Raw genomic sequence first — 141458 nt, forward strand, 5'->3', positions numbered from 1 at the left:
CAGAGCTGTAGGAGGAGAATAGCAGGAAAGAAACACTGACCCTTCCTGTAGGTTGGCAGGTCCACACATCCACATCCATTGCTCCATCTCTGGTGGGATTTGTGGTGAATGTGGCAGATTAGAGGGTGAATGTGCAAAACCCTGAGAGAAGTGGTAACCTTCAGCAAGGAGAAACTCATGTGCAGCTGAAGTGCCAAAATCTCCAGTCTAAAGACTGGAGATCTTTTCTCCCTGTTTTCTCCCTGACTGACTATTTTCTCCCTGCAGATCATCGTTAGCAAAGCCTTTCACATCACCTCCAGCTCCCAGCCACCTATTCCTGCCCGTTCTCTCCAAATCCAACTTTTTCTCCCAGTCCTTCTTCCTTGCTGAGGAGCAAGCCCATCTCTTTCCTGCGCTTGCTGTTCCAGGGATGTGGTGGGGGCCAAAAAGTGCAAGAAGTGGGGGGACCAGGGTTCACAGATTCACAGAATATTCTGAGTTGGAAGGAGCCCACAAGGATCATCGAGTTCCACTCTCAAGCAGATATCCCGTACAGGGACTGAACCCATGGGCTCTGTGTTATCAGTACCATGCTCTGAGCAGTTGAGCCAGTCTCAGTGTTGGGGTCCTCCTGTCCCAGCAGCAATGAGGCTGCTGATCCTGGCCTGTGTGTCAGGACTTCATGGCCACTGCTCTAGCACAAATACTCATAGAAATATGAGACAGGCAAGCACATCTTCCTCAGGAACTGCCCACAGCAAGGGGATGGGGTGGTGCTTTGTGAAGCCACAGCCCTGCCTCCTGCTCGATTTGAGCCCACCGTGAGCCAGCAGCCACAGACAGACGCTATTTGCTCCTCCTCCTTCAGCAGTGACACCACTGGAAGCATGCAAGTAAAGGAGGGAAAGTTCAGTAAGGAGCAGATGTAGAATCAGAGGTGCCAGCCAGACTGTGCAACCACTTGGGAGTCTAAAGATGGAGACAGATGCCTGTAGAATTGGGAAGAGCTCTGGTTGCAGTTCTGTTCCCCCATCACCATGCAGTACTCTTGTGTTAAGGTGAATTTAGGACATTTATCAATGCAAGCCATGGAGCAAGAGCATCCCCCCTCACAGGGGTGCCTCTGGCTGCAGAGAGCCCCCAGACACCCTCACTGGGCAGCCAGACCCAGTCCATCCCCTGGAGACTGCCCAGCTTCTGGAGGCTGTGGGACCCCAAGGGAGGCCCAGGAGCCCAGCATGTCTCCTGTGGCACTGCTTCCCATGACCCAGTGGCCCTGTGGAACAATTGCATCAAGCTGCTTCTGTCCTGCATCCCAGGGGAGGGGGCAAATTTTGAGCACTGCAGGCAGCTGTGGGAGCCTGTGGGTTTGCAAATCCTCACACTTGTGTAGGAATGGCAGAGTCAGTTGTGCATGTTTCATGCACAGGACAGATGAGTTCCAGAGTGAGTGAATGACTGCCTGTTTTGGTTAGGCTGGCTGCACTTGTAAGCAGGCATCTTGTTAAGTGGTGAGAAATAAAGACAGCTGTACCTCTGTTAAACAAAAGCTGGAGGCAAAGCAGGAATTTCTAGCAGCACCTTTTCAAGCAAGGTCAGAACATGTTACAGATCTGTCCAAACACTAGTGCCAAGTTTTATGGGGCCAGGCCTGTAAAATAGTTTGTATTACTTCAAGATTCAAAATGAGGATTGCAGATTATCTTCCACTGCTTATAAACCCAGGTAAACTCCAGGAGTGTTCATGGGTGGACCAGGTCCAAACTTAGAAGTACTTTGGGATTTCCTTAATTTGTGTGCACCTTTTGTTTAATAAGCTGTCTTTAAGTTTTAAATAGCAGTCTTTTTTATTTTCCTTTTTGACTGGATGTGTTTCTGCCAGGGCACCATGTGTTTCCCCTGCACAGTGGCTATTACCTTTCACAGATTTCCATCCCACAGATATTTTAATGAGGTTCTTTGCCAACACACTTGCTGCTGCCATCTTCTTTTAAAGCTTGACCATGGAAGGTCAATAGATAAACACAGCCATCTCCAGAAACAGGAGAATGAGTGCCAATCTCTCCTGTGTCTGGAAGGGGTCTTTAGCTGTCCTGCATGGGGAGGAAGTGGTGCAGGAGTCCCATCTCCATCTTACCTTTGGTGAAACATCTGTTTATATGCTCATTTGGCTGGGGAGAAAATTCAAGAGGATGCAACTATTCAACTGCTTGTTAGGATGCTGATGGGATTTGAATCCACTTTCTCTGAGGATATGAGTCTCATTCCCCTGCCCAAGGTGCAGGGCAGGGGTCTGAATGTCAGGTGGGAACATATTTGCATACTGTATCTGTGGTTAAAAGGGAGCAACCCCAGCCCAGGTACCCCTCAGAGATGGGACTGTGCCAAGATCCTTCCCAGAAGGGAAGCCCAAAGGCACTCCTATAACTACAGCAACCAGTGGAGAGGGGCTGTTGGGAAAGCCATGGGAAAAAGAGAGATTAAAAACCAGAAAATAAAAGTTTTATTGCTGCTGCACATAAAAGAACACCACAAAAATGTGTTAACAGAGCAGTTGCACAGCAGGGTTTTTCCATGTCTAAGGCATATGGAAACTCTGTCAGTCTCTTCATCAGCACACGAAGTTCTGACCCAGGTGTGGTGCTGCAGCACAGCCAAAGCTGTTCTGGCTTGAGGGAACCTCCCACCAAGGGGCTGAGCACTGCTGGCACTTGGCACCAGGCTGTTGCACTTCATTCATCCAGCAAGACATCTGCAACCTCACTGTTCCAAGGTTTTCTGCTATGATGTCTTTTGAATGAAAACAAACTGTGAAGAAGAACTGTTGGTTCACACCATTTAAAACCACAGAACTATAAAAAGTTTTCTTCTATATGGAAAAAGTATCTTTTCAGAGAGGTAAATCCTGCTCTCCTCTCCTCCAGTGCCAGTGGGAATCTGGCCTATTACCACTGAAGCCATGAGCTGCAGCATGAACAGAGGAATATTTAGAGATAGGTCTGCCTTTTCCATGCCTTCTCATTTGAGTGGAGATGTTATATCAAAACTCACATATTTAAACTTGAACACATCAAAAAAAGTCAGTGTATCAAAAATCAAATTGTTCTTGTAAATAAATATATTCTGATCTGCAGTGTTCCATTTGCAGGGCTATATTTTTAGCATACACCTTCACAACTTGAATTGTAACATTTTTTTCATTGAGGGTTGGAATTATCCTTTCAAGCCTTGCAGCTGAAGCATAATTTTCTCACAGAGCTAAGAGGCAGGTGGGCTGTAGCTGCTGCTAGGGACTCTGCTGTGGTTTTACCACTGTCTAAGGGAGACAGGTTTGATTGTCTGAACTGCCAGCCCTCAGAACAACTCAGAAGCTCTGACATGCATCTCCTCAGGGCCAGAGTCACAGGTTGCACCACCATGAATTGGCCTCACAAGAATCTAAATTATCTCCTACTGTCTAAATTATCTCCTTCTTGCAGGAGACAGGCAAGAACAGGTATAACCTGAAAAACTTTGGATACTTCCAAGTTCAATTAGTAAGAATTCCCTAGTATGGAGCAAAAGCAGCGGCTGAGGTTGGAATGGCCAGATTGACATATTCAGGAAGTTTTTGTCTTGATCAACATGAGCTCAGAAAAACTTGCTGCTCTGTTCCCAGAGCAGCAAAATGTCTCTGCTCTGATTTATTTGACTAGCCCCCAGCTAACACATTTCATTGGAAGTGGAAGCCAGTACATCACAATGAGCCCTTCAATAGGCTCCAAGCAGCGCAGTACCCTTGATTACCAGAGAAGGCAACTTGTTTCTGTGAAGTCTTCCCTTGGAAGATCAAAACAGACTTAACTCACTCTGATCTCTTCATATTTTTACTCTGCATGTAAACTTAACTGATTTATACTAGGAATATCTAGTAGTTCTACAGCAATTGTCGCTTCTCCCAGCTCTAAAGCAGGAAAATCAAGTCTCTTGATTCACTACACCACGTTGCTACATGAACTGTGTCTGTCTCTTAGAAATGGAAAACACATGGTCAGACCCATGGGCTATTTCTCCAAAAAGGGTGAGAGGATCTCTACTTTTGTCCACGGGAAAGTGTGCTTCTCTAGAGGTGAGCCAAGAGAGAGAACAGCACTGCAGGGAACTGAGTCATTATGTGTCTGTATGCCACTCTGAGAAGAATATGGGAGGAACAAAATTTAAAGAGAGCACAGTTTCTTGGTTCCTTCAAAGTGCATGCTCTCTTAGAAACTCCTGGGCTTCTCACAGGTAACAGCATCTGTATCTTCATGAGGCCCAGACTGTAAAGATCAGATGCAAGTGAGGCTTTGTCTCCCCACATTTAAACAGCTAGTTGAATCCAGACCTCAGAGAATAAGGGTATTATGTTTCCCAAGAAGAGTGTTTTTATGTGAAAACACATGCTACTGTATGTAACAGCCAGTGGAAATCTTCCTAAACCTACACAACACAAAGAGCCTGTGCTCTCCTTGACACAAGGGGGGTGTCTAATGATGCTGGAAGACAAACTAACATTACAGAATAAACAGGGAGACACACTGGTACTTGAAGGAACACTGTGACAGAGAACCCCACCACTAAAGGGTTATAAAAAAGGTCATCAAGAAGTCCATTACTTGTCTTGTTTGTGACACAAGAGCTGTAAACCACAGCTGTGCAGAACTCAAGAGCCACATGTGAAGATGTGCAGCCCTCCTCCCCTCAAGAGCAGCAGAGAGCACGTGATCCTCAGGCACACCGCAGGGCTGTGCTGCTGCCTTCAGGTCCGCTGCAGCAGCTCCCACCTCACAGTCAATTAAGGCACATTCTGCCTATTAGGTGAGCATGGGCCCCATCCAATTAAGTCTGACTAATGACATCTAAGAACCATTATATGGAAACCCTGGATCAACAGGTTCTTTTTAAGAGGAGATTAATAAAAAAAAAAATCTCTGAATACCAAATTCCCTGGATTGACAAATACTCCAGCTCTATCAAGAGAAACTGATCCACAAAGCATGTCTCATGCTTCTTTGGACAAAAGACTGCTCACATGCTGAGCACTAGAAGCAAACAGAAATGTGTGCTGACTCACCTGACCTCTGTATACTCCACAAACTGGAACCTGATAAATTCCACTTATCTGTGTCAAACCTCAGCTACACTGCCACTGAAAATACCAGTGCATTGATACTGCACTGACAGCACTGCAAATTATTTACTATTCCCCAGAATCTGTCATGAACCCCAAGAGTGGTTTCTCCATCAACTCTGCCCGTTTTCATTTGGTAAACAATGACATTTCCCCTGCTTTACAACTGAAGCTAAAAATAGCATCTTTTATTTCAGAACTCCCTGAACTTTATCAGAAATGTGTTTTATGCAGCAAGCACCGGCACAGGGAACAAACTGACAGTATGAATAGCTGTGAAGAACCTACACAGGACCAAAGAAAATTAGGCATTGAAACAATCATCTCCCCCTTCAGGAGGAGATGATGCTTTGAGCAGATTACAAAATACCACAAATTGCAAAGCAACACACCCCCTTTAAAAAACAGATTTCCAAGAAAACAATTCAAACAGTATTAATTTTTTGAGTTTTTTCCTGTTCTTTTTTTTCCTCATTTTATTGAATGAAAGAAAACAAAATGGACAAACACAAGAAATAAGATCAGTGTTCCTCACATCTCATCTCTACAGTAGTCCTTTAGAGTCAACAGCTGCGAGCTCCTCCAAGCACAAAGGCCAAGAGAGACCACAGCGCCACAATACCAGAGATTCTAAGAGACAAGAATAATAAAATGCTGTTAGGCTACTTATATGTATGGCTTAATTTTTTGTTTATTAAGAGCTTAGATTCTTTTTCAAACCATGTCAAGGCAGAAATTCACCCTTCATGAGCATCACTGTCACCATCTCACAAGAGGAGTGCACTTTGAATCTGGAATTCTCTCCCACTGCCAAGCTTTCAACTCAGCTGCAGAAAAAAACCCACATCCATCCCACAGCTGATTCTGCCTCCCTCTCACCAAGCTTATTAGAGGTGGTGCTACAGCAGCTCAGTAAGATTACAACCTCCCTGCTGTGACAGCACATCCATAGTTTTGTGCTATCCTCGGGGAAACATTCCTGGGTTAACCAAGAGCAAGACTAAAGTCCAGTAGCCCAGGGCTGAAAGCTCACGAGCAGCCACCCAGCACCTGCTCCCGAGTCCCCTGCTCCTCCGAGGGCTGGCAGGAGGACACTGCAAACACGAGGCAGGCTGCTGCTGTGCCAGGGCCTCGGACCTGAAAGGAATGCTTCCCCCGCCCCCGCAACTCACTGCAGCAGGCAGTTCACGCTCGGCGAGTGCCTCCAGTGGCGATAGACGGAGACCTGCAGGTGAGGGTGGTGCCTGTAATCCCGCAGGACGTGCCTGACCCTGCAATGAAAGCATGGCTTGAGCTCAGCCCGCAGGCCGCTTACAGCACCCCACAGCTCAGGGCAGCAATTTCTATCCAAGAGCTGTCACAGCAGAGAGAGGGTGGGACAAAGGCCTGGGTCGGAGGAAGAGAGGACACTGAAAGTTAAGACTTTCTGATCACTTACTGCTTGTATTTATTGGAGAGCAGAATGAACTGGTTCTTTGAAAGCCGTCTGACATCAAAGCGACAACGAGCCTTAAACTCTTGGTAAATCTGTCCCTCGGTCAGCCCTGGCCAGCCTCGGACATGAACAACCAAGGCAGGGGGATGGCGGCAAGGAGAATCTTCCCCAGAAAAATTCTGGAACATGTACAGTATTGAGACATACCTGAATTTGGAAATACTATAGAGCCACTATTAATATAATAATAAAATATGCAGAACATGACAAATAAATGACAGGTTGTGTAATATTGCTGTTTGTGTAAAATTAATTTTGTTTTGCCCCAAGATTCACCTAAATATTGTCATAAAAGCAAATTGTCACGACTACCATGGAGAAACTACCTGAGAAAGAGTAATGTAAACTGGCTAATGCCATCTTACAGAATAACAACATAAATATAGTGCAAAGCAGAAATTCAACTCATTGGCCATTTCAAAAGGTCGACTGCATCACTTGTACAATGACAATTTCTGCCAAGGTGGGCCCCAGCACCAGTGGATTCCTCTCCTCAAAGGAAGCTGTCAAGCAGGCTGCTAACCTATGCACCCCACAAACAGGTCACAGACCTGCAATTCATACGCACAATGCTTGAAACACCACCTCGGATGAAATTCACTTTGTTCACGTGCTCAGCCAACACGGCGAGGTACTGCGAGAAAGAAGGCTCAGCCTCCACTGCACCACTAAATCAGAAAACAAAAGAGAACAAAGTTTTGTTTCTCCAGTACTGCACTGCTACACAGTCCAAGCTCTTCAACTAGTGACAGAATAGATATTTCAGATCTTAGTATCTTCCTACAGAAGTCAAAAAGCTGCAAGAAAAGGGAAGGGAACTTAACTGAAGGCACTGATTCACACAGATTTCAAAAATGGAAACTAATGGAAAATTATTTGACCCTTACCCAAGTGAACTGAACTTGAGAGAGCTTGTTCTAGAACAAAGAAGTCACAATGTCATTTCCCAACCTCTGAGCCATCACATGGCCCCTGATTTCATTTTTAAAATGTCAGCTTTGACATAAAACTTTGACATAAATACTACTTTCAGATTTATAAAATAAAAATCAAATTAGGACATGACATTTCCAATAACACTTTCTTTTGTCCAAAAGGAAGACCAGTCTGAGAAACAAAAAGTCAGACAGAGCAAACAGAAGACTGTTTTCCATAGGAAAAACATCCCTTGTAATGCAATTTTCAGCATTACAACACTTAAACATTACTCACTCTGTGGATCTGCACAGAAGCAAATGAGCTGACATCAGAAGAACTAGAGAAAGGAATAATGAGGTGGCATTAGAAGAAAGCTAGAGAAACACAGCTGAATACATAGAAAGCAAAAATGCATTGAAGTGCAGCTAAGTTACTAAGAGCAACAGACAGTATATAAACAAATATTTCTTAGAATCAAATAGATCTAGAGAGAAGAAAAGATTGCCAAATCCCAACACGAGCTCTGAAGGAGTTTTTAAGAAGCATTTTACCTGAACCACAGAGAAATGCATCATAGCCTGCCTCATGAGGAAATTTCTTCTCACCTGTAAGTGTCCAACAAAATCAGGAAGAAGTAAACAAATCTAGCATGCTGTGAAAACTACTACGCTGCAGAATCCTAATTCATGAGATCTGCTATTCTGAAGGTTCTTTTCCCCCTCCCCTCAACTCTGTTTCCTTCCTCACCCTGAAAACTTGACTCTCAGTAAAAAGGCTGTGCTTCTAACAAGCATTTTAAAACATCGAAAAAGAAGCAGCAGTTACATGAATGCCTGAAAAGCTTAGCAAGATGCACATTGAAAAAATTTAACTTTTATGAAAGTCTAAGCCAAACTGTGTTGTCTGTGTTATTGGTGGTATGGGAACCATTTCAAACACAGGAGGCCCTCTGCTGCAGGACACGATGCTGCCAGGAGAAGCCAGGAAACATCTGCCTCACAGCCAGTATCACACCATGATCCTGGACCAGCCACCAAGCTTCGGCTACTTTGCCATTAGTTCCTTCTACCTTCCCTTCTAAGACAGCTGTTCCCCACCTCCCCTTGCCCCTTCCAAGGGCTCCTGACTTCACAGTCCAAGTCAGGTTCAGTTCAGCCCAACACAGTGTAAATGCTGTCTGTACCAGCAGCATGAGGCAAACCTGCCCTGCATTTCCCTCAGCAGCTACCAGGGACATGCAGAACTTGGGAGTCCAGGCTCTGGGTCTGAACAAAAATCTGTATCAGCAGCTCTGGGCAAATTCAGCAGACCCACTGGCATTCCTTCATCCTTTGTATGTGGTCCCCCAGAGAGTGCAACAAACCTCTTTTGATCTTCCTTACTCTGAAGATTTGCTTAAGAACATACCGTATCTTGAGCAGCCACTTGCAAGAGCTGTAACAGGGCACGGTGGACCTTTGGGATTCAGGTTGCTGCTGAAGACAAGTGGATGTGTGATATTTTTGTCTTTTCTCAGTATGTTAGAGAAAAGTTACTGTTCTCTAGTGACCTGTAGCTTCATTTCAGAAAAAAGCTACTGGAGACTTTAAAATGAACTTTGGTAGGCCTCCAGGAAAAGGCTGAAATACTTACTTGAGTAATATCTACTCAAGTATTTTCAAAATATCAGTTTTCTTCCTGAAAACTAACTCCTAAATCCTTTCTTAGTCTCTTACCTCACTCAAAACTTATAAGCAGCAAATTTGTTCTAATTGCATAAAAAACAAAAAAGTGAGCAGAATTAAAACTGCAGGGAAAGAGGTTTACTAGATGGTTCTATTTGAATGGGGAACCCTGGAGGTTAAACAGATATCCCTGAAATTACTGAAATAAAACAATGAACAATCAAGCAGAATATGCAGTCTGAAATTGCTAATAAACAAACTCTCAGAATCCCAGTACTGTTTTTAAAAAAATATTATTTTTGCATCTCCTTCTTGGGACTAGGGGGTAACGGGAAACAGGCAAAATTTTCCTTTCTTTAGCAAAATTGACATGCAAAAAAATTAATTCACAAAAGAAGTGTGAAGTAAGTCTCCTACCACATCATGACTATGCTCATGAGGTACATCATCTACTCATGTGCTCCATCTGAACATTGTCTTTAGTTACTGCTTTGGGCTCAGTGCAGCCCTCTCTTAGGACAGGCATTTGAAATTAGGATGTATTTTCACCAAGAACTGCATCTTACTCATTTCAGAACATGGCATAAGCAACATAATTCTCAAGCTGAGTGTACAGCTTGTATGCAAACCAAATTTGTGACCAATGAAATAAGGGCAATTCAATGAGAGAAGTGACTCAGAACAAATAATTTATTACACAATTCCTTTATAAGAAAGATGTGCAAATCCTTTGCTCTTAAATTTAGAAAGACAAGGATCCAACTGAAAGCATTTGAGAGGAGGGAAAGTATGAACATGGGATGTGGCTGACTGTGAAATATCTTTCCAAAGAAGACACAGGGATTGCTGAAAGCTCTACTGGCCACCACTTACCTGCACAAAACTGCATATGCCTCCACAAGATTAGATACTCGAGGAAATCGACATTTCTATAAAAGAAGAATGTATTAGAAAACCAACCATGACAAACCTTATGGTGAGTTCAATTACTTACATTGCCAATTTGTTAAATGAGATCTAAAATTAGAACTTCCCAAGGCAACACTGAGAACTGTTTGCAGTTCTGTTATCACAGGGCACTGAGGAAAGATATCCTCTCTCTTGGGTGAAACACAAGTTAAAATGTCAAACAAAAAAACCTGTGCATCTCACCTTCTGCACAGATTTTGTTACAGTCTTGGTGTCTATGATGACAGGAAACAGGTTGTGAATGTTCCTTTTAAACTCCTCATAGCTTTCTGAAAGCAAAGCACATGTGGAGAAAGGCATCAGGAAACTGAGGAAAATCCCATGCAACCACAAAGTAATAGGAAAGAGAAGTGACAGCAGGCAATGATGCTCTCTTCAGGATTTAGAACTCAGAAGAGGCAACCAGCCCAGCTGCTGGCTAAGCCCTGCAGGTGTCTGTGGTGGCAAACTGCCACTGCACCTCCTGTTCCACCCCCAGTGCAAAGGCAGCAGCCCAGGACAGCAGCTACGCACGGCAGTACCTGGGAGGGGCCTGTAGAACTTGTCGTGAAGGTGCATAAGGTCCATAAGCATGTTGTGTCCCACCAGGGGCTACAGGAGGAATATAAACATAACAGCCCATTGGAGCACATTTCTGAAGAGAGCTCAGAGGTAAACACAGGCACACTCAACAGCTGTAACCCTTTCATCCAGCAGACAACATCCACATACACTCACACAGGAGTCATTCGGGCAGCAAGGCTCACTGGAGAACTACTGCCTTCAAGAAATCAGGCTTGTGGACCCTCTGAGAACCTATTGTCTCAGCAGCATTCTATTTTCAGTGGAGCTAAATGGATTCAGGCTTCAGCTGAACAAGGTTCCAGCCATCAGATTTATATGCTTACTTGCAAGGGCAGGGATGGTCTTTGCTGCACATCACCCATAGTCCTCTAAAGCTGAAATCCATCTGATAAGCTGCATACAGAACGTAAGAATTTCCACACAAAGTCAGACCAATGGTCCACATGGTCCAATAAATTGGTGTGACGCATGCTGGAAAGCACAGCTTGCCCAAAAGGCAATAATCTGCTCATCGTTCTTTGATGGTGACTCAAACTGTAACACTAGGGTTTTAATATTGCATTTAACACAGCAAAATTAAAAAGAGATGAAAAATGAGAGCAGGGTTAAGGCATTTTACCTTCTTGACTTTAACAAGTATTTGGAAGAGGTTGGTGAAGCCCCGGGCAGACAGGAGAATGAGCTTTTTCTGACAGTGGTCATAAGAAGAGTTCTCCAGAAGCTGACGATGCTCTGGACTCACTTTTTTCACCATTACCTGAAAAGAACAGTCACTGAGTATCTCAGCCTCCCATGTTAGTTGTATGTACATTGCTTACTGGGGATCAGTAATGCTGAGGTCAAGTTCAGCTTCAAGGCACTGAAGGACTGAAAAACTGCATCACCTGGGACCTTGGGACTGTCTCACTTCTATACGGAGATCAGTGCTCCAGTAACTAAACAGGCCTGCTCAAAGTGAGTCTTAATTGTGCTTCTCTACTCAAGAGGACAATTCCTACCAAAGGGCTTTTCTGAGCACAAATTAACCTAATTCAATTTAACTTGATGGTAAGTTCATATGTAAGTTGATATGGTAAGTTCATAGTAGCAAAATCCCAGAAACAAACAGCAATCATACAAGCAGAGTCACCAAAGGCAATTCTTCAGATGAGAAGGCTGAGTAAATCTGACATTCTGGAGGCATTTGTTATCAGACCAAAGCAGGACTAATGCAAAAAAAAAAAAGATTCCTGTAAGCTAATTCTAAGCAACTGACTGATATCATACCCATACTTTGAGAAGTCTACAACCATAGTTTTACTACAGAAAATATTACTGAATGTAAAATACCAGTAGGGAATAGCAAAACAGCAAATCACAGAGTAAAAGTCTTCAAGGCAGCTTCATGGCAGGAGTCAGCAAAGGAAAACCACAGAAAATGCTAAAACTGTATATTCCTATGGAAGTATTGAAGGAGGGACTTAATAAAGTCTGAAGACACAGAGACGGTGCCTCCAGAAGTGCTCCAAGGACAAGTACTTCCATTTAAAAGGATTTTGGGGTTACAGGACAAATAGAAACCAGTTACTCAGTTTTCTGTATCCCTTTTCTTAGGATCCCACAATCTACATTTCCTTTGTCATTGTCTTCTTCTGCTCCTTGACCCTATCATTAAAAGTGCAAAAAACATTTCAGAGTCCCTGCAAGAATGCCAGTCCTATCTGCCCAGAGAGAAATTCTCTTTTCAAAAGGTCCACATTTCCATCTCACCTTCTTGTCTCCAAGAGGCTCTGTCCAAACATTTTCAAGAGCCTGCCTCAGAACCAGCTGAACTTCAATCACATGATAGCCTATGACACACACAAATAAAGGCAGTATAAGCTTCAGAGGTGCAGAGAAGCCCATTAAGGAAAATACACCATTCCTCTAGGCAGACAGACTGACATGTCTCTCCCCCAACATATAGAAAATATTACTCAACATATGATCCTGGTACATTACCACACACAATGACTGAAAGAAAACAAAACAAACAAAAAACATAGGCACACACATACACATAGGAAAGAAAACAACAACAAGAAAACAGCAACAACCACAAACCCACAGAAATAAACAACAAGAAAACAACAACAACCACAAACCCACAGAAATAAACAAAACACAAAAAAAACCCCAAAAATCACATTTGCAGTGAAAATTTCAGGCAAATGAGCTTTTGTAAGGACACGGAGGAAAGGAAAAAACTAACTGAAGAGGGAGGAAGGCTACTACTCTGAAAAAGACACTCTCTGGTTTGGGACAGTTTCAGTTTCAGAGCAACAGACCCAGAAGCCAATCACACAAAGGGTACCAATGCATTTTTCCCCACAGCTGACAAGGAACTAACCCAGTACTCTTCTGAACAGCATTAAAAGAGACACCTGAATCAGTCTTCTTGCTTACTTAAATAAATGTCTTTCTTATCACAGGTGTTCACCAGTGCCAGACTCTATTAAAATATCAGTCTTATATCTAGCTGAAAAAGCAGATAAAAATCACAGCACAGTTTCCACCCCTCCTATTGCATACTCTGCAAAAAACTCAACACACAAAGCCTTGAATACTCTGTTCTTCCTAACCTTTTCTATATTACACTCCCTGACCTAGAAGATGAAGTTTTGGGCTCTGTGAGTAAACCTACAAATTATTCCCTGCAAATATTCCCTGTTCTTCAAGTCAGCACAGAAGTTCCTCAGCTCTGCTATAGTGCTCCCAAAACCTAACACAGGGGTAAGTGACCTGTTTATTCCCACTTTCATAAAGGTGTCTCTATGGGGCTCCCTGTTGCTCCAACGAGAGGGACTCAACTCTGAAAGGAGGGGAAGAAAATAAAAAAAACCCAAATCACCCAGGATTTAAAGCATGTAAAATGTTATCCTGATTCAGAGTAACTACTAATTCTCCAGCTGCTGCTCAGAAGAACAACAAAATGGAAGCTAATTACAACAAAGCATGCTCCAAACGTCCAGACATCCATATCTGCTTCAGAAAGACCCACCAGCCCAAGAGAGCAGAGTAGAAGAGGCCAGAGATGAACTCCTGACAGGAGGTGAAGTATAAACTGGGGAAAAGAGTTGTAAAGGCAGGATAGGCACTGGTGCTTTCCCTCTCAATAGAGCAATTTAACAGAAGAAAGGACAGCTATAGCCCCAGAGGTTCACAAGAAATGATGAAGCCACTCAGAGCCCACAGGCACTTAAGAGAGGCACTGTTTCATACCACTCAGATCCTGCAGAATCATAGTATCCTCTTCCTTTGCTGCAGCTATCCAAGTGGTCACTTCATCAATAGCTTTCTTCAGGACATCCCTGTCTGCATTACTGGTGCTGGATGAGGGAAAAGAGGCAATGTGAGAAATGCTCTTCACAGGTGAAGCCTTGTGCCTTGCTGTAGGAATGCAAAAGCTTCATTTCCCAATGTGCACCCAATTCTCCACATAATATCCTGAGATCTCAATTCTCCTTCAGACACCATGGCATGCTGGAACAGCTGGCAGCGAGCTGTTCAGCCCAACAGGTTTCAGTATTCCTACAAAAAGTGATCTGAGTGAAGCTGAGCCATGAGCACAGTACTGAGGAGAAGTGCTCACCTGCGGACTTTCCAGGTACCTGCTAAGAGGTGCTGCCTAAGGATCTTCTCCTGTACTTCATTCATGTATGGGATTCCATCTTTGAGGAACTGAGGGGAGAGAAAATGCCAGGTTGGTTACATTCCCCTGGATTTCCTCACAGCACATTAGAGAATTAGCAGATTAGTCAGGACAAACAAACTGTAGGCAATCCAACAGGTATGGAGGAAAGAAAAGGATATTTGTCAACTGTAATCAGCTTTTTTGCTCTTCTTTTACTTTTCCTTTAATAAGATGCTTCCAAGAGTCAAGAAGTCAGATGGTTCCTGCCCAGAATTGCAAAACAGTACTCTTATGGGATAACAGAGTCTGAATTTTATGGGAATTGTGGCAATATATAAGATGCTGGTAAACTGATACTTCTGCACCTTCATGGATAGTAAAGACACCCACCAGGGTTTGTTTAGCAAATCCATAACTCACCAAATATAAGGTTCTGGGTTTTTTTTTGAGGCAGGAGAATCTGTCTGATGTGGACAACGATGTGGTTATTGCCCTTACATTAGTTCAGAAAAAACAGCACTCACTACCCCTGTTGGTAAGGAACTGCATGATGCATTCATACTTTAGGAAGATGCTATTTACCCCAGAAACATTAACATTTTGGGATACTAATCTGATTTCTTCTGCAGTTGCAGAGATTTCCTCTGTTCTGCACTTCTGGCAGAGATTACATACCTTGTTGTAGTCAAAGCCATAATGAGACAGGAACTGAATACTAGATGCAGAGAGGGTGAATTCAACATCCTTTATTCCCAGTGTTGAGGGAAAGAGAAAAAAGTTATATGAATGCACCACATACCTAAAATGAAAAGAAAAATATCTCTAGAAGATAATTACAATAACTCTGCCCAAAGGGAATTATGTTTAAAATTTTTACTGCGCTATCCTCATTGTAACAGAAAACTGCTTTTTGACTTACTTGTTTGAATTTTCTTTTGAGAATATTGCCAGCCCTGCAAGAAAGAAACCTCTGTTGAGATGGCAGCGTTTAGCTGGATGTCTACTGACAGCCTGCAAATGAGATGAGGGATGTGGGGAGCCCCTCAAGAAATACATGCTTTCCATTCAGGAATGTCACTGTGCCAATCCTAGCAGCAACTGCCAGGCCACTCCCTGGATTCCTGAGAGCTGAACAGGACAAGCTTTCACTGCTATGTGGGAAAATGAGTCAAATCTGAATTAAACAACAAACAGACTGAGCAATGGCAAGAGGTGAGGTGGTGATGAATCCCTGACTGTGCATACACAGATGAGTCTGTGCGACCAACTACACTACAATAGTGTTTGGAACAAGCTGGGCACCACAGAGGACTGAAACATGGGTTCTCAGTTGTTTTTTTTTTTCTTCTGTTAATCCCTAAAAGGCACATGAAGATCTTACATACCCCAAGACTTTCAACAATATTTCAAACTGTTTTCAAGCTTGCTTCATGACTCCTTACTGGTTCTTAACTGCCAATAGCTCTCCTCCACAGGCCCTTTCTCATGCTGATTTGTTATTTTAGGAATAACAGAAATAGCAGCCTTTATTTTCCTCATAGTGCACTGTATCGAATGACACAGCTTTGAACAGGAGCTGCCATCATACGCTTCTTGCTTGCATCCTCTGATTTAAAAGCCTCGTATTTTTAACTGTGACCTTTAAATATGGTCAACTTTAGACCTGTAAAAACAATATAGCCCACCTGACTTTATTTATTAAAAAGCTGATAGTGTTAAACTTCGGGGGTGAGGGGGGGGGGGACCCAACAAGCAAACATCTCTGGAATGAGTGAATTAATGCCAGAGGCACCTGCAGGACGCTCCTGTTAGCAAAAGGCCAGTTACCTGTACGACCGCGGGAGATCACTTTCCGTGTCAGAGCAGCACTTACCGAGCTGAACCAGGGTGAAGCGCTGAACACTCTCCCTGGCCTTCACGTACCGCTCCGCAGGGGAGTCAAACAGGCTGGGAACAAAACCAGAATTGGGGAGAGGGGACACAAGAAGGGCTGCTATGTACAGGTTGTTCTCACAGGGCTAGAGCAACAAGTCTCCCTCACATTTCAAGTCCAAGAGCTTTACCTGGGCTCGTTGTTTTGTAGGGAAGTTGAATGCAAACCAGTAAACTCCATATCAAGGGCTGTTGAAGTGGAAAGAACACAAGAAAATCTGAATTCGACGCACCACCAGGACGGGGGTCTCTCACACTTCTCTTCACCGTAACCTTTGTCAAACCACAGGAAGCAGGCTCAAGAGAAAAAGCTGTGGGGCTCACACCTCCAGCTGCCTCATTCCTGAGGCAGGATGAGGCAGGGACACCTCCCCCACGCCCCTCAGGAGGGGCCTGCCTCACCCTGTGCTGTGTTCGTGCCCACACCCCGAACCCCAACACCCCTGGCCCCCAGCCGGCCGAGCCGAGGCCAGCACCGCGCTTGGGGTTCCCTTTCCCGTTTGAATCCCCGCGCCTCAGTGCTCGCTGTTGTGGGCGCAGCAGCGCCATTATCGGCTGCTATACCCCTCAGTGCCCAGGTCCCCACGTCGGGCAGGGGCCCTGGGGGGCCGAGGGCAGCACTGGGGGCCAGACGAGACGCCCCCGACGCTCACCCACGAATGCGGCGCGGAGGATGCGGCGCCGGAGGCGCGGCAGGCGCTGGGCAAAGCCCTCGGCGCCCACCTCCATCGCCGCCCTCCCGCTGCCCGGCCCGGCCGGCGCGCCTGCGTGCCCAACGCTGCCCCGGGGGGCGGGCCCGATCCGCGCCAAGGGACGGGAAAGGCAGCGCCGCGGGAGCCTCCAGCGTGACCCGAGCGCTGGGAACGAAGGACTGGGAGGTTTAGGCTGGAAATTGGAGAGGCTGTGAAGCCTCTCCAGGCACAGCCCCCGCTCACAGGGAGCGCAGGGGCAGCTCCCACTGCGCGCCTGCCGGAAATACAGATCGCTCAGGGGCCGTCACTATCTGAGAGTTGCTATTATTATGAACCGACAACTCGGTAAAAATCTAGTAAAACAGTGGTTGTTTTTCATTATGTCTGAGGATTAAATAAAAATGCCAGAAGCGGGCCGGGCTCACCCCGCATGCTGCTGAATCCCGGCACAGACCCCTGGCATTCCCTTCTCCTGCCCCAGAGCACGCACACACAAGGCAGCAGGCACAGCACCGGGACACAGGCACAGGAGTGGCACTGCCCAGGCTGGCCTCCCTGAACTTGCCTGTCAGAGGGTTCCAACAGAGTTTCTGTGGGGATTTCACAGCCTGGTCGTAGTTGGGAGCTCTGCCGAGCCATCAGGCAGAAACGCTGAAAGCACCAGCCTGTGCGAAGCAGCGGACAGACACACAAAGGGAGAATGGGGCTTCTTATATAGCACAAATTTCTGCAGCTTCCCTTGTAGACCTATCCATGTGGTTAAGCAGTTAGAAGAGTCTCAGGATTGCAAGAAAGGTGCAAAGATGAGTTGGGGGGAGTTTAATATTTTCACTAAGACTTTGCACATCTTTATCACTTTATCACAGTTCTAAACATTAGTGTAATGTCTACTACACTTTGCTAGGTTAGACTGGCAGTATACAGGGATCAAATATCAAAGCATTTCCAGAGTTCAGGCTGGAACAAACAAAATCAAATATTAAAAATAAAAATATTTCTAAACCATTGAATTATTAATAAATTTTGTCAAGTTGAACTATGGTAAGTTGATTCTAGCATTAAAGGTGTTGATCATTTTAGAATAAAGAATATGACACACTCCTATCCATTTGAAAATATTTTATTATAAGATGACACATTCCAACTTTTTCCAGCTCTGGACCTTCCCTATGCCAGTACACAAACCTAAAGAAGTGATCCTTGTTCCTCAGAAAGTCTTCCCAACAATCTCCATTTTACCGGTAGATTCTTCTTGGTTCATGAAGAACAACACCACCCTCCTTCACAGCTTTCTCAAATTCCTGGATCTTGTTTAAAAGACAGACACAAATAAATACAAAAGAAAGCCAGCAGGACTTAAATATCAGTGGGAACATGTTATATGGAGGGGCAGAGGTTAACAGCCTCATGGAAGCATAATATCAGGAACTGCAGCTTGTCAAAGCCCTTCTGAGTGTTGCAAGGAGGGACTGTCAAGCTACATAAGTAAATTAAAGGGAAGTAAAATTAATGCCTAAAAAGGAAAGAAGGGCCAAAGGAATAAGTAGATGGGTACTTGCCGAGTCACAACGGTGTTCCCAGGGGATAATGGCTTTAAAGTTCACAAAGTTGATTCCTGCTTCCAAACAGCGCTGTGCCACGACACGGCCAAGGTTTCTGCATGCGGCTACTCCCTTGGGACTGTACAAGTGTCTCTTTATGGCCCACTCTCGGGTAGAGGCAGATACCACAACATCCCCGTTGGAGCGCTCGACAAAGGCTTCTACGTAATGCTGCGTCCGCTCTAGCCGTAATCTGAGGGCAGGAAAGAAATAAAAGAGGATTATAATGTCTTTTCCAGAGAACAGGGTCAAATGCTTAAATTACTTCCTTTATGAAATAAAATTGAGTGTATTAATATATTACATTATATTACGAGTTGTGCTCAGTAAGACACAAAACAGCAATCATGTTGGGAGGAAAGGGTTAAAAGTGGAAGAATATCAAGGAGGATTCTCTCAAGTGACCTTGCAGCTGGGAATGCCAAGTCCTGGAGAATAACATTGTGGGAAACCCCACATATTATGGCTACTGCTGTTTATCCTCTGACTGTTTTGAGAAGTAGAATCTCTGTATAGAGATAACACAGGTGTTCAAAGAGCCTTGGAGGCTCTCTCATGGACATGCTTGAGCTCCCTCTTTTGACAGACAGACCATCAAAGCTCAGTGATCATAAAAAGCACAGGGGAGACCATAGCATGATGGGAAACCTAAATGCCCCTAATAAATGGGTGCCAACAGCAGGCTCACCACCTGCACAGACTAGGCCTAACAGTGCCTGCATTCCTGCCTGTCTCTGCCTGGGTGTTGCTTTGGGATCCTTTAATTAGCAAGGTAATGAAATTAAATGTACTCTTTGCATTTCAGCCATAATTTTGTGGTCGTTCCAGCTGCCTGCCTGTGTCAACTCACACAACTCCTATTGCTAGCTCAGAAGAGTGAAATTCCAAGAGCAACTTCTCATCAGCTCCTCAGGGCCACAGTCCTATGTTGCCTCTGAGCAGTACCCACTCCAAACCAAGCACTGTACACCTGTTCGGTGTGGAACAGATATATATGAGGAGAACTGCTCCAACAGAAATGGAACTTTGCGGTCACTATGCAGTCCCTTAAAAGCTTGAGCTGACACAGCAGGTGTTGAGATCTGACACAGCAACTTGTTGAGATCTGCAAGTGGTCAGAAAGTACCTCATAAGCATCCACACATAACAGTAGAATATTTATTAGGAGCAACTATTTCTTATTGCACTGCGATAGTATTGGCTTTCCTGGTATGAACAAACTGGATGGGGTTCTCCCACAAAATAAAGACTTTGAAATGCCAGCTTAAAATGAACTTATTTTCCAGAGGACAAGTAAATTAAAACAAAACCCACACATTTAAAACAACCCTAAACAGACTATTATGGTGTCTCAAATAAAACCATGAAGCATGGTAAGCACAGGAGTGAGAGAACGCAGAGTTAAAAAGCTGTTGCTTAAGCAACATTACCATTGCCTTAACAATAGATGGAAAAATCTTGACTACATATGCTTTCACATACTACTAGTTCACTCCTCTCTGAACACAGAGGATGCCTACTGATAAAGACACACTAATAGAGCAACCCAAAAAACATGTTTTGTATGTAAGTTTCTGGGGTTTGTTTTGTTGTTTTTGTTTGGGTTTGTTTGTTTGTTTTTTTCTTTTGGAGTCTTCATTTCTGGTAGTAACTTCCTGACTCACCTGTGCCAGAACTCACGCTTTGGCCATGTGGTCTTCCAGCCACGCTCCTTCCTAGCCAGGGCCATCTGCTCCAAGTTCCGAGGATTTCTGTTAGTGAAGTTTGGGGCAACAATCTCATTTTCACTTGTGTCCACTTCAGTCTCAGTTTTGAGTCTAGCTGTAGTTGATGCAAAACGAACACCTTGGGGGAGAACGCAGATAAAAAACACCAAAGATTAAAAAAACATGCAGTGCAGCCAGTAGAACGGATACAGTACATAATGACACAGCTTACAGAAGTCAGCAGGGCAGAATCATCTTGCTTTTATTTTTTAAGCACTTAACAGATGAACGACAAGACCTCAACCTGTTTCCCCAATCTATGAGGTGAACTGCAAGTATACTAACGCCGTTTCTAAACTCGTATATAAGATACAAACTCACGCGTGACTAGGTCCAAAGCTTTACAAAACACTGAAAGCGAAGTACACAAGAAATCAGAGGCGGCGTTACCAAAGAACAAGGTATAAACCCTTCATCCTTGACACAGGAGCACCAAGACACCCGGCCGCCGGATGGCCCCGGGAGCGCGGGGGTCGCGGAGCTGCCGCCGGGAAAGGCCGGCACGGCGAGCCCTGGGCTTACCCGCTGCACGGAGCCCGGCGGCCGCCAGCAGCAGGCGGCTGCTCAGCGCCATGGGGAGCCGGAGCCGCCACAGCCCCGGGCGGTGGCACACCCCTGCCTCCGCTCAGGGACACCCGGGCGCCGCCATGCGCGAGGGGCGGCGCTTCCCGCGGAAGCGGCCGCGGGAATTCCGCCCGCCGCCGGCTGACGGCTCAGGCGGAAGCGCCGAGCGCGGGGCCGGTACCGCCCCGCCGGCGGAGCCGCCCCAGCTCCCCGGGGAGGGGTGCCTGTGCGGTACTCACGTCTCGTAAAACAGCAAAAAACACCGCTCCGGCTCGGGGGATCATATTTTAACTTTTGCCCGCGGAAAAAGAGCTTTAGGGAATGCCGGCCTTCGGGTCGGCTTTTCCTGGAACGGGTGTAGGGAAGAGGGACCAAGGCGCGGAAAGGAAAGGGGAGTGGGTAAATAGCAAGAATAGGTGTTTCGGGAACTACCATCTTCCTGTTTTAGGCTTCTTTTCAAGTGCTCCTGCGGCACACAGGTACAGCAAAGCTTCTCTGCCTTCCCAAAGCATCCTCCTGCCAGCATGACCGCGCAGGAACCTTACTTTGGAGCTGTATTTAACTGCTGTAGTCCTGAAAATGCTTTTGAGTCATCTAAGAGCAAATTGTATTGAAAGGAGGATGAAGGTCTGGAGATCTCTTGGCACCACCTGGCAGGGGAACTCTGGACACTGCCATAGGAGCCAGGTATAACTCTGGCAGTGGAGGTCACTCCTGGCCACACAAGGTACCTGCTTGTCGACATTCAAGAAGCCTGTTCACATCATGTCCTACGAATTCATACATGCTTATCCTGAACCTTGCAGATTCCCCATCTCCCCCTGAGGTTTCCCTCAGACTAGCAAGTTTTCCCCCTATCCTACAAGCATCGTCACTTAACCTGGCCATTGAAAAGTAGTAGGATAACGGGAACAGTTACAGCTCAGAGACCTTCAAACCATACAATGTGTCATTATCAAGTGCAATCGCAGTCATGAGTCAGGGTAATTCTCATTAAAAATGTTCTGCCTAAAGTATCAGCTTGAATCTCAGTTTCTCCAGGAAGCAAGTCTTCAGCTTCTTCACCTTTTGGCATCTCAGAACCCGAGATTGGTCTCGGAATTTGCAGCCTTCCCCCAGACTCGGGGTACACTCCCGAGCAATGGGTAACGTGTTTGAGAAGGGCAGTTATGGCACCGCATGCCGAGGTCCCCACTTTGGGAAGCTGGGTCTGTCCCAGCGCATCCCTTACCCCACCACCGGCGGCGGCGGCGGCAGCACTCCCCGCGCCTGCGCGCCCAGGCCCGCGACACCTTCTAGAAGCTCGTGGAAGCGCCCCGGCCGCGCCCCGTCTCGCAGCGCCTTTGTTCAGCGGCGCCCGCCAATCGCGGCTCGAGGCCTGGCGGCGCCGCGCCTCGGGATTGGGCAGGCTCGGGATGGGGCTCCGCCCCCCGCGGGGCGTGCCCCGCCCCACCGCCCCCGCGCGCAGTGGGGCGCGTTCCCAGCGTGCCTCGCGCCGCCCCGGCCATCCCGCCTCTCCGCGCCCTCCTGTCCGTTCCCTGTGCGTGTGGCGCCGCGCCCGGGCGGCAAGATGTCGACGATGGAGGGGCCCCTGGCCGTGTTCGGCGAGCGGACCAGCGGTGACACGGTCCGCACGCAAAACGGTGAGGGCGGCGCGCCCGGTGAGGGCCGGGGGAGCGGGGGAGAAGGGAGGGGCAGCAAGGAGCGAACATGGCGCGGCCATGGTCACCCCTGCCATGTGCTCACCCGCCCCGCTCTGCCCGGGAACTGCCGCCCCTCTCGAGAGATTCCTTCCGTCCGGGCCGCTGCTCCCTGCAGAGAGGGAGCAAATGGAGGATGGAGGGGGAGAGGCAGGCGGCAGAGGAGCGCACGCCTTCCCGCGCCGCTTCCAGGAGTCTGAGTGGCGACCCCGCGTTCCCCTCCCTCCGTCCCTTGGTAGCAGCGAACACCGGGCCACGGCTGCTGCTGCACGGAGGCCGCTCTGCCCCGTCCCGGCCGCGTAGGGCCTGAGGCTGCAAGGCCTGCGGGGAATTCTGCAGGGGAAGGGGCAGCTGGGGAGGGTCCCCGCCGCCCAGCACAGGGAATAAATAACCTGCTTCGGAAAGTGGGGACCACCTTCCAAATGCGTGTCTGTAACTGCGCTTCTCAAACACGTTACCCATTGCTCAGGATTGAACCCCAAGTCCTGGGGGAAGGCTGCAAATTTCGAGATCAATCTCGGATTCTGAGTAGACAAAAGACAAAGGAAGAAGCCAAAACTTGCTTCCCAATCAAACTGAGATTCTTTCCTGTAGCTCTGATGGTACTTTAGGCAGCTTAAAATTTACGAGCCTTGCTTTAATTCACGGGCGAAATTCCACGTGTTAATGGCACCTTTGGTACAACGTTATTTCTTCCAGAAAGCTGACATTAATCATTGTAAGCAAAATAAATTGTGTTGTTTGTAGTTATCTGTTGTCCGAGTTATAACTCTTCCCATTTAACTACCACTTTTTCAATTTCTAGATTAAGTGGCTATGCTTGTGGGATAGAGAAAAACTTGCCATGGTCTGAAGGAAAAGGTTGATTGTATCTTTTTCCTATATGAAGATGGCAGAACAACCTTTTAACGAGTCAGTGTTTTAGAGGCTTTGTGTTGTTTTAGTAATGACTCAGAAGCCACTTTTGGGTGACTTAGTTGCAGAAGTAAATGTTTTGTTTCAGTCACAGGCCTGATAAGGACCAAAAGATGTTTTACTGATTGATGTGTGGTGATACTGTTCTCTGTCTGCCCAGAATTGAGGACTAAGTGCGAGTGAAGCCTTGTGGCACAGCTTGCTGCAGCCAAAAGCAGCAGTGCTACCAACCCCTCCTGATCTAACACCACTGCTCCTCTGACCTCAGTCCTGTCCTCCATCTTACCGAGACAGCAGAGAAACCATTCTTTTTCTGGTCAGTCAGCGTAGCTAAACCAGCCAGAAGGGAAGAGTGAGGTTTGGCACAGATTGTATTTTTTTAGTAGCAGCAAGCCTAGCAAAGTAAGGTAAAGCCTCAGGTTAGATAGGCTGAAATGTTATGCTAGATTAGATCACTTGTCAAATTCCAGATCTGTTGGTTCTTGGCACTGTTTCTTACAAACCTGAGAATCATCCTAAAGCTGGGAAGATAAAACTTTTTTTTATTTACTTCTTTCATGTATTCAGTTACTGCTGCATCTGCTATTGCCAATATTGTGAAGAGTTCTCTTGGGCCAGTTGGTCTGGATAAGATGTTGGTGGATGATATTGGCGTAAGTAATGTTACTTCAGCAAGTGTCAGGAGGGCTTGTATTCCTGTGTAAAAGTGCTCCCACTTAGTGGGCTTCATAGGCTTAATGTGCATGTGCCTGTTTTATCCTGAGAAGGGTAGGAGAACTGTGGTAAAATTGAGTATTGTGTAATGTGTGTACATCGTTTTAGTTTCATCTGTTGTGGTGGTAATGTATATGTTACAGTTACTTAATTTCTGTAGGTAAGTCCTTGTAACCACTTAAAATATGGATCAGATTGCAAGAAGAGAGTTTCACCATTTAAGTCAGGTTTAACAGGTGCTGACCTGTATATCCTGGTCTCCACATAAGGAGAAATAAAAAAAAAATTCAAGTAATTCATAACCAACTTTTAAGCAGTATTTTGTATTTTAAAATATTTCCAGCAATTGAAGAAAGTTTGTCATTTTCCAGGCTGATGTAATAAAATACTGTTTTGGAGGGAAGTCGTTGCATGACTGCTTATCCAGTATTTGCAAAATGTTTGATGAGTTTCTGTACCATAGAGGCTTTTCAAAAGAAGGGGCAGATTCTGCACTGGTAACATTTCTGTTGCTAGAATGGAACTCCACACTAAAAAGAAGCAGGAAAATTTTGTTATAAATAGTTATTTTATGGGCAATTGGAAATAATAATTTCTTTTTGTATGAACATTATGAAGTGTAGCAGTGAAAGTGTAATAGAAATATACCTGATATGCACATTTGATTTCTGAAAATTAGGACGTGACCATTACTAATGATGGTGCGACCATTCTGAAACTGCTGGAAGTGGAACATCCTGCTGCAAAAGTCCTATGTGAGTTGGCAGACCTGCAGGACAAAGAAGTTGGTGATGGGACCACCTCAGTGGTAGGTAGCAAATTTTACAGGCAGATATATCGAACTTTGCATAGTTTCCATATGCAAAGTGGTGCTCCAGAAGGGAATTAGCTCACTTCTGTTTCATTATTGATTTTTCCTATCTTGAAGGTTGGTCATAGAGGCTGAATTTAGGTTTTTAATTTTTAACAACTGCTAGAAGTGAAGTATGAACAAGGGTACTGAGTGTTGAAAATTTACCTGAGACTTTAGGTACCTTGGTGGGGGTTGGAATTAGGTAGCTCTCACCTCACATCAGAAATTGGTTTTAGTTCTGTGGTGCACAAAGTAGTTACTTTGCTTGTGTGGAATGCACATATTTCGTGTTTGTATTTCAAACAGGTAATTATTGCTGCAGAACTTCTCAAAAACGCAGATGAGCTGGTGAAACAAAAGATTCATCCTACCTCCATTATTGGTGGATACAGGCTTGCCTGCAAGTAAGAAACTGATACAGTTGAATTTCAGCATTTTGTGACTGCATTAATACAGACTTATTGGCACCAAGTGGAATATGGTGGTTTGTTGCAGGAGGGCTGGGATTTTGGTTGGTTTGGGTTGGATTGTCTTGTGGGTTTTCTTTTTTTTTAATTGTATTTCATAATCATGTAAAGGAATGACAGCCATTCTTGGAGAGCAATTGATTTTATCCCTTTGTTATTTGAGGTAACATTTAGAAGAGCTGAAAACATGTACGTTTTTGTCCTTTTGTGGGGGTGGTTCTTTACTTGTATATTTGTCTTTATTTTACAGGGAAGCTGTTCGCTACATCAATGAAAATCTTGTTATTAACACAGATGAGTTGGGCAGGGAGTGCCTAATTAATGCTGCTAAAACATCAATGTCCTCAAAAATCATAGGAGTGTATCCTTTAAATTGATCAAGTGAGTGAAGTGGGAGTGGTTGATTAGGGAGCTTCAGTAGCGAGGTTAGAGTATCCTTGGCAGCAGTTTTTATGAGCATGACACAGTATTGAAGCTGTTGTGTTTATAACAGGCATTTTACAGGTATTGTGACATTTAAATCTGGGTTGGCACATCATGATAGCCTTTAAAGCGTAGTGTTTCCTAAGAATTGCTTTGCTTGTTGGGGAGATGAGTTAAAGAGTTGTGTGAGTAGAAGAATGTGTTACAGAAGTACCTGGGAGTGAATCAGAGGAAAGAAAGTTGAATTTTACTCCATGGGCACAGAAAAACCTGCATTTTTACCTTTTATGCAGACCGACTATAGGATATGTATTTTTCTTTAGCAACAAAAGGTACATAAAATGCAGGTTTCATACTAGTCTGTCATAATTTCCTACCAGCGTTTCAGCTTTTAGAATGACTCTTTCCTTTAAGACAATGGTAAGGAGAGCTAGCACTTACATGCCTTTCTGAAGCTCTTTTTTTGGAAACTTAGTTTTGGCACTGTCAGTTATTTGTGTCATGGTTTGTTTTGGGTTTGTTTTATTTTTTCCCCCTTAAGCATAACAGTAGTTTCCTTCTTCAGTTTTAACCTTAACAGCCTCTCAGTGATGGCGATTTCTTTGCTAACATGGTGGTGGATGCTGCCCTGGCAGTTAAATACACAGACCAGAAGGGTCAGGCTCGGTACCCCATCAACTCGGTCAATGTCCTGAAGGCCCACGGCCGCAGCCAGAAGGAGAGCATCCTCGTCAACGGCTACGCGCTCAACTGCGTCGTGGGCTCTCAGGGTAAGCACAGCCTGCCTTCCAGAAATCCTCCATCTCACCTCAGTCCTCTCCGTCTTTCTGCATTGCTCTCCTTACTGGCTGTGCTCAGTGCAAATCATGTGGGTTTTCAGTTCCAGAACAGTTAAACAGGAACACAAAATACCGCACTTCACCAGTGCTTCTTAGACTAGAGCCTGCCAGCTAGCAGTGATCCACAAAGTGTTGGTGAGTTGCTGGAGTTTCCCTGGATCAGTGTCAGCATTGTGCTCTGCTGGAACTTCAACGCTTCCCTTGTGGGGAGCCACTGCCAGGTTTGTGGGGAGCTGTTCCATTTAGCAGAGCTGTGCTGTGATTAGGTGACTTAGAGGATGTGAGACCAATAGGTCAGATTGTTATGGTCATGCACATTTTGGGGACAGAGTATGTCAAAAAGTAACGCAGGAAAGTCTCAGCATTTTTCTGCAGTAGGGCAGAACTGAAGGTGGAGAAGCAAACAGTAGGAATCTGAAATGTGAAAGTAATGCTAATTTTAATCTCTAATGCTGACTTGATGTTCTGTTAAATCGATTTGACGAAATCCTTCTTGCTTATTTTTCCTCATCAGGTATGACCAAGAGAATAGTTAATGCAAAGATTGCATGCCTTGACTTCAGCCTGCAGAAAGCAAAAATGAAGCTTGGTGTTCAGGTTGTTATCTCAGACCCTGAGAAGCTGGACCAGATAAGGCAGAGGTGTGTGGAAGTTTGAATAACTGAGGCAGTGGGGTTTCACAAGCTTGATTTGGTGTCTTCAGTTGAGGTGGCTCAATTTAATTTTGGCTGAGTGCAAGAGGTAAAAAATGTTTTGAATGTTAACATTTCCCTCTAATACCAAATAGTAATGGAAGATGCCTTCACTTCTGGAGGCAGAACTAGTATTAAGTCAGTTTTCAAGAAATGCAAGTATGTTTGTGCAGTGATCCATTCATACAGAGCTCTGCATTAAGGTTTCATGAAGTTGGCTGACAGATGTGATGGTATATTTTATAATACCTTTTTATAACTTTGACATTAATCTTTGCAGAGAGTCAGATATTACCAAAGAAAGAATCCAGAAGATTCTGGCCACTGGTGCCAATGTGATTCTCACCACTGGAGGTATTGATGATATGTGTCTGAAATACTTTGTTGATGCTGGAGCTATGGCAGTACGAAGAGTCGTAAAAAAGGACCTTAAGCGGATTGCTAAGGCATCAGGAGGTATGCTTGTGTAAGAATAACTGGTTTATAAATTTATTCTTCAAAGTAGAAGCTGTTGTTAAGGTATTTCTTGACTCTTTTATAAAATACAACTTCTTAACATTTAAAGTCAGGATGAGTAAAGCTGAGCCTTTTTAGCTTTACTGTCGTTTTTAAGTGACCTTTGTCAAAGTAATAGTATTGTAAAACTTGATTGTTGAAGATGTTCTGTGGTAGGAGAAGCAGCTGCCTGGCACTGTGAAGACTGGCCTCTTGTGGAAATAGGAGCCATAATCTGTGTTTATTCAGAAGTCTTTATTATGCATGCATTCATAAGCCTCTGTTTAGACAGTTAAGGACATTGTTTAGATAGTTCAAGATGAATAAGGAACTCCTAAATCACTAAATCATACTTTCAAAAAAAAAAAAATCTGGTCCTGTACATATTTTTATCTGTCAGTTCTTTAGTTTGGAAGAAAACTCTTTCATTGTGGTAAAGCATGGGAACTTGTACTGGCTGTGAAAAAAGAAGTGCTGTAAAAGTTGAATGAAAGGAGACGTTTATCAGCTAGAAATACTGAATTGCTGCCTGAGAACTAGAAGTGTTTAAGAAAAATCTATTCAACACAGCTTTTATTTCTGCTTTTCTCTCTGTACACCTATTCAGGGAAGTGGGCAAAGGATGATGTGCAGGAATTAAATGTTAACTTTGCTTTTTTGTTTGTTTGTTAAAGCAACCATATGTTCAACCCTTGCAAACCTTGAAGGTGAGGAGAGTTTTGAGGCATTAATGCTGGGACAGGCAGAGGAAGTGATTCAAGAGAGAATCTGTGATGATGAGCTGATTTTAATCAAGAAGTAAGGATCCTTTTAAAAATACTCAGTTTTGTTCTTTACTAAGTTTGAGATAAAATTGCATTTATTTACTTGATGCTATCTGAGTGGTTGGAGTAGTTATACACATAGGAAAATAGTTATACAGAAATCCAGTGCAAATTAGAGGTGAAAGTATCAGTATCTAGTCTCTTTTGCTGGAGCTGGATACATTACAGTATATAAGACAATCAGATTGCTAGGCAGTTTTTACTTAAATTTTTGTTTATAAACAAATGTTTCTAAACTGGCTTCCCTTTGAGATGGTAAAGGGTAATAGGTACCATCTGAGTGATTTCATCTGAATAAAGAGGTGTGAGCTAAATCTTTCCATTTGTAGTGAAAGACAGTGTCTGCTTGTGCTGCTGTCACTGCTGTCAGGTACCTGAAGACTTAAATATCAATTCATTTCACAAGAACATACTTTGGATAATAACTTTTCCACTGCTTCAGTATCCCTTCTGGTGTTTGTGTTCCTGTGGTGTCATTTGAGCATGAATGACACACCCTGCCCATAGCACTTGTGTGTCAGCTATATGTGACAGCCTTTTCTGTGCAAAAGGGATCTTTCTTACTATCTAAGTACGCTCTCCCCTCTTTGATGGGGAAATATCTTGTCATCTCACTTTGACAGGTAGCTTTCTTTAAAAGAATAAAATTCAAGCTAGACGCATGCATGTTAGAAATTAAAATGGTGACTAAGTTACAATGTATGTATCCTGCAAGGGGGCATAATAATGTTAAGATTTTCTTTTAAATGTTGAAATAATGAGGCTCAACTGAACTTGGCTTTAGAAGAAAAAATTTACCAAGAAGAATTTTAATCTAGGTTCCATCCAACACAGCTGACTTCTGATTCCTTTTCTTCCTAGTACAAAGGCTCGTACTTCAGCATCAATTATCTTGAGAGGAGCCAATGACTTCATGTGTGATGAAATGGAGCGATCTATACATGATGCTCTCTGTGTTGTCAAAAGGGTTTTGGAATCCAAGTCTGTTGTCCCAGGTGGTGGTGCTGTAGAGGCAGCACTTTCAATATATCTTGAAAATTATGCAACCAGCATGGTAAGTCTTGCACAAAGCAGCAGTGGTGTGTATGTGTTAAGACTTGCACCGTGTATCTCCAAGCAATCATTTTCATCTACTAGAAGTAATTTCTGTGGTTCATGAAAACATAATCATCTTACAGAATCTAAGATGGTTCTTTAAAATGGAGGATATTAGTTAATTCTTTCTCTCATAATTAGATTCTATGTTTTTTTTGACCCAAACACAGGTTTTGCATGTGAAAAGGCATGTGTAAACCTGTACCTGTTAGTGCTTTTCTTGATTGTGGCTGTATTTTTTCCTCTCTTGTAGTAGTATCGGTCTAAAAACCTTTTTCCTCTTTCTAGGGATCACGTGAACAACTTGCAATAGCAGAATTTGCAAGATCCCTCTTAGTAATTCCAAATACATTGGCAGTAAATGCTGCTCAGGATGCCACAGATCTTGTTGCAAAATTGAGAGCATTCCACAATGAGGCTCAAGTTAACCCAGATCGCAAAAATCTGAAATGGCAAGTATCTGTCTGGTATAAGGCTGGTAAAGTGATGTGGGTTGGTGACCTAGATGGAAAATTGTTCTCCCAGTTTACTGAACCATGGTTTGCATAGTAAAAAAAAAAAATGTCATCAGTGAACTCCTTTTCCCCTGCCCTTGAGTTGTGTGTATGTATTGCTGTAATGAAGCAGTAGCTACCCAGCATACTCCCAGCTGCTGTATTTCTGCTGTTTCTCCCTCTCCATCTGACAGCATTCTTTCTTTGCAGGATTGGTCTTGACTTGATCAATGGAAAACCTCGTGATAACAAGCAAGCTGGCGTCTTTGAACCAACCATGGTCAAAACTAAGAGCCTCAAGTTTGCAACAGAAGCTGCAATTACTATTCTTCGAATTGATGATCTTATTAAACTGCACCCTGAAACTAAAGAAGAGAGAGGAGGGTGCTATGAGGATGCAGTTCAGTCTGGAGCACTTGAAGAATAACTTAGGCTTTATTTATGTTTGTTTCACTTACACTTCCCACTCTTATAACTAAAATGTTAATAAAACAAGTGGTTGAATGTTGCTGCTATTTTCTTGTGAACAAACTTAATTTTTGAAAGCAAGCTTGGTTCTTGCAGTGAGAATTTAGGCTCTAGAGTGTTAATAACTAGTGTGCCTGCAGTAACCACGGACCTCTTTGTCAAGTCAGTGTTTGAGTGTCAAAAAGTAATGGTGTAAGCTTACTTACATTTAGGCAAAACAAACAAAATGTGAGTTGTTAAAATGTTATTGAGAAGTTTATTAGTAAAATGTTTCAAAGCTAGTTCACACTAGCTGTTGATTCATTCCCTCATTTATCTCTCAACGCACATGGCTATTCCCATTCCTCCTCCTATACAGAGAGCAGCAACACCACGTTTTCCACCAGTTCGCTCCAGTGCATAGAGGAGAGTTACAAGGATGCGACAACCAGAGGCGCCCAGAGGGTGGCCAAGAGCAATAGCTCCACCTTGTATATTGATCTAAAAGGGAAAAAAAAGCCAATATAGACAGTCAAGAACATTTAACTGGCTTAGCTGATTTTCAACATAAATGACTTCACAGGGATCTAGCCCTTAATTATTTGTGAGCTTGAAACTCCAAGCCTCACTTCATGCAAGAAAGTGCATGAGTGCAACAGCTGGTAATAATCAGTATTCTGCAAGGGTGCAGTCTTCACTCTGAAGATAAGAGGTGAATTTAGGGAGGGGAGAATAATACCCATGGTTTTTCCCTTCACTGAAATAATACTGTGGCAAATATATTTGAGGCAGCAGTTTCAAATTCTGAATTAAGTATGTTTGAGCAGTTGCCTAGATTTGCACAACAATCCACTGCAACAGCACTGCAAGTTGTTCAGCTAGGAAACTGCTAGCAAAGCCAGCAGACAGAGCAGTGTGAGGAAATGCCTGCTGGGGCTCCCACCCTATTTGCTTACACCAAAGGGATTGCAAGAGAGCTGTGCTCATCTTTACAATCCACATGCACAGAATGGGACAAGTTTGAATTACAGAAGGTAAGCTAATGCCAGCCTACAAATCATTACCTTTTCTGGGTTTACTTTCAGTTCTTTTGAAATTGCAACAGATAGTGACGCAAAGGCTTCATTAATTTCGAACAGGTCAACTTGTTCCAGAGTCCAGCCAGCTTTGTCAATCTGAGAAAACAGTGCAAATAAGACCTTACTATCTTTTAGCTCTTCCTTAGCACCAGAGGAAGCTTTTCATAAGATGTAAATTGTGTGATTTGAAGCTTTAGAAACGTTGAAGGAAAACAATTTTTTATAGCCAGTGTTGACAGAATTCTTGAAGACTACAGGCTTCAGTGTCAAACAAGTCAGTACAATGAGCTGTAATAATGCTGGCTGCTCATAAAAAATCTTGATTGATTTTACACGTAGTAGCAGTGGTGGTGCAATTGTGAGAATCAAACTGTACCCGGTGCCCTTACTTCAACAAGCACTGCATTCAGAAGCAGGCTTTTAACAGATTAAAAACAATTTTTTTAGGACATAGTCTGACTCCATTAGGGTCTCTAGTATATTAACAGAGACTTTTAAACAGGAAAGAGTGTGGTGTCAACCATTAGTGATCAGTGCCACATCTGATTTGTCCAGTCTCTCCTGCCTTTACATTGAAAGCTTGCACTTAAAGCTTTTCACAGATGACTATTTTTGAAGATGGCTTGGTCATGTTTTCACTTGAGAAACTTGTGATGCAATTGCCTGCTCTGGTACAGGCGTAGGCATGTTTCACATGTGTACATTTTTACTTCCACTTGCTTTGTTTCTAACAGCAATACTTTATCAGCAGAATCATCACTATTGATGTTTCACAACCTAGGCTGGCCAGACTGGTGCACCTCTGAGGCTACAGTCAAGGAGGGGAGCCTTTTTCTATAGATAAAATAGACAGTATGGACTATCCCATTCTTCTGGGAAAAGCTTAAGATACACAATGTTATTGTAACTCTTAATGTATAACATAGTCATTCTCTTACTGTAAAGTGCTACTCTAAAATTCTGAAGTGATAAACAGTACATGGAGGGTCTGAACATTTGGTAACACACAAAGTTTAATCACAGAATCACAGAATATGCTGAGTTGGAAGGGACCCATGAGGATCGTCAAGTCCAACTCTTAAATAAATGACCCATAAAGGAATTGAAGCCACAATCTTGGTATTATTAGGACCATGTTCTATGAAGTAGTGTGCCCTTTTTCATAGTATGTATACAGTTATAGGTACAGCTCTGTTCCACAGTTTATACTAAAACTGTATTGTATATGCAGTTACTGCACCCTTCATTTAAAAGAACAATTTGAGATCTGGTAAGAAAAAGCTTTAGCATTATAGTTCTGATTTTCTTGTCAAAAGCCACAGAGCTTGGGTGAGTTCAGGTAGGACCTCCACATCGCTAGGATATTCAGAGGTGAACAAAGTAAGGCCTTTACAGAGTATTTAAAAAATAACATTAAAGCAAATCTGCTCTTAGCTCTTTTCATGCTCACTTTCATAGCTAAGCTTTAACAAATAGTCAGCTGGGGCTGCTATGGGTTATGGATGCATTAGCAAGCAGTGTGGTACCAGCAGGGCTGCTCACTGGGGCACTGAGAACCTTGTCCTGTGGACTGAACACTCAGCACATCAGTGGGTGCAGTAATGCTCTGAGCACGTTAGATGTGGTTTTGGAACTCCCCTTCCTGTTTAGTTACACCTGAAAGGAATCCAGTTTGTAAGCTCCAAACGTTTTGCAGGCCAAACTGAAACACAATGGGCACTGTCCCATTGGCTAATGCAGATGGCACTCAGTGGCCCTTCCCTCAGTGTTGTACTATTGAAAATACATTCAGGCAATGATCTGAAAATTAACTTGGCCAGACACATCATCAGAACTGTATCACTGAATTGGGTTAGTTACACACATGCCTGAAATTTGATCTTTAGTTTCCTAGGTTATCTAGATACCTTTCCACAAACCTGACTAGTTTATGCTCTGAAGTCCATTTATGCACATACACATTGGGGTTTTCTTTTTCCAACATGTAGGTACTAGCCTAGTAGCACTAGGATTCCTAATCTTATATACTACACTATTTTGAGGCTGTTTTTCACATAGTTTACTTTTTTCTTACTGAGTTTTCTTTAGAACAGGGCAAAACCAAGACATGGCCAGAAAACAAAAAGCAATTAAAACCAAGAGTTTTAACATTATGGATACACAGATAAGTGATTACTTACAGCTTTCCTTATTGCTGAAATGGGCCCTACTCCCATAATAGATGGATCTATACCTGTCTGAGCCCAAGATACAATCCGAGCCAAAGGCATAAGACCTCTCCTAGCAGCTTCTGACTTTTTCATTAGAAGAACAGCTGCAGCTCCATCATTTAAACCTGTGGAATAACAAACAACTTGTATCTATTTGTTGGACTTTATGGCTTTTACTGTACCACTTTCTCCTGCTTGCATAAAATCACAACCTAGACAAAACAAAAATCACAAATAATTTACTCGTTTAGGTCAGTACTGCTCATGCCAGCCAAGTCTGTTCTCTGCCACAAACACTTGAAACTATATTGCTGTAAATGTGACACATTTGTGATTCTATTTGGAAAGCAGCAGGTGGGAGAATCAAAATAAAATCTGAAAAGTAAGTACATCACACTTGTTAGGCAGGCTTTGGAAGGAGCAGCATAAAGACACAGGAAGACATTTAAAAGCTGCTTGTGGCAGTCCCACAGGAGTAACATTTTTAAACATTAATCATTAAGTTTTCCACTGTCCAAACCTGCAGTGTCAGAAACCCTTAGACAGTTTTAAAAGGAAATATTCCTTCCAGCCTATCAAATACTGCTGTTATTGCCCAAACTCTTGTATTGTTTCATAGAAAACAAGGAAACAAAAGACAACTCTCTAAAGAAATCCTCCACCACATCTCAAATGGAGTTCTGCCTACGATGTCAAACACATTGCCATTTCCTGCAAAGCAGTGAACACACAGCAGCCACACCCCTCACAGAGACCCTGCCTTCAGCCACAAGCAGCTACTGTTCTTTTCCATGTCAGTTAAGCCAGATGGACCAACCTGAAGCATTAGCTGCTGTTACTGTCCCAGTTCCGTCTGTCAAGAAACAGGGCTTTAACTTTGACATTGTTTCCAGGTTGCTCCCATGTCGAGGGTGTTCATCTATTTTAACTTCTATAGGACCTGCAAAACAGCATTATGCTCACAAGAGTGTCTAATCACGCAGACACATCTCTAACAGAAAGACAGCAAAACCAACATGCTGAGTAGGAATATACACCATATTCCTTTCAACCAACAAGGCATTCTTACACTGGAGACAGCTGCCAACTCAGGGCAGTTTAACAAACAGCTGCAACCCTCCAGCTCCTTCTAGCAGGGCAGACAGCTCAGGTTTTCTAAGACGAACACTAGCAGCTAAAATACTGTCTAGTTATGCAAAAGTCAGTATTGCTCTTGCTGTTCCTAACCCAGTACCTTCTCTTTCAGCAGAAGGCTATATGTCAAATGATACTTCTGGTAATCTTGTTACAAAGAATAGTCAAGTGTCATTGAATATTATCATCTAAATTGGTATCATGTAATAGTTTGTAGCCAGCCTAAAGCCAGGACTTTTTCTGCAGGGTCTCTTCAATGGAATTGTTGAAGAACCGATTCTTGATATCTTTTTGGATAATTCAGTTTTTGCACTACCTCACAAGGAGCTGGGGAATTCCCCTGCTCAAGAAACAGACTTTGGCTCAAGCGTTGTAATAGGTCTGTTTGTACAGATATGTAGATTTGTATCACTCACAAATCTAAAGAGAAGCATATCCATTATATGTAACCTGACTACACAACTAACTCGTAACCTTAACTATTGTCACTCTGTATTTTACTAAGTGGGCAAGGTTTGCCAGATCAATATGACTGTTTTAAGTTTGGTGCAGCAGGAGTCTTAAGAAAATGAAAATCACTGATTTCGGTACCATATCTAAGCCTATGTTAAGTCAGTGCTTTGTCTAGGTTGTTATTCTATCTTCAATAAACACACTATTACTATTTGCAGAAAGCTACACTGAGATATTCCACATTTGCATTGCTTCTCTCTTATTTAAAATATAACCACTGAAAGCTGCAAAAGAGAGCAACAGGCCACATGCTTACAAAAAAGCTGTGTAAGTGGGAAACCATCCGGGAAACCATCCACTGATTACAGAAGCCATAACAGAAAATAGATTCTTTTCCTTAAAATCAGCTCTCATTATCCATTCACACCTACCTTTTTTAGAAGGTACAAGAACAGGAACAATTTCTTTTGTAAAATAGCCAGCTTTCTGTGCTGCCTCTGCCCTGTTTTGTGACTGTACAGCAAGTTGGTCTTGCTCCCCTCTACTGACTTGCCACTTCTTGGCCACATTTTCAGCTGAAAGGGGAAGAAAATGCAAACTGCCATCAGGAAATGCCAAAATTTTAAATTGCAAAATTGTAAGCACAAAGGTAGTCAATAATGTTTGCTGTAGCAAGCAGCTGAGTTTGTTGAACCATTTTCGTTCTGATTTCCTAATTTTGTTTACTCATGATTTTCTACTGTATTTACACTTGAGGGTGAAGATTTTTGTGTGGAATCTCCTCCTAGATGATATTATCAAATTAAATACAAATGCAAACAAGTTTTTGTAGTTTATTGCTTCTCTGAACTACTATGCTCAGATCTCTCTACAGGAACTCTCTACAGCCACATCAGGAAAGGGAACACTTCTGCAGTCACTCTGTTTCACGAGCAGGGTCTGGAGAAGCAGTTGGCTGACCATCCCAACCAGGGTGCAATAACCTGAAGCTGCAAAACCATGCATATCCACAGGGCACTTTATGTAACTCCCCCTCATCGTAAATCTGTGCTGCTGAATGCTCCAGTTACATACAGGGATTATTTTATTTATATTTTTTCTGAAATTAAATTTCTCAGATGTAGAAGAGGTGCAGAGAGATTAGCTCAGACAGAAGAAAAACCCAAAGCAGCAACTTTACAAACAAAACAGAAAAGGCCTTCAATGTCTTTCAATATTATGTATTTCTTTCTTTCTTTTTCATGACTGCAACATAAGGACAGCTTACATGTTATTTGTAATTTCAGATTTCTGAAATTTCATGTCAATGAATTCTTTCAGTTGACCATTTCATTTTATGGACTGTCATCACTTACCTGTTATGCCCATGTGATACTGATAAAAAGCATCTGTAAGGCCATCAAGGATTATGGTGTCCTGCAAGGAAGCCTCTCCCATTCTGACCCCAGCTCGCATGTGAATGACGTGAGGAGCCTGCAAAAGCATATATTGAAAGGAGTGAGATGTCTACATCTCCAATACACAATTCAGACAGACCATTGCAGAGACAGACCCCTGCCTGGTGGCTGGAGGTACCCATCCCAAACCCTGCCCGTCCCTCCAGAGCCTGCCAGCTGGCATGCCATTTGGCCTGTGCATTCCCCTGGTAGCAGACCACCACACTGCAAGTGTTGTTTCCTCTCCACAGACCAAATCTGTCATTCCTGGGCCACATGGCTGTAGCCCTCCCATCCTACTAGCCTGCTCCAGCTAGTTCCCCATTGCACTCTGCTGTCAGGGAATGTTAACATCGCTTTCAGCACAGGCAGCTGAGCCCTGGCAGAAGAGGCCATCCGTTTCTTGGGAATCAGATCACCAGCTCAGACCCATTCATGAATACAGCCTTGGAATGAACACCTTGAAATAAAACTGCTTTGCTTTCTTTCCAAGCCTTAATTTCTTGGCAAACAATAACATTTTCAGTTATTCCTTCTCTGGGCTTCTTGCAATACAAAAATCCTGTCTATTGTGCTATGTCACAGGAAAATCTGTAGGGGGATAGAATATAAGAAAAGAATGTAGAAAGTAGTCTTACCCCTAAGGAGTTGCAGCTGGGCCAATTATCAAAGATTAGGAACAGGCCTGACTTTACCAGGCCGCAGCTGTAACCAATGAGAAGAAGAGTGCTATAAAAGAGTGGGGTGGCTGGTTGAGAAGGGAACTGGAGTCAGTTGGCTGCTTTGTGAAGAAGAAAGAGGCAGTGCCCTGAGGAACTGCCCATAAGAAGGATGAAACTTTTGTGATAAGGCGACAATAGCATAGAACCCCTATAATAAGATGACAACAAAAATCATTCAGCACAACAGAGCTAGATAGAAATAAAAATGGACTTTTAAATGTAGTGTGTGTTTGTAGGGCACGTTTTCAGTAGCTACAGTATGAAGTCTTTTTTTGCAAGAAGTGTGCTACTGTTGCACGTGTAAATTCATTCGCAAGCACAGCGACCCTTTCGCTCTGCCTCCGGGTGCCAGCCTGCAGACCCAGGGTTTTGCCACGGGGCTCTCTGCTCCCAGCACATCAGCGCAACGCTTGTCTAACCCTCTGCTTTACCTTGCTCATGCTCTCCATGCCCCCTGCGACCACGACACTGGAGTCTCCCATCAGTATGGACTGAGCAGCCAGACACACAGCCTTCAGGCCCGACCCACAGATCATCTGGCAGCTCCAGGCGGGCACGGAGTACGGGATTCCCGCAGCCACGCTGGCCTGCCGCACGGGGTTCTGGCCAGCACCTGTGGGAACAGGCAGCAATGTGCTTTTGTCTGTTCTTAAAAACACAAATCCACCTTGTCACTGGTCACAATACCCTGATTCCACAAAAATTTAGAGCTTGCTCCTTTTAGCTGGTGGGTAGAGAAGTGCCCAGCAGTAATCTATAAAGAGATAACCTCTCTCATTTATATTGATCAATAAATACCTGCTACTGATAGTTTGATATCTACAGCTCTGCTTTTGATGCCTGGTCAGAGGAAACACTACTTCAGATCAGCCCTAGCCTGTTGTATGTGTAGGATGAAAAATCATTTAAATTGCTACTTTCTGAAGAGTTTCTTTTTGACATCTTCTGTACATCACTAGCAGTTAACTTTCCCTGAAAGTTCATATGGAAACCAAAAGCACAACTATGCACAGATGGACCTGAAAGCTTCCAGTCTTTCTTGTGATCTTGATGGAGATAATAGGAGCACTATATTCAAAGAAAAGAGTCTTCATCTGCATCTCCCGAGGCCAAAGCTCTTTGTACACAAAGAAAAGGACAACGAGAGCACATCATTCAGTAAACTGAAAATACAGAGGAATCTAAATCATCTTTAAACAAAAATATATATTTCCTTCCTCCACGTTTAAAATACAAAGCTGCCTATGATTCTACTGATTAAACATTACCCTGGAATAAGCAGGAGCTAGTTCAAAACAAACAATTCCCTGCCAGTTACACTTTCATTAAATCAAAATATTTGTCTCCAAACAAGTTGCATCACAAGATCTTGCAGGTTAGTCCTGTAGATAAAACACAAATGCAGGCCTAGCTCTTAAAATCTCAGAGTTATCATTACTTAGGATGTTCAACTCAGCAGCTAAGATGATCAAGGTAAGAAGGATGCTGTAACAAAGAAAAGAAACTGACATTCACATATACACTGTTGGCTACTTCAGGGATTTTTTAAAAAACCGAACTTCCCACAACATCCTTTCCAAAACCCCATCCTTTCGGTCACCCAGAGCATATGGAGAAGCAGCCACGATGCCTATCAAGTCCTTTGTTAAGGAACCGTGTTTGCAGTGGCAAGGCATACCGCCCTGTAAGGTGAAACCCGGGCCGTTCCCATGGGACAGCCCCGAAGGGATGCTGGCGCGGGCGGAGCGGTCCCCCCGCCGGGCCGTACCTGCGGTGAGGACCTGCCCCAGGATCACCTCCGACACCTCCTCGGGGGCCAGCCCGGCCCGGCGCAGCACCTCCCGGATGGCGGCGGCGCCCAGCTCGTGCGCGGGGAGCGACGACAGCCCGCCGTTGAAGGAGCCTGGCAGGGGGACACAGAGGGAGAGCTCAGCACCGGGACACCCGCCCGGCCCCGCCGCGAGCATCCGCCACCCGCCGCCGCCTCTCACCCACGGCGGTCCTGGCGGCCGACACGAAGACGACGGGATCCGCGCTCATGGCGGCGGCAGCGGCGGGCGCGGAGCGGAGCGGCGGAACCCGAGCGGAGTGGCGGGCGCGGAGCGGAGCAAAAGCGGAGTCGGCGCCGGTCCCGCCCCTCGCCGCCGCCGGGCGGGGCGGCAGGACGGATCCCGGGCACGGGATTCGCCGCCGGACACCTGAGCACAGCGCGGGGGCCGGGCGGGCGGTGGCGTGGTCGGGCCGGCCCCTGGGGCGATCGATGGGGCGGCCTTGGCCGGTTCCTTCCCAGCCCCTTCCCTTCCTTCCCCTTCTCCTCCCTTCCCGGGAGAGAGGAGCGGCTCCGCCCGGCACGCCGGGGCTGCCGGGGCCGGGCACTTCCCCGTGCCCCCCGCTCGCACACCCGGTGCCTGCGCAGCGCCGGCTGCCAGCTCCCTCTGGATTATTTATTTACAAAATAAAGCGTGCGGGTCAAGTGCTCCCTTGTCATATTGTGGCTTTACGGACAGCTTGTTTATTTTTCATGGCGGCGTTTCTTGGGATCTGCGTGATCAGGGAGAAAAGAATAATAATTTGAATTAAACTATACAAAACTGCCTATCGCTGGTTTGATCTGCACGGCAACTGACGCGCAGAGATTACCAACACCCTTTAAATATACTTACTATTCTAATATTAAAATATTAACATTTATAATTTAATTTTTAATATTAAAATATAAAATGTTTTAATATCTTTAATATTTTTCCTAATTTCAGCAGAAGCCAGACATATGTATTTATATTTATATTTGTTTATATTTATATTTATATTTATATTTATATTTATATTTATATTTATATTTATATTTATATTTATATCGCTCCGCCGCTGGCCCAGAAGCTGCTCCTGCCTGACCTGACGAAAGAGGCAAGCAGGGGGCTGTTCCCAGGCTGTTCCGTGGGAAGCGATGCTGCAAGGGGAAAGGCGAGGTGGTCTGGAAGGACGCAGCGCTGGCCGCAGGAGCTGGAAGGAGAGGAGGCGGCCGCAAACCACAGCCGGACGGGCAGGCAGGAATGTTTCTCTGCAGGAAATGTAGGTGGGAAGCCTAGAGATGCGAGGTGGGAAGCAATAAGAATAAAGGGAAGAACCAAGAAAGTAAGTCAAACTAACAATAGTTACAACTAACAACAGTAACAACTAACAACAGTTAAAAGAAAATTTACGCCGGCTGAAATAACTGGTCTATTGCACAGCCTTGATCTTCAGTCCTTACTCCTTCCTTCCTCATTCACGTATACCGCCTAAGGGACATGCCAGCCAAAGCACTGCATTGAATTTTCATCTAAAGGCCAAGAAGATGGTTAGAAAAATGTGCTGTTGCTCCTACCTTAGCTACAAAGTCGGGAGACTTTTTTTTTCTATCCAGGTAGTAAAATTCTGTAGGTTTTCACAGAGAGAACAGAAGTACAAATTAAGTCCTAAAAAAGCGCATAGCATGTGATGACAAACACCCACAAACATAAATGTGGTTATATATGCAGTGAATGCACCAGTACACCTGTGGTCACATCCTGCATGTTGATTACTCTGAACTTGGCAGTATTAAATCTGCATCCACAAAATGTATCTGAACCTTCTGTGAGGGCACAACGAGCAACAGGAGCACTACAATCCCTAAGTTGGATTCTTCTGACTCCTATCAGCCTCTATACTTGCTTTAGAATGTAAAAAACTACAGCATTACTAGATAGGGAAAAAATCCTGCTTTAGCTTTGGAAGGCAAGATTGGCCTAGATTTCACCAATAACTGTTAAATCATGCTGCAGGACTCCAACACTCAAAATACATTCCTCCTTTTAAGTAATTTGGTCTTTGTGAAGGATAAGGCCAAAGTACAAAACCATGTGTTCTTCAGTTACTTTGGGGTTTCCAGCTTTCAGCAAGAGATGAATCCCCTCAGGTGTCTTCAGGAAAGGAAATTGCTGGAAAATTCCGCAAGCAGCTATAGGCAGACTGATGTACCAGTCTCCTAAGACCGCACATTAAAGGATGCATTAATTGGCAACATACATGCAGCACTGCTTTTCTTTAAAGGTGCTGTGCACTCAGAGCAGCTGATAAAACTGACAAAAATGTAAGATTAAATCTGGAGGGGAAAAACATGTTTTGTGTCTTTTCAAAAGGCTATCACTAAGGAAGTAGTAGAACTAACATAAAAGCAAAACTCAGGAATCTAGGATTCCAAGAAATACAGTGATTGTTTCAGAAAAATATTGTACAATTCCTGAGCACCCTGCATGACTGAATGTAGTCCCTGCACATTTTCAAAATTCAGCAGAGAGTGAGTAACACAGACATATGAGGGCAGCACCAAGTAACATCATTTATCAACTGTACCATATACCAAAATGTCATTCTTAATGCAACATTTGACTGATTACAACTTAAGGCCATTGATGGAAATACAAAGTCAATAATGTGAGATGAGCTCAGATTAAATGTCAGCAGGTGTTCACAACTGACACTACACCTGAAGTAACCCTTATGAACAGGATTCTGTTGAATTTAAAACTTTACAAATATTGAATGGAACATAAAGTGAGGCTTCAGTCCCTTCCCTCCCCACAGTTCACTAGCAGGCAGAAAAAGTTCAAATATGAAGCAGCCTTAGGGCCTTGAGGCCAGCATACCCCAGTGAGCTGACCTGCTGCACCTTTGCTCTCAGCCCCAAACATCAGAAGAGTTTTGCAGCTCAGCATTAGTGACAAACCAGGCTGTGAGGCTGGAGCACCCCAAAACAACAGAGATGAATTTTATCTTGGTATGTCTATCAGGTTTGCAGAATTCTATTTAACTCTGCTTGGGTGGTGTCCAGGGTTGATATCCAAATGGACAAAAGGGGCATGTAACATAGTGAAATAATGTAGCAATCGCACAAAGGCAAATAATTATGAAACATTCATGGTACAGATCAAAGTTAAGTTATTTAAATGCAGAAAAAACACTTCTGAATGGGAGTAGGCAGCTGTGCTTTTAAATTCAATGTAGTTAATGAGCAGCATAATACTCAATAATAAACTACTGCTCTATGCTGGTACATTTTGTCGTTTCTCAGAAATCTAAACTCTGGGAAATGAAGTAATCAATTCAGAACAGAAATCTTACCTGCTATCAGTTGCACAAAGTTTATTTACTACTTTGCTGTGAACACAATCAAATGAACAAGTGCCTTTGGTTAAATACTCAAGGTGCAAAGATTTTTGCATTTTCATTTGCTAGTGGTGGCTCTGTTTTATTAGAAATAGACAAAAAGTTAGAGGATTTCAGTGTTCACTGATTTACTCTCCTGCTAAATAACTTTTTTCTAAATCTGACCTTTTAAAAGATCAGTATTGTTACCAAAATGTGAAGCCCTTGCATTTTTTCCTCAAATCTGACACTTGGTCAATGAATACTGGCAAAACCAGGTGTTGGGAATGTGATTTTAATAAAAACTAAGCTGCACCTCTTAAAGAAAAAAAAAAAAAACAAAAAAAAACCCAAACAAAACCCAAACCAAATCCAATTACTTTAAATTAATAAATCTCAATATGAGATAATTCTATTTTTTAAAATAGATTTCACAACTTTCCTGTAACGGCAAATTCTCTAGTTTATAAAGTCTTATACACAAATATTGGTACTAATATCTGCTATGGGAACTCAGGCTTCCTGGACGCCTTTAGTACTTTAAGACCTTTCTTCATGTGTAGAAAGACAATTCATTCTTTTTCCAGGTCTTCTTAGCAGTGGACTGACATTCAGTTGTCTATGAGTAGGTTCAGCACAGAAGGCCTGTTTTAAAAACAGACAGATACACTGTTTTCCCAGTGAGGTAAAGAGCTACATTTTCTAAAATTTCTCAATCTCCCACCTGACTGACAGGGTCCTTGGAAATCAAGGGAATGAAATGTCCTTGGCTGTGCTAAGACCAATCTGTGTTTTCCTTGAATCCATTTTTGTAAGGGAATGTTCGTAATCTAATTGGTGCTTAATTAAAAAATGTAGTCTTCCCCTCAGGCAGGAAAACATTTGCACTACTAAAACTATCTTGGCCTTTCTACGGTTTAAAAAAAAAAAGTATAGTAAACACCTGGGCTTATATCCTTAGCAACTATATGCACACCTGTACTCCATATGCAGTATTCATCAAGCATCCCCAAAAATGAATTTACCTTAGTCATAATTTGGTTGTAATTGTATCTGGATGGATTATCAGTCAGGGGATGTCTTCAGGAGAGGCTCTGGAGTTCACTCACTCTATATATATATATGTAAAAATTGCTGTTAAATAAAAGTAATTATTGCAAGAGCTTTCTGAAGAAGTTTATTTACTTCTTGCTATAAAGATGTAAGCAAAATAGGTGATAATTCCACTAAGACCCATAAAAGCATGTTAGCAGGGGATATAAAGACAGCATTAAGCCTGCAGCCTCACATTCAGGAAACTTCTCTAAAAGAGAGAGTTCTCTGATATCAAATTTGGGCTTTCTGCAGCCTAGATCTTTACCTAGTAGTTACCTGAAGGACCTCTCTGTAACCCTTTCCTCTCAGTGCAATCCACAGATTTCATCTTTCTCCCACACCTGTAGGCTGCAGCAGCCTTTTCCAGTGCTCCTGAGAGCTCATTCTCTGCTGCAGATGTACCATGGGTTTGCCTTGCTCCATCTCCTGTCCTTGCAAGTCAAGGACAGCCTTTGCTACAGCCGACTGGCCTTTCTTCTGTTCCTGATATTTCAAGGTCCTTTAAAATGCCAAGAGTATGTACAGTACTCCAAACTTTTTTTTTTAACTTTTGAAAAAGGCTTTATGTCATTTTCCCCCTAATTCCTCACTTTCCTGACCTACAGACTAATTTTTTTTTTACAAGTGTTTTACACTAGGAAGTGTTTTCCTTCAGAGCCTGCCTTCCCCGGGGACAAATAGCATCCCTCAGAGCTGGGAAGCATCGTGGTATTTGTGTTGGTCCACATGGCTTCCGTGTGAAACCAAGGGGTGGAACAGAAACCCAGAACTGAGCCAGTAAAACCAAGGAGGAGCCATCCAGTTAATGGATAATTAAGTTAATGAGTAACACACCATCATTCAAGGAACCTAAAACCCAGTGAGCTCTGCTGCCCACTCATTCATAATCTGGTTCCTATTCCATTTTATCATTATAGGTGAATCAATGTATGAATTTGGCTTTTGTGTTGATGCTTGGACAGATCAGGACACGCCCTCTCATCCAAAGAGCAATGCTGCCGCTGGGGGTTATGATAGCACCTATTACCTGAAAAGCTAATTTACTCCAGGTACCACACTGTAAACACAACCCAAGGCGGGTGTTGATACGTTTGTTCCAGCAGCACTAAAAAGTCCCAGGTTAGTTCTCACTGTGTAAGAGATGTGCAAACAGAACAAAAGAGTATTTCAGTTAAATGTCCTCTTCCCAAAAGTATCAGAGGACTGGTTACCAAATTGTTGCCCTTATTTCCCTAAACAAAAATTGTAGGTGTAGCTTGATAATACACTTACCAACTTGAAAGTACAGAAGGAAAGCAGCCCAGAATATTAAGCTCTGTGGGCTGATTCCACTTATCTCTACATGTCCCTGGCTGCCTGCCTCTTGTTTAGCTAGCATATTTCCCACAAATGTAATCTACACTTGTAAAGATAAATTTAAAATAACTAGGTGCTGACAAGGGGTAAAAAATGCAGGACTATTTTCTACATGCTCATGAACACAAACAATTGTGGAAGGTTTACCATCCCACACCTTAGAGGGTGTCTGAGCTAGACCCTTTATCTGTACTACTGAGAAGACACAAAGGAGTTTTGGTTTCTGAAGATAACAAAAAGTAGCCAAACTCTAGACAAAGTACTGGGAGATCTTGAGTTTAAATCACCACTGATACACAGAACATGTTAGGTATGTTATACACAGAGTAAAAGAAGCCCTGAGCATACGTCTGCATCTATTTTATGTAGAAAAAGTTTCAATTTCTTCTCCAGCTTGGTTTATATGCATTTTTAGTATCGTAATGTTTACCTTTGCACTCAAGGAAATCAAGTCAATTTGCTACATTAATGTTTTTGTTAAGGCCTACTCTAATGTTCATCTCTCATGATGCCATATCCTGGGATGGCTTCATCTGTTAACTGGTATCTTGAATGCTTAAAACAAATATCTGCAAGAAAAGCAGGAGCAGGTAGCCGTACAGTAATCACAGTGCATCTTTTTTCACTTTTAAATGAGGTAAGATTTCAAAGGCATTTATTCAGGTCCTTTCTCCTTGTGGTCACCTTACCACCCTACCTCGGGGAGCTACATCAGATCATTTGCAGTGTGGTTTTTAAACGTTTTAAGTTCTCACTGAAAATTCTGTGTATTAATATATACACATACATGTGGATGTGGGACCACGTGCCTTAGCTTCTATTCTGTAGTGATTATATTGTTTCTGGTACCATGAAGAGTCAGGAGAGATTTCTGGAGCACCTTCAGCACTGACATAGTGAGTGACAATCAATTACCCAGATGCCAGACTAACTTAGCCTGCAGCAGCTGTTCGACTTTGCCGACAAAAGGCAGAAGTATTTACCTAACAGCACAGCCTGCGGAATCACGGACGGTAAGAAGGATAAACTTTATTTTAAAGCACCAGCTCACTGCTAGACCTCAACGAAGGGCAAACTTCACTTTATCAGTTTTTATTCCCCAACGCGTTAACTGATGTTTCACTTCTTTGGAAGCAGCTGGAATTTAAGTCCTGTATCTTTCACCAGTGGCGGAGGACACTGACTCGTACTGCCGGCGGGCAGGCAGCCCCGGCAGCAACGCCGAGCAGCCCGGCACCCATCTTCTGCTTTATTTACTGCTGCGCGTAGTTTTCCTTCCCAGAGCTCCCATCTTCCCCGCCAGCCTTCCGGGAAGGCGCCCAGCGCTCTTCCCAAGAGGCGCCGGGTCCCGCTCCCCTCAGCCGCTTTGGCGGGAGACGGGCGCCGCTCGCCCCATCCCGCCGGACAGCGGCGCCCCCCGCTGGCAGGAGGCCGCGCGGCACCCCACGGACACGAACCCTACGCGGCCCGCTCAGCTGACAGGGTTTAAATCGGCGCTCTAATAACCCGCAGGAGCCCACTTTTCCCGGCGGGGCGAGCAGGATTCCCCACAGCGGCCGCCCTGCAGGCGGGCTGAGGTACCCGGGCCACGGCCCTGCACCGCTACGGAGCCGCCGCCGCCACCGCCCCCCCCCACGCCGGGTGCGCGCGCAGCCGCCGGCCGCGGGGCGGGGCGGGCGCTCATTTCCTCCCTGGGCGCCATTTTGTAGCGCAGAGAACCCGCAAATAAAGAGCGGGCGGGAGCGGCGTGCGGGGGAGCTCGGGCGGGGGGAGGCGCGGCCGTCCTGGCTGCGGAGCTGGTGGTGGCGGAGGCGCCCGCGCAGCTGGTGGCGGCGGTAGGCGTGGAGGTGGCGGCGTTTCGCCCCTGCTCGATGTGAGGCGGAGCGCGGCCCAGGCAAGCGGCGTGCGAGGGGCGCGGGGCCTCCGCGCCGCAGGCGGGAGGTGAGTGACCGTGCGAGCGCTCCGCCCCAGCGGGACGGACGGACCGGGCAGCCCGGGGTGCCGGACCCTGCGGCGCCTCTATCCCTCAGCTCGGGCGCGGGGGAGAAGAGCGGAAGCACTTAGAGCCATTTTGTACGAGGCCCCGGAGCCTGGCCTGGCAGCGCGGCCGGGATCCTCCTCCCCCGGCCTTGGGCTGCCGCCGCGCCCCCGGCCGCGGGAGCCGCGTTTGGTGCTTCCCTTGTGGGAGAAGAGCGAGGGCGGCGGGGCGGGCACTGCCTGGGCTGGGGGGCGGCCGCAGCAGCTGGGTCTGTCAAACACCTGCGGCTGCGGCCCTCGGGGGGGGGTGGGACTCCCGCGGTTGTTGCTGAGGCGAGTGTGAGGGCTGAGCAGTTACGGGGCTACTGTGAAGCTTTTTCTTTCTAAACGTCAGAAGGCTCCTTAGTACGAGGGAGACAGGAAGATACTGGAAGGGGTCCAGGGGAGGGCTACAGATATGATTTGGGGTCTGGAATATTTCTGTTGCGAGGAGAGAGTGCGTGAGCTGGGCCTGTTTACTCTAGGGAAGAGAAGACTAAGAGGGGCTCTCATCAATACATACAAATATCCTGAAGGCGGATGCTGTCTTAAAGTGAAGGGTGCTAGACTCTTTTCAGTGGTACCCAGCGGCAGGACGAGGGTCAGTGGCCATAAACTAAAACATAGGAAGTTTCACCTCAACATGAGGAAGAACTTCCTTGCATTGAGGGCAGCAGAACAGGCTGCTGTAGTGGTGCATTGCCCCTTAACTCCCTTCCAGGCTGCAGTGTGAGCTGAGAAATTTTTGAGCAATCTCAAGCACACTCATTCGGGACAGCTGCCCAGGCAGGTCACGGAATCTCCCTCTCTGGAGACATCCGGAACCCACCTGGACACGTTCCTGTGTCATCTACTCTAGGTGACCCTGCCTTGGTAGGGACAGGGGGTGTGTTGGACTGTGTAATCAGAGGTGCCTTCCAGCCCTAACGATTCTGTGATTCTATAAATTATATGTTTGTGTATATATATGTACACACGTACGTGCTTTGGGAGCTGGGAGCCCATACTGGGGTTTTCCCCATGGAACTCTTTCTTGGTATCGTTAAAATAACTCTCAGTTTGTGTATAACAAGTAAAGCCTCATACCTGATTCAATTACTTTTTGTTCATTGAGGTTTTTAAAAACGTTTTTAAATTCTGTGCTTTATAAACGTTGTAGGAAAAGCTGTGCGGGCTTCTATCAGAGTTATTAAAATTAAAATGTACTTCCCTTGTTTCACGTTTCTTTTAATTGAAACTGCCATAGATGCCAAAAACATTGAGTTTTTCTGAAAATTCTTTTACTGCCTATTATTCTTAGTATGGAGTATGGTTTTGTGTTGCTTGTTGTTGCCAGGAGCAGATGTGCAGGAGTGGTGTGTGGCAGCCACTGTTTCTGCAAAATCATGCAAGTGCTTAGTTAGGATAGTACAGTTAAGCTGTTGATAATATAAATCACACATACAATTGTGTTAATTCCAGTTAGTTATGTAGGGATGTTGTTTACATTGACTCTTTTTATTGTAGAAAGTGACTCTTCATCATGTTCTTGCAAGATATTTCTGATGTGGGTAGGAGAGAGATGATTTCTTCTAGAGGCGAGCCGAGTGATAAGCAGCATCTCTTGATGCGCAGTGCTTGAGAAGTTACTGTATTATGTTAAAATACGTTAAAATAATGAACATTTCAGTGGCAGTTGTGTCTGTAGCATACAGATTCACCTGTTTGTGGACAGAAAACTTAAGGAAAATCACCGTGACTGTTGCCGTAGCTGGCCTGGCACTGCTGCTGTTTCTGAGAAACACGGAGCACAATGACAGCAGTGTTCAGCAGTAATAAATGCTCAAGCTTCTGCTGAGTTACTGCAGGTTCCCAAAAAGCTGTTGCAGGGCAGTAGCAAGGTGAAATTTATATGTGTGGAAAGAACACTAAGTGTTTATCTGTAGATATTATCAACCTAACTTTTCCAGAATAACCTATGGAATATTTTTAGCTAGTGTGTTTTTATTTTTTAGTGTGTGGTTTTATCATAGCAAGTAGTAATAGGTGGCAGTAAGGAGTAACTTCTGTAATGCAGTGACCCATAACTTCAGTCTTTCGTGCTCTTATCTGAAAGCAAGAAGTGGTTTTGTAAACAGTGATGTGCTGGGTGTAGAGTTAGAGTAGCCTGGTCTGGTGCTGGAATTCTGTGTCAGGTCTGGAGATGCAAGGTTTGACTACCTTTGCATTGGAGCATCAACCTTTGATTTCTTGTAGTCTTGATTGTGACAGCAATTGTATGTTTATAATTGCTATATGCTGCAGCAGGGGTTACAAGCCAGATCTTTGGGGGAAATTAATGTTTTTTGGTACTTGTGTGCTTCTGGTACTTTTTTGGGGAACACACATGTAATGACGTGTGCACCATTTAATCAGTGTTAGGCGTAGTTATATGAGACATCTGAAAAGCATGTTTCTCTCTGTCAGGAACTTAACACTAGCTGAGATCTTCAAGACTACTTCCAAACTCCAAAGGAGTTAAAAGCTCTAAAAATATTTGGAAAAATTGCAGTGAAGGGGAAGGTAGGCAGCTTAAATACAGGGGTCACAAGCATTCCCTCTGTAATCTCAAGTTACTCTGAATGATTGAATTGGGCGCTGGCAATTTGTATCAGCAGCCTCTTATGCTTGTATTTTATATTTGAGGTATGTTTTTGGTAAAACAGTTTCAAATAAGGAGCTGCATGCAGAAGTTCGAGCAAAATACTTGAGTAACTTCTTGTTAGCAGGAGGGAAGGGGTGGGAGTGAAGGGCACTTCGTAGTTTAGGGAAGCACTTAGGTGTCTGTGTGTTACTAAGCCTAGCAACAGGAAGCTGCTATTCATTAGTGAGATGCTTCTACTGAATGTTTTCTTTCTGTGGGTTCTAATGTCAGTATTTATTATAGGAAGGGAGTGTGAGTGTTGGTTGTTTTGTTTGTTGTTAACCAGGCCCTTGTTTGGTAGGGTGCTGTGTAGTTGTCAGCAGTGTCAGTGAGGGTTGAAACCTGCTTCATTGGAATGTATTTGCTTGTCTTACTGACCGACAGTTTTAGGATTTGCAAAAGTTAAATTGGTTCATTGAGTGACATTGTGAAAATACTAAGATAATCCATAAAAATCATTGAGAAAATAGAATATCTACTCCTTAAGAGCATTGTTTCTTTAAAGCTCAGTGTTCACAACTAAGGAGTTGACATATCCTTTCCCTGGTACATGTGCAGTAGTAGCTTTACAAGCTTGTCAACTCTTAATATTTTATGCAACTTTTCCACTGGAAAGCATATTGTGAAGATGCATGCTCTCAGCACACCCTGCATTTATTGTTACTTGAGTGCCTGTAAGATTTAGGAACTCAGTATTTCTTATATAATCATAGTTGGAGAAAATACTGTGTTGGAGAAATTACTTTTTGGAGATAAGGAAGCATGTCCTGTAACTCAGAGCAGTGTGAATATTTAACTTAGCAACATGCAGCCCTCTTGTGCTCTGTGTGCACCAGAGGAGTTCAGTTTGATGGCCTATCTAAGCTATTTTGCATCATACTTTTCTTGAGAATATTTGCATGGGTTTTAAAATAACCGTACTTCCCGTTTGTTTGAATCTTAAGAGAATAAGTACTTGTAAGAACATGTTGTAATGTTCACAAATTATTCTCTTTTATTCCAAAGAGGAGGAGCAGTAGTATAAATTGCTTTCCTCAGACCCTGATTATCCTTTACCATGTAAAATACAATGTTATGTAGATGCATACTAAATGTCAGTTTGATACAAAGTAGGGTGGTTTTGATTAGTTAAATAGGAAGGATTGATTACTGGTTGGCTTTTTAGATAGAAATAGAAAGTTTGAGATAACTTTTAGAAAAAATGCAGCTGACTATATCTAGATTATAGGAGCAAACATCATAGTGTTATTTTGTACTCTGGTGCTGCATTGTGCAGGACCAATATTTCAGTGGTGTAATATTGCAAACCAAAACAATTAAGGCTATAAGTTTCTGACTTGTTCAGTGTTCTGTTTACACTAACTAAAACTCCTTTTTTTTTTCTCCCTTCAGACTTCACAATGACGAATGAAGAACCTCTCCCAAAGAAGGTATGTGTAAAATTACCTGTGACTTCACCCTTCCAGGTAATCAGGACAGCTTGATAAGTTATGCTTTTCTTTTTGCTTCATAGGTTCGCCTTAGTGAAGCAGATTTTAAGGTTTTACCTAGAGATGAGCTTATCCTAAGGTAACGTAAAATTCTTTTTTTCCATCTCAACATTTTTGTGAACTTCCCGTGGAAGATGTGTGAATTTACTCTTTCATTGTCTTTCAGCATCCTTGTTCTGAAAAACAGTTTTATTTGTTTCATAATGTATCTCTTCTGTAAAGTTCTCCTCTTGCCTCAAATATTTGTAGTTTGGGAGGGAACACTTCTTCCCAAGAGGCAAAATCCTTAGTAGTATTTTGTAGAACATGAGTACAAGTACTTTTTTCCTTCACTCATAATGATAGAAGATATGATTGCTTACATTCCTTGACAGATAGCAAGCTATTTTAAACATCAGAAAAATGTCAACTCTTTACTTCTCCTGTACTTTTTTATGCTTTCTCAGTCCTTGCAGTTGTCTTCTCAGCATGTTCAAATATTAACAGAAAAATGTTAAAATGAAGTTTTCATTGCCTAGAACTTTGATAAGAAAGAACCTGGCTGTCTTTTTAACTTTTTAGAAAGCTTAAGTGTCACAACAGGAAAAACTATGGGGAATTCTGTTGCACATACCACCTGCTTAAAGAAACCACCCCAGGCCACTTGTCTCTGTATGCCTGAATTTCCTGATTTGTAAGCCAGGGGCTGTCCAAACCAGCCTTCTGTGGGGCATCTGTTTATCTGCTGGAATAGTCTGTGCATTTTGGTAAACATTAGTTCTTGGCTTCTTGTACACTGAGTTATTAGTGTTATTAGGGTCTCAAGGTAAATTTTGCTGTTTCATAAAACAAAGACTAAATTGTGTAGAAACAAGAGGTTACATATGCAACACTTAGTGTGTACATGGTGATCAGTTACCCTCCCTTCTGGGTAAACTGTCCTGCCAGCTACTTTTGGGGTGACAGTTTTTTTCCAGGGAGTAAACGGTCTGGCTCCATATGTTTAAAACTAGTTTCTGTCTGCTTCTGGGTATCCAGTCTTTTGGGTTGTAAAGAAAAATGTATTTAAACACTAAGAAAAATTGCTTCTTTCATAAGTGGTTTTGACCCTGTGATCCTTTTTATAGAAAACTCCTAAGTCTCCGAAGCTGTGCCCTTAACTTGCTGTGATAAAATTAATGTGAAAGTTCCAAAGCATAGATTCTGTGCCACTTGCTTTCTGACTGATAGTGTGAAAACAAGAAAAGGCTATCAGTTGTAGTCAGTTTCTGTAACTTGCAATCATTAGTCTCTACATAGAAGAGATGAGTTTCCAGCACATATTCAGGAGAGAATGTGACGGAATGCCCCCAAGGAGGTAAAGTATGTCAGCAGCTCACCTGTGTTAATGGAGAGGCAGAAGGGAATTTGCTAATGACAGCTATGTTGCTATTGAATCATCTTCTTAGTGTGTAGAAAAACTAACATGCTCTCAAAAAGGGCACTTAATGGATTTAAGGAATATAACTGTTCAATATATGCAGAAATGGAAATTTACTTCCATATTGATCATGTCCATTTTATTAGTTTGCATAGATCAGTCTTTCAAACACTTTTTTTTGTATGGGGGCAAATTATGGATTTCTAGTAAGTTCACCTCTAATTGTGATTTTATGTAAAACTAGCAATTATTGCACTAACTGCTGGCTTCACTTCTGAGCTGGAATAAAATATTATTACAATTTTAATCAATGGCATTTCTATTACTTGGAGATGTAGAAAAGCATGTGTTGACCTTTAGATTGTCTTAAGATTTGGAATGCATTTTTTTGGTCTGTGCTTCGGTGAGGCAAGTGGTTTTTGAGACAGGTGTGTAATCACCTTTAAGTCTTTTAGGTAATAAGTCACCATTGCTGTACAGTTGCAGTGCTGAAATACATACATAGAAAAAATGGGGGGCTTGGTCAGTTTCTGTGCCATGAGTCCCAGTTTTACTGTTCTTTTCCATGAAGTACAGAATTTAGGTTTGTTCATTGTAACTTTTGTTGACTAAACACAAGCAGGACCAACACAGAGCCTTTAGACCTGACCTTGAATTTCTGCTTGTCTCATGACTTGTTGCTCTGGAGTCATTCTAAACTTTCCCCTCTTTATTGCAGTAGCTAGCTTGACTGTAGGAGCTTCTGAGAGAAAGAGCCAGGAACATGGTAAAGAAATATTCTGTGGATCATAGCTAAAAATCTCCTCAGTATTGCTGTGATAGTTTAGCTGAGTGATTACCTGGTAAAACACTGAACCACTCTGATACACACAAGTATTTCTGAGGAAATACAGTGCTTTTACTAAACTTCAGTTAACAGGGACTTAGAGCCAGTGATTTTTGGAATAGTCTGGGTTCGGTGTGTGCCTTAACCCCTAACTGCTGTAAATCATTTACTGTGAACCCCAAAGCTCAGCATAAAAAATGGGTGCTTCAGGAAAAAGTATTTATGACTTCATGGCTTCAAATTACCTCTATAAAGTCTGGTAAATATTTTTAGAGGATTAAGAGAATTAAGTAACTGACATAATGCTGCTTAGTTACTTTCCAATTCTTGTGATACTGTAAGCAATCCCTTGAACATAGAACAGATTCAGGAGTGTCCTCTCAGTTCTCCTGTGTCTGTTCTTGAATGCCTTTGCAAGTAGCACTTCAGTGAAGCTCTTCAGGTTATTAATTTTGAACCATCAGATTATGGACATAAACTACCATATTGAGTGGAAAGCAAACTGATGGGAGGAGAAAAAAATCTGCCTTTGAGCCTTTGTCATTCTTCCCCCACTCAGATTCAGTGATGAGCTGCCTTAGTCTGCTACAGATGTGCTGGAAGACATAATCTGGGGCAAGGCAAGGAGGTCAAGGGTCGGTCTGGCTGTGTTCCCTCCAAAGATCTTGCCCATTCCTGGCCTACTGGTGAGGGGGGAATGTTGGAAAGTGTGCCTTGATGATGTGTGAGCCCTTCTAGCAGTGGCTGAAACACTGGTATTTTACCAACGCCATTCTAGCCATGAGCGCACAAGCGCAGTGCTGTGAGGGCTATTCTGGGGAAAATTGCCTCTGTCTCAGCCAGGCCCAGTACAGGTTGCTTGAACTGCAAGAGTCTTGACCAGGTTTTTGACAAAATGCCACATCTGAATAGGTATATTTCTAGAAGTGTTGGTAGGCGTATGACTTGAAATCCATGACATGGTCTAGTGCCATCTAGGTTTTCTTTTCCAGGAGTTTGGTTCTTGCCTAAATACTAACAGTTGTTGAGAGGTGAGTTAGAGCTATTATCTACAACGTTCTTGGTGACCATAGGCTACATGGTTTGTTTGTGGGTGGTTATTTCGGGGGTTCTTTTCCTTTTTTTTTTTTTTTTTTTTCAGCTATGGTCTGGCACATTTACTTAATTTGTGTAATTGCTCTGTATATTGCTCCTGTTAGGGGAGTGTGGGGGGTCTCATTATTTTAGAATTACTGGGTTTGGGCTGTGAGGTGTAACTTGAAAGTGAAGTAGTCCTGTATATTTGAAGGCCAACTGTTTATTGCATGTCAGTTTTTTAATGTAAAATTAGGTTCTTTCTTTCTAGCTTTGCTGTTTAGTAGGCCATTTCAGTTTTACTTCTGGGAGATTGAAATCTCCTGAATTAACATAGAATTTTTAATGGTCAAATGGTGAAACTTCTTAGAGCAGAGAGATCAGTTTAAGGGTTAAGTATGAATACTACTGCTCTTCTTTACAGAGCTTTGAGAGTTTGTTCATGCTGTTGCCATGCTCAGCTGAAGAGATGTAAAATTTTGTTGTTGCTTGAAGGAAGAGATCTCATGATTTCCTTTTCCCAGTGATGTGGTCTTGCTTGCTGTTACAGATCTCTGATGCCTTTTTAGACTCTTCAGTGTGCTGTTGGAATTCACTAAATGGTCCAAATTACCTATAGGTAGATTTTACAGTTTCAGTTCAAGTAGTGGTGTAGGTTAGAGAGTTAAAATGGAGCAGTTGTGATGAGTCTAGCATAAAATACATGTCATGGGGAGGAGGGAGCAGATGCCTCCTATAGTGGTAAGCTATCAGATGAATTTTCTTTATAATGTGCAGTTGGACCATCATGAGGAACACACATCGTTAGGTGCAGAGTACTACTTAAAAACCCCAGAACACCATGCTGTGAACTTTTCATAAAGCATTTCATGCTAAACTTTACAGCAGACTTTATTTGCTACTGATTTGATGGTTTGTATAAAATGCAGTGCTGTTTTTAGGTGACGTTGTTTGACTGCCGATGAATTTCCTAAATAACATGTTTTCAAAGAGTTACTAAATTGTTTGGCTTATGGATGATGGATGTAATCAGAGAGTGATCTTAACCTGAATGAGCTGATAGAGCTGCTTAACCTAGACTGCCATTTCTAGTGTTATGATACACTTCTGCTTGTCCTGTTCACTTGGTAACATACTTAATGTTGTATTTGTATTGCACTTTGTTACAGAATTGTTTGAATTGCTCTGCTATGAGAATAAGATGCATATAGGGTACTTTACAAAGATAACAAAAATAAGTAGTGTTTGATCCTAATGTTTGTCTAAAATACTGATTTTTAAGATGTCAGTTTTAAGTGTTGTAATACACAACTACTATTTTGTTCCTGTGAGATGCAAAGCAAACTTAACTATTTCCACAATTAAAAGCACTTTTTTTTTAAAACTGGAATTGTCTTTTGTGCAATTGTGTAATTCCTTCTTGACATTTTCTGATTATGGTATCAGTGTGTGCTCTGAAAGCTTAGGAATGACATGCCTTGATTTAATAAACAGAGCTTCAGAAATTTTTTTTCTTTTTATATCTGTGACAGGTGGAAACAATATGAAGCATACGTGCAAGCTCTGGAGGGCAAGTACACAGACCTTAATTGTAAGTTAGCTGGGTTTCAAAATGGTGCACGTAATCAGAATGTATAAAGTAATATGTGTGCTTTCTAGAAGTGCTAGAAGTAAGATATAATCATCTGTTATGTCAGTTACTTGTTAGGAAAACAGCCCTTGTTTTTTCTGCTGTAAGTTTTCAGCCTCTCCCAGCTTTCTTACCAACTTTTTCCAGTTGCAAATTTCTCCCACCACCTAAAGTCTTATTTTTGCATCTATAGGACACAGACTGCTGGGCAGGGAAAAGCTTCAAAGCATAACTGTATAAATAGGTGTACTTTCAGAACTTTAACATTAGAAAAAGAAACTCTGTTCACTGAAATACTCCAGCAGTGTCTGTGCCTTTAGTAGCCTTACAGGAATATAAGGCTGGGAGGTGTTTAGAGGTAAATGTCTAAAATGATTCCCCAAGGATTGTTTGATCTGATTAGGCAAATTTGATTGTCATTCTTACATGGTTGTTAAAACTTGGCCCTTTGGAAGATAATGTGGGGAAAATATCCTACTCTGAAATGATAAAATATGAATACATTCTGGGAGTGACTGAACAGCCAATCCTAAGTCACTTTTAAAAGTTGTATTGCCAGTTAGGGATGCTATCTTTCCTGTTTTCCACTCACCTTTTCAGTCTAAATACTTAAAGCTATAGTACCACTGAGTTTGAAGGCTATTTTTCTGTCAGTCCAAATGGATGTCCTCTCTTTTGCTGTTGTTACCTCCTTCTTCTACTGCTGTCTCATAATATTTTGTAGAGAATAAAATAGAACACATGGAAACAGGTGATTCCATTCACATCTCAAACTGTCTAAACATAGATAAATAAGTTGTTTCAACGTTCCTAGTTTCTTGATTTTGGAAACAATTCATTAACACTGACTATTATGGCCTGTACTATCTGCAAGGATTTATTTAGAAATAAATTTGATGTTTGGTAATTTGATGTTCAGGTTTATTTACAGCTGATTATTCTCCAGAAATTAGGAAAAAATGAAAATTTAAATTTTTCAAGTTTTTAATTGTGTTACATATAACAAGTAGTAGAGTGAAAGTAAACAGTTGGTATTGAGCTGTCTGCATGTTTTTGTTTGAGTAATTTGGAAATGTGCTGCATTCGCTTGTATTTAATATATAATTTTTCAAAAATGTCCATGGATCAGAATTCTAGTTGGAACAGAATATTCTTGAATATATTGCTGTTTGCTCCTGGAGTATTGAGGCCAGTTTGAGGATTGCCCATAAAAAGCAGTGTTTTACAGACTGCAGATTGATTTTTGCAGCACAAAGTGATTTCCTATACAAACATGGAAACATTTTGAAAGTTTTAGTAAGTCTTAAAGGAGGACCAGGAATATGGCTTTAAAGCCAGCTGTTGTTAAGCTTTTACAATACTTAATTACATTTTGTTTTTTGTTTATGCTAGTTATAAACATGCCTGCAAAAAGTTTAACTGTTTATGAAATTGGTTTTTAGATTCTTTTAGCTGTCTTTTTAAAACTTCCTATGAGACGGTACTATAAAACTTGCTTTCTCTGTTGTTGCTTGTGTTAGCTAATGATGTGACGGGGCTGAGAGAATCTGAAGAGAAGTTGAAACAGCAACAGCAAGAGTCTGCCCGAAGAGAAAATATTCTGGTGATGAGGCTGGCAACTAAAGAACAGGAGATGCAAGAGTGTACTGTAAGTATTCAAAAAGTATAAATGTGTTCAAACTGTTGTAGCAACATCAGCTGTTGAGCCAGTACCTATGAGCTGTGCAATGTTTTTTGTGTATCTACACCATCACATTTTCTGTGTTTAAAGGCACAGCAGGGTAGTTTAATTGAATTAGTAAAGATCACTTCTTAAAAGTTTGGGTTTTTTTTAATACTAGTTATTACTATTGATTTTCAGCAGCAGTTGTCATTGAAGCTTGATTTATTTCAAACCAAGCTAATTCTTGCATGTGCGATGCTTACTGTCTTCTAGCATTTGTCTGCAGAGTCTATCTACAAAAATGTTACTTCTGAGTATCATTAGAGTCAGGAACAAATAAAAACATAAGGATATGATTGTGTTTGTTTGGTTTCATTTAGGAGGTTTTAGGCTGACACATTGCCTTTGGCTAACAGTGTAAGGCTATTTGTAAGCCTCTGCTTGGCCGGATAGGTGAAGTTGCTACTGACTTGTTTAAAGTTCTTTTGCAATTTGGCAGATCTGCTTAATTTCTTCTGTTCTGAATATGTATTTTGTTGATATTTGTTTCTTGCTCCTTCATTTCTGGCCATTCTCTGTGTCTTTTACATCTGTGTTTAGTTTTGGTTTCCTGGAAACTATCTCATATTGGATTACCTTCTTAAGATAATTTTCATTCTGCTTGAATCTGGCAGCTTCTGAGAGGAATGTAAAAAGCTTATTGCTACTTTTAGTAATATACTCTTTAGAGCTTCTCTTATGAAAAATACAAGCTCTGTGCAAAACTAATAACTAGTGTTGTAGTTTTCCTTTGCTTTTTAAGTTTTCCTTTCTTTTTTGCCTGAAGTTTTTCAGAGCAGTCAGGTATAGTAGTGTGACTGAACTCTGTACACAGTATTTTCACTGTTCTTAAGACCATAAGATCACTTTAGTTCACAGTGTTATAAACAAGAAAAAAAAATAAAGGGGATTAAGCTTACTTTGCAGTGGCAAAAAATGAAGCCCGGAATCATTGAGGTTGGAAGAGACTTGCAATTTCTAGACCAGCCTGCCTGTTCACAGCAGATCAGTCAGACCAGGTTACTCAGGACTGCACACTATTGGCTTTTAGACATATCCTGAAATGGAGAGAAATGCAAAAGTCTTTGACCTGTGCCAATGTTGAGCCACTGATACAGCAGAATGTGTGTTCTTATGTTTAAGTGGAACTTCATGTGTTTCAGCTTGTGCCCATCACCTTCTGTGCTTTCCGTGGGCACTGTTGGCTTTGCTTTCTTTACTCCCTATCAGGTATTTATGCACATTGGTAGCATCTCCTGAGCTTTCTCTTCTCCAGATTGAGTAGCCCTAACACTCTCAGCCTCTGCTTGTGTGTCACATGCTCCAACCCCTTAATCAGCCTCACAGCCCTTCATTGGCCTCACCCTGATATGTCTGTGTCTCCCTTGTACTGGGGTGTCCAGATCTGGACCCAGTACCCCACATCTCTCACCAGTGTCAAGTGAGAGGAAGGATCACCTCCCTCAGCCTGTTGCAAGCACTTTGCTAATGCAGCCCAGGATGCCAGTGAAGATATGTTCTGGTACTGGACTGCAATGCTTCCCTAGTTGTAAGGCTACTGTATTGGTCCTGCTTCACTTGTGAAGTTGTAGTGATAAATTCTGCTATGTGGAGCAGCAGTAATAATAGTTTTTTTTCTTTTGACCTTCTTAGCATATAGCTAAAGCAGTAAATACTAAAAATAAATAAATAAAAAGAAATACAAGTTTTTCACCAAAACCAAATTTGTGTGTGCTATGTTTGTCTTTGTTCCTTCCTTGAAGTTATAAACTTCAAGTATTTAATGCTTTGAATTTTGGCTATCATGAATGATTTGAATATCGTGAAGACTATAGGGGTTTTGGCTGCACTTTGTTAGATGTTCATAGCTGCATAGTCTTCCCAGAACATCTGTTTAAAAGAACTTCTGAAGAGCTTTTATTTTCTGTGTACTTCAAAAAAGAAAAAAAAGGGTGGGTAATAACCTACCAAAAAGAAACAAAAAACAGACACATGCCCACACACTCAGTGGCTTATATTTCTCCTGCTCTTGACTCAAGAATAACACTGAGGATGTAATCTCCACAGTACATGGCGGTGGGAAGATGCATCCTTGTAGAAGAGGTGTAAAATGGGTACACTGGAGATGTATAATGGAGACATGGTCACGTTTAGATATTTTCAAGTTCAAAAATGCACATAGTTTCAAGAAGGTCTGAAGGACTGCTTGGCTTTGTATTACTAGAGAGTATTTTTTCCACTACAGCAACAGTAGAAAAATGTCGTGTTGGATAAGATGCAAAGTGAAGCTACAGGTTGCTAAATCATTTAATAAGCTATAAATCATGTGATGTTACTTGACATGCCTGATTTTAATCCATAAAATAAATTTTCCACATTTTTATTATAGTTAACAATTCTTTTATAATCTAAAAATACACCATTAACGTTTATATTAACATTTCATGTTAGTGGTAAAATATACCAATAACATTTATATGTAAGCCTTCAGTGTTTCCTGTCACATTATAATTAGAAAGACTGAGCTTTTATGGTGTCTAGTTTCTTGAAAACCTGCAGATTTGGGACATTTTATTTTTACAAACTTACCGCATTCAAATTTAAATGGTTAAAAACTTAATGCCATACCATGTTCAACTGCTAGTAGTTGGCAAAGACTGAGTTTTCTGATCACTTATGTAGAACACCTTGCTTACTGAAGTACACTAGCTCTGTTTTAAAACAAGAGTGTGATGAGCTCTATTTTGGTGTTTTAATTTTCACCCTTTTTAAAAATAGTAGCTTTTTTTGTGTGTTTTCAGCTTATGAAAGTCACCAGTTGTCATCTTAAAGTGTAGGTGTGCATGTCAAGAGTAGTAGTAGCAGAATCATTGCCCTCATTCTGTGTCAGTGCTGTTTTTGAAGAAAGAAGATGAGAGGGGGGTGCATAGCTCCATTCTCTCTAATGCTCTGTGCAAGAGAATATATGGATTTCTTCAGAGCCAGCAGCTTAGTAAAAGTCTGTGGCAGGTGCTGCGAAGTTACTCTGTGATTTTAGAGTCACTGAGGGCTACCTTGAAGTACAGGTGTTTAACATCTGTGTGCCCTGTTGTCAGCAGCAGCCTCGAGCTACCTTCCCCCAGCAGGAACAGCCCTCTAGAAGAGGTTGCTGCTATTAGGGAGCAGTATTGGCTATGGTTTCTACATAAAGCTTTATTTCTGGCAGAAGTGGTGGTCAAGTTAATGCCACTTCAGGGAAAGGCCTTAACCTGTTTCCAGGCTACTGCACAGTCACTGAGAGTCAGTGGGTAGACATTTGGAAATACTTGCTGCTCAAATATACTTTTCATGGAACAGATAACGATGAGTGGAACTTTCTGTGGATGCAATTGGACTGTAGCACTAGGTAGTCATCACTCTTGTGGTTTACGTTACAGCTCTGTTGTGTTTTTTCTCTTCTTAGTGGTGCACTTTATTCCTTTCTTATAAGAAGGATATGCAGGTGATCTGATTTAGGTTGCTTATGCTTTCTCTCAGGCACCTGTGATCTGTTTTGTAAATTTGTCATGTTTAGAGTGTCTGGTTTTTGTAGCTATCTTTGGATGATTTCAGCTGAAAGCGTGCAACTGTTTCCAAGAATGTGAGAACTAGGGGGATTGAAAATGGTTTTGTCTGTCTTTAACAAAATAATAAAAATCCACATGAACAAAATCTCACACAGCCCTCTAAATAGACTGCTTTCAGTGCTCTCCTACCTTGGGTTGGAACAGAGAGAAAGCTGATAGCAAGATTTTTATTCTCTTTGTGAAAATTACCTCTACTTGTCCATCTGATAGGCTTTTGAAAAATACCAGCTGGTGTGTGCTTTCATGTTTGGGAACATGAAGAGTCTGTAGGCATTTCAGGTGTTGGAAGTGGGCATTCCCTGGGGTCTGGCATTGAACATGACTATTCCTGTATGTTCAGCTATAGCTTGAAGTTGGTCCTGACTGTAGGCAAGCTCTCCTGCTTCCTAACCCTTGCCACCTGGAATATCAGTGGGAGGTGACTCATACCAGAAAGTGATTAGGGGGAGCAAGAATGTGAGGTTTGGACTGGCTAAGCAGGAAGAATTAGGAAATTGGCAGAAAAGAGAAGACATTTGGACTTGCTTTGGGAGCAGGTCATACTTGGGAGGAAGAGGTTGTTAGGTCTTCATGTATGAAAAGCCTCCCAGATGAGAACTCTGGAGTTAACAACTGGAGAAAGCACTTGTGGAGGAATTGAGAAAATTTAAGTTGGAAAAAGTAGAGGGAAAGAATGGTCTTTGAGGTTTGGGGAGGGAATCAGCGAGGATTGTTAAGCTTAATTAAGTTTTTTCTACATGACTACTTTAGAAATAATGGTTGAGCTGAAGTCCTGTGCAGATGCCATCTTGCTGGGCTCAGGAGTGTGAGCTGGAGAGACCCCAATGAGATTGTCAAATAACTGGCATTGCACAGCATTGGCTGGGTCCTCCGGAGTGTTTCAGTGTGTTTCAGCATTTCTGGTGTGACTGAGGAGCAGCAGCAGCAATTCTGTGTGCTAGTGATCCAGGGAATCTGTTCCAGTTTTTAGATTTACAGTGTAAGAGGGAGGATTCTGGGCCTTGGTAAGACAAGGAACATGGCCTTTATCCCCCCCAGGTAGTGATGTCTCTTTAAAAATGGATTGGGAACAACGTTGTTGTATCATGATTATGTATCTGAAATATATTGCCAGTGCAGTTGTCCATTTTAGTGTCTACTACCTCTAGCCATCACAAAGAATTGACAGGTTGTTGAAATATTTCAGTAGCAGAAGAATCAAATACTTGAGTGGATAGGAAATAGAAATCAATAACAATGAATAAAACTTACCTTTATTCAGTGAGCAATATATTTGCATTCAGTAAGGCAAAGGCCCGAGAGGTAAAATGCCATCCAAGAAATGTTAGCATAACCTTAATCTGGATTTTCCTGTTTCTAGGTGCATTACCCACATGTATGTGGATTCTTTATTTCCTTAAAATATTTATATGAAGTGCTTTATTCCCTTTATATTTCTTTCTGCATATATAGAACTTTGTCTATTTAAAATTTAAAGTATGATTATTTCAATTTTAAGTAGCTAAGTATTTTTATTTTCATAATAACAAATAAATGTGTCAAAGGAAATACTTCTGTTATTCCACCTTTGAAACTACTTGAAATAAAATCCAGGAAATTTTACTACTTAACAATATATAAATTAAAACATGTTACACTCAATTTAGAAGTGACTGAGGTTGCTACTGCGCACTGAATGTATGTAGGACTTCTGTACTTCCTCTTCACCACTGCTGTGTGAAGACGCCATAGGAAGTAGCTGCATGTACAGGAACATGGTCAAGCTGTCAGTGCTGCTGGCTGTGCTGTGTCCCAAGGAACGGAGAGAGTGCAGGGGGACTCTTTCCCTTTAGGGTTTGTCAGTTAGACTCTTGCTCTCAAGTCTGCAGGACTGCCTGCATGGGAAGCAAACCATGTGACTTTCAATTAGTGTCTTTTAACAGTGTGTGATTATGTTCCCCTCTTGCTGATGAATAAATGTGTGTGATACAGGGGGCATAATAAATTGAATTTAGGAATTAGCACATTCTGTGCAGGCTTATGCAGTATTGGTGATTAGCAGGGTTCCAAATGTGTACATTTCGTACAATTTTAGATATGTCTGTTGTGATGGGATTGAAATTGAAGAAACTTTTAAAGTTAATCCTATTTATTTACATTTGTTTTGAACAATAAATACTATATTTAAAAGGAAACCTCTCAGCTACTACTTCTGAAATTTTGACTATTGCAAGTGTTTCAAACATATAAAATTGTAACTCCTTTGGCTTATGTTTTTTGCAAAGAGAATAAAATCCAACCAAAATCTGTTTTAATTGCTGTTAATATGTGTAAATTTTTGTTTTAGAAATACACAATCTTGCATCATAAGTGACTACTGCAGTTGCAAAAACCCTTAGGTTCTAAAAAGCTTTTTTATTTGCTTGTAAATATTTCTTGTCAATTTCTGCTGTAATGTTCCTTAATAATTTCCACTGAACTTAAGTGGGAATTAACTATCTGTTTTAAGCAGGTAATTCTTTCCATACACTCTTTGTTCCCCAGAAGGATTGCAGGGAGATAGAAAAGAAAGGGAGCATTCTAATGTTCCAGATATTGCTCTGAAAAATGCAAATGGACATGTAGAAAATAATCTTGGGATCTGGAGGGGAGTCTGCCATGAAAGGTAAAGCATGGCAGGGGCTTAGGATGGGGCCTTGGGTGAGCAGGCACATGGACAGGGGTGCAAGGTGTGCACAAGTGGTTTTTATCCTCCGTTTTTCGGGTTACAGTGTGAGAGAAGGCAAGCTACCTTAATGTTAACTTTGGAGTAACTATTGGTATTGAAATGACTCGTAATTTTTATTTATGAATAACAGTCTTTTTTTCTTATTTTATGCAGAATCAGATTCAGTACCTCAAGCAAGTCCAGCAGCCTAGTGTTGCCCAACTGCGATCAACAATGGTAGACCCAGCCATCAACTTGTTTTTCCTAAAAATGAAAGGTGAACTGGAACAGACTAAAGACAAACTGGAACAAGCCCAAAATGAACTGAGTGCCTGGAAATTTACGCCTGATAGGTAAACAAAACAAATACTCCCCAGTCAAGACTTCCCTGACAGTCCCACTACGAGAATGCTATGGTGGGACAGCCAAGTACTCGTTTCCACACCAAGACTCAGACGTTTTGAGGCAAAAGCCACATTCTTATACTGTCCAGCTTGTAATGCTTAATGTAAAACTTACCAGATGAACCTTGTGTTTCAGCTTTTTTCTCCCCTTTGCTTCAGAGGCCTGACAACGTCGGACTATTCTGAAGAAATGGCCATCTTCGAAAAAATCTTTTCTAGAACATGTAGACATTTGCAAAATTGTTCTATTTGAAGAAAATAGAGGGAGAAACAGAAGTCTTAAGTCTGTGGCACACTGTGTCTACAGACAGTTTGAAGGAGAGAGAACCTAGAGATTATAAATCATGAATTGAACATGTAAAATTCCCAAAAAATGTAGAAGTGGAATATGCTTCGCTCATAACCTTGAGCCTAGTGACTTAGAGACACTGTAAGTCAGTTTTGCCAATAAGACTGTGGACTTCCTGCTTGTTCACTGAACTGCTGGGTCAAAACTCGATGAGGTGAATTTTGCATTAAAGAGTTTACTTGCTAACCAGTTTTGAATAGCCACAAGAGTGCTATTTGATATCACAACAGTGGTAGTGTACACATTTGACTGTTTAGCCTTTGGGCGCTCTAGCACTTGATGCAGCCTTAAGTCACTGTTGCTAAATAATGAACTGTTTTCTGGATGGTTGGTAATACTGTGGACGCCTCAAAATTAGGACTGTACAAAACTGTACGTTCCATCTAAATGCAGGTTTAAAATTGTTTGAAGCAATATATATTTGATCACAACTAGCATGTATAAGAAAAACTGGTTGTGATAAGAATTTCACTGCATGTTTTCATGCAGAAAGGAGACTTTTTTGATCTTCATTCTAAGAAGTGATCTCAAATGCTTAATACAGAAGGCACATGATGGCAACTGTCTTCAGTGTTGGTGGGGTGTTTTTATTCCGTTGTACACCTGGGGTTTTTGTATTGTGCTTCTCTATAAAATGTGCCTTGAAATAGTTGTAATACATAGTTCAAGGAACACTTCTGGTTATACTGTTGTATCGTGAAACTCCTCGGATGAACGAGAATTGAACAGATTGTTACTTCTGCATTGTCTCGTTCGCTGAAAACAAAGTCAGTATTTTAACAAACCAAAAAAACCTTAAATGCATGCATTTTCTTTGGTGGATTCAGTGAAGGAGTTTTTGCTACTCTATTGATGCCTCTGTTCTGTCCTCCCAAGTTACTTGTAAGAGTAGCAATCTGGGACAGTTGGGAGTGCATGTCTAAGGTCTGTAAAGCAAAATGTAGATCTGGTGTAGCATTTGTGTTTGTTTCTTCCCATAGCAAAGAGAGTTCTATTTAGTAATCTGAGGTGTTGATTTTTCAAAACAGTTGGGCAACGTTTTATGACTCAGTTTAAAAAATTCGTTTTTAAATTAAAGAGCCATTCAGCTCTCACAAAAGGTGATGTATTCTAACAGTTTTGCTGACTTTTATTAAGATGCCATTACATAATTTTGACTTGGAAGTATCTTTAACTGTTTGTGCTTCAGATGATTAATATGGGATCAAAGAGTAGTATACTTATGCAGTTTTTTTTTTTTTTGCATGAGTAATGACTTAACACCAAAAGAAAAATCCACAGAAAAACTTTACCTTTTAAAAAGTGATATATCTGGAATGATTTTGCTATAGCAGTATCTATGATTTTATTGATCTAGCATCAAAACAGAGGTAAGACTTACATTAATAAAATGTTAATATGTTACCAAGCCATTTGTAAAGCTCACTGCAGTGTGTTGAAAGAGGCATGCCATGCAGATTGCTTGTTTCTAACTTGGAATTCAGAAAGTTATTTAATACATTTAGGTACAGGTTGGTTGTTTTCTAGAGTCTTCAGGCTCTGAATGTGTGAGTACAACTGAGGAGAGACAAGTAACTTGCCACTTCCTTTCAAACCCAAGTGTCAAAAAAAAAAGTTATTTCTTTAGCTACAACATCCCCTAATTTGCATAATATAATTTTAAGTCAGTGGTGTGAATGTGCATAATTCATACATGCAGTGGCAGGAATATAGAAAGTTAGTTATTTCCTGGTAAATAATTGAGGCTTTGTTAACTGGGTTAAGATTTTACTGGTTTTATTTCTTGAAAGGTGAAGAAATTGGCTCATGTAAAATATTTGTAGGGTTTTTTTCATTCTCTTTGCATCTTGGGCCTCCTCCCCAGTTGTTTTAATTGTCCTTGTACACAACTACTCATTTCATGGCATCTGGCCTAGTTTTTGAAAGAGGCAATGGCCCTATTCAGGTCTTAAACTGGTGTTCTCGGGGTGGTTAACACATGAACTGCAGCCCTAAGCAGAGCTAGCTCTGGACCTTAATCTAGATAAAGCTGTGCAGCATAAACATTGCTGATGTCTGGAGGGGGAAATAAAAGACATGTAATCAAAGGAGTGGCTATGGTAAGCCATTTTAACCATCATTAAGCAGATTATAAACTTGGAATAAAAATTAGTTGAAATGCCATTTTGCAGTAAGTGTAGTACAACAAACTTTAGTCTTCTGAAATTTAACCATTTATATTCTTACAGGTTTTGTTGCATGTATGTTCAAGAGGATTTGTGAAAACAATGCTGAACTTAGTTTTACAGTTCATATGAATTATTTTAATAGTTACTGTATTTAATTTTCTTGAATGCACTGTCTTTTTTTGTAAATTGCAAGGGTTATTCTCTACTAGTTCAGAACATCTGGAAAAATTTTGATGAGAAGAAATAGCATTATAGGTAACTATGCAAATTTCTATACAGGTAATAAATATTTTACATTTTGGCAGGAGTTAACCTGAAGATATTAATGGGATTCTAAAATTGTCCCAATTCCAAGGTAACTGGTACTTGCTGATTCTGCCGTTGATGTTGGTTTGTGAAGAGAAAAGCATTCAATGACATAAGCATTGTAAACTTTTTCTATTTGTAGTGATGGTGAATACATTAACAGGAATTTGCAAATGGCTAAAAATCATGTCTGCCTAATAACTTTTGGGATCTGTCACATTGGTTATCTCCAAAGTGGTCCTGCTTTGCACAGAATGAACACCTCTAAGGAAACTTGCATCTTAAATGTGCGACTTGGACTGTATTAGGTCGGCACAATTTAAACTTCAAGGACCTGGCATTGGACATCACATCAAGAAAGAAAACAGGCTGCTGCCTTTAGCAGATTTTCAGGCCTCCAGGACTTTACACAGCCAGATTCCTTCTGGAGCAGCCCATCTGAAAGATTTGGGAAAGTCAGTTGAAAAATGTTAAATGGGGCAGAGTTGGCAGAGAAATTAAAAGTTGTTTAAGGCTTGAGTGCTCAGAAGGTAGCTGATAAGGAATTGCTGTTTTAAATTATTGTATTTTGGTTGCAGGAGAGAACTGTGGCTGTGATTGTAGCAGAAATTTGCTCTTCTACTTTTTTAATCCTCAGTTTTTTTCAGTATTTGTCACTTGTTTAAAAGCACACAAAAAATTAAATGACCTTCTTGGTCTTGAAGAGTAATACAAGTCTTGCTATTGAATTCACAATAAAACTGTTCAAGTTTGGGGTTTTGCCAGAGCTTACACCTCTGTAGAAAAGAAGACAGCTTCATTATGGTGCTGAGCCTATTAAAAGGAGAATTGTTTGGGGATGCTATCCTGACTTGGCAGACTGAGAGTCCTAAAGGACTTTAATTTCTTTCTTTCGTGGAGTCAGCTGTATTGCCTATATATTAATTTGCATACTACTTCCTATAATGCTTTACAATGAGATTTTTATCATGAAGATTAAAGATGTGTAACATTACCAATTTAGTAAAGAAAATCTTGTCAGTTTCTACCTGTTTCACATTTCTTTCAGAAACTGAGTGTCCTAATGATCATTACTTGCAATCTGAAATCTGTCAATTTAAAGAAAGTAGATAGATAATATACCCCTTCCTTTATGTCTTTACAATGTCCAGCTACATTTTCATTCTTCTTCACCATACAAGATGTACTTCAGAAATGGTGACCATAGAAATTACGAAGCAGACTCTGCATGTGACTGTCAAACATATAAGTTGAGTTGGACATCTCTTTTTTTAAACAAGAGTACCTGGACAGCATTTAAATGAATGTTTAAACCTATTAAAGAAAAATGGTTGTCAGTAGGAAAAATGAACATGAGATTTATTATTTCTCCCAAGCAACTTTTCTTCACCCAAATTCAGTTATTAAATTTCATTACTACAACAACTGGGCAATGATTTTGCTTATAATTTGCTTGTGTAGTTTCTATGCAGTCCTTGATTTTTTGAAGTGAAAAACACATCTTTAATCAAATATTTAACTACATTAAGAATTGGCACATGCAAGATTGTGCATACTGATAATCCAGATGTTGGTATTAAAAAAGTGCAATATGCTTATTCATATTTTCAGTAATAAAACTTGCCTTCCACTTTGTGGGACAGCGACAGAAGATCACCTGGCGTTGGAACAGCATGTGGTAACTATAGGGAGACTTTCTGCTATGACAATTATGTTGAGGCATAATGTTCCTTGAATTGTGACATGCAGAAATTGCATCTCCTTTTTGTCTTTATTCGTGATTGAGGAAGATAACTGAAGGTTTTATATTCATTTTGTGATAGATGGCTCTTTCCTTTGCAGCCAAACAGGGAAAAAGTTAATGGCGAAGTGTCGAATGCTTATCCAGGAGAATCAAGAGCTTGGAAGGCAGCTGTCCCAAGGACGTATTGCACAGCTTGAGGCAGAATTGGCTTTACAGAAGAAATATAGTGAGGAACTTAAAAGCAGTCAGGATGGTAAGGGATTTTTTAACAAAAATAGAAGTTGCCTTGCACTTCTGCAAGTTTAATTTTGTGATGATATAGATAATACAAAATCACCTTTGCCAGAATGAAAGGGCAGTATTGAGTAAAATATGTAATAGTAAGTATTAATTGGTAGTCTTAGTTAAACAAAATCCTTAAATTTGGGGGAACTCATGGGATTCAGAGCTCCAGTAATGCAGTGTTTGAAATAGAGTTTTTTATACTGTAAGTCTTGCTATTTAATAGGGAATGTTTAAACTGCACACATTACTGGTGAATTGGCAAGATGAAAGCTGTTAACATATAGCCTAGGCATGCACTGAGAGCAGAAAGCTTCCTGTTAACTCTGACTCATTTGGGATTTTTTTTTTTTTAAATTCAACTTTTCAACAATGCCTAAGAATATGACAAACTGATTTTTTTTTCCCTTTGGTAACTCAGATGAATGAAAATGTCTCATTGTGTTTATAGTCTAAATTTTGCAACACCGTAAGCCTAAATTGAAATGATCTAAAAACTCTGACCTCTTGCACAATTTAAATGGAGGGGAAAATGCAGGTTTTAAAAGTTTTCAGTCTCAAATTCTGTGTAGGGTCAGTGGCTCTTCACAGAATGTTAGATTAGGTTATCTGAATATAACCTATATAGGTTGTCCCGGGGTTATAACCTATATAGACATCACATAGACCTGATTATCTTTTTGTTTGTTTTGCATCTGAAGATTGTAAGATACCAGAAACTTGATATGGCATCCTGTCTAAGTCTGAGATGCATTTTTAAGAATAGATCATATTCCCCAATCATATTTTCATCTCTTTGAGAAAGCAGCAGTATAAAATAACTAGAACTCTTAAGGTAAATGATTGTATAGTCTCCTTTTGTGGGAATAGTAATTATTGTTTTGATAATGCACTTCAACAAAATTTACCAAGTACATAATTGAAGCAAGTGTAGACATTCTTTAAAGACTGCTGCTTTTGAATGTAGTAATTTCCAGCATTGAGTTGCTTCTTCCCCATATATGAATGAAGATGATGATACTCCTACAATAAGAGTTCTCCTAATGATTGTCTTCTGTAGCAGCAAGAATATTTAAAAAAAAAAATTTACAATATTAAGCAGTTTGCATTTTTTTTTCCTCTGGCATACTGATGGTGCAGTTGAACTGAAGACTGAATCAGTGTTTCTTATACTGTTTTGTGGTCAAATTTGTTTTGTTCCAGAATGCAGTACTAATTGTAAAAACCTTTTTCTGATATATAAATATTAAAACACTATGAAATTAGTCAACCCTCTGTTGGTAAGAAGGTCTTTTTGTACTCTCCCTTGAACGATTTCAAGGATTAAACACACTAAGAATTGAAACTTCCTTGAAATAGGATAAAAAACTACTACTTTTGGCTATTGAATAGGGTTTTGCAGTAACTCAGATTTGCTACGTATGGATATGGTCCACGGTCACTTTTACAGTATTTCTGCCAGGGATTTATACTTGTAAAAGTAGACACAGTAGAATCTACTTGCAAAATAGTAATTACTGCAATTGAGCTTTTTCCTGAATATCTTCCTTTCTTGCTCAGAAGTTAAATTTTTCTCACATATTTTCAATAGCAGCTTAGAAAATAGGTAGATACCACATTTTCTCCTTCAGAGGCAGAGTATCAAAACCAGTGCATACCTGATGGCTGAGAAATAGTACATTGAAAAATTTCAGCATAAAATGTTGAGTTACGGGATTTTAATTTCTTGTCTGAGATTTAAACTATATATGGGCTATTAAGTGTTTGCAACAAATGTGTTTTCTTTACATAGAATTGAATGACTTCATCATCCAGCTTGATGAGGAGGTAGAAGGTATGCAGAGTACCATTCTAGTTCTTCAGCAGCAGTTGAAGGAGACTCGGCAGCAGTTGGCACAGTACCAGCAGCAGCAGGCGCAGGCCCCCAACCCAGGTACCAGCAGGACTCCATCCTCTGAGCCCACGGAGCAGGGAGAGGCTGCGGGCAAAGACTGCAGCCGCCTGGCAAACGGACCAAGCAATGGCAGCTCCTCCCACCAGCGGACGTCTGGGCCTGCATTTTATAGGGAGGGTAGCGGCACGGAAGATGACTTCCCGGCTTCTCCAGGGAATGGTAATAAGCTATCCAACCACTCTGAAGATAGAACTGGTAGAGGAAGTGGTAGCTACATAAACCAGCTCAGTACTGGGTATGAAAGTGTAGACTCTCCCACTGGCAGTGAAAACTCTCTCACTCACCACTCAAATGACACAGACTCCAATCATGATCCTCAAGAGGAGAAAACAGTGAGCATGAAAGGTAACAGAACTGTGGGTTCTCGTCATGTCCAGAATGGTTTGGACTCCAGTGTAAATGTGCAGGGTTCAGTTTTGTAACATTTTTCTGCAAAATTTTTATACAGTGTCATTGAAATTGGGAGAGGATACTGTCCAGAAGCCGTTTAAATTAGTGCATACTTGTCACAATTTTGCCTTTTTGTGGGTTTCTTTTTGCTTCAATACCTCTGCCACTTTGGAAATTTTAACAGTTAATTACGTTGAATGTTGCTAAAAGGATGTTTGTGTAGCTCAAGTTATTTTTATATGAGTTAATGTGAAGTTGAAATGGAAATTATTTCCATAAAGTATAACATAAATGATGTCTGTACAAATCTGTGTATATCTAGAACCTGTGCTGTGTAAGGGCATTCTTACTCATACTGTTATACTTAACACCACCTTCAAGATTTGTCATAATAGCTGTGGGTTTGACTGCCAAGTTTGCCCAGTACAGTAGTTTTATCACTAAAAAGATGGACTTACTGAAGGAGTCCTGTAGTAGTTTCAGTGTTAATTACAGTTTTTCCCACCATACATCTGTGCATTTTCTCCTTAGGTGACCGAATGTTTATGAATTGTGTGCATAGTTACTCAGTTTTTAAGAACTGTTGTATCCTGTTGATGCATATTGCTCTGTGACTCCAATATTATCTTACCTGTACTGACCAAACCTAAATAAAAACTTTTAATAATGTAATTTCCTCATTGTTCTGCATTGGCTTACGTGGCTTATTTGTATGTGGTGTATTTATAGTCCTTGTTTTTGAGTTGAATTTGTATCTGTGTTAATCCTCTCTGATACAGCATATGCCCAATACATGAAGGTGTAGGTGTGTGCTAGTACTAATTTCAAGACAGCCTGATAGTGCTTGTTCCAAAGGTTTTGTCCTGACTGGCAGAAAAAGGGTGGGGATGGGGGGTGGGGGAGGTGGAAAGGAGAAGTTAATAAAAGTAAACCTTAGAGTTTGAACCTGGTTTTATTAGCAATTATAGAAAAACCCAAAAAAACAAGCCAAACCCAAAAGCTTGAAGTACATAACAGGTAAATGCACAAATTAAACTAAAAAACATAAGGAATTAGCAATTCAGCCTTTAGAACTGGTTAACTTTGTTTTTAAATGCCTGCCTGAGGAAACTGATTCCTTAACAGGTGCAGAGAATGAAAGAATTCCCTTTAATTAAATATATTCTTACTGCACAGTAGCAATGAGCTGTGAATTTCAGAACCTGGATTTCTGGTGTTTATTTTCAACTACTAGTTTAGTGTTGGTAGCACATGAGGAAGAAGATGAAAAAGCACTGTTCAAGGTAAGGTAGAAGTACTTAGTAGGGTATTTTAGGGTGGATTAAAGAGTTTCCAGTTTCAGCATTTTTCTACCTGTGAGTCTTGTAATTACCAGATGATTAATAAAATTAATGCATATGTAGCTACTTAAGTAATAAGAAGTAGCTTAGCTGCTTTGCAATTCACTGTTTGAAAGGAGTATTTCTCAAAAGTTCTAGAGCACACTTGCCTTGATTTAAATTTACAGTTAGAGTAAATTCTTACAGAAGGGCTTCTGTGGTAGCATTTTTAAGTGGGAGAAATTTAGTATCTGCAGTAATACTGTCCAAGACAAATGGATGTAATTAAAATGCTACCAGTTATGCTTGTTTGTATTAAAATCATGCTAGTCCATAGCTAGCACCACTGCTATTTTAATTTCATAGGGTTCACATCAGTGTTCTAAAATCACTTGGTAGTGGTCACTGGAAGTATGAATTCCATTGGTGATACTTTGTTGCTTATTGAATCTTGCTTCAGGCCTTATTGCTTGAAAAATAGCAGTTGAATGGTTGAATGCATGAAAGGGAAGTTACAAATACCTATACAAAAATGGTACTGCCATCTGGCACCCAAAGGAGTTTTTAGATCACAGAAGTCCCTCATGATGGATTTTATTTGATCTTAACATCATATTGCTTGCTTATGTAGCATGTGTATATATTTACCACCTGGATCCTGCACATGGTAAAATTCAGTATTTTTTAAGAAGCTTCCAATGCTGATAACACAATATAGTAATCAGCTTTTATGTGATCAGATGGTAAAAAGCCTACTGAGGAAATCTGTGGTCATTAAAAAAAAGGCATAGCACTTAGGTGGTGATGACTTTTTACTTAGTCTGGTATTACAGGACATTCATGACTTCAAAACTATCTTTATGTGAGGTTTTTATTTTCTCAAGTTTTTAAATAGTAAAAAGATAATCAGAAATACAAATTATACCATCAGACTTCAAGTTAACTTTTTGGAAAAAAAAATGGTGTAAAGCCATTGCCCTAAGCAGACACCTCTGCTTAGAAGGTGTCTCCTAAATAAGCAGGCTGGCATGCTTTGTGTGATTTTTTTTTTTTCTTCCAAAATGAAAGCAACCCAGCAACTGTGCCAGTTAATAATAAAATTAGAAATATAATTACATAATTGACTTGCTTTCATGGAACACTTGCTACAAACATTAGTGAACTGCAGTGTAATACTGCATATGCAAGTGCTAATTACTAAAAGCCTGTAATATTCATGGTTTTGCCTGGCTGTTGGTGCCTGTATTATGACACTTAATAATCCTGAATATAGTTGGTTCATGTTAACAAAAAATTACATTTTATTGATCCAATAAATACAATATATTCCTCTTTAAAATTAGATATAACATATATCTCGCCAAATGTATTTTCAGTAGTCAGGGATGAAGAAACAACTCACCGATTTTGGACAATTTGCCTTCTATCTTAGCTGCTGCTAAAGCAGCTATTTTCACTGCTCAGATTCCCACAATAGCACCGCTGGTTCCTCTTCATCAGAGGAACTAAATTACTGTCCTTTCCTAGCATGCCTCGAGAAGTGAGGAATGGAAGCACTGTCTTCCAGGGCTGGGATTCCCTCTGTGGGTCTTTCCAGGTGGATTTCTTCACAACTGGCAAGATGAGGTTATTTATTCTCAACAAAATTGTTCAGGCTTAGCCTCCACTGAATTTCTGTAATTTGAATTTTTATAGTCTGGTAAATGTGGGTGCTAGAAGATCTTAAGGCTATATGTATTTATTTAGAATGACAAAATATGATGATAGAAGGTTTTGTGGTAGCAGAGATAAATTGTATGGAATTAAAATTTTACCTAATGTTTGTCTTGCCTGCAGAGTGCCTCCTAGGCTCTGAGGAATGAGTTTCTCCTCCCTGACTTCGCTGGAGAGCCAGTTTGTAATAGGTCTTTGGACTCATTTGCATTAAACTGGGTAAAGGATTTTCATGAGCACCAGAGGCCGCTGAATTGCTACATGCAGGAAAGCACGTGTTGGGGAAAACAAGATGCCCACAAAATGGGTAAAAGAGCAGAAATGAAGCAACAAAAGCAAGTCGTAGACAAAAAAGCTGAAACGGTAGCGTTGGTGCTGCCGGTGCCGTCGCTATGCTGCCAGAACCATGTCATTGCGGCGGGTTTTCAAAGCCGGGCTCTGCCGTGCTGCTGCATGCTGCCGGGGGCATCGGGCGACATTTTATCGGCTGCTAAGGCAGCCTCGCCTTGCCTGGGACTACGGCGGGCCTGAGTTTTACGATAACGATTCTAGGAGCGTTCCGTTCAAAAGGACAAGCTAAGCAACGCTATTTGTTCGCATTGGAAGGCCGGGGGTGGCCGCGGGGTGTGTCACCTGCGGCTCGGCCCAGCTCAGCCCCCGCGGCTGGGGCGGGCCGCGGCTGCGCAGTGACAGTCGCGCCCGGCTGCAGACGCCGCCATGTTGTGCCGCTTCGCCGCCGCGAGCAGGTGAGAGCCGCGCCGCGCCGGGGAAAGCGCGGGGCCGGGCTGAGCCCCGCGCCGGGAGGCGGCGGCCGCACCGTCCTTGACCTCCGCCGCCGAGCCGGGGAGGGACGCCAGGAGCGGGGGAGGAGGCGGCGGGAGGGTCGTCTTGTCGCCCCTCGGTGTCGGCCCCCCGCCATTTCGCGCGCAGGGAGGTCGCACTGCTGCCGGCTGCCCCGCCGGGTCGGCGCCGGCCCGGGCGGGAGCTGCTGCCGTCGTCCTTGAGCGCTCTCAGGTTCTGCCCGCGCCGTCCGCCGAGGAGCTCTGGCGGCGTGACACGGTGCTGCCAGACACTCTTGTTTTTGCTGGCCGGGGTCGCCGCTCTCGACCGCTCTTCAGGGTCCTGAGGGCTTCGCTCGCGGTGTGTCCCTGGCCTATGTCAAGGTCACCAGCGATGCGGCGGCGGCCCTCAGAGCTGACCGCCCTGCCGGCCCGGCGAGTCTCCTCTCGTCGTGGCCCTTGTGTCGCATGACAAGTGCGAGGTGTTAAAATGGGGAAGGGTAACGCAACCTGCGCGGTGTCTGTGTAGGGCATCGCGGCTGTGACGCCCCGTGTGGTTTCCCGGTACACCCTGTGGGGACAGGGAAACACGTGTCTGTGAACAAATGCTGGAGAGATTCAGTCCTGGAAACCCGTGACTGTGCAGGTTTTTTAGCACTTCCCAGTGCGCAGACCTTGTGGATAACGAGGGAAGGACGTTTAGGTGGCATCTTTGCTTCTATTTTTAATGAATAAAGATTAGGTGAAGCTTTGAATGTCATCAGGTTACAACTGGCTTTTCATTGCTGTCTCTACTTTTCCCTCACGTGCATGCTTGGGAGGATTCATGAGTCTCTGCAGGGGCCTGGAGGCTCGGATTGAGAAGCAGCAGCTTCACAGTGCAAAGCCCTGGATATGTGACCTTGGTGTGAATTCATCTTTGCAGTTAAGCTGCAAAGTATGTTTCCTTTAAGCTCTTGAGAAATAGAAATATTATTTCCTTGGCTGAGATAATACCCCAGGTATTTAAAGCAGCTGATCAGAACAGCAGTGTATGCAGTCTATTTCACTGGTGAAGCCCAAGTTTTACTGAATAAGACTGCTTCTTTCTGGTTTTTTTTTTTCTTTTCTAGAAGCAGTGCCAAGTTGGTAGCACCCTTGGGGTGCTTGGTTTCTAGGCAAAAGCACACTCTTCCCGACTTACCATATGACTATGCTGCTCTGGAACCTCATATTAATGCAGAGATTATGCAGCTGCACCACAGCAAGCATCATGCCACCTACGTGAACAACCTGAACGTTGTCGAGGAGAAGTACAAAGAGGCAGTGGCAAAAGGTTTGTATCTCTGCAGTCAACAGGTGAGATGGAAGCTAATTGGTGTAGATGATAGAGAAGAACAAAATAAAAAAAGGAGTGATATATATTCTTTGAAAAGCTTTGGATTATGTCATTGCAATATGGTAAGGGGAAAATCTTTTATTGTAGCTTCCGTGGTGCTGATAATTGGAAATCGAATGTAAGTAAAAAGCAAGAATTCTGTTCTCTGTAGTGCTGTAAAACGAGAAGATTTATTGATTGTTGTGGGTTTAGTCCATACTCCATTAGTAACTTAAACTGAACAAAGACTGAGTCAGTAGGAAATTGCAGTCATTTTGCTGAACAAGTACTTTGCAATAATAGGTTAGTGGCAAAGTTCGATAAAGTGAAAAATGCGTGCCTTGATAGTTTTCACATCAGATGCTCTGCTCAGTCTTTGTAAATAATCTCAGTTGCCTGCAATTGAGGTAAGACAAACATGTTGTTAAAGCATACAACACATAGTGCAGAGACCTGAATTTGGGAATCACTTATATCACTGGGTCAAATTAAAGGGTTGTGTAGGTGATAATCCCATGTGAGACACAAAAATATGCAGGAAACCATCATGGAATTTTTTGGTACGATCCCAGAATTTGAGATACACTGCTTTTTGCAAAAGCTTTGCAGGTGTATCAGAGCTATGCTGAAACATGAGATGTGTTTTTTCCAAACTTTAAGTCTTTCATTTGGACTGATAAAAGTGTGTGAAATAACATGTATGTCTTTTTAAGAAGGTGGAATATTTTCTGGGGGTTTTTTCTGTTGTCATGATCTTAAAAGGTATCATTTTATCTCAGAGAAATGACTACTGTACAGACTCACTTCTGTCTGCTTGCCAGGTGGCTTCACAGTGGAATTTAATGCATGGACTTGGGTGAAAGTTAGAATTGCTGATATCTGAGTAAACCTGAACCATGTGTCCCTTGATAGTTAATTGCCAGTGTATTTGAATAAAAAATGGGGCTTTTCAAGTACCTAAGTGAGCCTAAAAATAACTTGTGCAGTCTGAATTAATGAACTAATGAGATTCTTTTAAGAAGCAGGTTATCAAGACTGACTGCTGCCTTGCCCTGCCAGTAGCAGATCCAGGAAAGGTGTATTCTGGAGATGTAATTAGTGCAAACACAACTGGGGAGGGAACCTGAAGTGTCAGAAGACAGTGTGTGTGCTGCTGCTGTTACTGATGCTGTTAAATTACAAAAGCTTCAGCTACTAGTGGAGGCAGAATTTCTGGTTATCAGAAGCATCTGCAGCGTTGTGGATCCTTTGAGTTATTTTTTAGGAATTACAGCTTTTGATATTTTGTTGAAACATTTATTACTTAGAGATTAATTTTTCCTTAAGGATTCTGCAGAGATTATTTTCCAAATGGGTGACTCACTGGTTGTGGTCATGCACACCAAAGCAGACAAATAATTACTTGGGATATTGGTGATTGTGTGGTTTGTTAGTTTGTTTTTTCCTGATTGGTATCTTAGTTTACCATGTGCAGTATTTTAACCCTCATAAGAAAAAATTCTAAAACCGGGCAAAGTCTGAACTGCCACCTCATTTTGTCAGTATTGTTATTTTTTCATACTAAAACTGAGCACTGTCAAAAATCTTGCTGGGCTGTGTATCAGTGTTGGGTTACATAGTGCATCTGATCACTATCTAATAACTTTTCTGGGCAGCAGAACCTTGTCAATGTCTCTTGTTCAGCAATAGAAAGCAAAGTATTTTCTTCAGATTAACATGTTCTTCATTTATCTATATTTGCCTAGAAAACTCAAAGCCATCCTGTTGGCTTACATTGTCAGTTCATTTGAAAATGAATTTACATTTCTGTGACAGCGCAGGACTTTGTTTCAACATAATCTGGTCCTGACTACTGGCCCATCAAAATGTGTCAGATTTGCTCATTGAAGGATATTAACTTGAATCTCATTTTTATTGAAAACTTGTTCCTACCATAGTTTTCCCTGCTCTTCTTTGACCACCATGCGACCTGTGATTGGACTGTTACAAGGAAACAAATTACTTAAGCTGAGATCCTGAGCTGACTATTCTCTTTAGCACCTTTGAGCTTCTTGTCTTGGTTTACTGAATTGTCCACTGATTCTATACAAATAAATTCCAGTATACTTTTGCTGTAACTTAAGGGCAAGTTACCCCTTTTCAATTGTTTATTTCCCCAGTGCAAAGTTCAGCAGCACAAATACTGTTTAAGGACAATGGTGAAATGCCATCTCTGGTTTCTAGGGGTCCTGAGGAGTGGGTTCTTCTAAGGAATGGTGGAATAAAGAGTTATGGACACATTAAAGGCTTTCTAAGTTACTTTTTGATTTCTGACTTGCTATATGTTCTATGCTCTGGATGAGCTTGAAAGTGTCATTAAGGCATGAGAAATTCAGGGAAAATATCCCTAAGATGCCATCTGAATGGTCATGAGAGACTTCTTATCCTTAACCTGATACCTAAATCCAGCAAATAATGTTTTTACAAACAAAGCATTGGATGCTTTGTTTCAGTGCTGCACCCCTCTCTGAAGTTGTGAGGAAATGTTGAGAACACGAAATCCTGAATTAAAACCTTTGATGCCTTGTGAAGGCTGTCCTAGAACAGAGACTAGACAGAACTAAAGAATAAAGTAGATATTTATTAGGAAACCTCAATAGATCCACCTTGAGCAGCACAAGAGCCCAGCCAGGGTTACAGCCCAGGAGAACCCAAAAGGGTCACAAAAAAATGGACAACCAGTCATAGGGTGTCACACTTTTATAAGTTTTGGTCCATTAGCACATAGGAGTTAATTGTCCAATTACAGCATTAGCCCATGAAGTCCCATCCTTCTAGTTTTTCTCTCTTTGGTCCACCGTTGTTTGTGGTTTTGGGCCTTAGATCTGGATCACTTGTCCTTGGGACCCCAGCTTAGAGAAGGAATTGTTTTGTCTACCTACTCTGTGAAGAGAGCTTACTATCCCCTAATGTGAAGCCCAGACCCACACACTAAAGCAGCACAAGATCTCAAAAATATAAAAGTTAAAACCTGAGGCATCACCTTAGTAACAGATTGCTTTGAGGTGCGCTACTTCTTTGAGGATTGTCTTCATATCTGTGTTCCTGAGGTTTCAGAAAATTTCTACAACTCAGTCCTGAGAGTTGGGAAAACAGGTCCCCCACTGATTGCTAACTAAAGAATGCATTGGAGTGGTGGAAAAAGCTTTAAAAACCTTTGAAATGCTTCAGTGTTTTTAAAAGCCAAAATAGTAATGAAAAGACTTGCATTGAAGTGGTACAAGACTGTTCAAGACACAAGGCACCAGTGAATTCTTCAAGAATTCTTCTCTGGAAGTACAGAGCTGTTTGATCTTGGTTTCAGATGCAGGATTCCGTCATGTGTAGCAAAATTATTTCGATCACTTTTCTGTGAGTACCTCCCTCCAAATGAAACAAAAGATAGGAAGGAGAAGAATATTTTGTGTATGTGCTCACTGTACTTACTGACTTTTCTCAAGCACAGGCTGTTTGCCCTGTAAATTGTTTTAAGAAGTTTAAAAATGCTTAGTTTGCAAATCAGTGAACTAATGGGTGAATACTATTCTTGCATTGTAGTGATGATACTGACAAATTTACAAGTGCTGGGTCCTCAAAGAGTTATGGCTGTGCTCGTTGCTTTATTCTGCTGTAGAGTGGCAGTAAGTCTTAGGTGTGTAGTATGGGCTGCCTGATAGTTGCAATATTGCAGCTCACTTATTACAGCATAAAAAAAGGTCAAAGATAATAAATCTTCAATAGAATTTGTCTGTGACTGTCTAAAATATGCATAACAGTACAAACTATGTTTTCCATTGATAAGTTATATGCTTGTAGAAAGATTTTGGCTATCAGCGGAGGCCTAGTAGAAACTTACTGCCTGTTGTGGTGATGATAATGTTTTTATTTATATATTTTTATTTTCTGTGTCCTTAGGTGATGTTACAACTCAGGTGTCACTTCAGCCTGCCCTGAAGTTCAATGGTGGGGGTCATATCAATCACAGCATCTTCTGGACAAACCTTTCTCCTAATGGAGGAGGAGAACCTAAAGGTTAGTGCATGTTACAGTGGTTTATTGCATCAGTTTTAATTAACAGGTAGAATTGATGATCTTTTCTCTCTTTGAAGGAGTCTAAAGGATCTTTATTTTTCAGAGTTAATTCACCTTTCTATGTGACAATTACCAAAATTCTGAGGTATTTGGGGGAGGTTTTGGATGCAAGCCAAAAATATAAAAAACTAGTAATGTTCAAAGTCTTTTTTAATTTCTAGAACTGATTATGTGTACACTGCAAAATAGCTGGCTACTGCTGTATATATACCCTTTCCACCTTCATAAGAGAAAATAGTTGTACAAAGCCATGCTAATTAAATTGCTCAATGTACTCGATTCACAGAAAGGGAAGAAATGTGCTGCAGGTCCACCCAGCCTAGTGGCTGGAGTTATGCTCCAGTTTGGATAGGGATAGTTCAGCAGTTAAAGCCTAATGGAAGGAATCCCCCTGGGGAGGATGGAGTACTGATTACCTAAAGTGACCTGCAATTAAAGATAAAGGCCCTTTAATACAGATCTCACAAAAGCTGTTGTGATAAACCTGGGAGGTTTGGATCGAGGTTGATACGCTTGTGATCTTTCTGTCCTTTTTTTCTGTTAAAGGAGAATTGATGGAAGCCATCAAGCGTGACTTTGGTTCTTTTGCAAACTTCAAGGAGAAGCTGACAGCTGTATCAGTTGGTGTCCAAGGATCAGGCTGGGGGTGGCTTGGCTATAACAAGGAGCAGGGGCGCCTACAGATAGCAGCTTGTGCAAATCAAGACCCTTTGCAAGGAACAACAGGTCAGGTTTCTTTCCTTCCCCTCTGCTTCTGTAGATTTGGTGGGCAAGTGTATGACATCTGAAAAATGGTTTGGGAAAACGTTGAGAAGAAATTGCTGATAAATAGATGTGAAAAACCAAATGTCTCTTCTAGCAGAAGTGAAAACTCAGTTTTTAGAGCAGCATTTGTAAAGCAGAACTTAAAAACTTTGAACAGCAGAAGGATTAAGTGTCCTTCTAGTCCAAGGAAAAATAGATGGGCCATGTTGTGAAAGTGCTTTTTGCTTAGTGAATATTTTAGCTTCAGCTTCCTCGGATTTTTGAGTAACTGGAGTAACTTGCACATATCAAGCAACATTAAGCCTCTTGCCTTCAGATTTTTTTTTCTCTGTCAGAGGAGCTATTCACAGCACTGTCAGTGGGGGCCAGACAACATGAGAGGGGAAGATAAACATAATAACTCTTGTTCCTATCTAGACTGGGTTTAAAATGGAGCCTTATAATTTGCTTCCTTTATAGTTATGACACTCCTTTAATGAGTGTCAACCAAATTAGTCTGTGATGTGGTTAAGTGTTACAGCTAGACAAGCAGCATAGTACTGGCAATGATCTCTTTCCAAGATATTCTTACTTCCTTAGAGAGACATGGAAGTGATAATGGCAGGCTGAACACCCTTCACAGAGGGAAGAGGTCATGATCAGTGGGAATCTGCTTGCAGTGACAGTTTGTCCAAATCGTTTTGCAGATACCTTCTGCAGAATTCATAGAGAATGGCAAGGAATTTCATGTATTGCCAGCAGTCTATGTATTGCTATCATTAGGGTGAAAAGGAATTATAGATTTAGTATAGGGACATAGATTATAATGGGGGCGAATTTCACCCTCCCTCCTGTGAAAATTTACCATAAAAAATTCAGTGACAAAGGTATTTTAGCACAAATGCAAGGAGGTAATTAGGCACTTAACAAATAGCCTGTAATTAAAGTATTGAAAGCAAGCTGGCATCACAAGAAACCTTCATAACGTAATTTTTTATGAAAGTGCTTGCATAAGTGTGCAAAAGATAGAAACCTTGCAAAAATTACTTCATCTGGTTTCAGTTATGTCTTCAAGGCAGTTCCAGAATATTTATAGATGTGTTTACCCAAATCAGCTCTTTGAATTTATGCAGTGTGTGTGTGTGTGTGAGCACAGTTTTGTAAAATACTGCAATAGAGACCAGTGTTCTGCACAGCTCTTTGTCTTCTGCAGCTTAAGACTCAGAAACTGGGTACAACTTGAAGATGCAATATAAAACTTTACATGTAAAGTGTGTTTTCATATATTTATCCTCTTTTTTTCACAGGTCTCATTCCTTTGCTAGGCATTGACGTATGGGAACATGCTTATTATCTTCAATATAAAAATGTTCGACCTGATTATTTGAAAGCCATCTGGAATGTGATCAACTGGGAGAATGTATCTTCAAGATATGCAACTTGCAAAAAGTAGAGTGGAATTCTTGCACAGACTACTAAAATGTCACCAGTTCTACTCTGATACCACTCTTGTAGTAGTGCCTGTGGCTTACAAATGAATTGTTCTACTGCAGAAAGCACTTCACTCATCCAACAAAAGCATTTCATAATCAAGCAAAGTGTCTGCTTGTTTAATTCTGTGAAAGGTATTTACTTAGAGTTCTGAAGCTTTAAACTGTTGTGCAACAAAGGCAGGCACTTTAATCTGTTCCATTGCATATAGAAACATAGGTCACCTTGCTGAAACCTAATGAATTTCCTTGTTGCACTAAAATACCTAAGTGGAAATATGTGCTACTGTTACTATAAACAAATAAAACTCAAAAGAAGAATCTTCTATAACTGTCTACAAGAGACTCATTTTTAGTAATATCTGGTCTAGTTACTTGATTTTAAAACAGTTGGAAGAGAAAAATGCCTTTTGTAGTTTGTTGTATTACAGGCTGCAGAGCTTTCATAAAGGTTGAAAAGATAAATAAAGGGGAAATGGGTGTTGCTGTGCCTGCCTGAATTGACTGTCTTCAGTCATCCCTACCCCTTCCTGCATTTCTTATGTGAGGTCTTTGTATCACACTGATGCACGAGCTTTGGAAGCATTACTTTGCACAGAGATTACAGTACTGGCTCAGGCAAATTGTTCACATAGGGCCTGAATGACAGCATGTGGCACTCATTTCATTCTAACTGTTCAGGTGTGTCTTAGACCATCCTTTAACTGAAGGGGCTGATTGCATGCATATATCAAGTACAAGTTGTCTCTGTCCAGCTGTCTTGCTGAAGCAGTAGTAACAAATTAAACTTGATGCTTGAAGGCAGGCATGAAGTAACCTTTTTGTTGTAACAGAGCATGCCCATGGTCTTGAAATAGTTGGTATGTTGTGTTTACCATGGTGTCTGCTTGAAGGCAAAGGAAACTGGAGTTTTTTCTGTTCCTTACTACATACAGTGAAGTACCACATAGCAGAGAGGAAAAACAAAGTGGTGGAATGCTCCTCAATATGAGTGAGTGCTGAGGCAGGGCTTTGGTGGTGAGTGCTGTAATGTGTGTGCCACTCATCCTGGTTCTGCACACTCCAAAGGAACAGGAGGTAAATGTGCCTGTAGACTGGTGCTCTGGAAAGGAGTGCTTAAGCTGTGGAGGAAGCTTGAGTTAGCTCCAGGTGGTTGAGGCTTTTAACCACGGAGAGCTCCTCAAGCACAGCCAACATTTGCTGAGGCTCTAAAGGCAGTAGTGTGAGACCCAGCACATGCTGGTAAGGCTTAGTTTCTGCTGTGCACCAGGTTAAGAAATTCCACTCCTCTCCTGCTTCCAGTCTGCTGGTGAGTCGGTTCTGCTACCTTGTGTCCTGTCTAGGTCTGAATGTGCCAAGTCCTCAGCTCTATACAAAAAGCAATGTCTGTGGCATAGGAAGATGAGAACTTACTAACTGTTGAAGGCAAATAGTAGGGACAGTGAAGCAGTGAAAAGCATTTAATGTGTGCAGCACTATGAGGTTGAGTATGGGCCTGTAGCAAGTGTGTTAGCAAGTGTGCTAGCAAAGCTGTTGACTGGGCAGTGAAAGTGCATAAACCTCTTACTAATTGTGTTAGGCAGTAAGCTCAGAATTGCTGCTGAGAACTAGCATTTAGTGTTACTGTGGTTGCTGTGGAGGTGGGCAGGTCTGTCTCTCCCTACATGAACTGAGAAACAGGAAGGGGAAGCCTCACAGCTGATCTCAAATGCGCTGTGTGGACAAGTCTGAGATGCATTAGTCAAACATGAAATTACCAGTTTGTTCTATCTAGACCTTCCTAACCCCAGTTGTAAAAATAGCTCTGTGTGTTAAGTCATCTCCAGCCCGAACTGTGCCCAGTATCACCAATGAGCATGGAACTGATCTGCATGAAAGGAGCAATGAGTTTGCAAATTTCAGTGCTGGATTAGTCTTTGACCTGGACCAAACAGTAAAGTTGCAAAATTGCATCCAGACAGACCCCAGGGCTTGGGCATGTCGCTGCCGTGTTTGTAGACACAGTTAATTTGTGTGTAGGCCACATTATGTTAAAATAAAAACTTGGAATAATTTTCAAGAGGGCAACAAAGTGCAGTACCTAACCCAAAACCTGGGAAATTATAGTGTGTCATGGGCTGAAAGAGCAGGGTGCATCAGGGTGAACCCATAATAAATACTTGCAGGTGCACACAGAGACTTTGGTTTGCACATTGCAGATTTTGGTGGCTGAATGTTTCTCAGAAATACGCAATTGGGTCCAAAAGGATTTGGTGGCTGAATGTTTTTCAGAAACATGCAATTGGGTCCAAAAGGGCAATCTGTGCTGAGAAATGCAAGTGCACATTTGTGACTTTTCAGACTATAAAAAGGCATTAGAAGGCCAATATGAATCACAAGGTGTGTGTATCTCATTCTCTGCCAGAACAGATGAAAGTAATTCACAGCCAGCCAAACTGAGCTCTTACAGCCTTTCTGCCACCCCCCGTGGCAGGCTGTAGGGATGATGCCATGGCCAGTCCCAGTGAGCCCTCAGGATGGCACCTTCAGCCTCCTGGAAAACAGGGGGGGTCTGTGGGTGTCTGCTGAGCATGCAGAAATGGAAATAGATCAAAGAGGCTTTCCCCCTCTAGCTTCTAATTGCCACCTTGCAATTTTTTTATTTTACCTTCATCTACAGCATGCATTAAAAATCCCCCAAAGTAGTAAACCCCTAAACTGTCTCCAGAAAACTGACATTGACACAGCTTGTGAGCTGGTATGCTCTCCTAGATATGAAAGGCTCTTTATTTACTGAAGACTTACTTGTCTGTACTTTGCATTCAAGAATTTAGTTCTCTTTAGGTAGTAAAGTTGGTTTAAAATGCCACTGTGCCATTCAGCTAATATTTTACATGCCTGTTGCATTGACCTTGCAGAAGTTAATCATTACACTACTATAAAATGAAAGAGTTGTGTTTGCAGTCATGTCTAATACTGAAGAAATAAAAGCACTCGTAACTTGGTAGGCTTAATCTGCTTTTCTTCTGCTTAATAATTAAAAGTAATTCTCTCAGGTTTCGTCATAGCTGTTACTGTTGTTGATTCAAAAAGCAAAGGTTTCTGTGGTAGGAGTGTGTGAACCTGCAGAGCTGAGGCAGCTCCAGTCCCAGAGACCCAGAGCTGTGCCTTCCCCACTAGGTGGGAGTGTCTGTCTGTCTTACTCTGCTGACTTGGGCTTCTGAATTGAATTTCCAAGAGTCAGGTCAGGAACCTGTTCTCACTGCTCAGGAGGAGATCTGTTTGGATTTCCACTTTCTAAATAATCGAGGTGACCCTCTTCAGTGAACACTATGTGGGGAGGAGACAATGCTGCTGTGCAGAAGGCAGTTTGTGGTAATACATACAGTCAAATACAGAATTTACTGTAACTAGAGCCAGGCAGGCAGAGGCTAGAGGGGGGTACTCTTAATTAAAATGAAGATGCTTCTAAGTGTGTTTGTGGTACATGACATCCTGAGTGGTCTTTCAAGTCCAGAGACCACAGATTTAACTGCAGGGGATGAAGCCTGTCACATTGCTGTAATTAAGCCAAGTCTGCAGGGAGCACACAACCTGAGGATGGAGCTTTGTAGTTACAACTGTGCTCCTTTATAATGCTGCTGCTGCAGCAGCTTTTCACTGGATCTTCTTACCTAAGAGGATTGATAGACCAGTTAGCACAAATTACACAAATTAGCACAGAGATAAACCTGCTGCCTGGACCTGCCAGAGCTGGAGGTGGACCCACACAGCCCTGTGACACCACAGAAGCAGCTTTGACATGTGTCCTACAGCAGTGTTTTAAAGCATGTCTGGATTGATGGGAAATCCCTGGAGCTCAGAGAACTCCCTATAGCACAGTACTTGGGAAGTCATGACATTAGGGCTGTGTGAAGTGACTGGCAGTCCCCATAGTTATGGGCTCCTGTTGCATATAAATTTGAAGAGGAAATGACAGTTTTCTGAAACTATTAATTTCTGTGGAACTGTGCAGAAACATACAAAAGTTGTTGGTTATTGCACATGGTATTTGCAGACAGGTTGGAGGCTTTGAGAATCTGACTTCCTGTAAGGGAGTTTTGTCTCAGTTGGAAAGGTAAAAACTTTGAAAAGTCCAGTCTGTCTACAGTTAGACTACAATTCCTTAGTCCTTTCTTGCTTTCATCACCTTTTTTCTGAGGAGGAACCAAGTCTGTACTTCCCTGGCTTCTCCCTACCTCTCCTGAGGTCTCTTACTGAGCTCCACTTCCTTTGGAGTGTGCTCTGCAGTTGTGTTCCTTTGCAGCTGTGTTCCTTCTCACCAGCTGCTCCACAGTGCTGCATCTTAAGGGCTTGTCCTTTATGCTACTGGCACTAGGACTGTAGCTCTAAAAGGTCAGATCTAGAAGCAAGTGGCATGGTGATGCAGCTACTTTTATCCATAACCTTTGCAACACTCAGAAGATTACAGGAATTTCAGTTTTGCTTTGTTTTTGTAAGAGAAAAGTCTTTGTGCAGTTACTACAAATCTAATCAGTATCACTGACACATTAGATGTCTGCAAATCAGAAGGCAAGAGAACATCTGTTCATTTAAGTGTCATGATTTGAAGGTAATCTCACAATTCTGAGAAGGACTAATTTGTACTGTTTCAATATTTGAACTTGACAGGAAATGGTGATGTTGCAACCCTTGTTTTGCCTCTAGAAATTCAGACCTGAGGTAGCTAAAAGCAAGGGCTCCCAATTTTCAGGAATTTTGAAATTTGGCTGTGGTCAAAACTGGATAGAATTGACAACTTGTCAGTGTTTCCAGGAATCCAGAAGCTCCCCAGGCCCTACAGCTGTCAGAGAAGTCTGGTGTTTTGTCTGTCAGGGCAGCTGTTGTGGGCGTCAAGCCTCAGGCTTCTCCAAAGGTCATTCACATAGAGCTGTTTCAAACAAAACTTTTTAGGCTCATAAAGGTATTGTTTAAGAAAGCTCTCTGTCTCTCTATGTGTCTGTCTTCTGGCTAAATGCTTCACTGGGATATTTCCAGCCACTCTTAACCCTCTAGCAGAAATGTGTTAAGAGGCTGTAGGGAGGAGAGGAAATGCAGCCTTTCAAAGGAAGCATCATTAAGCTGTCTTTGATTTCTTCCTCCTGAAAAAGGTGCACACAAGCCTGGCCAGCCTGCCAGGAGAAGAGTTTGGGTCTTGGATCCCTTGAGTATTTGAGTTAGTTTCCCAAGTCACTGAGAGAAACTTGTGTCAAAAGAACTCTAACTTCTTCCATCTGGGCTCCCCACCTCTTCCTGGGTTTAATTGCAATAGGTTCTACTGGTATTTTCAAGGAAATGTATTCATTAGTTTCTGCTTATTTATTTTTCTTGTGAAAGAATAAGGGTCACAAAATTAAAGCTCTCACCTGGGCTTTTTGGGAATGAAGGGATATGATTTATAAAAGCTTAAGTGTAGGACTCGGTGCTTGTTTGCATAACTAAATAAAATGGGAACCATCAACTGGAATTAGCCTGTCTGAGGGTCAAATGCTCCAGTGGGAGTTTTCACTTGCCTTCATGAGATCCAGGTCAGTTAAAAGCAGCTCATGGCCAGAATTGCTGCTTTTCTGTATTATCTAGCTGGGAATTAGAGTTGTCCCTGGATTTTGTTTCATTAGAATGTAAGTCATAGCAGTTAAGTGTTGGTTGTTGTCCATCTACTGATATTCCTTGCTGTCCCAAATGCATTCTCTCCAGCTGGTGTGAGACTGTGCAGAGGACATGGAGTATGTGAGTGGCAAACCCATGTCTTGTACAGGGAAAAGCACAGGATATTAAGTGGAACAAAATGGTTTTGTTCCAGATGTGGCTGTCTGGCATAGACACTGTGGAATGGATAGAGGTGTGGGCTAGTGATGAGGGTTCAGCCTTGAAACTGATGCTTGAAATTAACATCTGCATCTACTGATTCTGAGCTGACCTGCCCAAATTTCTCTCCAGTGGACTGTGATGTCAGCTTCATTAGAAAGTAGCATGTTTTTGTTGATTCAGAGAAGTATCCACCAGCTAGATCATGTTGGGATGCAGGACCATCCCATCAAAGCCTTCTTTCCTTTGCCTGAGCATTTTGCATCAGCACCCACTATGTCACAACAATGCAGTGATCTTCCTGCTGTATTTTTTCATTCCAAATTCCAAACAGTTCACTCACTGTAAGGCAGTTTTGCATGGGTAGAAAAAAAGCAAAGCTGCCCATGTCCAGCTGATGAGTTGTCCCCTGGTACTGCATCCAGGAGCATGTTTTTTAAGTGGTTGCAAAGGGATTCTGTTGATTGCACCCTTAGGCTGATCCTGACATCAGAACAGCAATATGGAAAAGTCCTAGTCTGGCTGTTACTCACTTGAAGCTTCTTGCAGAGTCTGAGCTGGACCTAACATCTGAAAATCCTAGTCCTGCCTGTCACCCTTAGGGATTACAGTTTTGAGGGGGCTAATATGTGTATGTGTCTAAATATACAAATACGATAACAAACTTACCTCTATGTGTCATTCTGTTAACCTCTTCTGAAATGTTTGGAGAAAAAAATGGCAGAAAAACCATCTGGTTGCACTCACTCTTGCAAGCCAACATCTGGCTGCCAGACTTGAGAGGCTGTGTAATCTCTGCTCATGTGGTTTCCATGCTTTGATTCCCCGCTATGACTGAGTGCTGCAGAGGAACTCGCCCCTCGTGGCAGAGTGTGATCTGACAGTGTGCTGGAAGGACAGAAGGTGTCCACCATTAGACTTTGTTTACATGGAAGTGTTTCCAGAATAATCCATGTGGCAGTGTATGTGTATGGTTCTCCTAGTGCTTCATCACTAAAGCCTTGGCCTTAAAAGCTCTTGCTTGGGCTGACACTGTGTTTGCAGTTACCTAGATATATTGTAGAGGTGAAATGTCAGTCCTGCACTGTGAATACAATAAAAGTGAATGCTTCCAGTTAGCCTTAGAACTGAAATTCAGGAAAAATGTGCTTTGCTTTCCTTACACACCACACACACACAAGCAAGGAAATTAGACCTTGTGTATTGCCTCTTTGACTTATTTGTGGATGAATGAAAAGGGTGGGATGACAGTGCAGTTCATGCAAAGAAGGAGGACGTGGGTACTGGAGCCTCTGCTGTCTGGCTAGGCACTTCAGACACTCCAAAATTCAGGAGAGCAGCATGGAATTCTTCCTCTGCTGACATGGGCCTGAACATGTATCTCCCACTGGGGTGCCCTATCTGCCATGGCAGGAGCATTTCAGAGGTGGTGTGTTTTGAGTTCCTGCAGCCAAAATGACTGAACTCCTGCTTAGCTGAGGCGGTCAGGCAAAGGTGACCCCCTCCAGACCAGTGCCCAAGGTACTCCCCTAACAAGGTGAATCTGGATGTCAAAAAAATACTGTGGGCAGAATCCTGACTGCTCAGCATGACCTCATTCCACTAACTGAGCCCCACGTCCTCTTTCCAGCTCCAAGCATTTGGTGAATTTGGATGAATTGGCGAGACATTCTGAATCAGTCAACACCCCGTATTCAGTAAATAAGTTATTTGCTTCTCCCAGTCTTGCCCAAAGCATTTTTCAGTTGCATGAAACTATTTTCTATTGGCTTGAAAGGGGAAGAGGAATGAAATAAATTTGTTGTCTGAGTCAGTTAGCTGTAACAGCAGCTAAACAATAACTTTGATTTTCTGATTTTTGTCACAATCAAATTTAGACTCCATCTTCCACAGATATTCAGGCTGTGGAATGTTTCTTTTCCAAAGGAATTCACAATGAATTTGTTCATCTCAAGTCAGAATGACTGTCTTGGTGGCAGTTGGCAGTGACATTTGGGTTATATGAATGAGAGCAAAATTAAATATAGTGCAAAACTAAATTTAGCACGAAGTAGGAACTAGTAACATGAAAAATAAGTGAAAAAGAAGAAAGAACTACCAGACTGTCAGACTGCAGATCAAAGGGAGAAAATTACTGGAAACTCCCAACACTAGTTTGGATTTTTAAGGGAAAAAAAATACAATAGCCTGAAAACTGCGATAATACTTTTCTTTTTTGAAGCCACATAACTTCACCTTCTGTTGGAGGAACAATCAGGTTTTAAACTTCACCTTAACCAGAAAAATAAATGCAGTGGAAGAGACAGGGAGAGGAAAAAGGCTCTGGTTTTGTCTTTCATACTAATTTGCAAAGTTCTTGACAATGGTGAAAAATTTGTAAAACTTTTCTGAGAAAAAAGCCCAAATGAAGGAATCAGAAAAATAAAATAACTGGAAAACAACAAAACAAAAAAGGTGCTTGTAGGAGCCCATATGTTGGTTATCTGTTGGAGGATATTTTTTGGTGGAGATTTAAAGCTGCCCATAGAAGTCAGTGGTATTACCACCATCCACTCAAAACAATCCATCACCTCCATTGCCATCATCTGTCAATATCTCAGGTTGCAGTCAAGGATTATCAAGCCTGCCCCAGCCTTGTTAGCAGTAATCTTTAAGAAAAATCTGTCAAATAACAGGGGCCCCACTTAGACCAGACTATATCCTATTGCCCCGTTATTTTCACTCTCAAATCAAAGTGACATGAAACTAGGCAGCATTAATGTATGTAGGGACCTCTGCTCTCTTTAGAGGGAGCTGCTTCTTATCACCAAAGGAAAAGCTCCCAGAAGAGCCTGTAGGTGCTTGTGGGGTTTATTGTCTAATGTGTCAACATTCCAGCTTCCAACATCAAGCTTTCCTGAGTGACAGCAGTTGCACAGCTCAGATCTTCATGACTCAAACAGAGCAGGCAGCTGGATGAATGCATCAGGCAGCTGTATGTTCAGCCACAATCCACACAGGCAGAGAGGAGCACTTCCAGCAGGAGATGGTATTTATTTCCATAGAAACAAAATAATCCATTTTATGTCACTCTCTTTGCCATGTGGCAAAAGAGAGAAGAGGACAGACAATGGTAACCCCATCTGCTTCTTGTGCTCTCTCATATGTCAGTATGTAGAGGTCTAAATTCTGGGCAAATCTATTTCTCCATGATTTATGCTAAATTGTTCACATGTGGTGTTCATAGCCAAGAGTGTAATGGAGTAAAAAGCCTGTTGCATTTCAGAGACTTCTCCATCAGGCAAGTCTCAACACATCTCTAGAGCTGCTGAAGTCCTTGAGGAATGCTGATGTTGTCCTGCATCCTCAGCATGTAAAATTTTCATTCTTAACAAGTCCTATATGAAACTTCAATTGAAATTTCCTTAAGACATAGGACATCAATACATTTCAGAAGAACATAAGCAGTAGAGACCAGAAAAAATGCTGCTGCTTTCTGAAAATACATCAGATTTGTATGTATTTGGAGAGGGCGTGAGTATCTTGAGAAGTGTTTTGTATTTTTTTGTTGGGAACTTAGGAGTCCCAGCAGCATGACAATGGTCTGTGATTGTCTGATTGCTAAGGCTGGATTAGAACAGCTATGTCCTCGTGGCTTCTCACTCTTCTTTCTGTACCACTTAGAAGATTAAGGTTATGAAATTTAATGTGGCATAACAGTCCAAGCAATCATTGCTGGGGCTGTGGTGGTGTCTGGAAGGTCATTGCCTGAACCCTTGGCCTGAGATAAAATTAGTATTAAAAGAGCCCTCTGTAGTAGCAGGGTCCAGGAACTGCTGGCTGTGTGTGGGGTGGGTGAAGCTGTCTGCTTGCTCCCCTGAGGCACAGCCATAAATACTGCTGTCATAAGGAGAGCTTGCAGAAGAATCTGAGACAGCTCTTCCTCAGAGGGATGCTGACTTAGAAGTAGTTTGAATAGCAATATATGTTCTCTAACAAAGAGGTTTGGGAAATCCCATATCCTTCTGAGATTCCCTAGTGAATGTATTAACCATATCTGAGGTATTTTTGCACAAGTTCACATCTGGAACAGGAAATAAGAATGTATTCCCCAAATTTTAATGGGTGACACTGGTAAAATACTGCTATATTAGCATAAAAGTAAGGGTTTTTTTCAGAAAACACCAGTAATTACAGCTGTAGAGGAACTAACCACCTATTTATTTGGAGGTTATCAATCGTGTTATGGCCTGGCTTATGCAGGAATTTATGCAAAATGGATGATCACAGTGTCTCTCTGTGTTTTAAAGCCTGTAAATTTAATCTTTTATCTTCCCTTTCTCGTTTCCTACATCATTTATTTACTCTTTCTGTCTTCTCCTTGATGAGAAGTTGAGTTCTCTCTCTCTCCTTGTAGAAGCTGAAAACTTTGATCAAATCCTTGCCTTCCTCTTTCTAATGTGTATAATCCAGTAGAGAAGGATGTCTGTGGCTGGTCTGAGCCTCTGCACTGAAGTGTATGGAATATCCAGGTTTTCCAAGGCCAATTCTGTGTGATACAAGAGAACCTCAAAAAGAAATTAAGATATCTTGTTTTAGAAGCAACAATAACTAATCTCCCTCTCAATCACACTGATGTAATATAATTTATTTTTTTTTCTGTAGAAGAAAGAGTTTGGATAGGAAACTTTCAGGGAGAACTAAGGAGCTTTACTACTAATGTAGACAGGAGACCTGGGTTGCCAAGAGGATAGGATATACGTGGTAAGCAATAGGGTTTTATGTGGACTAAAAACTTAAGATGTTCACAAACCAGTTTTGTGTTCCCATGCTTTGCTGTGTTTAACTGAGTTCTCCTTCATGCTCTGTCACCAACTGTATGAACACAGTCTCCAACCAGAAATGAGATTTTCCTTGTAGCAGATCTCTGAACCTGCTTTATTTTCAGCATCCCTTTGAATGAATGGTTGTCAGCCTGGTACTTACATCTCTCCTTGTCCTGCCTTCACCAGAGCTGTGTGCAGAGGGTAAAAGCGCCTCTGAGTGATGCTTAATATCATGTTCATTTATTATAGCATCCAATTTACTCTGTGGAGGATCTCAGGCTGTGAAAAGCCACAAAGTGGACCCTTTAAAGTAACAAACATTACCTAGGAAAAAGCTCTATCAGATGGATTTTCCTCTCTAGTACAGTGAATTTCTCCTCTAGTATGCTGGGAAGAGAATTGTATCACACCAAAACACTGCCCTCCTTCCACCCCAGGGCATGGGGCCTGGGTGTTTTCTTGCATCAGCCTGCCATACAAGAAGCCAGGATGCAGCCTTTTCCTGTGTTTGATAGGTTTTTAAACTAGGCCATGTCTTTGGGCTGTTAGGGAAGTTGCAGATGCTGCTGATTCAGCTGATGGCTCTGTAGGAGTCCATAGCAGGGAGGAGGGCTGGCTTGCGTGCATCCTTCTGCAGATCTGAGAGTGTCATTGCAGCAGGTGGCCTCCTCTTGTGGTTCCTGGGGACAAACCTCCTTAAGTGAGGCCATGCAGCTTATTTTGCAATCTTTCAGGCTACCTTCTCCCTGAGCTTGTGCTGTGCTCCTTTCTAATACCACAGCCTATGTTCAGATCCCTTACAACAGCTGCCTTGCTCTTCTCATACCCAGTGGAGAGGGACAGACGCACTCAGGAATGGCAATCCCTGAATCCAGCAGCGCTGTGGGGTCAGCATAGTGCTGGAGAGGAGTGTGCTTGGAAGAAAACCATTTATCAGACTGTGTTTTGTTGACTTGAAGCCCTAGAACAGCCAAACACTTCAGCAGGTATTTGATTATAAACAGAAGAACACTCACTAGATTAAAGAGCAACCAAGCATGGTTTACCTAGATGGGCAGTGCTATTAAAAGGGCAGCAGCTGGCCAGCTGTGCCCTTCAAGAACAACACAGGACTCTTGGGGTAAATTACCTTTTTGGCCAACATGTATGACACTGCTTCTCTTTGATAGACAGAGCTGACTGGAAGAAAAACTCAGAAAAACCTAGAGAGATGAAATGAGGGGAGAATCTAACAAGTGTAGACCTAAATCTCTAATATTCCTACTTCTGCAATGGTGTGACTGTCAGTAATAAACTTTGCATGAAAGCTGAAATTTCATTTTGGATTCATTAGAAGATTCTCATGCTGTTGAGGAAAAAAAAAGAGAAAATTACACTCCCTTATGAATTGCCAAGGGATCACACAATAGCTGCATTTATTTTATTAGCCTTCTGACCTTTCCCTTCTCTGGTGAGGTTTCTTTTTCCTATTAGCTCTATTAGAGCGTCTACTGAGATGGCAACAAAACAGACACTGTTATTGTTGGCTAACTTGCTCTTTTAGCAGGCAACAGGGATGCACAGGCCATGAGCAGACGCTGGCCTTGCACATCCAGCCTGTGGTAGGCGTGGGAGCCACACCATGCCTGGGACACCAGGCTCTGCTGGGAAGCCCTCACTGTGGACACCACCGTGCTGAGAATGCTGCATCTATTTTCATGAAGTGCTTCAAGTCATGCTTGACTTGTAGCCTGGGAGTGATTTATTTGCCTCCAATGGAGGAGCATTGTTTTGTTTTGTACCTTTCATGTGTTTTTGCACAGATATTGGAGTTTTTCCCCCAGTCTTTTTTACAACTGCCCCCCAACACCTCATCCTCTGGCGGTGATCAGTGTGTGATGGCTGGATGGTTTCTAGGGCAGGTTGGTTTGCAAAAAAGAACTGCAGCTTCTGGAGAGATGGATGTGATTATTGTGGCAGCACTTTCCCAAAGCACTATGTGGATTTCGTGTCCTTAATTTAACTGGCTGCTCCTCATCAGCGGAACTGAGTGTCTCAAGAATTTATACCAAGCAGTAAGGGTCAACTGTCATGCTGGCATGGAGTGGGACTATGGAATTTTTGGACTTATATGGAAGTTTGAGAAAACTTCAGAAATAATTCTGGAATATGCCCAGCAGACTGCATGGTAACAGAGGAGCTGGCTGAGGAATTTATAGCTGCGGGGAGAGAATAATCATCCTTTTTCTAAAGAAATTTTGATCCCAGGAGGGGAAAAAACAACTCAGAAGACTAGTGGAGAATTTGTCAATTATCTTTTCCTTTGTGGCTAACTTATCTGGGATCTATATATAAAAATCATAGTAATAACAGAAACACTACTGAACTTAGCAGAAGCATTTAAGGAGAATTTGGGGATAGGATCTCACCAGCTTTCCTGAATGCCAAGACTGTAGTCCTGTGTTATTCTAATATTAGTCACTTCCAGCAGATAAGATTGCTTAAAAACCTCAGCCCATCTCCAGTTTCAGGAGGGCTGAACCAAGCCAGTTAGGAACAGTTAAATTGCTGGTTCTTGAACATAAGTGGCAGCATGATAAATGTGACCTGTTAACTCCAGGAAAGTGCAGCCAATTTTTCTTTAGTTTAGCCTTAGGGAAAAAGCATATTAAAACTTTGTGTGTTGGCATTTGAAGACTTCTATCTTTAGACAAATGGCACAACAACTCTCAAGTTTAAGGAGAAAGGCTGAATCAATTGCTCCTATACATTTACTCCATATAATTACTTTGTTCCCCTAATTAATTTCCTTATATTTTACCGCTTAGGAGATTTAGGTACTTGCTATAATCCATGGTACTAGACACTCTTTAAACTACCAAAAAACTCCCACATTTCTCTCTTTCTGTGGCTGCCTAAGTACTGGGAAAATGTTTACAGTAGCTGTATTTCTTGTTGCACACCAGGGGTGTTTGAAGTATTGCACCAGCCTGGCAAAGAGGCAGCTGGAAGCAGCCCTGATACCCCAGCATGGGTTGTGCTTGTCTTAAGCAACAAAAGGGGTAATTGCTGATTCTCTTAGGGAAGCTGTACATCTAGGAGTGAGCAAATGACTAACTGTGCTATTTGAGGAGCTGTGATAAAAAGGAGACACCTCAGACAGTGGGGAGAATAGAGAGGAATAGTGTCAGGGCCCATCCAGTTCTGGAATAGGCCCTCATGGTATGCTTTGAGATCATGTCATGCACCACCTCAAGGTGAAGTTATAGCAGCCCTTTGTTGACAGTCATCAGGAGACGATCTGGTACCCTAGATTCCCTACACAAACAATCAGGAATTGGGGCTGTGGTACTTTAATTAAAATAGTAACAGCTGCACTGCCACAGGGGCTTGCCTGCAGCATGAACAAGTGATGTTGACCCCTCTGTGATTTCATACTGATCCCACCTCACCAGCCATTTGAGCATCCTGTGATTTTCCACAAAGCTACTCATGACAGGCAGAACAGTGGAGACTGTGAGGCTCTTCTGGGCCCCATGGCACAAGGAGCTAAGTCAGGATGAGGGTGAACACAGTACCAAAACTAGTATGAACTAGAAAGTACCTTCTACCATCTTACTATGTTTTTCTCCTTTTTTTGGGCACAGTAGTTCTTGCAAAATCCCAGTTAAAAGACAGAAGGGATTAACAATACCTGGGCCTCACTTAGACCCAGGCAGTACTCTAGTTATCCAGTTTGAGCCACAGAGTATGTCAAGAATGTATGTACCATTGTGGACTGGGAAGATGTGTGATCCATAAACTCTGATGCCTTGATTGCTTCAGCTAGAAATATCTCTAAATGAATATTGCCAAACAGTGTATGGTTTTCAACTGGCAGCTAGTATTTTAATATGTTTTTGATCAGGACTAGTCAGGAGAATAACGGAGTCAAAGAAATTCCAACCCAATGCATTCATGGCATCATGTTTAATTGCAGTGAACAAAATAGTGCAAATTACCCTAATGATCACTTTCAATTTAATTGCTGGGCTACCTCTTTATTTTTCAAATAACTGAGGTTGTAAAGTTTTCTACTTCTTAACTAAGTTGCTTTTTGGTGTCAGTTAATGTCATGCTTTATTAAGTCAATATGGTGGTTTCCTGCCAGTTTTATTTAATGTTTAACAGACAAGTCATCTCTATAGGGTACTGTTAGAAATTATGTTATAACATTTCATGTCTATTTGCTAACCACAAGCAGTCTCTCTGGTGAGACAAAATGCATTCAACTATCTTTATTTTTGCTAATTTCACTTTTCTATGAAAAGTCCCTTCTGATGTGGAGAGCACAGCTGCACAGGATGAAGCCAAGAGGAGCCCAGAGAGAAAACAGCAGTGCTGGCAGGAGCCACTGGATGGGGACTGCAGTGCTCCCGGAAACCAGGCTGTGGGAAAGGGACTCCCAGGCTCTGGGGGAGCTCTGCTCCTCTCTCCCTGTGTCCAGGGCAGGGACAGGGCTCAGCCTCCACTGCCTTCTGCCCCCAATGCTCTAGAGCTGCGACCTGGGGGAGGCCACGGCAGCTGTCCCAGCTGCAGGTGCCCAGGGCAGGGATGGATCTGTGCAAGAAGCACCAGCCCTCAGCACCAGCAGGCTCCTGGCAGCCTGCCCACAGAGGCTGTGCCCGTGCTCTGGAGCAGCAGGCACTGAACAGGGAGTTACACAGAATGGTGCCAACAAAAACTCTGCTCGCGCTCTTGATGGTGTGGATTGGCACAGTCTGCTCTTTGTGGTGAGCCCAGGAGGCTTTCAATGCTTTCTTTTCTTGAGCACAAGGGCGGCTTGAATGTGTTGACCTGGTAAAGCTGGTTGCTCTGACCTTAGGGTATATATTGCTTGTAGTGTGAGGAGGCTGGTTAACATCAAACTGGGATTATGAAGGGAGTTGCCTTCTGTTTGGAGATTTGTTTAGGATACGAGTCTTTACCAACTTCTTCTGCACTGTCCTTCAATAGAAGTCAGCTGCTTTAAATACTGAATTTTTGAAGCTTTAAGATTCCCAATATGGTTCTTTGCAATATATTTTCCATATGATTTTGTTTCACACATCAAGTATGGCCTTATGGCCAGAAGAGTTTCTCATCTCTGCAGACATGTGCGTGTAAAATAACCCCACAAGGTTCAAGCTCTGAATGGTGTGCAAGGTTGAATCATTTTACTGGAAGCAGGGACAGACAAATGGAAAGAACAATTTTAAGCACATTCTGTCACTGCAAGGAGTGAAGTATGTGTTGGGTATAATTCCTATTTATACTTGTATTCTAAAACAGTCCAAAATCCAAGTTAGGCTTGATCTCCTTACTGCAGTGGAACAAAGTGCTCATCCCATATGGGGACTGATGCCTCGAAGGCATTCTGTTACTACAAGCAGCCTTTCCAGGGAAAAGATGTCTCTCCACCTCCTCAAATCTGAGGCATGAGTGCAGAGTGTCGATGCTGCAGTGTTTCACCCCCAACAACCAGAGAGGGGTTTGTGGAACCCTGTGCATGCAGAGTGGCCTGCTAGACCCTAACATTGTATTCTAAGACATTGTATCATCTCTATATATTCTCTCAAAAATTTCTGTCCACAGCTGCAGCTGTGGTTTCATGGTGCTAAGCAAAGCATGCCCAAGGAACTGCAAGAAAGGTCTGTTCTCCATGCAAAATATCAGGGATTAATTATAGTTTAACCGGTGTGGCTATATAGGACAGCATAGGTGTAAACCACTGGGGGTAAAGAGTGGCTTATTCTGATTTCTTTTCATTTGATGAAAATAAAAAAAGTTCAAAGTTAAAATCGAGTATTACAGCACTTTGTGCCTGTGTATAAGCTTTCATTGGCTCAATCAGACTCATTAAAACATTCAATAGCTACTACACCGATGAAAACTACTGTGTAGGTAACATCTGATGTGCTCTTTCATGGAAGGAAGATCTCAGAGGAGGTGTGGAAATGATCTACCAATAATTTACCAGACTTATCATAAAATGCATCTCACAGGAACGTAAGACCAACTGAGTGGTCAGAACAGAGGTTCAGCCAGCCCAGCAAGACGAGCCCTGCCACTACTCCCACTCAAAGCCAAAGAATGGTGCAAGACTGGGGCAAATGCACAGGGATACTTTCCTTTCCTCCAGAAATTTGTGTATAAGCTAGAAGTGAGTATGTAATAGCTCTTGATGTATTTCTGGTTCATGAATGTGTAAAGTTGTCACTTGAACCCAAGTAGACTTTCATATTTGCAGCATCCTATGCTAAGTTTGTTTGGGGTGGAAAGATATTGATGGTGGAGTCCTATGTCATGGCAGAATTAAAGGTTTTGTCTGCCTTTCTACAGTTGTCAGCAGAGATCCAGACAGCTGCTCAGTCTTCTTGCAAACATTTTCTATAACCAGAGGTTCCAAGTGACCTGTGATGAAATATTTAGTAACAGTAATAGTACATGCCAAGCTTCTGACACACGGTGTCTGCAACTACGTCTGCCTTCCGTGGTCCAGGTATACCAGCAGAGCCATATTTCCCGCTGTAGTGATCCACACTGCATTTCTGTGCTGTGATTTTCCCATCTGGCATCCTTTAATCATAGCAGCAGCTATTCTTCTCTTCCAAGATTCTGCTTGCTTCTACTTTGTTCTTTTTCCTTTGAGGTTTCTCACCAGTTCAGGGAAGATAAATAGATATGGAGACAGTGTTGCACAGGGTGAGAGGGAGCAAGCATCTGTTGTCATCAGCTTTTCTGATTTTGTTGGAGCTCTTCTGTTTTTCTTTAGCTGCCTTCATGCAACAAAAGCCCTGGAAAACAATGGAGCCTAAGGCTCATCAGCTGTACACAGGTGCTACCACAGTGCTCATGCTGGGCTGTGCAGTCTCAAACTTTTTATTCAGGATGCAAAATTTTCAGGCACTGGAGGGAAAAATCTATGTGTTATTTCCTAAAGAAGCTTTAATGTGCTGCAGCCACCATCTGCCTACAGCTCATAAATTAAAACCAATTAACCGTGCAAGACACGTCGAGTCACTGCTTCCCACTGGCATGCCTCCTCCCTCTTGCCTGGTACAGTCAAGCCATGAGGAGACAGCTCCTCTGGCAGGAAAAAACCCAAACCAGCAACAAAACCCAAACCCCAACTCTCCAAAAGTGGAAAAGAAAAGAAACCCAAACATTGGGGAAACAAATAGAAACACAGGAAGACCAGTCTTGTGACCCATTAGCTCTCTCATTTGCAGCATAAATCATTCTGTTATAATCACAAATTTTGGGACATAATTGGACTACATGTCTAAATCTATTGCCAGTGATTACAGGCAAAATGCCCTGAGCAGTGAGGCCTGCAATCCAGCCCTGTGCGCTTCGGGGGGAGGCTTTGGGGAGGGAGAAGGGAGTCTTTGCCATCACCAGAGTATTTTCCATGAGCAGTTCTCTAGCTGGAAACAGATGCTCCATGCTGCTGTCCAGCTAGCAAAGTAATGTAAAAAACATTACAAATCTACCCTTCAAAGCAGTCTTCACTTTGCTCATTGTCCAGCAGTGGCTTGGCCTCCTCCTTGCTCCTGACTGAAAGCCCAAGTGGGTATCCCGAGGGTGCCTCTGCCCATCCCTCTGAGAAGGGCAGAGTGGCCCCCAAAGCTGCAGCAGCTCTCCCTTTTGTGGTTGAAGATGGGTAGCATTACAATTTCCTAGTCTCAATCCTGGGGGAGCATGAGAACCACTGAAGGGCTTTTGGATCCCCTTGGCAATTTTTCCTGAGCAAATGTGAACGCTGCGGCTTCAGGAATGAAAGGTTAAACTAATTTCCTGCCCAGCCATCTACCTGGGCACCAGTTATCCTGCAGAGGGAGGATGTCCCACCAAGACCCTGCTACAGCTGGGCTGTTGGAGCTCTGCATTTACAAACTCTGTTGCAAGCCTGTGGAAAGCAAACAGATGATTAAGGGTGAATTTTTCACTGCTCTTGATGCCTCTCCCTTGTGTGTGTTCCTGCTCATTCTGCCCATAAGTGTGTTGATTCCCCAGGGCATTCCCCATGTGCTGGACACATGGCAACTTGAAAGCAAACTTACATGGACAGAGATTGTTTATTGCTGGCTGCAATGCAGGTACTCTGCAATGTAACTTCTAAGTGTGCATGTGACCTTAGGAGCATGTTTCTGCCTCTGCTCTTCCACAGCCCAAACAGCCAAGATGAGGTAATGCTGCTGTGGAGATGCCAAATGAGAGGTAAGACTGCACAATGATAGGCTGTTTCTCCACTGGGGTAGGGTTGTGTTTGCTTTTTTGTACCAATTTTTGACTTGGAAAAAAAAAATCTTCCTCTTATTCCTAGCCTTGCATGCTTTCTGCAGCAGATCTTTAATGGTGTTTCAGGTGCTGCACCCCAAAACCTGTGCAGCTGATCTTCCAACCCCAAAGAGCTCAGTTTGCTTTCCCATTCTGGTGTCCAGACATGCCTGCTACCTGCACTGTGATGACATTTTTCTTGTTCCCTATGTTTTCTTTAAATGCAGTATTTTGAGCATCTAGGGTTTTTATGAAGCAGAAATGCAGTGCCTCCTGAGGAAAAGATTTTTCGTGATATGAAGAAAAATCTCCCAGTGATTTTTTGGTCTATGAGGGGGCATTCCCCATGTTGATAAGCTTTTGAGCTTCAAACTGTGAAATTACTCTGTTCTTCCTCCCATGGCATTTCCTGCTCTTTCAGAAGCATGCTTAAGGAACTTCCATGTCTAGCTATATCTTACATAGAAAAACATCTTGTTTTCCACTTGTCTGCTGGGCTTTTAAATTCTGAATCTTCCTTAGAAAGTGAGAGCAAGTGCTAGGTTTTCTTAACCATCACTTCTTTCAAAATCACTTTTACATATGATAAACTGTCTTTCAAATAGTCTTTTACTAAATTTGCATAGCACACAATACTTTTCTTTCACAGAACTTGCATTTCCCTCTATTAACACAATATTTCCAGTCATCATCAAACATCCCTAACTCTCAAACAAGTCTTCTGGGGCTATAAGACATTTGGGAGAGGAGAGGAGAGGAGAGGAGAGGAGAGGAGAGGAGAGGAGAGGAGAGGAGAGGAGAGGAGAGGAGAGGAGAGGAGAGGAGAGGAGAGGAGAGGAGAGGAGAGCCACAACCATTTTTTGAAGGGAGCTCTTAAAATATTATGACATTTCACAGCTGCTCTAAGAAAGTGAAGACAAAGGATGAGCATTAAAAATGAGAATGAAGCATGTTCCAGTGTGTGGAGCACAATTATTGCCTTTCAAAATGGGTTCTCTGCTGACTCCCAGCAGCACCTGAGGAGTGTGTCAGAAGTTCTCTCTAGGGTGGGCTGGCATAATCACTCACTTCTTTCAGGGTGAGGATATCATGAAATCTCCTGGGCCAGGCAGGAGATAAACCCTGAAGAACACCTAGTTCAGCCCTACTCTGTACTGACACCAGACTGGATTAGTCCTTGGGAAACCCCCAAGGAAGGGAAGCACACCCTGTACCTGGGACTTGCTCCAGCACAGCAGTGCCTCCTGAGGAAAAGATTTTTCCTAATATTAAGAAAAATCTCCCATGTCACAATCTGTGCTTCTTGTCTTCTTCCATATGATTTGGCACCCATGGGACTGGTTTGGCTCACATCTCCACCACCTCTATTTCCTTACAGCTTTCTGCCAGGGCAGCTGATGGTTTTTGTGGCTCAGGCAACACCCAGCATTCGAGGGTTCAGGCAAGACCACAATTTGGAGAGGGAATGCTGGTGATGCAGCCACATGGATTTGTTGCTTGTTTCCACTGCTGGATTTCCTTTGAAATCAAGTTATTGGGGGCTCAATGCAGGACATGTGTGAACACAAAGGAGGAGTTCTTTGCACCTCCTTGAGCTCAGGCTCACTTTGAGCTCTCAGTGAGTAGAGAGGGCAGGATAATGTGTGGAGGTACCAGCAGGATAATCTGCCTCTTTCATGGACTCCAGAGTGGAGTAGGTGACCTGCTTGTGTGAGGTATCATCAGTATATCCAGATAAGATGACACACATGTTTTACCAAGCTTTTCTAACCATGTGGTTTAGAAAGACAGTGTTTTTATAACAAATGAAAGTTTAGATTTTCATCTAATCCATATGCTTTCAGGAGTAGGGACTTAATAAAAAAGTTCAGTGTTAGGAACTTTGATACAATTGCAAAAGTTGGCAGTGTCATGTGTCTGTTTGCCAGTGTTTTTAGAAGCCAAGTTGAGCAATGAACAGTGGCAGGAACTGCAACATTTCCCCCATTTTAGAAATGGTTGTAACTCTCTGTAATGTCCATTACAAACATTCTTTGGGAACCTCTTCTGATAGATTACTTTACACAAGCAGTTAGCTGCTCTCTCTGGATGAGTTCTGTTTATTGATGACAAATTCAGAGCAGAAAACAGCTATCAGTGCCCACAAAAGAAAAACAAAGAAGCCAAATTATAGGCAATTTACAATAAGATGAAATATTTAGCTCTGTTGAACATATGTTAGTGATGAAGGCAGTGGATGTTAGATTTAATTGGATCCAGAAAAATGATGAGTATTAGTCCCTTGGGAATTATTCCTGGTGAATCTCCAGGAAAATTCACAAGTATTTTAATAAATTAAAAGCAAATGGAAAAGAAAAAAAGGAAAGGAAGAATCAACCAATTTCTTCTTTTCATCTCAAGGATTCCAGTTTCAGATCCTCACAGTAACACAGATAATGCTGTAGCATGCTGCATTCAAATAAACAAAAATAATGTCCAGTGACAGCAGTGACATCCTCGAGGTCTCTAAGATGTTAGAATTTATCTCTAGAATTCTGCAGTGTTTTGGTTAACCAGGACCAGCTGAGTTGCTGGGCTAAGGCTCAGCTCTCAGATGCAGAAAGACAGCACCTGCCACAAATTAGCTGCAGGCTGTGCTGAGGGCTGCCAAAGGGGCTGTGGAGCCACAGCTGCCAGAGCAGACCCCTCTGGGCAGCCAAGGGGACTCTTCTCTGCATGCCAGCTGCTTGTCCCAGCAGAGTCTGGGGTGTCCTTCAGCCTCATAGGACTCCAGACCAGGGATTTCTCCCAGTTTGCAAGCTAATGGCATTAAGTTCAATTTGTCACACTTTTGCTGATGTCAGTGACATCCTTCTCTTTGGGCACTTCTTCCTCCCTGTTTTTGGCCCAGGACATCTTCTTACAGATCTGTTTTATCCTTGCCATACTTCACATTTTCAAATTAGCTAAGTCAATTGCCTTCAGCATATAAACTCACTTGAGGAAATCAAAGTCTGTTTTTCTAATCTTTCCATATTTGCATGCAAACCAAAATCATTGAGCACTTAAAGTATGTGTTTTGACAGATGCAAGGGAAGGTTTACTCCTTGTTCTCTGTTTCAAGACAGATTAGCAAGACAGATTTTTCATGCCTATCAAATCTTTGGAAAAAGAGGTTGCATTTCATTATACTGATAGTCTGGAGCTAAAATACTGACAGTTTGCCTAGCAGTTGTGAACATTCTGGTGGCTTTCTTTGTGAAACATGAGAAAATTCCAGCTAAAAGCTGAGCTGTGGAGAAGACCTGGGGATAATGTTTTCATCTTAAAGCAGATATTAACTGTTCTTATCAGGAACTAGCTGTAAAATAACAGTTACATGGGGAACCATGCCTGTTGGGCATGAGAAAACAGTTTTTGGGCCCTCACAATCAATTTTCATAATTTTTTTTTATCTTCAGAATAGGGAATTTAAGAATTATTCTGTTCATTCAACAGGGGTGTGTAAAGAATCAGCCACTCTCTGTGATGTCCAAAGGACATGACATGCAGTGCATTTTGGCTTTTACTGCTTGAGAAAAATGAGCCTGAAGATAGGTAAAGTGAATGGAGACAGCACATGGTGGGCTGTTAGAGGGTGCAGCAAAAGACTGTGGCACGTACAGGGCGGAGGAGAATCAAGGTGACAAGAGGAAGAGCAAGCAGTGAAGATTCCAGAGTGGTCATGGCTGGGGTGTGGTGCAAATGGGTTTTGGGGCAGTGGAAAAAATGGTTTGTTACAATGCAAGGACCAAAGGAATTTCTGCCTGGGGTTGGGCTGCTTCAGGGGGAGATGGCGTGGAGGTCTTCCTTCTGACATTGCACCCGTGCCAAGAAGCAGAGAGCCTACAACAGCCAAGAGAAGAGGCATTTGCTAAAGCAGAGACATTTCTCTGCTACACACTGAACAAACCAGTGGATCAAAACCTGTCAGAGCATTACAAAGAAATGAGTGTTCCTGCTCAAGCACCTTGCTATGAAATGGTAGGTCACTGAGAGGCCAGGTACTTGTGGTGGGATAAAGGAAGAGATCTTAAGAGTGAGCAGATGGTGACATATTTTAAAGATATTCTAAAAGGGGGAGCCTCAGGGCAGATGTTTTCTCAAAGACCCTGGAACACAGCACTGCAATGACAGGAAAATATGCAGAAAATGTGTGGCTGTTAAAGGATGGCAGAGCCAGATGGTTCAGATTAACTCAGCAATGGCTGCTGACACAAAGTGCAGCAGCAGGTAGGTCAGGCCTCCATGGAGCTGCAGCTGTGCAACAAGCTGTGAACCCTCCATCCTCTTTACAACAGTGGAAACATCTGGCCATGGGACTTCATAGAATCATAGAATGATTTGGGTTGGAAGGAACCTTAAGGATCATCTAGTTCCAATCCCCCTGCCATGGGCAGGGGCCCCTTCCACTAGTCCAGGACATTCAAAGCCCCATCCAGCCTGCCCTCCCCAAGACTTTAAGGCATAAGGCATCTGCAACTCCACTGGGCAACCTAATCCAGTGCCTCACCAGCCTCCCAGGAAAGAAGTTCTTGCCTATATCTGATGTAAACCTGCCTGTTTTCAGTTTAAAGCTATTCCCCCTTGTTCTGTCACTACACACCCTTGTAAAAAGTCCCTGTCCAACTCTCCTGTAGCCTCCCTTCAGGTACAGGAAAGCTGCTCAAGTATCACCCTAGAGCCTTCTCTTCTCCAGAATGAACAATCCCTAATCTGTCAGCCTGTCTTCAAAGGAGAGGTGGTCCAGCCCTCTAATCATCTCTATGGCCCTCCTCTGGACTCACTCCTATAGATCCATCTCCATCCTGTGGTGGAACCCAGAGCACTGCAGGTGGGGTCTCACCAGAGCAGAGCACAGGTGGAGGATCCCCTGCCTCACCCTGCTGGCCTGCTGGTCACACTTCTTTTGATGTGACCTCACACTGTATTATGTTAAACTCTTTAAAAAGCTCTGCTTTGAATACTTAGGATAAATTTAGGCCTTGTTGTGAGAGAAATTGGTTCTGGTTGTATGAGAAAATGAAGAAAAACTTGCAGTTTCAGCTGGTTCATGAAAACAGATGCACCTTGGCAGATTTGACATGTGCCACCCAGTAAAAAGAACAGGATGACATAAGCTTGCTCGCAGCCACACAAAGGATCCTGCATAATGAAGTTTTTTGATGGAGCAGCTAAGACCTGGATGGTGTTTGAGCTCATCCAGTCACAGGCACATTGGGCAGGAGGCCTGTGAGAAAAAGAAAGAGAGAAGGTGTAGACTCACTGGAGAAGCAGGAAGGAGGATAAGCTTCTTCTTTTTCTGAAGACCCCTAAGGATGACAGGGAAGGGAAGAAAATTTTCAGAGAAAGGACATGAGAGATTTTAGAAATAAACAAAGATTATGAGCCTGGAGATATATAGAAGTGCTGCTCTACAAGCAAAGCTGTGTGATGAAAGCAGTCCCTGGCCCTGTCACAGAAAAGATGATGGTGCTGGCTTCAAGTGCACCTGGAGGGAGTGCAGACTCAGGATGCCCAGGTAAACAGCATGAGCATTCAGGGTTTTGCCAAGCCCAGAACTGCCCTGTGGTTTGGGCAACAGGAGCTGAAGCAGAGCAGGTTCCTGAAGGCTGCTAGACACATTTAGCTTGGCTCCTCTCAGGAAGATCTGTTTTATAAGTTTTCCTCTTGCACAGTGCAATTTTATCTTTAATTTTTACTGTATAGGAACTATCTGCACATTTTGGAGAGAATGCTTGCCAAGAGCAATTATTCCTGTTGCTTCAAAACATTAGAGACTTAGAAAAGCCTAAGAAGTTTCTTAGCTCTAGTGCTGAAAATGTGGCACTTCTGTAAGATTATGTCCTCTGGAGATACAGTGGTGTGGGGGTGTGAGTGCTTCAGCAAGCAACTGGACTTCTTGGGCTTTCTTTTTGCAAGATCATCAATGGGATCTCCTTCTCCTGAAATATTTCCTATCAAAAGCATACTGTTAATCATTAGTGACTGGCCAATAACTTCTTTTATTGGCTGAAGCTTAGCTGAAAGTTCAGTCAGGCAACAGGTTTAGGAATGTGTTTTTAGGAAAAAGGTTTTATTCTAGAGGTTTAAAAGTGCTCACACTCTAATCCCTGTTTGAGGGTGAAAAGTGAACTTCAGATGCAATAAAACATTTGAACACAAATGTGTGTCATTGACACAACAAACTTGCTTGTAACTTGCTGCCAAAGTATTGGAATGTGACGTATTTTTTGACTTAGAGCATCTGCTGACTGATAGATTTACAACTATGCTCAGTGGCTGAAATAGGAATTCAGAAACATTAATATAATGAAATCCTGATATGGATACTTTGAAATCCTGTTGTTAGCCTCTTCCACCTGCCTCCCCTTGGAGACTGTGTGTGTTGTCTTTTCCACCACTGTTCACCTTGCAATTTATTTTCATTTAACATGCACCTTTGTGGTACATCTGTACTCCTGAAGCAGGTTCTCTACATCCACCTGCATCTATCCCTCAGGTCGTTTCTGGTAAAATCTCACAGTGTGTCCACTGGTTCTCAGCAACTTCAGCTTCTTTTGTTTTCCTTTTCTGTTCAGAGAATTAGACTGCAGCCATCTCATGGTGTGGGACTGATCGTCAATTCCATTGATGATGTTTTCTGAAGGGAATTTTGTCCCCATCTTTTTTTTAAGAGTCCCAGTTGAAGACATGGACTGCAACTGTCAAGCAGGCAAAAAAATTCACTGGGCTGTATCATCTTGAATTACCAAAGGGAAAATGTGAGTTCGTCATCTTTCATTATTACCAAAACCAAACTCTTCTCTGACTCACAGAGAAAACATTCTCCTGTTTGATTAGCTGCAGTGAACAGATAATTTAATAAAAAGAATTGAAGTAATTGCACTGAAAACAAGGCAGTTATGAGCATGGTTGGAAGCCTCTGCCTGTCATTTTAATTCAGAGAGCTGGCTGTCATCTCCTGTCCATGTAGCCTGATGGTGGCTTGCAGGAAAAAGCAAAAGCTCTGTTGGTGTGCTCCCAAGGAATGGGGGCATGAGGAAGGGAAGACCTGAACTCAAAGCAGCAACTCCCAAGGTGCTTCTCCATTTTTACCTGCCAGGTTTGTGCTTGCTGAAGGTAAACTGAACAGCTGGAAAATTTTGGCTGGGTCCAGCCACTGCAGAGAGATCTTTGCTCTTGTTACGTGGCCCTTTTGGATTCATTGGATTCCTGTCCTTGCCGGTCTCTCACGTAGCTTTCTGTGGGAGGAGGAAGGGGCACAATACTTCTTACAGATACTTCTGTTTGTTCCATTAGAGAAAAATTCACCTCTGGACAAATGTGTTTTCATGGTGATGCTGTGACAATGATGAAGGAAGTTAATGGAATTGGCACATTTACCCTTCACCTGGGACCTCTGAGTATTTCAGTATTCTTCAACTGAAGGAGGAAAACCCAGCCTGTTACCTCAGCCTACAGGTTGGAAAAATAATGTTCTACTTCTTTATAGATAATGTGATCTGAGCCAAGGTCTTAGAGTGCTCCAACAGGAGGACTGCTCACTGATGGGTTTGCCATGTACAGAGATCCCTTCTATACACACATGGCTATAGTTAGGGACATGTTGATATATTTATATATACATATATGATTCTGTATAATCAGGAGTATCTGCCCATGGTTACAGCTCCATACCTGACTAGGAAGTCCTGAAGATAACTCATGCCATCCTCCTCACTGTCATGTCCCACCCCAAAAACAGGTCTTGGCAAGCTGGAGAGACATAAACAAGATCTTTGTCTTCAGGTCTAGCTTTGTTGCCTGAGCCTGTCACTTACCCCTGCAGCTGTAGGGCAGACATCTCCTGCCTCAGCTGCACTTTCCCCAAATGCTGCATTGCTGCAGGGCCAGGGGAAGAGAAGGAGAGGAGACGTTTGGAATTGCTGTTTGGGTAAGCCAGAGTGACTTTGCAAAGAGGACTGGAGCACTGATGTACCCCAAGCCAAGCAATGCTGATCCGTGTGGGCAGCCAGAGCACGGAGCTGGGGGGTCACTGCTGGAACAGAGGATGCTCTCTAATGGCATAGCTGTGGTTTCAGCTGTAAGACAAAGGTTTTCCAGGGCTCATTTCCATGGTGGTCTCAAGTTTGTGGTGTTCCCTTTGAGGGCTGGAGCTCAGCACTGGTTATTTGCTGTGCTGTCCTGCTAGCCACCAGATTCCCAGGCTGGAACGTGTGTCAGGATATCCTCTGGAAAAAGCAATGCTGCATGGTGAGGAATGGGGGGGAAAATTCCTTGCTGATCCCAGCAGGAAGACAGCTCCTTTTCCAGGCTCCTGGGACAGCATTAACCTCCTAATTATAGTGATCTCCATAGTTACTGGGGATTGCCTCAGCCAAACCATTTGCCCTTCTAGCCACAAGCATTCAATTCACTAACTGTTCTTCTGCAGTATTAATTACACACCCTCTACCAAAATTCCAAGCACTCAGACCCTGAGACAGGCATTTTGGGGAGATTTCCTCTAGAGAGAAAAGATTGGCTACTTCCATAGAAATTGTTTTTGCCCTTTATTGTTGTCATTATATCGCAAGAATTCTATTGTCATGACATTGCAAGGGTTCCACATTGCTAGAGTTTCATACCTCCTTGATGCTTTCTTGTAGGTAGCTCCTTTGGGCACTAACTCTTCCTTATCCTCACTCCAGCTCCCCTTAACCAACCAATCCACTCTTTTATAGCACTCTTCTTATTATTGGCTACAGCTGTGGCCTGTTAAAGTCAGGCCTGCTCCTAATCCTTAATAATTAACCCAGCTGCAGCTCTTTAGGGGGTAGGATTACTTTCTATACCACCTTTATTTATTTATATTCTATCCCCCTACACTTTATGAGGTACTTGCACTTAAGCATGGGCTACATGGCTGTGTTGTTCCTGAGCAGCCTGGAGGAGATTGCACTGCTGGCTGAGGTGGCTGTAGTGAGGCTTCCAGATGTGCAGCACCAGAGAGGAAGCTGCTGTTGTACCACTGGGGGGAAGTCACTCTGCTTTCTGCCCACAGCAGGGTACCTGTGCCAGGGCAGAGGCACCTACAAGCTGATTGGAGCACAGAACAGGGTTGGCAGGAGGATGCTGCCACTGTGGTTCCTCCTGCTCATTGTGGAGGCTGTTCTGCTTGCAGACTGGGGTGGCTGGAGTTCCTGAGGGCGTTGGGACACAAACACTGAGCAGCAAGTAAGGCTGCTGTGTATTTTTGTGAGGTGTATAGTCCTCATCAATGCACCAGAGAAACATTCTTGCAGCTTGAAATGGGTGTGTTTCACTTGTAAGGGAGAAACACCTGGTGATGGGATTAAATGCCCAGGTACAGAAATGATGGAGGGCAGCTACTGAGATGTAAGAAACTCAGTAACTACTACCAAGATCCTCTTTATTTCAGTCAGTATGCCAGTTTTGTTTTGGTCTCTGGCATATCTGAAAAGAGATGGTCTTTCAAGTCATTGTCTCATCCCAGGTGCCCATGAGATGTCAGACACCACTCAAAGGTCCATCATGGAATAAAGGATGAGACAAGCCCAAGGTAAGCAGCATTTGGAACAACAGCTCTTGCCATAAATTTGGGGACCAGGGACAGACTGTCCATTCATCACTTCTTCAAAGACAGGAGGAGTCAAGAGGGTTGTGCTCATCTCCTGCCTCTCTCCTTGCACTTGAATTGTTGGTGGTGTGGGGCATGGCTGTGCCTTTTGTTCTTTGTGAGGCTCTGCCAAGCCAGATGAAGGGAGACAACTATCTGGCCTTGGATTGAAGCAGTGTAAAAAAGGAAGTCTGGTTTCTCACCCAGTGAAGCAGAATCAAACTAAGTCTACACAGTTTGGCAGGAAACACCCCTTCTGGCTCCAGGTTAAATGTGTTATTTCAATAACTTGCAGGAAAAGAAGGGAAATGAACAACTACAAGCAAAACGCCTGAGAGGAAGGCAATGGACCCCTACTTTTTTCTGACTCTCAGGAGGTGATAGTGCCATATTCAAAAGCATTTCCATCCCTGGAGCCACCCACCTGCATCTGCTGAGAGGGTGACCAGGTGACCGACATTTTGCACCTGTAAAGTGCTCTTACCATCTCTTTTAACACTGCTCTCTTTGTATAAATGTCTTTATTAAATCCCATTAGGCTCAGTTGCATTGTAAAATATCAGAGAAAGAAGAATTTTTGCTCAGATGTCTCAGACTGATGATCTTACAGTATGTTTAAGTATTACTCATAACTGTAGCTGAGTGGAAAGATTTTTCAAATAAACCATTACTATGAGTATCAGATTTTCCTGTTATTCAAGAAAAGGGAACACTATCATCATTTTGAAGAAGCTCTATTAACTTTTGAAACCCATTGGGAGAGCAAGAAATAATAATGGAAAACTAAGAACAACAGATGGATTCATTTTTGAAAGAGCAGCTGATGTGTAGGCACAGGCAGAAATGCACACCTGCACCTTGTTTTCATGAGTATCTTTCTGGAAGTGAGCAGTGTTACAGAAATTGCATTTCTTCTACTAGGTTTAAACATTCTCCTTAAAGTGAATGAGCCAAAAGATGAGGGGAAGATGTTCTACTGAGCGAAGGAAGGAAGGAAGGATTTTGCTTCAGAGCAGCGGTGTAAATCAGTAACAGCTCTGCATTCCTCTGAGAGTGTTTTAAGCCACCATCACCTGACTATGATGTACAGCTTATATAAAGTACGCTGGTCAAACCTGGGTTTTGTTGCAGTCACTCAGGTCAGAGGAAATTCCCAAGTTGGGAGTTGTGTGTGGATCTGAACTGCCTCTGGGATTGGTGTCTAAGTCACAATGCACTTCTTCTGAATGTGGAGTTCTAGGCAAGGAAGATGGATGGGAACGTGCTGTCATTCTCGCATGAACAGCCATTGTCACAGAGAAGTCCAGTAAGGTATCAGCCCTGGAGCTGGAAAAGCAAGGAGATCATGCACAGTGGTGAGGAGGGAACTCAGCAGCCTATATTGACCCAGCACAACCATTCTTATGTTTAATTCTGATGTTTCATTCAAAATTACATTCACAGTCTTTAATCAATCAAACCCAGCAAGCTGTACGGTAAACATTTGTCATACACAGATGTTGCTTCCTTATGGTCCATGTGTGCCTGCTGTTTTTCTCTTTTGTTTTGGTCTTGGACTTGAAGTGGGGTGGAAAATCCTTTTGTTCTATGTTTGAATAAAACCATACCAAGCTGTGCATTGGTCCATGCCTAGAATTTCTAGGCACTTCCTCTATATAAATAAATATGAATAATCTATACTTCTCAAAAAGTATGTTTGATGTTCCTGTAAACAGCCTAAGTAAAAAAACAGAACAGCTCCAGCCTCACAAGCTGTGAGAATAGCCAGACACACTGTTTAAGAAATACCAACAAGTAACAGCCTAAATAGTTACAGCTTCTGTGATGCAGATTTTAGATACCCTTTGCTTACTGAGAACATGGCTCTGGATGGCCACTGATGCTAGGTGAGATAAGGGCTGAGGTGCAGGGGGAGAGGGTGCTGTAACCAAACTCTGCCGTGTCAGCACCTGCACCCAACACATGCTTGTGCCCTTCTCTTACATTGGTGCTGCATTTAATCCAGCATAACCTGCTAATGGCTGCAGGACACAAGGACAGGCATCTCCCACTCCACACCCCACAAGACAGCACCTTTGTGTGGTGCTTGCTGAGCTCTGACCAGATTAATTGACTGTCCATGGTGGCACAGTGTTGCAGCTCTTCCTCCCCAAAGCAATCTCCCTTTGAAATGACTTCACATGTATTGGTAAGGACTGTGCGCTGGCAGGATGCATCAGGCCTGGGATGCTGGTGGATCACAGAATGCTCAGGTTGAGTCTTAGGTGTTTTCCCTGCAGCAGGGAGATGGAATTGTCCTTTTCACACAAAAACACAGGTATCTCCTGTTCCATCCTTTCTGAAGGAAAAGAAAGATTGATGCACACATCCTGTTGAGGACTGAGTTGTCCATGGTATGTTGTTTTTCAAAGAAAAGCCTGGTTTAAATGTTCAATAGGCAGAACTGCTGTGAGATCATGTGGGGAACTGAAGGATGATCTTTGCCTTTGTTGTATTGAAAAATGTTCTGCACAGCTCTTCAGGAAAAAATACCTAAATGCTTTTCCTGCAAAGACTGGATAAACACTATAGATTTTCCTCCTGATTTTAAGCATGACAAGAATCAAAGATATCTGTCCCTGAATGAAGGGAAGACCACTAAGCTGAACTGAAGTGAGGAAGGGGATGTGATTTTGCTAATACCCCACAAATACTGATGTCAGTCCTTACCAAGGTAGAGATCTCCTGGCTCAAAGGCAAGCATATGACAGTCCAGCTGAGGATGGATGGGTGTAACCCAGCAAGAGCCAAATAACACACCTGTTCTTTCCTATGTTTGCCTCATCTATGCTCCTGTCACTCTGCTGATTTTGCAGGATGGAAAGCTGATTATGTGTTGTGCCTGACAACAGTGACAGACAAGGGTGAGGTTACCCAGTGAGTCAGAAAATGCTTGCAGGAGTTAGTTCTGGCAGCCAGTCCTGCTGCAAAGTCACATTTCTCTTATGCATCTGCCATTTATGTTGTTGGTAACCATAACTTTGACAGTCCCTTAAGGGTATTAGTTTTATAAGTATGAGCAGTTCTTCAAGGATTTCTGATACATACAAGAGTGCCTTGAGGCTCAGGTCTTCTGGCACCTTTCTGTGTGGCTGAGTTCACACATATTGTGAAGAAGAACAACAAAAATGAATTTATTCTTTATTTGGTGAGTACAGGTGTAAATGTGGTGGGGTGAGCCCAGTCCACAAGAGCAGCAGTAGGGATCAGGCTTCAGTCTGGAAAGGGCAGCAGAACACTTGTTCCTCCTTCCCCACACTTGACAGACATCAACCTCACATCACACCCACAGCTACAACTGACCCGCAAACTGCTTTTAGCAAACTCTTTGTAAATGTGCAAAAGTCACAAATACGAGGTACCACAGGGAAAGAGGTGGGATCAGAGCACTAGCATTGGAACTCCACAGTAGTTTTTCTATACAAAGATAATTTAGGGATTGCTAGAGACTATAGGTTCAGGCTCTGCCTCAGATAAGCATCTTTCTTTCCCTAGGACAGTCTCTTTGGGCTGGATGCATTGTGTTAGGAGTGTCACATTTTGGAGTGTTTGAGGGTTCTCAGCTCACCAGCATTTTTGCACTCACATTGCAAGTTGAATGTTTCTTTTAACTTGCCAATCAAACTGAGGCAATATATTGCAACAGAGATGAACACATTCTTGAGTCTTCCTTTTCCAAGTAGTGGTCAACTGCTTTTTGACCTTGGCTAAACATGGATTTTTGCTATGTCCTATGCGATTTAAATACTTCGATACTGACAGCAGTATCTTAGATAAAAAAGATACTTATTGGGGGACATACCTTATCTTTGTCCTCCTACATGTCTCCTGAATCACATTTCAGTCTGCTCTACAGTGCTGCATTTACATGAAACCAGTCCTAAAATTCAAGGTGACACCTCCTCCCCCATGATGTTTATCTGGTTAAAAGGGACACTCATCTGTCTGATGGTTTCAGCAGAGCTAAAGGCTCAAGACTTTAGTGAGAGTATTTATATGAAGCAAAGGGGATATTCTATGGGACTGGTTTCTCAAAACTTGCAAGTGCCATCCTTTCAGGGTAACATAATTTCTCTTATAGCATACGTAATGGAGTTGCGCTGAAACGATATCCTAATCCCTATGTTAAGTTTTACAGGATTTATAGATTTGGATAAACAGTGTTTGATATCCCTTTGTAGCAGATCAACAGGGTATTTAATGGGAAATAACAAGTGGGCTCCTATTCCTTCTCTAGAAATCTTTGATCCACATCATAGAGTTGGCTAGGAGTACAGAAAGCAGGAGATTTATGGATGATAAAAAGGATGACATCATGTTTCTGGACTGCTCTCCATGTCACTGCTGTCTGTAAAGAAATGTGTTTTAGGCAGAACTGCTCTTCTGCCTATTTCAGTGCCCTTGCCTGCATCCAAGGGGGGAATGGATCACAACCAAATCCAAGCCCTGGGACACCTTATTCCCCCAGCCCGCAGCTTCTCCCTCCATGCTGGCAGGGCTGGGCACAGGACAGCCTGGAATGGCCACCCCTCCATCTGGAAGCTGGCAGTGTTTGGGAAGGGGGTCAGGCTTTGAGTGTTTGCTGCGATGGCTGTCACTGAGTCCTTGCCCAGTTCTAGTCTCCCTTCCCACAGCTGGGCTTTGCCTTCCAGCTTTGCGGACGTGGCCAGTGACTTAAGGGTGCTTGTGAGAACAGTCAGTAGGGCTAGGACTTCCCAGGATTCTTGGCTGGGGGGCCAAGGGGACCAAGGTGTGAAGGAGGAGGAGGAGGGAGAAGAAAGGCTCTTCTGCTGCTCCTGGACCTCACAGCAAGGCTGTGCAGAGGCACAACAAGGCAAGACCACAAAGGTTTGCACACAGAATTACCTTGGCAAGGTCCCTGTCCCCAAGGGTGGCATCAACTTAGTGGCATGCACTGCACAGGAAACAAGACTCTGTCTTGCACTTTAGCAATTTCTTGCTGCCAAATCTCACAACACGTGCAGTAACCACTGATAAGCAGGTAGCAATAGGTTTTTACGAGCAACCATAGAGATTGTGGAGCACAAGTCAAGCAAGTCACTGTAGAGTCCCAGTGCTCAGCCCCAGCTCTACTGGTATGTAGGGGCAAATGTGTGTCAAGTTCCAATTTTGATCTAAATAACTCTGTGTTCCAGGCTTATGAAATAGGGCACTTGCTGCTGGTGCTCACAGGAAACTCCTCCTGTCACTGCTGGTACTGTCAGAAAATGTAAAGATTGTCAATATGCTCAGAAATTCCATGTCTGCTCTGCTGACAGAGAGGGTGTTTCTTGTGTCAGAAGGAGTGCCACACCCTGAGGAGCCTTGAAACCAGGGGTAGCTGGTGGTCACTAGGGGTTGGGACCATCAGCTCCAGAAAAAAAAAAAATTAAAAAAAAAATTGCCAGTTATCTCCTATTAACTCTCCTTTCTAAATGAATGGCCATCTTGTGCAGACTTCTCTGAGTGCATCAGCCTTTGGGAAATGATGATACTATTACTTCATCCTTCTATCATCTAACACTTCTCTTCCAGTGTTTTTCCTATCATGATGCCTGCTTTAAAGTATTTGTGGTAGCGAAAAACAAAAAATAAAGAATCTCACAGAGAACACATTTAGAAACTTGAATGTCATATATATTAAACTCAGACAGTGAAACCCATGGAATGCAGGGCTCTCCAAGAGAAAAATGTGGCCTGAGCTATGGAAAATGAGTTTCCTTCCAGCTCTCATAAGTTCTGCAGCAAGCTTTGTAAATCTGCCGACTGCTCAGTGCCTGACCAGCTATCTGCAGAAAGTCCCAAGAAAGCTTGCCATAGAAATTCCAGGCATTTCTGAGAGAACTGAATAAAAAAGCATCTGTCTGAGTTAGTGCATAATCTCTTTTGATCTGAGTTCAGATATGAGGTTTTGTAGTGGTTTATGTCAATCATGGTATGAAACTATCATAAAACATGTCAGTAGATAATAGTAAATGTATTACATCAAAGTCAATAGTATATAATGACTTAACTCTGTGGGACTGCATCAAGACCTACTCAAATATTTTTAGCACTTATAAAGGAAAGAGACTTCAGGGTGGATCCCTTCTCTGCTATGTATTTATGTCTGCTTTTATGTTTTTGAGGCAAAAGTGATGAACTTTGTCCTCTTGCAGAACATTTATAATATCAATAGGACTAGAGGAGAAATCTCCAGTCAGATATTGATGTATCAGTGTGACATACCAAAAATATCAATGCTATCCTGAAAAAGGACAAGCAGGCTTTGTCTGTCAGTGTTTTGATCACTCTGAATTGGAGCTGCTTCAGAGACAAAATAAAAGTGCCAACCTTTCAGCAGATGTAGGCCAGCAGGTCTCTATCAGCATCACAGAGCTGCTGGGTTCTTAATGGAGGGATGCCAGGTACCATGTGAACTGTACCATGTCTCATAGCACCTGCTCAGGTGTTTCTTCTAGAGGTGTTTCATATTATGGAAATTATTTGGTGAGCCCCAGTCACCATAAAGGTATCCTCTCCTGGTCTCCCTCCCTGCCACTGTGATGGTGCCACCTGTACAGACCTCCTCTGCAGGGGTGGCCTTGCTCCCATTCCCACATCAGTGGCTGCAACCACTTCTTCTTCATCCCAGGATGCCTGAGCATATTGGAGTGCAAGTTGGTGTGAGAGACGAAGATCAGGAAAAACATTTTTCATCCTACCAGTGTTGCAGCCACCCCTGTAGAGGAAGGTTTGCCCATACTGTTTCCAAAGACTTAAAGATTGGAGAATCATCAGGTCGAAATAGCATCACCTACCATGGTGTGGATGCTTGGTCATAGCTAAGTGTGAAAGAAAAGAGAACTATTCACTGTCTAAAGGCTTAGTGGCTTAAGAGCTTTGTTCACAGGAGAGAAGCTGCTCTGTCCTATGGACAGACACAGAGCTAAATGGGCAGAGATGTTCATTGCCTGGATTTCTGTGTTCATCTCTAGGGTGAGTTATGCTTATCAAGCCTGATGCACATTGCATTTTCCACCGCTGCAACTTGTTTCCATGCTGTTAGTCTAGTGAAACACGAGTCAATGCTCTCAATTGTTTTTCAGAGTAAACAGCTCATAATATTTCCTACAGAAGTACATTTTTTTAAGATTTGGTTTTAGTTATCTGGTACTTCTAAAGATGTAATTTGTTGTTCTATTGTTTATAAGATTTCTTGTTAAGAAGGAAAAAGTTTTTATTCACACATTATTTGTTATTTGACTGAATGCCGAGGGAAGGCACGAGGAATTTACTGGCAGCTAGGATGCAGTATAATTTCAACAAGCTGAAGGTCTTTCTAACAGACAATAAAGACCTTTGAGCAGGCCAGTAAGTGAAATAGATACTGGATGCAAAGCCTTATGGTTCAGGACTTTAGGAGGAGAAGAAACTTGTACCACAGAAAGTTAACTCTCTGCTTGGCCCTGAAGTAACTTGTCATTTAGGAAAGGACTTTTTATCCATTTCAGAAAATTATAGAAATTTCAAGTTTTCAAATAATATGACATGTGGGCTAAGAAATAGACTTTCTGGGGAAATTTCTCTAGGCATGATTCCTTTGGCAGCTGAATTCCTGTCTTTCATCCGCAGGAGCCTCTTTTCTAGTTAGCAGCAATGCTTTCTGACAGAATGTGTGTAATAAAGAGTCACACTTGGCCAGATGTGATAGAAGCACAACAGTGGTGGTAGATCCAGAGATGTGAGTCCAATGTAGGCTTGAAGTAGAGACTCCCCTGACTGCAGGTGAATATTTGATCATTTGAGCAACTGAAAGAATGGGAGATGCTGATTGAGATAGGTAATTGATTGATTGATTGATTGAGTACTTTTTCTTGCTATAGACACACAAGGTATTGTTTATAGGCATGATCTGTAGATTTATTTTGAAAGAGATGCCCCAGGGTAATCGACCTATTCCTGCCGCATGAAATCCTGTTCTGACTGGTGTAGGGAATGTACCAGAATGAGATGTTAAGCTCAGGTTTCTGCACAGAAGAGCTCTGCCAGCACAACCACTTTTGGGAATTCTGAGGAAGGAGCACACCATGCAGGAGTAATTTTAGGCAGGCAGTGCTGACCATGCCAGCAGAGTGCCACCAAGGCAGCCCAACAATTGGTGGTGTTGTACTTGCATCAGCAGCACCTGACATCCTTTCAGAGGCATACATTCCCAGGGCAGGTCTGTTTGGAAAGGGCAATTCTTTGTGCTGCTGAAATTTTCTGGGATCCTCTGACTAAATAAGGCTTCTGAGGAGAAGTAACAGAGGAAAGGATACAAGTAATGATTTACATACAATAATGAGAATAAGAGCCACAGGACGCAGTAGCTCTTGTTGGGTGGTCAGGCTTCATTGCCTTTTCCTCTGCAGGGTCTCCTTTTTCCAGTTTCTGTGTTTCCCAGTATGCACTATTCCTGGGTGAGAAGATGCGGGCAAACTAGAAAAAACCACATCTCTGAAATGAAGGACCCTAATAAATTAAAAGGGAAGCTCAAATGGGGATGCTGATAGCAGTATCCAATGAACATCCACTCACCATCACTGCTGGATGTTGAGAACATCTGCAAGGCCACCCAGTGACCATGGATTGTGCACATGGATAACCACTCAAAGACTAACCATGGCTGGGAGTTGCTTTCCTTACCCCCATATAGGAGCTCCTGTTACCGCTGACAATGCTACAGAAATTTCAGGACTTTTCCTATGCATAACATATTCATTCTTCCTCTGCAACACTGTGGGGAATAGATTATTCCTGTTTTGGTTTTGGCTTGCTCTGAACAAAGGGAGTGGTTTTTTTTTGGAAGGAATACTGTATCTTCTGTTTACTTTGATTGTTAACATAAGAATTAAGTCTGTGAGCAGGCTGTTTTTCATTAACCCCAGTGCTTCCTTCCTTGTCTTTTATGTCTGCTGGTGACTCACCCGGAGCAGAGGAATGACAGAGGTGAGTTGCAGGATTGTTTGTAAAATATGTATTGGGGATTCCTAAACACATCCTACCTTTTCCATCCATTTGCAAATGATTAGATGAAATGTGGAGCATTTCCTTACAAAATAAAATAACATTGAAATGAATCCCAGATGAGTCGTAAATTTCATTTCTATTAAAAAAAAAAGTGCCTTTGAAGAGGTATTCAGGGCTGCCTGTGCTATTTGTGTCAGGCACACTTGTTGCATCCCCTTTTGCTGCATATTGGCTACCCTTGATTTATCCATTTGATTTTCAGGTATTTCCAGCCTTTGCTGGATCTCCATTATTCCACCTCTGGTGGATGCCCCTTTGCATCCTCCCTGACAAGCACATCATGTGCAGCTTTCTTCTTCCACCCTCCCTGTTCCTTCCAAGAATTCCTTTCAAGCAGTCTTCTGTTCTCTCCTTTAGCCAAAAACAGTCACAAGCTTTGGGCTTAGTTTGAAAAGCTTGAGCACAGCTGCCTTGGGTGGGGTTGGAACCCAATGACCTCTACAGTGAAGCAAGAGCTGCAGTTCAGAGGTAACTTTTTTCCTACTGCATCCTAACCTCCTCTCCTCTCCTCTCCTCTCCTCTCCTCTCCTCTCCTCTCCTCTCCTCTCCTCTCCTCTCCTCTCCTCTCCTCTCCTCTCCTCTCCTCTCCTCTCCTCTCCTCTCCTCTCCTCTCCTCTCCTCTCCTCTCCTCTCCTCTCCTCTCCTCTCCTCTCCTCTCCTCTCCTCTCCTCTCCTCTCCTCTCCTCTCCTCTCCTCTCCTCTCCTCTCCTCTCCTCTCCTCTCCTCTCCTCTCCTCCTGAAAGCAATAAGTAGAATCAGTGGATCAGGCTTTGCTTTAACCATACATACCTGTCCCAAACCCTTTTTCAGAGCTGTCTGCAGGAAATCCTGTCACTTAAGGACCATTTTTATTGACTTGGGGTTTTGTGCACTTTACCTTTCTTTTAAAAAAAGGTATATTCCATCCCTGGTGTGTTTTAACTGATACAGCTTTAGAGAGCTATTGCACACTTTCAGACTTATTTTTCTGTTCTTCTTGTGTAGAGTAACTTCTCTGGTCACTTGATCCCCCCAGTAACCTTGCTTAGCACTACTCCAATTTAATTTACTCCTTACAAAAAAATTGTGCACAGCAGTACAAATTAGGCGTCACAAGAACTTTGTGTCATCCCACTGATTCATGAGTCCTTGTACTCGAAATATCTTTTCATCTTGTGATCACATCTACTGTTCTTATGGATGCACCACATTTTTGGCTTGACATCACCCTAAATAATACACTTCAGTCTGTCTCCTCCATCATCTCACACAAACAAACTCCTGGGATATAGCAGAGATCCTTCCTACTGCACATTAAGTATATGACTTTGTACTTTTAATTTAATTTCTACTGTTCCAGACTTCAAGGTCATCCAGTTTTTTTCCCAAATGACATTGCAGCCCTTGCCTCTTGGCAGTTCCTTTCTATGTTGCATTAGCAAAAATTTCATTAACACATGAAAAACTGTAAGAGGTCATTCAGGTCATTTCAGAAAGTGTTGCTATGAGATCCAGTACTCTCCACTGGATGAACTTCACCAATCCTTTCCAACACAGTCTGTTCTCTGCTTTTAGTCTGCTGTCACTTGCAGCTGTCCCCACAAGAAATGCAGTGGGAAATGTTTTACTTGAGCTCAAAAAGATCAGGTCTTTTGAATTTTCTTCTTCCAGAAAGCACTTGTCCTGTACCCCAAAATGTTAGCCCTCCTAAATAAATACACTTTAGGTTTCATTGCCTTTTCTGCTTGTCATAGTGCCCTTAGTTACTATGGCTTCCCCCTTTTCCAGTTGTAGGTTCTCCAGGGTTACAGGGGAAGGAAAGTATGTGCCACTGACATTTCATGCATTATCTTCTTTCAAATTTACTTACATCCTGGTTTTGGGAACCTGCTCTCTCCAACTAGTGTCAACTTCTTACATCTTTGTTCCCATGTTTGAGATCAGCATCTTTATTAAAAACTCAGATTGTAGGACTTGTCTAGATTACCCCTCATTTCAACCTTCTCCATTTTTCACATCAGCCACACTTTTCAGTCCTTCTACCTTCTATACATGGTAGAAAAAAAAATTTCCATTTCTTTACAACTACTTGCCTTTTTAATTTCTATACTTGGGAACTTTTAACCATAAGCATCTCTACTTATTCATCTTTCCCATGCCCTACAGACTGTGCTTGCTTGTGCTTACCCTTTTTTTATGGTAATACTGATTTTTGTGCTAGCATTTTAATCTGTTAGATATGCAGTCCTTCTGTATAATTTTTTTTTATTTAAAACACTGTCTGAGAGTAGTTTTTGTACCTGTGTCAAAAAACTTTCAAACCTATGTCTAGAATACTTTTCATTTTACTTCATTCAAAGCAAATCTTCACCCTTTTTTGTGGTTTGAGGCTTTCACTGTTCTTCACACCAATTTTGGCTGGTGTCTTAGAGTAACACTGACATGCAAATGCAATAGACATCAGTTAAGTGCAGTTTAATTGAACTGGTCAGATGACCATTTATAAGTAAAGTATGGAGGTAAATGTGATTTAATGTAATTAGGGTTGCCATACAGCACACAGGTTTCACTGCTCAGTCCTTTGATAGAGAGACACTTAACATGGCAAGTATTTTGGCAGACACTATTATTGTGGCTTATTAAAATGATCTAATCCTAAAGTCAGGCCTCCTTTGCAAAGCATTGCATGTGTCTGTTCAATTTTTACATAAATTCTCTCTTGGTGTGGTATTTTTTCTCCTCCTAGGGAAAACACACTACAAATGCATTCATTCTGGACCTCCTGCCCTTGTCAAGTCTGGTGAGCACCTTTGGTGGCCAGTGTGGTGGCCAGTGCAGGGCCTTCTCAGGCACATCTCTGAGGTGGTGTTGGAGCTGTGGCCTTGGCCTCCTGAGGAGATTGGCCTGGGGTCAGGTGGGTTCTGAGCAGGGTGCAGGGTGATGGCTCCCACAGGCAGGGGGATCCATGGGGCTCCACTGGGAACATGCTGTGCAGCAGTGGGGGGACACCTGGGTCAGACCCCCATCAGCAGATGGCTTTGCTGGTGTCAGTGCTTGGAAGGGGCTGAGTGCCTGGCTGTGAGCACAGGGCACACACAGGGACTGAGGGGGAACTCCTCCTGCTCTCTGGGATATGCTGCAGCAGCTTTATTGCTGGTTTTCCCTGTTGGCCAGCCTTAGTGGCACCCAGGCCAGCACCTGTGGGAATGGGGAACTCCTTCCTGACACCCCACCAGTGGGATGAGATCCATCAATCCCATGGACTCCCCACTGTAGGACCTGCATCCAGCAGGGCTCTTCTCTAGCTCATTCAGCTCCCTGTGCTGGGCAGCAGAGGATGGATCTGATGCCACAGGATTTCCACAAGACTGCCCTGATATGGGGAATCATGGGGACTCTTGCCAGTTTTTGGCTACAGTAGTTTGATCTGTCACTTTGATCCTTATCACAGTGGTTTAGCCCCTGATTTTTTCTGTGCATAGTGAGGAGAAAGAAGAATAAATGTCTGGCAGGCAACCTTGTTATCTTTTGCACATCAAGGGGATTTCTGTGAGGCAAGAACCCTGCAATGAACTTGATTTCTGCATATTTGCTCAGATAGTGCAAGCACTTTTCCTTTTATAACCTCTAGCTTATGATAACTTTTCATTTACTTCAGATCCCAAAGGGGACAAAGTACATTGAAATACAGTCAAGTAATACAAAATTAAAGTGACTCTCTTGGAGTAAGAAAACAGAAAAATCCAAAGACCATAGGAGTGTTTATCTTGAAAGCAATAGGATGTTCCTTCAGCTCTGGCTGCTGCTCTTTGTAAGGGCATAAAGGTGGGGAGCTGCACCTGAAGGATGGTGCAGAGCAAAGCCATGGGGCTTGGTGTAACTGAGTGTATATAGAAATCAGCCCAAGATATGAAAGATTAGTGAAAACTTCCTGCTCCAGACAGAAAAAGGCATGGAGGAATGAGAGACTGGGTAAAACTCCAGCCCTGCTGAAGTGGGCGGGAATTTTGTCTCTGATCATGCAGTATAGGAATCTCCCCTACAGACTCATAAGAAATTTTGCAACTGTGTAGTAATGTGTGCCAGGGAAAATTCAGTGCTTTGCTAAATGAGTATTTGATACTACATCTGTTTACATGCTTTCCAGCAAAGCTATACTGTGTTCTTTCTCCTTCAGGGACAGAGAAGCCCGGAAAGGCCTCTCTGAGGGGAAGGAGCAGAAAGAGCCCTTTTCCTGCCCATTTATGTTTGTCACATGCCAAAGAGGTCCTAGGGCCATGTGACACTTGTGGTTTTTCTCCAAAGGCACTGTGTCAGTACAGACAATCCCAGCTGACTGCCCTCGCTGTGCACTTTTGTTTTCCAGCATAACCTCCTTGGAAAATGTGATCTTACAGTGCTGGCCAGTCCCATCAGTCAGTCTGTCACTCCTGGTTGGTGTCTCCTGTGGTAACACGATGAACAAGTTGTGGGGGTTTGGGGATTTGGGTTTTTTTTGGTCGTGGTTTTTGTTTGGTTTTGTGGTTTTGTTTGGTTTTGGTTTGTTTCTTTGTTTGTTGGCTGGGGGCACGGGGATGAATGTTGACTTTCTTCTGAAGCTTTGCATCCCATTGGCATGTCCTTTCTGCTGAACCAATTCATCCCTCTTCCCAGGCAGTTCCCAGCATCCCCTGCAGAGCTACATCCCTGGTTTTGGTCGGTCTCTTCTCCTCCAGACTGCACAGAATATCGGACTTCCTTACAAACATAAACAGAGTAGTGTCACAATAATCCTGCCAGATAAGGAAGAATTATCACCCCTCCTTTACAGCAAAAGCATGAGAGCTTTTCTAGTGCCCAGAAATACGCAGTTGCCAAAGCCCAGCTGATTTCTCTAGCCTACATCATGTTTTTGTCAGGAGGAGATGGCTGGTTTCTGAGTGGGGTGGAAATGTCTCCACTGACACAGGGTGTGGCAAAGGGATGAAGGGGAGAACTGCTAATTTTGGTGATTGACTGGAAGGGACATTCCTGTTCAACTTTTGGCAAGCAAGTGCAGGGTTAGCTTAATAAACTACAACAATTCTTTTTTTTTAATTAAAAGAAGGGAGGGATGTGTTCAGTTTGTAAACACAAATGCAAACACATTTGGTAACTAAGCAGTTTGGCCAGCGTCCTGCTTGTAAAAGCAGAATTTTGCAGTTAGACTTTGAAATAATAGCATATAACAGTACACTGTGTATTTGTCATGAAGTGATTTCATCTTTTCTGTTAATGTAGTCTACCCAGTGCTGAGACTGATGTTTTTAAAAGTCAGATGTGACAAAGGAAAAAGTTAATCCTTTGGACAAAGAAAAACATGCTGATTAGCTTCATTATTAAGAACTATGTGAATATGCATTTATAACATTTTGGATTGAATATCACAAGGCTTGAGTGCAGGTCGTCACAAAAATCATCTTCTAAGAATGCAGAAAATGCTATTGTTTTAAAGATAATAAACATTTTCTGTGATTTTATGACCAAGAGCTTTTAATATTAGAATTTAAAGATAAAAATATTTGAAATAGCTTGTGGCAGTTGATACTGTATGTTTACATATTACATTCTTTTTCAGTTTAGACACTGAAAATATATGAGGTGGTTCCTGAGTTTGTTTCCAGAAAATGTCAGCTTCACTTTCCTATTAACACATTGCTAAAGCTTTGGCCAACTATGTCTAAAACAAACCTGCTACCATGAGGGGTAAAACTGAAGGAGCACCATTACAGTTTGAGGTATGAAATTGCTGCAAAGATATAGAGAGAGACCTGAGGAAGAGACATCCTGCAAGGCACGGGAAGAAGGAAGAAATCCAGAAAGGAGAGAAGCAGCCCCCCTCCTCCCAGAGACTGCTGCTCCAACAGATGGACCTCCACTGAGCCCAAGGCACAACCACAGCTGATTAACCAAGCCACAGCCTGGGTCTGATAATGACATGGGCAAGAGGGTCTGTGTGGCTGCAGGGTCAGTACCCTCACTTGTTACTGAGAGCACACAAGTAGGAGTGACTGCAAAGCTGAATCCCAGTGGCCACCACCTCAGAATGGGATACTGGCTCCAGGATGGTGTGTGGTGTCAGGAGGGAAAAAGACTTTGCATGAGGAAGACCTGAGATGTTCAAGTGTAGCAGCTCCATATCCAGCTTTAAGGCATCACACTCACTGTGGATCTGAGCAAGAAGGGCTGGGCTCAAGTGTCATGGTGAAGAAAAGTTTCTGAACTGCTGGTACCCTCTCACAGCCTTGCAGCCTGCATTGACAAGGTAGCAACATGAGAAACAGCAGAAGTGAGAAACACTCTGCTTTAAGGGTCAGGAGGGTCATGGCTCTCCTCTCTCCAATGCCAATGAAGAATTATTGGGAGATCTTTATAACCTTGACTGGGGAACCCTGCAGAAGTACTGCCTGATGGCATCACGCCTCTACACCTTCACCCATCAACCACAATGCAACAAACCACACCATTATCTAACAGAAATAACTCCCCTCAGTGCAAGGTGATTTTTGAAAGACTGTAAAAGGATTTAAAAGACTTGCTGATCTAAGAAGCATACAAAATAAAACCAGCAGTATATGTTGTTTTTTCTTGACACAACACTTTTTCTTTACCTCTATATTTGTGGGTGTAGAAGGATGTTTTTATATCTGATGCAATTAAAAATTTTCCCTCCTCCATTTTATGCCTATAAATGCCTTTATGCCATCACTGTTCTAAGAAAAAATGAGTCCCAATCCTTACTAACAGTTAAAAAATATTGAACTATTTGCTCTACTTACCAAAAGCCTTCATTTAATCAAGTCTAATTTGTTATTGCTGCTTCCCTGTTGTTTTGTTTCTGGGACAGATTCAAGTAGTGCTTTAAACCAAGACCTCCAAAATGCCTTAATGGATCAGAAATAGCGTTTCTATTGTAACTGTATTAATCTCTTGATAATTTATCTTTTCATTAATGAAGAGTCTGACTTTGTTGTTCCAGCTCAGCCTTTAATGCTAAAGATGTTTTTTGTGGTTTGACATGTGAAGAGTGGGCACTCAGGGGCAGAGGTTCATGTGGTGTAAATTCCCATTGTTCCCTGAAAGCCATTTCTGAGGAAGCCAATGCTGATTCCTGCACAGGGGTATCAGTTTACAGCAGCTGTTAACTTTTCCAATCTGCTGTGATTTGAGGAGGAATATTTTTAATTAATATTACAGAATCATTAATGTTGGAAAAGACCTCTAGGGTCATCAAGTCCAACCATTCACCTGACACTGGCAGGACCGCCCCTAAACCATAGTCCTAAGCACCACATCTACATGGTTTTTGAACACTTCCAGGGATGGTATCCACCACCTCCCTGGGCTGCCTATTCCAGTGCTTGACAGCTCTTCCAGTGAAGAAATTTTTCCTATGACTGAGGAAGTTTTTTAGTAAAGAAATATTTCATGGCTACAGAGTCTGCAACAGGAGTGTTTCCAATGCTCATGTCAGGCCAAAACATAAATCGTGTTTTGAAAATTTGTTTTTATTTTTGCTGAATGTAGCAACTGGATGGTTGGCACTGACTGGAGGCAGTAAGAAGCTGGTTTCTGTCCCTAGTTCTGCTACTGCACTGACACAGAGGCCAGGATCACACTTCATGTCTCCTCTCCTGTTTTTTTGCTGGCTGTTTACCAAGGATGTACAAACACAGTTTGGTGAGCATTTTCTGATTTGTGGTGGTGCTTTAGAGCAGTGCAGACATCTACACTCAGCTAGAAGGCAAGAAGAAGTGCTTTTAAATTCCTTGGGATTTTTTGGAAAAACTTACCCTAGGTCTTGAAGATTAGTAAAGTCTCCTTCCAAAAACCAGTGTAATTAGTTACTCTGAACACAGAGAGCTGAGATTCAAAAGCAAAGAGTCCATGGAAGGGCTCCAGCATTTTCTGACCTAGCAAGCCTAGTGTGTGCCAGCAACCATGTGCTTCAGCAGGGTAATTGTCCTCACAGGGATAAAAGCAGGAGTGCTGTGAACTCCCTCAAGCCTCCTTGTACAACTTCTGCCCCTATATTCATGCCTGCAGCCTCCTTCCATGTGTGCATGGAGGTAATGAAGTCAGAACTGGGTTGGTAGCATGTGTATCCTCAGAAGATTATAAAGAAAATAAAGGGGGTTTTACTAATTTCCTCTGATTTGACATTTAATGTATTAGCATTTCTTTCTTTTACTATTCCTTAAATTGGTAAAATGTGGGCTTTCATCATAAGGTTTTCATCTCAGCAATGACAGAAATACATTAAGCAGAGCTCAAACAGACTTTTATTTTGTGAGAGACCAGCTTTAAAACTAGTTGGATAGCTACACTGGAAGAGCACAGATCTGTGCATGCAGCAGAGGTTGGCCCACTCTCTCAGGAGGCAGAAAGTTTTCTTGCTGGTGTGTTGTGTGTGAACTCTCTGTGCTCCCCAGTGAGTGCAGTGAGCAGGACATGGGCACAGAAACACACTGCTGCCAAACCGAGCATGAGCTTGCAACAGATCAGCTCTCTGATAACTGATTTAATGACCCTTTCCAGCTTGCAGGACAGATTTTGCCTCTGATCCTATTGTGGTAACTCCCTCAAAAGTCTCTTGGCAGGCCTTTGATCCTGCCTGTGACAAATGACTGCCGCAGCCCCACAGAAAGGGCAGCAACTGCTCCTCCTGACCGAGCTATTTACCTGTGCTAGCCAAAAACCATTCTCTCAGATTGTTTGTCTTCAAGATGGGGACAGCCTCAGCTACTATTTCCCTTTTTTACTTCCTCAGTTTCCTGATGTTTTAAACTCTTTTGTTCTCTTTAGTTTTTCTTTCCTTCTTCTCTCTACTTGGTCTGCCTTCCTTCTTTTTCATTTTCTGCCTGCTTTCCACTATTATAAGGGATTTTCCCCACTGCTCTCATCCATGGCCTTCTCTGCCATTTCTTTGCTCCCTATTGTCTTTCTTCTGTCTGGCTCTTTCTGCTCATCAGTCACATTATGACAGCAGGGAGCAGCTCACAGAAGAAAGACCAGCTGGGTTACATCCTGGTAAGAGCACATGCTGCTGATGACAGGACCCAGAAGATGGAGCAGCGATGCCTCCACACTGTTTTGGATTTGAACACATGATCCAGACAGGGAGGGAGAGGGGGTTTTTCACTAGCCCTGCTCTGTTTATGTACCTCTGCACACATGGGACATGATTACACTGCCATGGGCACTGGCACAGCTGGGGAAGGTAGCAGCAAGAGGATAAGCTCTGCATGCATGATGAAAGGAAATCACTGGAGGAGTTACAGCTTTGCTATGAAAGGCAACAACCCAAGGAGAAGCATTTGAAAGGAAGGCAGAGTTCTCTGCTGCACATGTCACTCCCATCTTGGGGAGGATTTTATATATGGGAAAGAAGCAAATACTGAGCATGGCCCTGCTCCCAGTTATGCTTTCCAGGAGAAGGCTCCCTGGCTTGCTCCTCATTGTGTCTCTGCCATGGACCTCTCAATCAGAATAGGCAGTGGGGACCATGCACTCCATGCAGGAGTGTGGGACAGCTTGTGTGCAGTCGGGCAAAGGACTGCATCCAAGGAACTCACAGAGGTGGTGCTGGGGCTCAGTTAAAGGGCAGCATTAATGGAATCACCTGCCAGTGTAAGGCTGTTCTGAATTAGCAACACCAGCAGCAGCATTTTTGAATGTCCACAAGCCATCAGCACTGTGGCACAATTTGTGTGTTGCTGGTGGTAATGGTACCCATTTAGAAATCCTTGTGTTTTCTTCTTCCTCTCATAGATCTAAGATGTGGAAGAGCCTGTGATATCCCTGGCTGAAAAGAAAAGGCAGACTGAGGTACCTTTGGTGCTTGATATTACACCACTTGGTGAGGGAAAGTGACAAGAAGCACTGGGACTTGGCTCATGGGCTCCATTGAGCAGGATGGAGCAGCACATGGAGGCTGCTGGAGGGAGGCCACTGAGGATGCTGAAGTCCAGGGAGAGTTTTAGCATGTGTGAGTAAAGGAGAGCATGTGAATACCTGGAGGTCTGCAATGCTTAGGCTAATCTCTTGTTGCTAAGGAGCCCTACACATGTTTGGTGTCGGCTTGAGTTACCTTTCCTCAGGTGGCCTCCTCCTTCTCCCATGGAAGTCCATCTGTTTGGCCTCAAACCCCATGAGTTTTGGCTCTGAAGCACACAGCCCATCAGAGAGGTCCAGCTGAGGCCTTTCCCAGCCTGGAGGAGGCTCTGTGCCCAGCACCCAGCACTGCCGAGTTCCACCAGCTGTGTCCTGACAGGTGACTCCTGCCTGAGCCACATTCCTGCGCTGGCTTTGTCCCACAGAGAGCAGCTGGCCTGGCATGCCATGGGCAGGGAGATGTCCCTGCCTCCTGCACAGTCACTGCTCTTCTGGAAAAAGCTGTTGGACACTGCTAAAGCAGCAGCGGGTGAGGCTGGGGTGAGGCTGGGGGTAGGTGTGCCTCAGGGTCTGCTCCATGCTGGCTTTCTGCTAGCACAGTCTCTGGCTGGTTAAAAGGGGGTAAATGCTCACCATATGCTGCCAAACTGGGCTTGTGTAAGCACTAGGAAAAGTTGGATACTTGGCCTTGGCCTTTCCCAGCTGGGGCTACCTTCTGGGTTCTGAGGAGGGGATAGGCGGGGTGTGGAGGGTCAGGGACATCACATCATAATCAATATGATCAAATGAAGCCAAATTTATTATCCCTAAAAGGGCTATATTTATAATAAGTTTCTATTGTCTACGCGTCTCTAGCTAATACATGATTGGTTAATCCTAGCTGTTCATGCATCTAAATTAGAATGCTGATTGGATCATCTCTTTTTTCACACGTCTTGCTGTGGTTGTCTGGCCCACCCATTGCTTTCTCTTTTTTCTCACTTTCCCAAGACATGACAAGAGTCTTGATGACTCTTTTTCTTGTATCTTTCTCAAGGATATACTGACCCCATTTCTGAATATGTTCATTATCCATTATTTGTGAACATGTCCATTGCCATCATTACAAGCAGGCAGGATTGTGCCATCAGCTGAATGTGGCCATTGTCTTGCAGAAACTCCTCAACCTGCAAAAACTCCTCAACAGGGACTCTGCAACTCTGACCCACACAAGAACCTCCTACCTGGTGCACTGGTGAGCAGGCCCCATGAAGAGCCCCTTGTTCAGCTGTGGGCAGCAGCAAGCTGCAGAGATATCCATCCTTTCTTCCACCTCAGTCAAGGGAGATGGCTCCTGGCACCTGCCTGATCTGAGTGCAGCTGTTAGCAGGAAGAAAGTCAGCTTGGAGTTCCTGGGAAGCTGTGGCCACATGGATTGAATGATCACCCTGGTGCCACTGCCTGTTCATTTGGGTTCCTCATCTTCACACCATCCATGCTGGCTCATTTGTGAACACTCCTTGCCCCACAGGGGCCCTCAGGTGCAGGACTTGTTTTAAGGCTGGTGAGATGTACAGGACTTGTTTTAAGGCTGGTACATGGCTGGATGCATTCCTTCCAGCAGCTGAGGGAGACATGAGGTTACTCTAGCTATGAGCTCCTTCAGCCCAAAAAAGGAAAAAAATCCATGGAGACAAAGGTTATCCCATACCTGCCTCAGGGGATCATGGCTCGGAGCAATTGGGCTGGTGGTTTTGCAAGCAGATGCCAGGCTGCAGACAGTGTACATGCCACTGTGCAGAGAGCCACAGAGAGCTGAAATCACTCCTCATCAGGCACTGGCAGAGAGGCCAGCTGGTCACCAGGCAAAGAGCTTGGTCTTTGTTACTAGAATGAGAATCAGCACATTCTGGGGAATTCTCCTAGTGGTGGGGAAAGACTCCTTTGAGCCTGCAGATCCATTGTGAGGCTTCTGGTACAAGAAAGCAACTTGCTGCCAGCTCAGCCTTGCTGCATGTGTGCTCCCTGTCCCCTCTGGCGGGCTCTGGAGACCTACACCTGATGTGGAACTGCAGTGCCTGGTCCATCTCTTTGTCTGCAGGTGCAGGAGGAGCAGCAGAACCTGGCAGCCCTGCTGTTGCTGAGCTCCTGGAGAGGTGGTCACTGTGGGGGTGCCCTCCTGGGGAACAGCCCTTCAGCATCACAGAAGACACACTGGTGTTTGGGGGGCTGAGGAGGGCTTTGCTCCTGTCCTTAGGGCTCCATTCCTGACTGGCATGTACCTGCCAAAGGTTACTTGGCTGAGATGGCCTCCCAGCATGGTGGCTTGTCCACCTCAAAAGTCACAGCACCCAGACATGGATGGCAGTCATTACATGTGGAGTCCACTCTAAAACAACACAGCACAGACTGCAAGCCAAGCATTTGGTATTGAGGAAAAGCCAGGTTTAAGGTTTCCTGTGCCACACCAACCAGCCTTGAGGTTCTGATAGCATCATCTCTCTCTTTGGATCTTGTCACTGGCTCCAGCCTCCTGTTTCTCTTAGTGTGAGCTTCTACCTCTCTCCTGCTTTAGCTGCCAGCTGCAGACCTTTTCTCTCTTCTACATCTCAGTCTACCCTCATCCCACCTCCCAGCCTAAGTTTCTTTTTCTACCTATCAGGTTACGTGCTCTCACCTGACCCTAAACATGCCTCACAGCTGCACTGAGAGTATACACCTCTCCCCCTTCTTCCTCCCATCTCCCAAATCTGCCTCCTGATTCAGGTAGTCAGTCCCACACTCCAAGTTATTCCTCAGATCTGTTTCATTCATGCTCTCCCAACTTTTGCCTTAGAACCATGGAGTTTGTTGCAAATCTTTGCATGCCATTCCATCTCCATCCTGGGAGACCTTTAAAACTACCTCCTTCTGCTGTGGTCTGGAGCCTCCTCACAGCCATCAGCACCAGAAACCACAGCTGCAGGGACAGGAGGAGCTCACCTTCTCACCTGCCTTGAAGCAGAGACACCCAGGGAGGACAGACCAGGTGCTCATTGCAGCTGCCCCTGAGTGGGGCTTCTCAGCCTCCTACACAGCCCTGCTTCCATCCATTGCACAGGTTAACCTTGTTAGGTTTAGGCACCTTATTAGATGAGATCAACCATCTTCACAGCAGGAAAGTGTTGCTCAAAGTATTCAAAGACAGGAAAACTTCTGATTAAACTGCACAAGGGTCTCACAGTGGAGGCTGTCAGGGAAACATGGGGTGTGTGTGCAGCACAGCTACTGGCATACTCAGCAGTAACTCACTGTCAAGGCTTACTGGGGGCTATGTGAAAAGTGAAGGCATTCCTCATTTAATTTATTTGCTTCTGGGGATATAAACTCATAGAATGTCACAGCAACACTTCTGTGATTTTTACAATGCATAGTGGCTTTCCAGGCTGTTAGCTCTTGTTGGCACAGAAAGTTTTTGTGGACATGCCATAGCATGTGTAATGCTTCAGTCTTTTTGGCTGAGTTCACAGACAGCAAATAGAAAGCATTGGTTTGTCTTCCTGCCATGCCATAGCCTGCCCTCCAGGGTAAGGGAGTTTGGTTGGTCAGAAGCTGCGTAGATGTCTTAAAATATTGCAGTAAGAGTTTCATTTGGAGCAACTCTGAGCACCATTTTTGGCTTTTTGGATAACTAGAAATCCTTGGCCTCATATGTCATCCAGGAAAATGTAGGAAGAGCATTGGACAGCTTGGCTCTTTAGGAAACATTTAGAAACCATGGTTTTAAACTTAGCCTGCCCAAGTAAGTAAAACTACTTCTTTGCATGACTTTATGCTATCCCTTTATGATACAGAAGGAAGACACAGACTATGTGGCAGCTCAGAAATACACTTTCAATTCAGTTTTCTGAATCTCCTATAGTCTGGTTTCCTGAGAAGTTGTTATGACATCCAAGTAAGCAAGTTTTCTCTGACGTGTGGTACTGGATTAAAAAAACCCAAAGAGAAAATGCAGCCTGACTTTGGTAGGCTGCTGCAAGATTAATTGGGTGAGATGCGCCAGCTCAGGAAATTAATTTTTGTTTGGACAGCTTCACTATTGGTAGGGATGATTTTCCTCTGCTAAGCAGAGTGACCAGACACATTCTTTGGAATTGTTATAGAGGAGTGTTAGAGCCAAAGAGAGATAACATATCTCATTCCTGGCCAGCAGTTTGGAGACAGGGGACAGGATGCAATGTACTCAGAGATGCTGCTATATAAAAGTAGGCAGGCTTTAGCTTCTAGCAAAACTTACCTTTCCCCAAGGAGATGTTCAGAGAGAGCAGATGCTGTGTCTTCCATGGTGAATTCTGCACTGTGGTGCTAGTCTTCAGAACTGGGTCAGGCTTGGGGAAATCTGAAGAAAACCAGGGTCTAGAAAGGATGAGAATTCACAGAACCTTGTTGTGATCTTCCATGTTTCCTGTGTCCTAAACTAAACCTTGCCACAGGAGATGTGACTGCAGGTTAGACAGTCCCCCAGAGTTTTGGGAACCAAAGGCTGAAGGGAAGCTTGGGGTTTGAATCTGAATCTGTGACCTCCCTTGTATCCCATAGGGTAAAATACTTTGTTTGATTTTGACTGAGTTTGATTTTTAAATTTTCTTCAGCATCTGTGTGCCTGGCAATCTGGAAGACCACATATAAAGCAAACCAAACTAGTCCAATTAATCAACATGCCATTTTTTGTTGCTGCTGAATTATCAGCAGAGGAAGCACTGATCATGTTTTGCATATTTATCTTCTGAAAGTTTCCCAGAATGCAGGAAAGAGTGTTTATATTGTATATGTGGTATTTTTTGGCAACAGCTTCAGGAGGTCACTTTCCTCTGAGGTCTTTGGTCTACCTCAGAGGTCTCTCGTGTGCACTGTCTGGATTTTTATTGATCTGTCTTCTCTACTACTTAAAGCTTTCTCCTCGAAAGCTTGGAGGAGAATACAAGCTACAGAGAACCCTCAGGACATGATGGTTCAAAGAAAAATAGTCCCCTGCTGTTTACCTCCTGCTTCTTGGGACTCTGATGTACCTGCCCATATCTCCTGCTTCTGCCCCTGGCCCTGTGTCCCCACTCCTGCAGTGTCACAGACACATTTTATGGATAATCCTTTTGCCAGGATCTTTTCTCCTGAGAAGCTGAGGCCTCAGAAACAAAATGTAAACAATGATTATCTGCTGCCGTGGAATGCAACAGGTGCATCTTTGATTGGTCTCATGTGGTTGTTTCTAATTTATGGCCAATCACAGTCAGCTGGCTCAGACTCTGTGGTCAGTCACAAGATTTTATTGTCATTCCTTTTCTATTCCTTGCTAGCCTTCGGATGAAATCCTTTTCTTCTATTATTTTAGTATAGTTTTTATATATAATTTTCTTTTAATTTAATACATGTCATAAAATAATAAATCAGCCTTCTGAAACATGGAGTCAAGATTCTCGTCTCTTCCCTCATCCTGGGACCCCTGTGAACACCACCACATTTGGTGACCCCGAGTGAAGAATTCCACACTGCAGAGCTTCCCCACAACCTTCCAGCCCCTCTTTTCCTTCCCACAAGTCAGAGCTCTCACCCACATCTCCTTCATCAGCTCCCCCCTGCCTGCTGAAGGGACTAAGATTGCTGTGCTTTTTTTTTTGAGTTTAGTTTTCTTATTTCTGATTAGGCCATGTCTTTTGGGAAGAAAATCTCCATACACATGGCAAAGATTTGGCTTTTCTCCCAAATGACAGCCGTTCTTCATCTCTGAACACCACAGAGCCACCTGTGCCTCCTGCTGGCCACACCAACTCTCTCTGCCACAGCTGGGCATGAGGGACTGAGTGGGCATGAAGGGCATGAAGGACTGAGTGGGACACTGGAGCACCATCTAATCACTGGAGCTTCATCTAATCTGTGTCTGGGCATGAAGGACTGAGTGGGACACTGGAGCATCATCTAATCACTCCATGGTGATTCCATCTAATCACTTCATATGGTTGTAATGGCCTCTGAACTACCAGCACCAGTCCTCCTATGTGTCATTACACAACATAATGTGGCTCATTAAACCATTTGTTGTTGTTAATTTGACTTTGAGCTCAACTACAACACCAGCAGCATTGAAAGAAAATACGATTTAAATATTACTGTAACTTTTTACTACAGAATATTATGCATTGTTTTGCAATATCTGGCTGTGGATGTTACTTTAACATGCTTTAAAGTCCATAGTAAAAAAAGCATTAGATGTTCCTCACCCTCACTTTTCATTGTCGCTCAGACAAGTCAAAGCCAACAAGTCTCTGCAAAGTTTAAATATTTTTCCCTTTTGTGTTATGTTTTTAGTGCATTTACAGTAAGACTACATTTTTTAAAATTAGTTCCTAGGCATAGTATAGGGATTTTTGTACTGCAGCACCTGCCAAAAATGATGAGAGTAATGTGGCTGGAGCAGGTCCCATCTCACCCCTGTTCTTGTTTCAGTCTTGGAGTCTGGCACTTTTATCAAACACATTTCTAAAGTCTGGCAGGCCAGGGACATGTTCCTGCAGGGGGGTGCAGCTGGATGCTCCCAGCTCTGTGGCTCCTGCTCTCAGCTGAGAGGACAAGCGCTGGCTCTGGTCATGGCCAGCCACGCCAGCACAGCATTGTGCCCAAGGTCAAACCCCATCCCCAGAGGGGCCAAAGCGTGGCAAAATCTGGCATCCCAGTCTGCTTGTGGCCCTGCAGTCATTGCCCTGGGAACTAATTTCTTGGACTGGCAGATGAAAGAGGCAGATTCCCCACCTGGCTCTTTCCCACTGTGCAAACACAGGCAAGTTCACAGAGCTCTTGTGCGAGCCTGGTGCGTTTCTGTTATACACCAAAAGCATGGGGTTACTTAGCTTCACCTGCCCAGCACACTATAGGGAATGTGGGGCACAGAGGATGCTGTTTATGCTGTGTTTTTCCTTATTTATGAGCCCTAGGAGAGCAGGAACTGATTGTGCAGAAGGGCACTACCTTCTCCTGGCATCACGGCCACTTGAGCCAGCCAGCACAGGCAGGCTAAGCCTACCAGGCTGCACTAAGTGCCACCAGAGAGGGCAAATTCAGTGCCTCTCTGTCACATGCACCAAATTTGTTTCATGTATTAAAACAAATCTACAGCCCTGCAGCATCTCTTGTCTCTGCATAAAAGATCTCCAGTGTATGTGTAGCACTCATTGCTGCACACCCTAAGTACTATCTTTTTTAATTTTACTTTTTTTAAACCTGTTACTATGTATTTGAAGCAAAAAGGTGTTCCCCATTTCACAGGCTCACAAGAAGGCAATAATCAGCCTGAGACTGTGGAAGTAACTGGTGATTGAGCAGTGGGGAATCCTCTAGTCAGTCCCAGGCCAGTGGACTCAGGAAGAGAAAAGACAAGAAAAGAGTAAAGGTGATTTAACAATATGCAGAGTTGGTAGAGAAAAAGAAAGCCCCTTACTGGTGAGACTTCAGGTACACCTGGCAAAATGCAGTCATAAAGCACAACTTGTGTGAACATGTGACACACTGACCTGGAAGGAAGAGCTTGTCTACTCTCTACCTACTCATTTGTCTCACTCTTTCTTGTCTTTATATCCGTCTCCTGTTGCTCCTGTGCATTTGAGAATGTAGATCTGCATGTCAGGCCCACTGCAGAGTCCTGAGCCAGCAGCAGCACTGGGGTCAGTGACAAAGACTGTGCTGTGTGCTCCTCCTACCACTGATACCCACCTTCCTCATCTGTCACTATCATATTTTCTGAAAAATCTTCTTTGCCCAGAATTCTTCTCCTGGGAAGCTGAGAAGCCTCAGAGAAAAAAGGAAAACAATATTATCTCATTTGCTTCTCCTGTGTTTTGCTGCTTTGGAATATGATTTGGAGATTGTTTATCCAACAGGTGGTTATTTCATTGGTTTCATGTGAATTGTTTTTACTTAATGACCAATCACAGTCCAGCTGTGTCGGGACTCTGGCAAGAGTCCCAAATTTTTCATTATTATCTTGTTAAGCCTTCTGTAAGTATCCTTTCTCTATTCTTTAGTAGAATAGAATAGAAGAGAAGAGAATAGAATAGAATATATTAACCTTCTAAGAATATAAAGACAAATTCATCATTTCCTTCCCACAATGGGGGACCCCAAAAGTACCACACCTCAGGAGCAGGAGAAGGCTCTCTTTTGGCTGGCCATGAGGTGTGGCTATCTCCAGCTCTCAGCAGAGCTGTATGCCAACATATTGAGAGTAGAATATTGAGAGTAGAATCCTGCAAGCAACACACTGACTTCCCTCCATACCACAAACATCCTCTCCTAGAACTGAGTCATACCACCCAGCACCTTAAACTGCATTGTTTTAGCTACACTCCACAGGATGCTCTCTCACTTCTGGCTCAAGACATTCCTGCTCCCTCTGACACAAGGCACACTGAGGTGTCTGTGGTGAGGAAGTGATGCATGGCCAGGATGCTGGCCCCACTCCTGCAGACCTTCCCGGCCCCGTGGTACGGGAGGTCAGCGCGGCTGCAGCGCCCACACACATGGGGTGGAGTTACTAATGCCTTCAAAATGACAATCTTCTCTTTGTGCCTTTTCTCTTCGGTTTGTATGTTTTCCAGATGTCACCTGCAGGCTTTAGGGGAAAGGGAAAAGTTAGTGTGAAGAAAATATTTCAGTACTTTGCCTGGGAAGACAGGTGCCTCTCTGAGCAGCTTGAAACACTTTTAAATTAAAACTTAATAGAAAGAGAGCTGTTGCTTCACTATGGGCAGATGTAAAATAGCAAGCTGAAATGTGCTGGGGGAATTGATTTGCCCATGGGCAGAAGTCAAAACCAGTTGATCCCCTCTTTGCCCATCAACTACCAAGACCAAAGTCACTGTGGCAGGTCCCAAATCCAGCCCTGCCCTCACTGTTCATGGCTGCAGTCAGGTGTGGGAGGCCACTGAGCTCTCTTTGTTTGGCTCTGCTTTTGGCTCATGCCTGGGTTCATATTGAGCAGGTGTGATATTGTGCAAACTGCTTATCATGTGTGGACGTCAGGACCCTGCCCTTTGCATATGAACCACTTCTGGGTTACAAAAGGGTGACTCCCTTTTGGGGTTTAGATATTTCTGAGTAAATGTGAAAAAGGGTGACATCCTTTTGAGGTGTTACACCCTTTAGAGAAAACAGTGGCTGCTGGCTTGTCCCTGCAGGAAGGTAAGTTTTAGATGGCAGTTTGGGTTCACTTTTATGAAGCACCTTAAAAATCCGTCTGTATAATCTCTTTCTTGCATTTGATCTGTCTCCTTTTCCTGAAACTAAACAGCTTTTGCCATTCTCTAAGAGCTCCTTGTTGGTGAAACAGAATGGGGAGAATATAGCATATTTTAGTATGTTCTTAGAATAATAAGCTCTTTTTTTAATGAGGAAATAACAGGTAAAAGACTTCTTGAGAAGAAAGGGGGAAATAGGTGAATAATGTTACAAAAAATGTACTTTAAAAAACCTGAAGCCTTTAGAGAACATGGAAAAAAACATGTCTGTGTAACATGAAGTAAAGTAATATTTTCCCCTATTAACATACACTGAAGCAGAGCTAAATGATTGCACCACATCTTGATGAATCTGTTTTTAGGAAGGGGAACCTCATGCCACTTGACAAAAGGTTGCTAAGCATTCTCCTATATTCATTAGCTATGTAAACAGGGATGTAGAAGAGCCCCTTTCTTGTCAGTGCCTAAAGAAACAGAGCTTGGACCCTAGCAACTAAAAAATAATCTCCCTGTTTCCTGGAAGTCTGTCAGACTGATGAGATTTTTTTTCTTTTGAGAGGGGAAATATGCTATTTGGAGAGAAGAAAAAAATATCCTTGAGTTCTTGGCTCCCTTCTTGGCATGAAAGGAGTGCAGTAGGTTTAGGTATTTCTAAGTAAATGTGAAGAATATTAAAGGGTATATTTTCCTCCAGGGATCAAGGTACACACCAACACTCACTTCCATTCTGTCCCCAGGCACTACTGTATTACACAGTCTTACAGCAGTGCATGAGTTTCAGAGAGAAAACATTGTAAATATGAGCTGGAGAGCATGTGTTTTTCTGTTTCTCTAGTTACCTCTTTGAGAAGTACTTGATGTAGTCAATTAAAAAAGAGAAAAAACCCCAGCCTCTTTCTCTCAGTAGAAATCAGTCCTTTTCTTG

At 42.7% G+C, this 141458-nt stretch overlaps 6 protein-coding genes and 1 non-coding gene across 10 annotated transcripts; 4 read left to right on the forward strand and 3 right to left on the reverse strand.

Moving 5' to 3' along the window:
• Positions 1 to 2468: 2468 nt before the first annotated feature.
• PNLDC1 (PARN like ribonuclease domain containing exonuclease 1) lies at positions 2469 to 17228 on the reverse strand. 3 transcript variants are annotated; one of them, XM_077175357.1, is made up of 19 exons: positions 16979 to 17228; positions 16457 to 16514; positions 16267 to 16340; positions 15313 to 15346; positions 15069 to 15192; positions 14352 to 14440; positions 13982 to 14088; positions 12491 to 12570; positions 11361 to 11498; positions 10699 to 10768; positions 10361 to 10446; positions 10082 to 10137; positions 8952 to 9016; positions 8096 to 8149; positions 7839 to 7881; positions 7195 to 7294; positions 6570 to 6745; positions 6304 to 6402; positions 2469 to 5761 (listed from the first exon to the last, which is right to left on the reverse strand). In XM_077175357.1, exons 1-19 carry the CDS (start codon positions 17052 to 17054, stop codon positions 5695 to 5697), a joined length of 1596 nt encoding a protein of 531 aa, XP_077031472.1. In that variant the 5' UTR covers positions 17055 to 17228; the 3' UTR covers positions 2469 to 5694. The 3 variants fall into 3 exon arrangements, 2 of the variants coding, with proteins under 2 accessions (XP_077031472.1, XP_054485902.2); XM_054629927.2 differs by having other exon boundaries at positions 8952 to 9019; XR_013181373.1 differs by lacking the exon at positions 2469 to 5761 and having other exon boundaries at positions 7178 to 7294; positions 8952 to 9019.
• Positions 17229 to 18121: 893 nt separating this feature from the next.
• Positions 18122 to 21093, reverse strand: MRPL18 (mitochondrial ribosomal protein L18). Its single transcript, XM_054629770.2, has 4 exons — positions 20907 to 21093; positions 20283 to 20463; positions 18577 to 18811; positions 18122 to 18324 (listed from the first exon to the last, which is right to left on the reverse strand). Exons 1-4 carry the CDS (start codon positions 20956 to 20958, stop codon positions 18253 to 18255), a joined length of 540 nt encoding a protein of 179 aa, XP_054485745.1. The 5' UTR covers positions 20959 to 21093; the 3' UTR covers positions 18122 to 18252.
• Positions 21094 to 22406: 1313 nt separating this feature from the next.
• Positions 22407 to 30974, forward strand: TCP1 (t-complex 1). The gene is made up of 12 exons (XM_054629970.2): positions 22407 to 22591; positions 24131 to 24216; positions 24957 to 25085; positions 25437 to 25534; positions 25848 to 25958; positions 26609 to 26790; positions 27374 to 27500; positions 27832 to 28007; positions 28721 to 28844; positions 29732 to 29924; positions 30254 to 30417; positions 30670 to 30974. The coding sequence occupies exons 1-12, from the start codon at positions 22519 to 22521 to the stop codon at positions 30884 to 30886; spliced, it is 1680 nt and encodes a 559-aa protein (XP_054485945.1). The 5' UTR covers positions 22407 to 22518; the 3' UTR covers positions 30887 to 30974.
• LOC129119045 (small nucleolar RNA SNORA29) lies at positions 23420 to 23555 on the forward strand. Its single transcript, XR_008534057.2, has one exon. It is a non-coding gene; the product is annotated as a small nucleolar RNA SNORA29 (small nucleolar RNA).
• Positions 30975 to 31156: 182 nt separating the features above from the next.
• Positions 31157 to 40324, reverse strand: ACAT2 (acetyl-CoA acetyltransferase 2). The gene is made up of 9 exons (XM_054629971.2): positions 39932 to 40324; positions 39709 to 39843; positions 38372 to 38553; positions 37138 to 37255; positions 36214 to 36357; positions 35013 to 35135; positions 34166 to 34320; positions 31971 to 32081; positions 31157 to 31407 (listed from the first exon to the last, which is right to left on the reverse strand). The coding sequence occupies exons 1-9, from the start codon at positions 39978 to 39980 to the stop codon at positions 31240 to 31242; spliced, it is 1185 nt and encodes a 394-aa protein (XP_054485946.2). The 5' UTR covers positions 39981 to 40324; the 3' UTR covers positions 31157 to 31239.
• A 6936-nt stretch (positions 40325 to 47260) lies between these two features.
• On the forward strand, positions 47261 to 72919 carry WTAP (WT1 associated protein). Of its 2 annotated transcripts, XM_054630726.2 has the most exons (8): positions 47261 to 47501; positions 51631 to 51668; positions 51752 to 51807; positions 56560 to 56618; positions 58178 to 58305; positions 64825 to 65003; positions 69720 to 69874; positions 71696 to 72919. In XM_054630726.2, exons 2-8 carry the CDS (start codon positions 51639 to 51641, stop codon positions 72277 to 72279), a joined length of 1191 nt encoding a protein of 396 aa, XP_054486701.2. In that variant the 5' UTR covers positions 47261 to 47501; positions 51631 to 51638; the 3' UTR covers positions 72280 to 72919. The 2 variants fall into 2 exon arrangements, 1 of the variants encoding a protein (XP_054486701.2); XR_013181374.1 differs by lacking the exon at positions 71696 to 72919 and having other exon boundaries at positions 47262 to 47501; positions 64825 to 65557; positions 69720 to 69859.
• Positions 72920 to 75867: 2948 nt separating this feature from the next.
• SOD2 (superoxide dismutase 2) lies at positions 75868 to 84248 on the forward strand. Its single transcript, XM_054629433.2, has 5 exons — positions 75868 to 76025; positions 77171 to 77373; positions 81349 to 81465; positions 82072 to 82251; positions 83577 to 84248. The coding sequence occupies exons 1-5, from the start codon at positions 75997 to 75999 to the stop codon at positions 83720 to 83722; spliced, it is 675 nt and encodes a 224-aa protein (XP_054485408.1). The 5' UTR covers positions 75868 to 75996; the 3' UTR covers positions 83723 to 84248.
• Positions 84249 to 141458: the final 57210 nt, after the last annotated feature.

The sequence above is a fragment of the Agelaius phoeniceus genome, chromosome 3 (assembly GCF_051311805.1).
Source record: "Agelaius phoeniceus isolate bAgePho1 chromosome 3, bAgePho1.hap1, whole genome shotgun sequence".
Lineage (NCBI taxonomy): Eukaryota > Metazoa > Chordata > Aves > Passeriformes > Icteridae > Agelaius > Agelaius phoeniceus.

Bases quoted from the DNA above. Each gene is read 5' to 3' on its own strand.
- MRPL18 (XM_054629770.2), bottom strand. From the start codon at position 20,958: ATGGCGCTGAGCAGCCGCCTGCTGCTGGCGGCCGCCGGGCTCCGTGCA. The intron at 20,464-20,906 runs GTAAGCCCAGGG...TTCTCCCCCAAG, and splicing joins CGCCGGGCTCCGTGCAGCGG to GTGTTCGTTTTGCATCAACT. The intron at 18,325-18,576 runs GCAAGTACCCAT...CTTTTAAACAAG, and splicing joins GGGAACACCGTTGTGACTCG to ATCCAGGAATTTGAGAAAGC.
- ACAT2 (XM_054629971.2), bottom strand. From the start codon at position 39,980: ATGAGCGCGGATCCCGTCGTCTTCGTGTCGGCCGCCAGGACCGCCGTG. The intron at 38,554-39,708 runs GTACGGCCCGGC...CTGTTCCCACAG, and splicing joins GGGGCAGGTCCTCACCGCAG to GTGCTGGCCAGAACCCCGTG. The intron at 37,256-38,371 runs GTAAAGCAGAGG...ATGCTTTTGCAG, and splicing joins GCATGGAGAGCATGAGCAAG to GCTCCTCACGTCATTCACAT.
- SOD2 (XM_054629433.2), top strand. From the start codon at position 75,997: ATGTTGTGCCGCTTCGCCGCCGCGAGCAG. The intron at 81,466-82,071 runs GTTAGTGCATGT...TTTCTGTTAAAG, and splicing joins TGGAGGAGGAGAACCTAAAG to GAGAATTGATGGAAGCCATC. The intron at 82,252-83,576 runs GTCAGGTTTCTT...TTTTTTTCACAG, and splicing joins CCCTTTGCAAGGAACAACAG to GTCTCATTCCTTTGCTAGGC.
- PNLDC1 (XM_054629927.2), bottom strand. From the start codon at position 17,054: ATGGAGGTGGGCGCCGAGGGCTTTGCCCAGCGCCTGCCGCGCCTCCGG. The intron at 16,515-16,978 runs GTGAGCGTCGGG...CCACTTCAACAG, and splicing joins CCTCCGCGCCGCATTCGTGG to CCCTTGATATGGAGTTTACT. The intron at 14,089-14,351 runs GTGAGCACTTCT...TCCCTCATCCAG, and splicing joins GGTACCTGGAAAGTCCGCAG to CACCAGTAATGCAGACAGGG.
- WTAP (XM_054630726.2), top strand. From the start codon at position 51,639: ATGACGAATGAAGAACCTCTCCCAAAGAAG. The intron at 51,669-51,751 runs GTATGTGTAAAA...TTTGCTTCATAG, and splicing joins AAGAACCTCTCCCAAAGAAG to GTTCGCCTTAGTGAAGCAGA. The intron at 69,875-71,695 runs GTAAGGGATTTT...TTCTTTACATAG, and splicing joins ACTTAAAAGCAGTCAGGATG to AATTGAATGACTTCATCATC.
- TCP1 (XM_054629970.2), top strand. From the start codon at position 22,519: ATGTCGACGATGGAGGGGCCCCTGGCCGTGTTCGGCGAGCGGACCAGC. The intron at 22,592-24,130 runs GTGAGGGCGGCG...TCATGTATTCAG, and splicing joins CACGGTCCGCACGCAAAACG to TTACTGCTGCATCTGCTATT. The intron at 27,501-27,831 runs GTGTGTGGAAGT...TAATCTTTGCAG, and splicing joins CTGGACCAGATAAGGCAGAG to AGAGTCAGATATTACCAAAG.